Genomic DNA, 144179 nt, shown 5'->3' with positions numbered 1-144179 from the left:
CGCATATACGGGTACTTCTCAGGCATGCCGGGTAATCTGTGACGTTTCACTCTCTCAAAAGTTGGGACATTTTATCATCATGCGCTAATGAGCAACTCTCATAGGAATTAATGAGGCCCCGCCTCCCACGCCGTATCCAGTTCTTATTATACATCCATGGCCTCGCCTTGCCTCGCTCTCAAGGCTGCGGGCGTCTTTGTCCCGCGAGATTTCAACGTCTCATGTAGGCGAGCCTCCAGAGCAAGTCGGACAAAATGTCTAACCATCATGCAACGCACTAGCAAGACGTTGATCGCAACTGCGCAGGTTTGCGCAGGTCTCGCTTGTCTCAAACGAGCCTACTTTTTCCGAAATAAGGTCCCATGGAGCTCCCCCGGAAAGGGAGGGACTTCGCCTCTCTATTGCTATCGGTATGTTAAGAGCATTCCATGGAATATAATAGTGATGGTGAGATGAAGCCTTATGAAGCCAGCCAATTGGTTCGCAAAAGGGTTCATCTCATGAGGCTTCATCATGGGCTTCATTTGAACACAAACTCCCTGTTGGTCAAAGTGTGTAAAACAGGCAGATTGGACATCTCAACACTGACAGTGTGCTCTATCTCATACCGAGTTCCCAATGAGTAAAGCCTTAGAATAACTCTAAACAACGAACATTAAATCATATCTTTATGTCAACAATATTGTTTTATTCCAGTTGAATTATTGTGATTGAAAAGCCTAAGGAGGCTGGTAAACATTGCAAAGAGGGATTTGTATTCCTTAATAATATTCATAAACTTAACCATGTTGTAGCCTGAGAAAGGCTAAACCATATCAAAGAATACATTTATTAACTACATTATCTCATTTAGCTGTAGCTTTTATAAACAACAAAAAATACGTATTGTTCAGTCGTTGAACCAGGGACCCTGCGGTCGTGAGTCAACTGCTTTCCAGCTGAGCCACAGCACACACACTAAAGTTCCTTGAAAACACTGGAACATATTTATTCCTGTATTTATTTCTGTATTTATTCATGTTTTTATTCCTACATTTATTTATGCTTGTATCTATTTATACTTATGACATGTTCCGACCTCTATATAAGTGAGGGTCTGAGCTCTCTTGATTCCATCGTGTCACAGGTACAGGAGGGGTAATATGGTTCTTATTATACATCCATGGGTATTATGAGCGTTGTGGTTCAACGGTTCACTTCAACCGATCTGAATCGTTTCGTGAAGCAGTCACGTGGTATCGACAGGCAGCGAGGCTTCGTTTATCATCGATGACGTCACTGGCACAAAACGATACAAGCCTCGATACATGCTTCACAAAAAGCTTCGGGGATTACTCGACACACGCTCCGAAGCCTCGGCGCAATACGTAACATCACTAGAATATAACAAAGTGTTTCTGAAGCGAATTACCTACCCTACCTTTAATGTGAACATTTTTTGAAAGTTGATTCTGATAACATGGAGGTAATTTAATCAATGAAAACACTGATATGTATCTCAATCCATAATAATAGATAATAACTTCTTTGTTTAGTTTAATTTTTAATCAATACCTGAATCTAAAAAGTAACACATATCTAAAGCTTTAAACATAAATGAAATGGAGTAGAAGTAGGCCTACAAAGCAGGGAAACAAATGGAAATAAAGTGCAAGAATGTTACAATTATTCTAAGTGCAGTCCTAGGGTGGCCTTAGTTAGATTTCAACACTGCCATGATACCAACAATGCATTTTTTCTATGAATGGGTATTTGCTTGTGTATACACTCGATGATCAATAAACCCAATAAAAACACCTATCTTTGAACAGCCACATGAAATGAAGAGAAATCAGTCAGAAATCAACTAAAGTGACCGAGAATCGATAAGAGCGCGCATAAGGCTACATTACTGTAAGTAAATAACCTGCTATTTCAGCTGAATAATAAATACACCAAGACAACAGCACAGAGATGTAAACTCAAAGTAAACATGACAACAGCTACAGCCCACGAACACACACATGACAGCAGAAAGAGAGTATGTAGTGCAACAAGCACACAAACATATGCAAGCACCCACAGTTAGTATTGTTACAATGCTAGTTGTTGTACTCACGTGTCTGAACGTCATTCGTGCTCGTCTTGTTTTACTCTAGACACATCCTTAATCCATAAATAAAATACGTCCAATCATCCTCTCTGTCCCACTGCGCTCCTCAAAACGTTTTTCAGTGTAAATGCACACTTCACCTGCAGCATCCACCATAAGCATGGCATGCTAGTTTAGTACAGTATTTTAACTATACCCAGAATGCACCTGTTCCAATTTTAGGTGTGTTTGATTCGGTATCTAGTGTGCTGGCCAGCAGATGGATTAAATCAGTATTGTGTGCTCTTACTCTCAGTATAAATGATACATAAGTGTGTCTAGGTAGGCATATAGGATTGGTGTACAAGTTAGTGTATTTCACTTATATTGTTTTATTTTATTAATTATATTTTTATATTTTTTACTTGTATTTATATGGAATATGGATATGTTGTGTGTGTGGTGTAAAGAGGCCACACTTACATTTCCGTGCATCCCTGTTTTGTAATTTAATTAATAAATTAACCTTGTAATGTAGATGATACTTTTTACTACGCCATGGTACTCTTTACCCAAACCTATAATAATATGATGTCTGACATTTTTTCAATGTTTCTTCTTTTTTACTATTAACAATTAACATTGATCTCCTACAGAGTGTGAACTGAGTGCGGACTGTCACCTCCCTCGACATGAATCTTTTCATAGCTATAGATAATGTAACAAGACTCCCAGTTGGGAACCTTCCTTGGTTTGTGTGGTAATGAAACTCTTGAATCATCAGTACATAAGAACATCTGACTTAGAACATATCTGGTTGTTTGATTTAAAGTTACACCTGTGAACAGAAAAACTTCAGAGGACAAGATAAATACGACTCAGAGGTGCATTTAGGCACTAAACAAACAATCTCAGACCAGGCTAAAGTACTAATTGTATGTGCTGGTTTGAACATATGTTTGCACTGTTTTAATAATTTATGACAGTGAAAGATAACAGAAAAACAACAGATTTTTATTTCAATTATTGGATAATCCATATTTCCAAACAAAAGTAGAGCAGATAAAAACAAACTTTCTGTGAATTCATTGATCAACAGATAGCTTTCTCAGGTCCCAGATGGCTTTTCCAATGCCAAAGTTGATACCACAGTGTCATGTTGGAAATGTGAGACAGGTTGTCAAAACAAACTTGCTTCCACCAAAGGGAAGAGAAAAAAAAACGTAAAATAGTCCTAAACTAAGTCACAGTCATAAGTCCAACTGGGATAATATTGTAACATAGACTGAGGTTTTCAGAGGTTAGTGATACGGTTCTCTACGGTATCGTTACGATAAGCTCAAATGACATGAGACGAGGGTTTTTTCCCTACATGACAATTTCATCAAGAAGAGGAAAATAACTCTCATGAGGCCTGAAAAAAGTGCTGATGATATTAAAGCAGAACTATCTTTTCTCTCTATTGATGCATTAGAAAATATCGGCATTTTGCATCACTTTGCTATGACTTAATGTGCACATTAATCAATTTGTACATCATGTGAGTTCATTTCCTCCCCTGACAGGGCATAATACCTGTTATAACAGGTAACGAGAGATTATGGCACAGTCATAAGATAAATGCTCAGTGACAAAATCTTTGTTCTAAGGCAAGTACAGCTAGTTTAGTTTTGTAAAATGCTTCCCCCCAAGGACCACTATTGACAATCATGAAAATAAAACAATGAGGAGAAGTTGTGTCCCTCCTGCGATAACATGTGAGGAGTTTTAGTAGGCCTTTTGAATTATGAAAAAAGGTAGATCAATCGAATGGGTAGCAAGAACCTACCAGTGCTGTTTACGGGAGTGAATAAGTGTTGGTTCTGACTATGCAAGTGCCTATAAGCTTTAATTTGTATATTTTCTGTTTTACAAACACCTTCTTTCCCACTGAGATCCAAAACAATTATATAGTCAAATTATAAACAAACAAAAAATTCAATTTTCATCACCAACACCATCACAAAAGAATGCAAACAATATGCATTGTCAGCTTTGGCGAAGGCTGCTGATAAGTGTAAATGTTTACTGTGTTTGTCTTTTTGTTTCTGTACTGATATTGGCATGTCTTTCTACCCACCCTTTGAGCCTGAGCTTTTCCCATTGAACTCTAATATGCTATAGATGCCTATGAATCAACGATATACTGTACATATGGACACAATCATGAGTTTTCTCTCCATATTAACAGTGCTAATACAAACACACAATAAAACATGTCCTCTGCAAAAGTCCAAGACATTTTGGCATTTGTCTTTTTTTTTTATGGCTTCGGGCTTTCTTTTCAAAAATGTGTGAATATATATAGGCCTTGTGCTCTTGGTTGTAGAGTCCCATTGGCAAAGCCCTTACTCAGTATTCACCGTACTGAGGCACCAACAGCAAAGCACATATGTTGTCTTTTGCTACCCCCTTTTCTCATGAGGTTTGAGACAAGTCACATCTGAAGTGAGTTCATCAGACCTGCTAGTGAACTGCGCAATAACCCGTTCTACCAACTTGTCCATCTCGTGCCACATCTCAAATGTAGCCTGCACTGTTGGCTGACGGGCCGTCAAGTCTCTGTAATGGCCATGAATGATTGGCTGGCTTGAGGAACCGGGAAACGGATGGTATCGTCAGTCTGTTTTTTTTTAAGCGGAATGGTGAGGGAGAAGCTGGGAGAGGAAGTTGAACGCGGAGAATGGATGGATGGATGACCAGTTTGATGGACGTTCAGCCTGATTTCTCCCGCAGCTTTTCCTGTCCGTCCTCCTCAAGGCCCGTTCTCGTTGTAGTGGAGGGAGATGGGCCGGTCGCGCTGCACAGTGGGCATGTACGGCCAGTTGTAGCTGGAGCCTGAGAGCAGCATGTCGCGGAGCAGCGTCTCGATGGGTGTCTTGCCAACCAGGCGGACGAAAAACAGCTGCTCGATGACCGGAGAAGAGACGATGCGCAGGGAGGGCAGGCGGAGGAGGAGGCGTCCGAAGCGGTTCGGCTGGCTCGGGTACTGGTTCCTTACATACTCCTCCAGGGCACACTGGGACTTTTCCTGGATGCTCTCTACATGCGTAACATCTGACAGCCCCATTGCATCTAGAGGGAAGGAAGAGAATAAAAACAGTTATTAAACCTTATAGTGTCTGAATCACTCTGCAATAAAAACACATCAAATCCAAAACTCCCAATGACCAGGTGTGACATTTATTTTGTTCCTTATAACAATCACGTTTTCAAGTTGACATCCGTAGTCTGTAACTGAGGCTTGAATTTGTGAACATTTTATTTTTGATTTAACCAGTTGTGTAATATAACGGGGAGGCTCAATTTGAAGTCTTGATCCGACACTGATTTTAAATGTGTTGATTATATGAGATAAATGCTGAAACAGAGGGGTAATCAAATGTAATAAAGAGCCCACGTATTTTGTTTTGTTTTCAGTTTAAATTCCTCAAGTCAGAGAAATCTTTCTAAAACTTGAAAAAATTGAGGCGTATCTGATACACCCCTGTGGTCTGTGTTCACAGCACACTACAGAGTCCCGTTCCCCGCAGCTGGAGGTCATGTTCTGCCTCCCGCCTCCTCACACCTCCTCTCGATGGCCCCCGCCTTGGCAAGAGTCTCAAACAACCGATAGAGTGTGTAACACTGCGCGATACTTTTCGCACCCTCTGTGTGCAGGGGAGAGCACGGGGGATTTAGCAAAAGAGGTCACGATGTGTGAACTCAAAACAAAGACACATTTCACTGTACTATGCCACATACTGTACGTTCAGGGGGAGCACTCTCTGACTCTGCCCCCTGAGTGAACCCTCGTGTGGAGGACAGGATTTCGATGAGGGCAATTTCTCCTCAAGAGCGTTCTTTCGGTCTGAAACAGCTGGCCCGTAGGTTTTAACCTTGCATCGTAGGTCCCCTTTGTCATCTCACACTTTGATCTGCCCCCTGTTTAAACCCTGCTGGGTTTCATACAACAAAACATTTGATTGACGTCATTTTTTAATCGAGCGTGTCAACCTCGACTCACTTCCAGCGGCCACTGTTCTTATCATTCTGAGTGAATAATTGCCCCCACTTCGGCTTTATTTCCCTCCACTCGGGGGGCAACTGAATAGCTTTTTTTTTTTTTGCTGGGCCGCCATTTTGAGTCCTGCGTGACAAAGCCGTCCCTGCCTGGCTGGGATTAGTAAAGCTGTCTGTGGGACTGAAACCACATCACGTGCCGAAGCAACAGCTCTGCGGGCGCCCCCTTACACGCCTAGTGGCGTTTTATTTTGTCTGATCCTTGGGCACACACCGGGTCAATGGGGGTGAGGGATCAGGGTGGCAGGCCTGAGATGCCCGTGGTCTGATGTGCATTGACGGGACTGGGCTTCACAGGGGAAGTGTAGGGAGGGACTCAGAGGGAGGTGAGAGTCTATCGGTGTTTGTCTCAGCTTGTTAGCTCGTTGCACCAGGCCTGCAGGAGTCAGGTTTATGAACCGGTCTATCTAGTGAGCATGTCTTTCTCCATTAAATTCAATTTTCTGCACGATTCACTAAATGTATTGTCTTCTTTTGGTGAGACATTTGCAGTTTTTAGTGACGTGTATGTGAGTACATCTGCCAGCACACAGACTAGTCACATGGGATGCTCAGGGCTACAGGGGTTATGTAGGTCATGGCCGTGGCTGTTGCGAATCCTTCGTCTCACTGAAACCCACCATACATAATTCAACTCCCGTGGTGGGGGCAGGGGTCCCGGGGCCTGGGCTGGGTTTGGGGAGCGTGGGGAGGAGGGGTGGATGACTGGTTTCAATAATAGATGGGATCATGAAGGATGGCTGATGAGAGCAAGGAGGAGAGGGGAGCGGTGGACCCAGAGACACCCACATACAGAGGAGTGATGCTAGGTACAAACAGAGTTAATCTGACGGGGCATCTCGGTGTTGGCTTCTTCACCATCCGTTTCCCCCTGGGTCACAAAGCATGATCTCTCAGTGAAGTAACCCAGAAGTGACAGTATTTTGGCTGGCACTGGAGTGCAGTGACTGTTGGGATAAACCTCAACAGTGTTTGTATGTAAGCAGTATGAAAACAATGCCATGAGTTTCCTCAAGATGCAACACTATTATATTATGATTTAATCCTGTTTGCAGCTCAGTGGGAAACACATGCAGTGACACGGTAAGGGTGTGAGGCTCAAGACCCCTGACTTTTTTTATGATCTTTGGGGGCGAATAGCCATAAATAGACAAATCTATGGCACACAAGTATTTTCTTTGACATTAGGACGGACTGAGAATTGTTTTAATATGGTTTCAAATGTCCATTATCATCAAAAATATAAGAATCTTAAATAAATGTCGAAATGAAGCTACTTTACAGATCAAGGCTGCTTGTTTCCATTTTATTAGGAGGTCGAAGACATGGATTTTAGAGTTCAAGCAAGTGTGTAGTATATTAATAATGGATCAGTCTCTATGTGTTATGGTATAATGTACTTGCATATCAGTCTTCCCCACAAAATGTTTGTTTATTACATGGGCAGACATCAAATTAAGGCTAAGCGAAGGGATCTCCAGGATAAATACAAAGGTAAAAGCTTATGGTTAACTAGAACAGCCAAAAAGTGATTTACGTGATGCAGAAGCAGCTACTCACAGGGTCAGTAGCGGTACTTTACATTAGGAGAGAGCGATCAAATTACAGTGAAATTCATGGAGGGCAAAGACCATGACTGACTAGTGGGAAGACTGTAGCCGCAGCATTTACATATGGAGCCAATGAGACAATATCTGCTGCAGCATTGGAGGTCACGCCTCGGTCAGGCTCAGCGAGGTGAAAAAGTTGCGGGTTAAGTAAAGTTGAAGCCAGCTTCATGCGTAACACCGGATTCCAACTCATCAGAGGGACGACATATTCTTCACACTAAAATGCTCTTCTTCTGCGATTAAGTCATCAAGTAAAAGTTCAAATGTATAATCACAGACGGGAATTTAGTTATCTCTGGTCTTTGAGTCGTACAGACAAATCAATACCTCCATAATCTCTCATTGTCTTATGCTGATAATTAGTCAGCTTTTTTGACACATGGATTAGTAACATCACTGACTTCATCTACGTGAAATGGCTTTTTAAAAAGTAGACATAAATGTCAGTTATGTGAAAGTCCATAAAGTTAAACGACTGATGGATTTTAAAATTATTTTTGCATCAAAGCCTAATCTACACACATTTTGGAAGCTATAGATTCTCACTACTTTTATCTTTTATCAATTAGCTTAGTTTATTTATTTTTTTCGAGCGTGTAAAACCAAAGAAAATACAAATGAAACAAAAGATGATACAGACATGATACAGTACTATACAAATGAATGCAATAACAAAACCAAATATTTAATTAATAATTGAATAATCTGTAGTATCATTGTCTGATATCAATAAACAACAACACTTTTTGAGCCTACATCTTTTTAAAGCTTGAATCAACAGCAATGTCCATGTATCCAAACAACAGCAACACTTTTGCATGAGATGTAACAGCATGAAGTTCCCTTTTAAGTTCTTAATTTCTACACCAGTAACATATTTTAAATAAATATACTGTGTATTTTTACATTTGTTATTGAGTTCAGTGGTTGTATTTGGATGGACAAAATGCCTTTTTTATCTACTCTTTGACCTTGGCTATGTACAAATATGCAAAATAATCTGCAATTTCCCTTACTCACCGTGAGCTGTTTGCATGTTGTTTGATACCCTGTGATTAACTGCCCCTGTCAGCATGATTAAACCTATTAACAGGACATTTTTGTGCCAATGAATGTCAGCTCACTAGCCTGCTAATTCCTTCCCTTCTGCCAGAGCAGGAGTAAAGCCACTCACAAGAGAGCCTGACCTTGTGTTGCATTTTTGATCAGAATCTACCAATAAAGGAGAGAGTAAAGATCAGAGCATCTTAATTCCTTCACCAGGTACAATCAACCCAAGTTAGTCTCAACAATTCATTTGTTGTCTTTTTGATTAGTAATTTATTTATTTTACAATAAATACAGACTTATAATAATTCTACTTTCAAACTTAAGTCAATTATGAATTGTTACAACTGTCTGTTTACCATGACTGAATAAATGTTCCTACGTGGTTTCATGTTAATTTGTGATAGTGCTATAGAAAAAAATCTAGATTTGTAGATGCATTTCATAACTTGCAACATTTCTCTCTTTTCCTCTTCTCATTTTTGTGCAACATTTAAGAGCTTAGAAAGCAGAAATACCAATGACAAGACATTTTTGGGTTATGAATTTCCTATCCTTTCTATACTTTCTATTACCAACTCTGGAGCCATCCACTGCTAGTAAAATCCTGTTTCACAGAGACGCGTCACATTTGACATTTCATGCAGTTTCTCTCAGTGTTTTTATTAAGCTTTAATGAAACTCACCAGACGTGAAGAGCACGATGGACTTGAGGCAGGAGTATTCAGCCGTGTCGACCTGCAGGGCCTTCAGCTTCTCCACCTGCTCCTGGAAGACCCGGATGTGATCCATGAAGGCCACCACGCGCTCCGCTGACATGGGCGATGCGTGCAGGCCTGCCGCTGCCAACAGAGGGGCCACGTGGAGCGGCATGGAGCACTGGGCGGCGTTCAGGACAAAGAGCTCGCTCCAGGACATACGCAAAAGAGCCACCTAGGAAATCAGATTGAGGTCAAATCAGAAGTGGTCTACAGGTCTGGATTTGAGACACTTAAAAGGTCCCCTATTATACTATTTTTGATCAATATATCATAGCTCTCAGATATATACAAACATGTCTCTGAAGTGTTTGGCTCGAAATATCAAACAGATCATGGTTTGTAGCATCCCATAATCCTCTCTCCATCATATTTAATTTATTTTTATTTTTTGTTTACATATAGTTGTAACGCAATACATGATTGTCACTAAAAGCCTTGTCTCTACATTACAATAAAAAAAATAATAATTTATTTTAATACAAATTCAAGTTAGTATTATAGGCATAAAAATACAAAAATGTATAATTCTTTCTTTAATATAAATGTTTCTTCTGCCCGTAAAGTGTCCAAACCGGGCTTTTCTGGATAAGCGCATTTTTAAAACATAGCCATTGTCCATGCCGGTTTTAGTTGGATTATTTGTCACAGTTGCTCCGATCAGATCGATCTCCTCCATTTTGTAGATTATTTACGACTTTTGAATCCACATAAACACATCGCCAAAGTCCGGCTTACTTTGAGCGTGTGTTTTAAACAGCTTAATCCCTTTGTGAATTGTTTCCACTTCCGCGCCGTCATTTAATTTCTTCATACAGCGGGAATCCAAATGAATTAATCCTGAAAAAAATAAAGGTTGGGTACCACTGCTCTAGGGGATGATAAGGGGGGGGGGGTTACCTTGGTTGGTGACTGGCTAATGGTTACACAAGCAAAAAAATCGTTATGACATCATAAAGTGGCAAAAATCTGATCAGCTCATTTTCAGACAAGTTTTTATATAAATGGATCAGGATTAAAAATGAGAGAATCTTTTTTCCTGAAACGTTCAGAATCTCTTTACACAGAGGGGACACATTTTTATGTATAAAATACATGAAAAAGTGGATTTTGCATAATAGGTGACCTTTAAAACCAAACACAATTTTTTATATCCAAAATATGGACGTAATGGGGACAAGATAATGATTCTAAATACTAAAGGTTTGTTAATTGGATCCAATCAATCAAAATGTATCCATCAGGAATGATGTGTAAATGCAGTAGCAGGTTTGGCAAGTGCTCATGGTTTGCATACTTCAAGCAGCACTTCCAGCTATCATTAACACGTGTCAAACTGTAATTCAATAGCACTAATGTTAAGTGTCAGACACGAAAAGCACTAAACATCTAATAATCTTAACCAGGTCAGAATTTGGTCACATTATCAAAAGAGGAAATGCTAACTACTAGCCAGACAACAGGATCTCTATGCATGCACATGATATACACACACACAAGTTATATGAATAACTGAAGGAAACATGAACATATCAGGCAAATCAGGCAAACAAAACAGAGTGTCAAACTGTCAAAAGGATGAATAACCGTCCGTGATGAAACGTTTATTGTCAGTTTTAAAGGTCATACAGTTACAAGAGGATGTGACAAGTCTTATGTAAACATGAATCTTAAATTATACTGTATGGGTTAAAATAATAATACTAAAATCTGCATTGGGAATTTAAATGAGAATTGCATAGCTCCTGAGTGTGAATCATTTATGAATATTACAGATCATATGTCAAAAACTGTAGAATTATTTTAATGGTTTTAAGGGCAACAGCCATTTATTTTCACATACATGTATATGACCCACCTTTGTAGCAGGATTTTAAATGATGGTTAATTGCTAAGTTCTCTACTTTAAGGCATTTAAATGATGTTGTCTACACTGACAGACTGTTAACATAGAAGCAGTTCAGTTTCAAGACACGTGTGGATGTCAGGTGTAGTGTCTTGAAAGAACATTGAAAATAATCACACAAAACGGTTTTATATAAAGCACCGAGCTGCTTGTACAATTTGAGACAGGACCGATGCATGCTACATTTTGACTTGACTTTAATGATATATATAAGATATGGTGCAGCTACAGCATGACATATTTGTGATGACTATGTCTGCCCAAGGTGCACGTGAATATTTATAGGTCAGGCGATTCTTTCCGTGCCAGGAATTTACAGCTGGTGTAAATCTACAAGAGGACCATTGACACCACGCCTGTTCCTGCCTTCAGTGAATAATAACTAAACTGAATTATGTTTATGTGACACTGAGTGATGTCGATTCGCAGATAAGGAAACAAAAGAAATCAATTGTTTATCTTTATCAAAGTGCTTGAGAGGGTGAGATACAGAATACATTTATTAATCATAATACAAATGAGATATAACATGACCATTAGTGAGTTGATAGGAGGATTCTCTTAAATAATTCCTTTAACGTTGCTGTTAAGATAATTTAGTGTAAATTCTCACCTGATCCATGAGCTGCAGGTCGGGGAAGAAGGGGATGTTCTTGGCCCACTCCACGGCGCTGAAGAGCAGCCTGGCCGCCAGCTCGCAGATGTTCTCAATGCCCATCAGGTTGTTTCCCTGCATGCACTGGGCCCCGTAGCGAGAGGTGGGGTAAGGCTCGGCGCGCAGCAACAGAGAGATGAAGCCGGAGAGGTACGGCTGGCCGTTGTACGGGTCGGTGCCGTTGGTCAGGTACTGCCCCGGGCTGGTCTGGGAGTTTGATGTGCGTCCTCGCTGTACAGCTGATGGAAGAAAAAAAAAATACATGAAATTGACACTTCAGCAGCATAAATCCGAATATAGAATCCATGAATGGGCGAAATGTTTACTCAGTTTATGTTTCGCCTTCCTCTCAGTAAACACAAAGACTTTTAACAGACCGTAAAATATCTGCATGTAAAGCGTAGTAAAACGTTAAAGCCTGAAGGAAAAACTGTAAGTAAAGGAGACAAAGACAAAAAAGAAAGAGTGAAATTGTGTTGGGTGGGGGGTTTGTAGAATGGGGTCAAAGGGGCGAAAAAGTGTGGAGACGGGATCATTTCTCTGACTCCTAAATATGTCAGCGCTCGTATTTTCAGTGGAGAGGTGGAAAGTGGCCTGACCAAGGATGGAGTGCATCAATGAGTAATGACAAGCAGCAGCTGGAAAATATATAACACTTTTTCACACCTACTCATGTTATGCACCCACATATGCATACTCACATGAATACATACGGTAACATGCTGTCCCCTCCCCTCCCTCTACTGGCAAATGGCTCAGCCTGAGGCAAAAAGGGCACGCAGAGGCCAAGCTCTCCTACACACACACACTCTAACGCTCAACCCCTCCCCCCCCCCCTGTGGCGCAATGATGATGCTGCGAGTGCTCAAAGTCCCATTTGGAAAACACCTGTTCAGTCATCCCCACTGTCTGACTAATAACTCCATCTACTGTTACACAGAGAGATATAAGGGGGAGAGAGGCGATGGGAATGCAAAGGGGAGGAGGGGGACATGTGAGGGGGAAAATTAGGTAAAAGGGTGAAATGGTGAGATAAGGTGGAGGGGGAGAAAAAGTGAGAAAAAGAGAGATTGAGGGACGAGAGTGGAGAGGTGTGAAGTTCAATGTATTTGAATACAGCCCGAGATGAGGCTTCAGATAGAGAGCGGTGGTTTACATAAAGAGACAGGTGGGAGCAGGCGGTGGAGAGAGGGTTGAAATTAAAGGGAGGAGGGGGGGTTCGGAAAATGCTTTTCAACTCCGCATCACCTGTCACCTCACACGCAGCAGCTGTGTCAATTGAACGCACCGGCTGAAAAACGAGAGGTCAAATCACTCACGAGCGTTATAAAAATGCCTTTAATTCTAGCCTGTCCTCTGAGCAGAACAAATACCTCGGTACAAAAAGGTGTTGACCTCAAACTACCAGTTTTCCCTGTGAACTTGTGTCAGCCTGTGCGTTCCCGGACAAGAATGTGGTCTCCTTGAGCAAACAGCGCTGCGCGGAGATATGAAGAGGTGTTGCCTGTCACAAAGATGTTTTTGCACAATGGGACATTCCTTGTCACTCGCTCTCCCGCAGCTCTCGTCTCGCTTTGCAAAGGAAGGCTGTCAGATTAGCCGCACGTGTCTGTCTTTGCAGGATTTCACAAACAAAAGAATATGTAACACGGCCTTGAGTAGCAGGGGGGGGAGTGTAGTACGAGTGTAAGGCTTTACCAAAGTCAACCTGCATGGTGAGATATGTTTCCAGTCACTGAGGTGCATCCCACAGTGTTCACTCAACACGTGCTCTTAATCAAGCAGCAAATAAAAACGCTTTCTTCCACCGTCAATGAAGAATCCCAAAAGAAAGGAAAACATGTTTGATGAAATATTAGCAATACTATATCAAAATAGTTAGACTTTAGCAAAAACACACGTGTTATTGAAGTACTGAGTCTAGGACTTGATGAAAAGGGATTCCCTAAACTTCTCCCTCCAAAGACTTTGTCGTTCTGAATTACCAAAATTATATTTCGTATTTTGCTTACAAGGGACAACAGTCACAACTCCTAAGGCCTCTGGAGGGCTTTGGGTTGAACATTGACATTTCGGGGCAAATGCTAAAAGGACCAATTCTGTTGTTGTTCCCTAAGAGGACTGCCTCGGGGGGCTCTTCCCTTATTCTCTTAATCTAAGTCAGAGCACTCCTATGACCTAAAGATCTCCTATTGTAAAAACTCATCATGCCAAACATTTATGTCCCTCACTTAAATTCTTCAAAATGAAATAAATCATCAAAAATGCCACGACCTGTTGGGACCCGGCTTCCTCTCATGTGTCTGCTGTGTGAATGCATTAATCTGCTTTCATATTGATTAGTGGTTAATCCTGCAGATGGTGGCGAATCTACTTGATCCACTTGACTTTTCAAAAGCCTCATTGTGGAGGTCACTCGTGGCTGAGGGGCAGAGCACTTGAGTAGCTCTGACTCAGACACATAAGTCTCTGTTTTTCCTCGCCTACAGCCGGCTGGATGACACGAAAGAGCAGAAAGGAGAGAAAAGGGAGAGAGGGGAGATTTTAGGAAAGGTCTAAATGAATAGAGGAAGACAGACAAGTGTAGAGACAGAGAGATGTCGTGTCGTGGCAAAGAGCAGGGCAGCGAGAGAGAGAGCCGCAGAGACGGAAATGACATTACGGAGGAACAGATGCCCGAGGATAAGACAAAAAGGAATGCAGGGTCAGAGATAGAGAATAAAGGAGGGGGGGGTATAAAATCACATTTGGGTGTCTGCCATTAGCTGTTTCCTGCTTTTTAATTGGTGTGCACTGTGGTTTAGCTTGATTTAATTTGTCATCAGAAAACAAGAGGAGGAAAAAGCTTGAACTGCTAGAAGGATCATTTGGATTGTTTGAAGTGGGGTGGTCAAGTCACTGTATTACCTAGAGTAGGAAAGAAATGTGCAACATAGAAACTATAATAGTTTCACCGTATCTTGCCATATAGCTCTTGCAAAAGCTGGCAGAAAAGTGTGATTTTACTAAACACAGGAGTTGCTGCCTGGATCGGTTCGTTTATAAGTTTGTTTATTTCATTTTGGTGAACCTAAATTAGTCAAAATCACACAAAAACATGAGGCAGCAGCAGACCAGAAACTCCCATGGTCTGCAAGGTAAAGTAGGAAAAATGTGCTAAATTTAGCAAACACTTGACCCAGTATTGATTTACATATTGAAGCTTTCTTCAAACTGGGGGCGTGTCGACTGCCATCGACTGTAAGTAACGCACCAAATTGAGGGCAGACAAAGCCCAGCAAATCCCTAAAACGCAAAACAGCATCACGTGTACAAAGGAGGGTTATAAAATGAGGGCAGGAGAATGAGATAGATGAGGAGAGATGCACGCCCATGGGACATTTCAGCTGCGACTTTTAAAATGCCACTTCAGCAAATGGCAGCTGGCAGAGTGCACAGTTCGCTGCCTGGCTGCCCTGGATTAGCCTCTGGGTCAGACTGTTCGTGGAATTACAGCAGCTAAATACAATTAAGGCCTATCAACATTTGGACTAAAAGGTCGCAGTGCCGGGGAAACACAGACGCATTATAGATTTGGCTCTGTCTGACGGTTGCATTTAATAAGTAGGTTTTCCATTTCTAAAGCTTCCATTGGCCAGCGAAAATAAACACATTTTCCTGGATGAACCTCCGCCTTCACATCACAGCTCGCCACACCTCATTGCTGACTATGCATATGTCTGTTTATGTATTTGAGAGAGGTTTACAACATTATACAAACTACAAAACACGTGTTTGTAAAGCGATAAAGTAGATTTATCAACTGAAAAAAAGATTTGGAAAGTAAAATATATATTTGTTTAATATGCTTCAGTGCCTGCACCAGCCTGTGTAAATGCACATAGGTGTGATATGGATCAAAGGGCTGTGTGTGATGTGACACCAAGGTAATATCCCTGTGACTAGTTTTTATTTTGGCTCTGAACTCTGACCTGCAGGTCACTGCTCTGCAGCGGGGCAGAGCTCCCACAGAGACGCAGATAGGAGGCAGAGGGGAGCTAATGTGTAAGAGAGAGTAAGAGATAAAGGGGCAAACAAGGTGAAGTAAGGGAGCCGCAAATATTTGTCTGAATACCTGATCTATTAAGTTCTCACAATATGTCAATCAAACATTGGGATGCCAATGGGGTTGACTCACACTGCTCTAGGGGTCACTGCACTGTTAACAGGATTCAATAGTTTCTTTGAAAGGGTTTTTATATGTAGATACTGTGAACTGTGCTGTCACACAGTCTGGGGAGTCCATGGTTCACAACATTAGTCCCAAACTATTGTGCAAGTGAGTGTTCTTCTCTGTTTGGTTTAAAGAGACATTTCGTACTGCCAGAACTTTTTTGTGTTTACAAATCAACCAAACACTAGTTGTGTTCAGCTTTTCCAACACATTTTAAAACAGTTCTCTGTCAAAGCTGACATGGATAACATGGAGGACATGACAACTGGACAGAGTCTTTTGGTGTATTAAAGCTCATAGTTAAGGTTTTTCAGCCAATAAACCTTACTGTTGGGATTAACTCTCACTACTCTTTCAAAAAGCTCTTTAAACTCACCGTACACGACCTGCTCAGAACTAACAAACAGAATGACACAGTTAGGACCTTGCTGTTAAACATACTGGAGCATTTAGAGACAAAAGAGGCAGATCATTTCCCTCAGGAGTTGATGGAAAGCAAAAGCGGTATGTGTAAATAAGTAACTGTTCTCAAACAAGACCCCATATCAATTTCTTAAAGAGATAATATGTCAGTGTTGTGTTACATCTCATTTCCGCTGCCCCAAGTGTTCAAAATAAAATCAATTATAGAGGCTTATCAGCTACAATGTGTGTAAAAATAGTTGCTAAGAAGAAAGTAAGTGATTTAAATTGTACAAAAAGGCACTTAACAGAACAGTAGGGACCACAGACAATTACTCATTGTTGCATCCCATAAGGAAACACACCATTGTGAAAAAGAAGGAGGGAATAGCAGATTTGGATATGTGTTATTATAAAAGTGTTGCTCATAAAAACGTTACTCTAAACCAAACCCTTCTAACGATCTAACTGCACACGGAAAGACGTCTGACTCAGTTGTGTGTTGAACATGAAATAGCAGCGATGCAACGTGAGCGTCAACACAACGCGAGTGCAGGAAAACCGGAGGCAGTGCAGGAAGAGTGACGCAGACAGAGAGAGACAGACAGAGAGAGACATGGAGGGCAGAGGAGGTTGCTTTGCTGTGTGTGGAAGATGTTGCCTCAGTCTCTCTCTTAGCCTTTGATGAGGCAGTTCTTAAATTAATTAGTAAACCAAATTCAGCCTGTGTGACTCTGATTCACCCTATCCCTATATTTACACTTCCATACACCCCCTACTCTTTCTTTAACACAATGTGGGCCACAGCAGGTTATACGTTTATGTATTTTTTAGTGGGTTAAGTCATTGCATAAGACATGCCTCTCTTAGAAAGACTGGCTTTTGTTATTTCTCATACAGTAAACTAGAGGACATTTTTAAAGCTTTGAAACCTGACTTCAAACCAAATGTTGGGGTTAAGAATAAGTTAAGATGAAGGACATTGGACTAAGGGCCATTTACTTAATTATTTATCCTAAAAGTAACCATAAAGGTCAAATTGAGATATAATATCTCAAAGTATAATAATAATAATAATAATAATAATGTAATGATCTCCCTGTGGTCAGTCTCCTATAAGAAGAAAACAAATGTCTGGCCATTATCCTATACCTCTACAAATGCCAAATTAATTATATTAATCCAAATAGGAAAATGTATTGGTGCATTCTGGCTTTTTTTTTAAAATCTATTTCTGTCCTCACTGCTGCTGCACTCCCACTCACTGAGCATACATAAGATCATCAACTAAAAGCCTAAATTATAAATGCACGGTTTCTCCCACAGCGCTATACTAGAGAATGAATGTCCGCCAGACTGAAGCAGAAACCTTGAGGAGATTAAATGTTTCGGATCAATTCTTTGCCTCTTTCTCAAGTGTGTGTGTCATTACAAGTGACCCAAGTGACACACAAAAACAGGTTGAGCTACTTAAGTCTCAAGCAAAACAGTCCAGTCAGTTTAGTGATTGACTGAATGCACCTGAGAGGGTCACATTACTCTAGTCACATTAGTGATACAGAAGGAGGCATAAGCTTAAAGGGGAAGAGGTCATTATGTGTTATATTGCAACGAGAAGCTTCTTCACCTTGATGTTACCAAAAGCATTAAAAACAGCATCACTCATCCATTATTTAATATTGAAGTTAGCCTTGGAGATAACGCCACAGGCTTCAGTGTGTCACTTTAATGGAGGCTGCAGTAGTGAGCAATTGTGTGAATGGGAGTCATTTTCCTCTGAGAGGCCTCTGATAATGACTGAGTATGGTGACAGGGGTTAAGTATTTGAATTTGTCAATCGCTAAATGAGATATGTGAAGGCTTACAAAGCCAAAGGAGGCTGCGGTGTTTTGGTGTTAAATGGCCCACTGTGGAGGATATGGATTAGTCAATACACGCTGCCTGTTAGACTTTAGTGGAGTATTTACTCACTGCAGAGGCCCCGGCGTGTTCACACATTTGGACTTTGACATGATCTCATCTGTTATCAATGTTTTAGTTTGGGTTGACCTATATGTTGTCGCTGCTGCTGGTGTTTTGTCAGAGTGGGTCAGAGGAGACAGCAGTAAATGTGAATGTTTATCTGGGTTAGGCTTTGATACAAATGGATGATTAAGTTATTCACTATGACTATACTAACGTCTTGTGTCTGCAGGTATTTGGTGTTCTCATTGCTGTGCTCTGACTCTAGCAGGAACAGAAAACAAAGATGTTATCAGATTAAACATCCAGTAGACATTTTTAGCAGGATTACAATTATACCATTTAAAAAAGAAAATACAATAGACTAATAGACATGTATATGCACTGCACATGTTACAGCACTTTATAACTCACACAATAGACTCTAAGATAATAAAATGCTTTTATTGGGAGCAAATGTTGCCATCATTTTGGTGTTTAAGAAGGGAAAGGAGATCAAGCCCATAGTGGAGTGCAGGTCATGCCTTCCAGAAAATACTGTCATCATCCAAGGACTCGACATCTTATGAGAACATTAGCTTCAAGAAATACACTGAGCAGTAGACACATTTGTGAGGCTACAAAATGTAGTTTCCCCATTTTAATTTCTAAACATTATTCAGTTGTGTTTTAAGTTTAACTAAAAGTAACCTCCGTTCCCTCTCCCCCTCTACCTTTGCCTCATCGGTGTTCTCAGCCCTCCCTTCCTCTGACTCGTTCCAACTCCTGCCTCCAAACTCTGCTGCGGAAACTCTCCTCTCTACTCTCTCATCCTCTCTGGACTCTCTCTGTCCTCTCACATCTCGGCAGGCTCGTCAGTCCCCTCCTGCTCCCTGGCTAAATGACGCACTGCGTGCTAATAGAACCGTCCTTCGGGCAGCAGAGCGGAAATGGTGGAAATCCAAACACTGCAACGACCTCCTAACCTATCAGGCTCTCCTCTTTCTCTGCTTCGATCTCTCAGGCAAAAAGCACTTTCTTTCAAGGTAAGATCCAATCTTCCTATTCCAATCCTAAAAAACTATTTTCCATCTTCTCCACCCTCTTGGACCCCCCCAAAGCCCCTCCCCCCTCCTCACTTCTGTCAAGCGACTTTGTTAACCACTTTGAAAAAAAGGTTGATGATATTCGCTCTTCTTTTTCTGACTCACCTTTACTCACCACTGGGTCACCAGACCCTCCCTTCACCCACACACTGACCTCCTTTTCCCCTCTCTCGCCAAGTGAGGTTCTTACCCTCATTACCTCTGCCCGCCCTACCACCTGTCCTCTGGACCCTATCCCTTCAAACCTCCTTCAGACTATCGCTCCTGATATTCTACCTTTTCTCACCCGTTTCATCAACACTTCTCTAACTTCTGGTCACTTTCCAAACAGTCTCAAGGAGGCAAGAGTAAACCCTCTCCTAAAGAAACCCACTCTCAACCCGTCTGATGTCATGAACTACAGGCCTGTCTCTCTCCTCCCGTTCCTGTCTAAAACACTTGATCGTGCTGTCTTTAGACAACTCTCCTGCTATCTCCATCAGAACAACCTTCTGGATCCACACCAGTCTGGTTTCAAGGCAGGCCACTCCACAGAAACTGCTCTCATTGCTGTCACTGATGAACTGCACACTGCCAAAGCAGCATTCCTCTCCTCTGTCATCATCCTGTTGGACCTGTCTGTTGCATTCGACACGGTGAACCATCAGATCCTCCTTCGCACTCTCCAAGAACTTGGAGTTTCAGGCTCTGCACTTTCCCTCCTCACCTCATACCTTAAAGACCGTACCTACAGGGTAACTTGGAGAGGGTCCGAGTCCGACCCTTGTCAATTAACTACAGGGGTCCCTCAGGGCTCTGTTCTTGGTCCCCTCCTCTTCTCCCTGTACACAAACTCGCTCGGATCTGTCATTAGCCCGCATGGTTTTTCATACCACTGCTACGCTGACGACACCCAATTAATTCTGTCCTTTCCCCGCTCAGAGACTCAGGTCGTCACACGCATCTATGCTTGTTTAGCTGACATCTCTCAGTGGATGTCTGCTCATCACCTCAAGCTCAACCTTGACAAGACTGAACTGCTTTTCCTTCCGGGAAAAGATTGTCCCACTCTTGACCTGACTATCAACATCGGCACCTCTGTTGTTTCCCCGACTCAGACTCTGGGTGTGATCCTAGATAACAACCTGTCCTTCACTGCAAACATCGCTGCTACAACCCGTTGCTGCAGATACACGCTCTACAACATCAGGAAGATACATCCCCAGCTGACCCAGAAAGCGACCCAGCTTCTGGTCCAGGCTTTCGTCACCTCACGCCTAGACTACTGCAACTCCCTCCTGGCTGGTCTACCTGCATGTGCCATCCGACCTCTGCAGCTCATCCAGAATGCAGCGGCTCGTCTGGTCTTCAACCTTCCTAATTTTTCCCACACCACGCCGCTCCTCCGCTCCCTTCATTGGCTTCCGGTAACTGCTAGAATTCACTTCAAGACACTGGTACTTGCGTACCATGCTGCAAATGGATCTGGCCCTTCCTACATCCAGGACATGGTTAAACTGTACACCCCAGCGCGTGCACTATGCTCTGCATCAGCCAAACGACTCGCTGCACCCTCGCTGCGAGGGGGACCCAAGTTCCCATCAGCAAAAACATGTGGGTTTGCTATCCTGGCTCCAAAATGGTGGAATGAGCTCCCCATTGACATCAGGACAGCAGAAAGCTTACACACCTTCCGGCACAGACTGAAAACTCATCTCTTTCGACTCCACCTCGAGCGATATAATTACTAACAAAGAACTGCTAACAGAGCACTTATATACTAATAAAGGACTGGCTTATCTATAGCCAGTTGAGTAGCACTTGAAATACTTGGCTCTATGAAACCTGATGTACTTATATGATTCTGTTTTCTTCAAGGTTGTGTCTTCCTGGTCGAATGTACTTATTGTAAGTCACTTTGGATAAAAGCGTCAGCTAAATGCAATGTAATGTAATGTAAATATATAGGTATTTATTTTCTCTGGATGCTTGAAAATTGGGGTAATCCAAGCGGAAAGTAATCATATTTTACTTTGATATTTGACACTTGAATAGGCTACTGTTTACATGTTTGAAAAAGTAAGAAAACATGGATTAAAGACCCACAACAAGGTACGATGATAATTGCATGCATTAATCACAGTGATAAACACAAGTGACTTTCTGTCAGTGAAGTCACCTTGTCCTTGCTTCAAAATTAAAACATTCACTCCAGCTCAAAGGAGCTGTCATGCTGATTCTCTTTACCTCCCCGCTTCCTATTCAACCTAGAAACTGTGCCGACAGAGAAACAAGACAAGGTTCAGTGTAGCTGTGTGGTGAGACAATGACACTAATGCTGCCAAGGTTTGATTCCCACTGAGGCCAGCGCGGAAATGTTTGCTGCCATGGTGCTGAAAGGTGCTCTGGATAAAACGTCTCCAACACATGATATTATGTTCTACACAGCAGTCTGCAGAAAGAGGTTAAATGTCTTCCTTTGGGGTAAAGAACAGAAACCCTCACTTGAGAGCGAGGAACTTCTAAATCGGACAAGGTCCAGTCATGAAACTTTTAGCACGTCTTCCCAGGAAACTAAATATTAATTCAGTCTAAACAGAGAACTCGTGCAGCAGGGTGAGTGATCTCAAACCATGCTGTCATTTTGAATAACCAGTATCAAACTTGTTTTTGGTGATCAGGGTTCTCAGGGCTACGTAAAAAGCAATGTAAATAAAACCAGTCACCACATTTAAATTGTTCTAAATATATCCCATAACCTCTCCTATTCACCAGAACTTTCCCCTCAGACTTTTTATACTCCGTTCGGATGTGACGCACATTGTGACCCATATGCTCTGAAACTAAGTAAAAATGGTTTTAAATTATTCATAACATGTCAAACTCCTTCAGCTCAGCAAACATGCATTTTCGCTTGTGAGTTTCTGCTTTATTTCAACACTGTCTTTTCAAAAAATGTGGATATTGCTGGAAATGTAAAAACGGAAATATCAAATGCATATTGCACCCGGGATCATATGTGCATAAACACTGCGTTCCCTTGACAACCTTAGCTCAACCCGTTGAATAATGCAGATGAAACATAACTTATGTAAGACCTCGGGGGGGACGCGGACAGTCTGGACACTTTTCAGTTGACACCCTCAATCTTTGGATTCTAGGATGCAGCAGTGTTTAATTTACTGTAGATGTTACCATGAAATAAAGATGCCAGGATTTTGTTTCTAATACTTGTTGCATATTTATGTTTACACAAATATTCAAATGTGTTTGAGTAGTTATTTTTCCTTCATTCAAACAATGGGAGCCATTATTAAATAACTAAAGGATCTGTGATTTACTTTATTCACGCACAATTTGAGTACGATTATTTCTTAGCTTCTCATTTAACACAAAATAACTATTTATGATAACCAATTCAGTTTTTTTTAAATTTGACAGACGGTTAATGGATCCTAAAAAAATGTCATACAAATAGATAAATGAATGCTGATAAACAGAATTCAGCCTAAAAAGAGGATTTTAAGGACACAGTTTAATCCTGTTGACCTCAAATGCACCAACAGATGAGCTCAGCCAATGAGAGACCTGCTCTACATTTGAGCCTTTTGCCCCAACTAAAACAGAGCACTGCAGAAAGAGATACAATGCAGATAATGAGTTTTAAAGCCTCAATATAAAAAAAAAATGCATTTTTCTTGCATGGACAAATATAGAAAGTATTGATTAAGCCTATCCTAAAACAGATTTTAAAGTTGCAACTTTTTCTAAACGTATTTCAAGTCACTGAAATAGTGTATGGGTGAATACTTATTTGGGTGCATCAAAGCAATGTTATCTCATCTGAACAGAATGCTTTTCCCTTTCATGCGTCCCTTAAGGCAAATAGATTATCTTAAATCTCATGAGCAACATGCAGTTTTTTAAGGCTGAAAGCTCGATCGGTATTGTTAAAAATGAAAGATGCATGAAAAATAACTTTTCATATATGCAATTCATTGTGTATCTATTTATTTCCAAGATACGAAATAGGTGAGTTGATTAGCAAAAATAAAAACACCGATAGGTTACGCCTGTTTAAACTTTAGAATGTATCTTTGTATTTCGGATCTCAATAACACACTGAATGAGACGTTTTCTGCAGCGAGGCACGCGATGTACACGGGGTTCATTCAGAAGAACGAACCACGACCGAGTCAGTGTGGCTTGGGGGTATTTTACAGGAGATAAGACTGGTTGTACAGCACACACACACACGCGCGCGCACACACACACACACACACACACACACACACACACACACACACACACACACACACACACACACACACACACACACACACACACAGCCTGAGATGCGTAGCAGAGAGCGGGAACCCTTGAGGGATCATCTCATCTCAGGCTGTAAGGAACACAGGCGGAGAACAAAGAGCGGCAGGGTGGGTGTGTGAGCCACTATCTGTCCTTCATCAATCCCCTGCCGAAGTGTCCTTGAGCAAGATTGCTCACCGAGATGCTGCTGCTGACCTTATACTGTCCTCTTAGAGGGAAAATTAACGGGGTGCTGTGTGACATCTTCATTAAAGAGTGGGTAAATTACACTTTTTTTTGCACAAACAAAATGGTTAAAGCATTATTGCCATTTAACGGTCTGTGTTAGAGTTGCGGTTTGAATGCTGCCGTTGGCTATTTTCATTCATTTTGCGAAATTATTATTTTTTTAAATGTAATATTTCTACCAAAATGTGTCTACTTAATGATGGCCAGAGTTAAGTGTTTTAAGGTGAATTAACAAACCTAAAAATATAACCCATCAGTAAAGCTGCAAACAGATGTTTAGAGAAATACATGTGGCTCCATTTGTTGAAAACATTTTTTAAATATGCACCATCCCATCTCCCATGAATGGGACGGCGCTGCTGAAGGATAATTAATAAGGGAAGCGCTGTCCTCCACCAACACGTCTCCACTGCTCCCTTTTGGCACTAACTGACCCGTTGTTAATCCAACACAATACAACAAATGTAGCGGCATCCTCTTGCGGCTCTGGGTGTCGGTGAACAAACAGCATAATTAAAACAGGGGGACAAAAGAGGGATTTCACACAGAACACCGCGCACCAGGGTGAATGGTTTAGATTTGGTAAATGAATGTGAAATAAGCATTGTGTATGCCGCAGGTGGTGAGTGATTATTCACTCAGAATCAACAGTGGATATAAACTGTGTAGCACATTGGAACAACAGGCTTCCCAGAGCGTATTTTACGCACATATCCCAAAGGCACTTTTTCAGTTCAAAAAGTGAGAGGACAAATTAAGTGTCAGGTTTGATCTCAAATGTGAAATGCAAAAAATCTGTAAATGTGGTAAAACAAGGGCTTCCAAGCAGGTTGTGTTAGTTTTAAAATGTTCTAAAATGCTACACATGAGATGATCTAAAGTTTTAAACTTTGTGGCAAATATGTTGTTTTTAAACCAAATCAATAGATGTTAAACAGCACTCAGAGCTTACGCCTGTTTAAATAGTTAACTTGTTTTTTAAACAGTAAAATATGTTATGGCTGACTTGCCAACTTAATGGCCTGTTAACATTTATATTTTACAATGATCAACATTACGCACAACTTCAAACACAGAAATATAATAAGTAAATGCATGCCTCACTTGACCACCTTCACACACCTATAGTCTTACCCTCTCTTCTCATGCCGACCTTCAGGCACTTCTTCAGGCGGCAGTACTGGCACTGGTTCCGGTGGTGCTGGTCGATGGGACAGTCTCGGTTCCCCCGGCAGGTGTACGAGAGGTTCCGCCTCACCGAGCGCTTAAAGAAGCTTTTGCATCCCTCGCAGGTGAACTGACCGTAATGCTTCCCACTGGACTTGTCTCCGCACACCATGCAGTCCACGTTGGGGATTTTGTCCCCGGAAAGTGTGTCAGTCCCCGGGGTGGAACCGTTGGGGGTCCCCGGTGCACCGCCGGGCTCCTGGCTGCATATCTGGAGCTGAGACCCCGGATCTGCAGAAATGTTCTCTGGCCACTGGTTTACTACCATTGCCATGCTATCCCCAAACACTTTGCTCTTTGTTTAAATCACAGAAGGAGAGACTGAGATCCTGCTGACGTCTTGGGAGAGAAAAAAACGAGGAAGGGCGAACAGGCGCTTCCCACTTCCTCCAGAGGTCAATCTGAGCTTATCTGAGCGTATTTATTTTAATGGTTTATCGGAATTACTGAGTTCTTCCCATAAACATCTAATCAAAGTTCACAGCAACAGCGAGGTATCAACATGATCGATGCATAAGAGCGTAGCCTACAACTCCCGGGGCTCCTCGCTGCGCAGCAATCCATAAACACGTTGTTGGTTCTTCAGAGTGCAACCTCTCGGAAAACTCAGTCCTTACAGTCAGCGTGTCGGCTGTGAAAACAAAATCTGATTTTACTTCTTCTCCGTGTATATAACTTGAAACACGGGGGAATGTTAACAGACAGCAATGTTTCCCCTCCAGTCGCCCTCCGATCAATAGCGTTCTGCGTTTGGATTCACGCAACTGAAAATCTTACCCCCAGACTGACCGCGTTTCATGGTGTTTAGAGATTTATTTAGTCCCAGCAAGCTCTTGGAGACAATATGACTCGCAGAAGGCAATCCCTGCTCCTCTTGTTCTTGCGCGCCGCAGTGGGGTTTTTGAAGAGCGACGTCTGATCTTTATTTACCCAACAGACAGCCCAGATATCCTCGGTGATCGTCCGTGTGGTAGAACAGCTTTAACAGGCAGACACTTTACGCGCACACCAGTGTTTGCCGCCCGAGAGTATCCCGTCAGCTTTCGACTGTCCGTCCAATCTCAGAGAGGCAAAGCTACAATTTGGGGGAAAGTGTCACTAGCAGGCTGCCTCGTACGGCTGCCCCCCTGGCGGCGCTCCATATTAGGTCATACGTACCATATAAGGAAGTGTCCCCTCCCCTCAGCGGGAGAGGTGAGACATAAAAGGTCTGCAGTGATTGGCCACAAAAGTCTGTTAAAAAAGTAAGGAGCGTCTCTGATTGGACGGCAGTCGATTAGGATGGGTTTGACTGACAGGCGCGGTTGTTGTGATACAAGTACTTTAAAGTGTCCCATTGAAAATACTATGTACTGCATCTTGTTTGTTTAGAGGTGCAATAAACATGTTGTTAGTTTGTAATTTAAATACGTTTGTAAAGTTAAATAAGCTCTGGGAACTATTCGTGTGTGTTCTACTTTACTTGTTTTAATCGTTATATTTTTAAAGAATAATAATGCATACTTATAATAAAGAGAGAAGGGATTTAAAGTTCCTCTCCACTCATGTGTTTTGCTATTTAATGACATAGTTTACCTTCACTTTACAGGGGGGTAAAGACTGGAAAGTGTCTCTGTCCTTACTTTAAATCTCAGTCTAAGCTTTGTGATCATGATTTTGTGAGTAATTTGGCGGATAATCCTGGTCTAAAAGGGATATGGAAACCAGAATATTTTATTTTCAGTGAAGTAGTAGTAGAAATGAACAATAATTGCATTTTTACAGCTTCTGTTTTTCAATGACAGATAAGAAATAGGTATATAATAAGAGTTTGAACAAAGCAATTTCTCCCCTAATTTTTGTATAGAGAAAATGTTACATTATTTTTGTTTTAAGCATTTGCATACGACTAAAACATGTCCTTTACGATTTACGAAATGACACTGGCTGTCTGGTTCCCATATTTTAAGGTCATTTCCTGACATGAAATAAAAATTAATGTTTTCTCTGAAAATATAATGTCATGTTGTTTATTGTTTTGCCCTCTGATCAGCGACTGAAGGTCACGGTTTACCAACCGTTTTATCTACCATGCAGCATTGCCTTGCCATTAATCTTAGGCAGCTGTCTTGTGCATGTAATCCCACAGATGTTTTCTAACAGACTGGTTCATGTCAACACATTTTAACCCCACCTAGAATTTTAAATATTCTATCTTAAAAGTGCTAAAAAGTTAACTAACAACCAATCTTGCAGAATACTACATTATTATTTAGCTTTACAGAAATGCTCCTCTCAGCTCTGCAACAGAAACAAAAGGTGCCAAACTTCTCACCAAGCCATAAAACTCCCTAAATCGTTTACCAGTCGAGAAAGTGTTGATTTTGTCGTTTTGATGTGTTATACAGTCTCTGGCAGCGCACAAAAGGCTGTTGCGGTAATTAACAGTGACAGTGTTGTTCTCTAATGGGTTTCTTTCCACACCGAGAGCAGCGGGGACCTGATTATTTTCCCAGATCGGTCTTGATTTGTCATGTGAAGGTAATTCCAACAACACCGCTGCCAGGGGGCGAGTGTCCCATCAGCCTGTGCTGCATGGGACCGGGGTTTGAGAAGCGATAATGTGTTTAGACACGCTCTCACACTTCCCCTCTGAAGCACATGCATACATCATCTATCGATATATCTATATCCATCTACGATTGTAGATGGATACTTACGCAGCACATTACCCATACACTAACTCCTACTGTAATGATGATGATAATAATAATCATAATAATACTAATAATGATAATAAACTGGATACAAAAAAACAAAACAAAAACAAGAGAAACAGCTGTTAAAATAACGTATTATTTTGGGCTATATTTATATATATATGCCCAGAGAAAGAGCAGCTGAATTACGAAACAACAGCAACTTACATCCGGTTAACAGAATCTTATCTATCTAAAGACAAAAAAAGAGGAACTGTAATTCCCAACTTTGCTTCTCCCAAAAGGAAAGAAAGCCTAAAAGACAAAACCCCACTTAGGGGTCCTGAACGCGGTTCTCGCCCGAGGCCATGAGGTTGGCTTAATTGCTGTCACATGTAACCTTACCTGTCTCCCAATTAGCCCCGTGACTCGCTATTAGCAGATTCCATGAGCTGTAGGCCAGTGGCCAAGGGCACCTCAGGGTTTGGGGTCCAATAATTAGAGTGTAATTCTATACAGCTGAGGCTTATGATGAATTTGACCAGAAAAGGGGTTCATTAAATGAGGATCAACTTCAGGTTTACTATTGTATGTGATCTCCTCACATTAATCCCTCAATAAAGACAACATCTCCCTCAGTTTCTTTAGAAAGTAAAGTTATTGCTCTTTTTAAAACTCGTAAACAGTTCAAATTAAGTGACATTTGTGAAATCTCCCTGGCTGCATTTAGACGGTTCACACAATAACGTTAAAGTGTATTGTTGGTTATTTTTAGTGATGAGAGAACTTTTCAGACCCTTTACAACTGGGAAAAGTCTGAAAGAGTCAGCATCAATAATACAGGTTTTTACTATATTACACTATGTATGATAGATAGTTTAATCTAATGCATCATATTCTTTAAAATTATCCTATATTGTCACTGACTGGTGAGAACCACAAATCTCAATGAAGGCAACTTTGAATGAGCCCAAAGAAACAGCCCTGTTTTCATCTTTCTGATAATGCATTTTCCAGCTGATCCAAGAAGGTTTTTAAATCATTTATTTAGCTTAAGTTTGATCTCTTTCTCAACCCAGCTAGGGACAAATAATCCTTCAATGTATCACTGGACAGGAAGAAGACAACAACTTTAATCTGAAAGGTAACTAAAGCTTTTAGACAAACATAAAAATAAGCTTTCAAAATGTGCCTCTGAGATGTAGAGGTATAAAGTAGCATACAGGTATAGCATTACACAAGTACGTACTTAGTTTATACCACTGTTAGTTTCAAAATGTTTATCCTGCCAAATGTTTAATGTTTGGAGATAAAAGCTGACCTGAGGGGGACACAAGTATTTCTTAACACCACACTATGAACACATGTTTTCTCATAGACTTTTGCAGACTTGTTTTCAAGCGTATTTGTCACAGGTCAAAAACTAATTATAAAGGTCATGACATTCAGTTTTGTTTTTGGGATCCCAATAAGAAGGTGGAAAAAGAATGCAACATAATTTCTGTGACTGATTTAGCTGCTGCACCTTGAACCATCTAATCACAGTGAACCTTGCACTATCATACCTAAAAGTAAGTTAAACAAATGCACAGAATAGCTTGCCAGTGTGTGTTTCTCAGTGATGGATGGCTGGACCAACTGGTGCTGCGAGGCTCTGACACACGAGGGTGTCAGGGCAGGGGCAGGGGGTGGTAAACATGACCGCACCGGATGGCCTAGGAAATGCAGAGGCCACCGGTTTGCTTGTTAATTTATGGACGGCCTGACAACACCAGAACCCACAATGCAATGCTCCGCTTGCTAAATATGATCCCATTGAGGAAAGGAGCCATCAAGCGAGCAGGTATGTAACCTGAGCGTGCTACCGAAATAGAAATTCAAAGCTAAGAATGACATGTTTGTTAGGAGGTCTTACGTCTGCCGCCCGTGTCTTGCATGACCCGTGAACAGATCGTATCTGGATGCTCTTGTGCTCGCAGGAGGTTAAGCGCTGATGAGCTGCTCTGGAGAGGCTCGCTGATGGACAGACAAGGAAGAAGTACATTGTAGTTTACCAAGTACTGTGAGTCTGCAAAAAAGACAGCATGTGAATAAGTGAATCACTTAAATCTCAACATCTTAATCTCAGACACACTGAGGATACACTTTAGGGGCTTTTTGCAAGGCATTACATTGTCATAATTCAGGAGTGACTGACCCCACATTCACATACAGTCACACTGTGCAAATGTGCGAGGGTGTTTACTCACGGCAGAGACACAGATGATGACGTTTCTTGAAAGTCAGCGTTGTTTCCTTTGGCCGATTGGGGTTGATTAAGAGGTTAACTGTGCAGAGGCATGGCGTCTTTAAGGGAGATTTATCTGTTCCTGCTCTGACCCCCTCGGGGGTAGCTTCCCTCACCCCCAGTGTCCCCAGGATTTATTTAGTTATTTGTTTATCTGTTGGACGGGGTCACCATTTTCTCTGCACTACATCTCAGTCCTGTTTGTGCATCTCGAACCCATTTCTCATGTCGTTTCTTGTGGGATTGTGTCGCTGGATGCATTTGCTGACTAAGAGAAGAGGACACGAGGGAAGGCCCCACAGAGTCTAGTGACCTTTAACATTTGGCAAGGATACACTCCCAAAATTGGTTATTTTCATTTAACACGTATTTTGCTATCTGTTCAACTTTGGCCCCCATTTGGAGGAATTATGGTGTTCTCCTAATTGCTTCCTGACAGTTTTAATTCAGCTGCACTTTAATTTATGGCCTTTATTTCCTATTTTTGCATTATTTTATTAAAGTGCGTGTGTGAGTTTCACAATGGTAGCAAACCATAGTTTACAATCCTGACAGATGAAACTTTGATTTATCATTTCACACAGGAAAATGTTCCCAGATTTAAAAAACAAACATCATCAATACACATCACCAATTTATTATTACAACCCAGCATCTTATGTTTATTTGCTTTTGCAGTTTAGATTCATCACAGTGTCAAAACAATAAACAACATTTCCAGGAAGTGGATATATTAATTCAACAGTTTTACTGTGGGAAATCTATCAGCCAGTCCTCCAAAGAATCAAATGACTATATGCAAACAGCTTCTTAGATAATATTGAATTACATGTTTTACTATCAAGCTACCAGGTCTCATTCTGTGTTTGAATCTTGCTTGAACATACTAGGAACATAAAGACATCTCAAGAACCACCTTCAACAACGTAAAATCCTCAAGTGATTGCTAGTACTCACTATCTCTCAAAATGTCACACACACGCTTACTCAGCCGCACATACTCTCACACCTCTTGTGTAAGGGGGTTTGTCGCTGTTAAGAGGCAGCGGGCATTTTGCTGAGGTGAAGGGGGTGGGGGGGGGCAGGTGGTGGGGGCTATACAGGGAATGCTATGTGGCTTGCCTGACCTGACATGTCTCTGAAGCTGGAGGGGGTCTCGACCTTTGACCCAGGGCTCCAAAACTAGGAAGATGAAAAAAGGGGATAGGGAGGGAGGGTTTCGCCTCTAAACAAGGGCTTCTGTTTCGACCACTCCAGGAATGTCAGTTCCATAAAAAGAGCCTACAGAGAGAAAGAGAAAGACGGATGAAAGAAGACAGAGAGTAAAGAGAAAGAGGAAAACTACATCTAATCTATCTATCTAATCTATCTATTGTATATATCTATCTATCCATCTATCTATCTAACATCTATCTAGTGGTGGGGAAGGGTTAGGATTAGGTATATTTACCGTGGCAATATTGTATTGATACTGCTATCAATCTTTTATTATACACTATTAATAGTGATGATCTATTTCCCCTGATGTCAGCTAGAATGAGAGTTACTTAGACAATACAAAAAAGGAGAAATCGGAAATGTGTGTAATTAGATTGAACAGATATTGACAAACTGCATAATTTGCAGTTAAAAAAAGGTCATTCCTCATTATCTATCCATCAATATATCTCTCTATTTATCCGTCTATATGTGTCGCTATCTATCTATCTATCTGAATCAATGATTAATTTCCACAGACATACTGTCCTGCTTGGTCAGTGGTGGTCAAGCAGGCCTGATTATAAACCATGAAGCGTTCAGACTGTGACCAATGCACTTAACCAAGCGGAGTATACTCAGATTCTCCACCCTTCCTCCACCGTCATAACGCAACCTTTACTGCCATTTTTACTCCAAACTGCGGTCATGCGATCAGGCAATAAATTAACCTCTGGACCCTGGCTGAAGGCTGAGCCCTTGTGACTCTCCGGTCGAGGCGAGCCGCAGCAGAGCGGTGTTGACTCAGCATTGCAGGGGTTGAGTCAGGAGATAACCTTGTTTTTCACAATGTCTTCCTGGTTGTGGACTGAAGTCTGGACGAATGCCCAACTCGACCCAGAGAGAGCCTGTAACCTGCTCTCCGGGTTAGAGGCAGAAACTCCACATGCCCACTACTGTGTATCTGAGAGGACTTGTGTCTTCTGACAGATGTCATCTTTGTGCGCACTCAGGTTGTGATAAGGATGCCAGCAGCAAAATTAGGCAACAAGGGAGTTCAGAGCAGAGGGACTGGAGATAGTGAGGGTGAGTTCATTCATCTCCAAGTGGCTCCTGAGTGATTTGAACAAGCTGCATATCTGTAAGGAGGCAGCTACACCACACAAAAGTGTTTCAATCACATCATTAAAGTTAACCTTCTGAAATCTACTACTTTTCCCTGCTTAATAATCCCCATAGGAATTTGTATATCAACTTAAACTAGATTGTTTTTGTTTCAAAAGTTTAACACAAAATGTCTCCTACTTCACAGAAAAGTTCATTCTCAGCACATTTGAACTGGAGGTTTCAAGTGTCCGCATCCCACTTGTCCAAATTGCATACTGAACCACAAACTGCTTCCAAACTATAGGCTTGTACGTCCACGTATTAAACTCAGATTTAAGGTGAGTACGGACACACTTTCCTCCTTCAACAGATGGAGCAACGTTCAAGTGTCACACACTCTGCACAGCGAAGGACACACATCCAAATTAAGTCACAAAAGGAAAATACACTTTAAATATCGACTGATAGTGGAACCAAATAAGAAACCAATTCCCCCTGCATCATTTTCAACTATTACTACTAATTATCAAAACAATTAGAACATTAGATATATTTACCTGCAGTGTCAAAGCTCCCCTAACTTTGTCTGTTAAAGTGCATCAGTTGTCTGAATTACAGGTGAGATTAACAGCTCATCAGCAAGCATCTTAATGGTCACTTTAATGAAAGGTCAAAGGGGCTAACTTGTTCCGACAGGATCTATTTGTGGATCATGAATCCCTATCGACAGTGCCAGCGACTAATCAGAGGCTCATAGGGTTTTCAGAGTTGCCTTGGACTGATCGTAACCTCTGATTGAATCAGCACTAATCCTCCAGTGTGACGTCTTTCTGATGGAATTTCCACAGGCCTACCATCCGACGGTAATTACATGACCCCAGAGATCTTCAATACCCTGAGTGTGACGTCAGGGTATTCTGTCAATTTTGCTGTCTGGTTGCTGTGGGGCACCCGTCAACAAGCAGTCCCCAAAATCATTGAATGAAGCAGTTGAAGTTGAAATGACCCTGCGGTGCCCAGGGGCGTCACTTCACTTCTCTGTACTTCAGCATTCGGCCGCTAGCACACAGGTCTACTCAGAGCCTGTCCTCTAACTGCTAAACGTGTGTAGGGGTGGAAAAAGGCCAAATTCCCCTCCCTGCAGTTAAAATCTCAGACGGTGGTCTTTAACGCATACTCCCACTCCCGCTCCCTCCCTTCAGCACTCCCAATAAAAACCTCTGACCAACAGTTGACCTTTTGCATAGCCCCCTTCTCGCTGCTCCCCGTCCTTCTCCCTTCTTTCCTTCGCTCTCCTTCCCTCCGTCCATTCCTTCTTCCCCTCCGCCACAGCGGTCCACGGCGGGCCAATGGGAACCAGCAGCTGCAGGGAGAGAGGGTTGGGCAGAGGGGGGTGTCAGGGTCAAGGGGGGTCACAGTACTGGTAAAGTCATCGCAGGGGCTCCGATGTGGGGGCATCGCTTCCCCCTTCAAAGGCTGCGCAGTGACGTCCATACACCCCTTGCACCCCTTCTCCTCTTCCACCCCCCCCACCTCTCACTCCCTTGCGGCCCCCTTTGGCCCTGCTGTTCCTTGGCTCTCAGGGGTCAAGACAGCCGAGGGTTAATAAAGTGATACCAGGTGTTGGCCAGAAAGAAGCGTTTTTCTTCCCCCCTTCTTCTCTCTTAACTCCCACAAGCAGCAAGCTGTGGGCCCCCCATTTCACACCCCTGAATCCTGCTGGGACAGCGAGCCTGAGAGCGAGCCGGTGGAAGGGTTTGGCCGTGCATGTCAAAGTAAAAACAAGCTTCAGATAGGGTGCAGGACATGCCCTCTCTGTGTTTGTGTGCACGTGTAAGTGTCACACGTTTCCTGAACGTGTGTGTTTGCACATGTGCGGTTGCACAAAGCTGCCACCACAAGCATAGAGGGGGAGGGGGAGATACTAGCGGGCTAAATGGCATCAGAGCTTTAAGGGGCCTCTGGGACAATACGGGGTTAACCGACCCAACAAAGTGGCCGATTATGTCTCTGTGGAGGAACCTTGGCAGCAAAAAAGATCCCAAATCCTACCACTGTCATTCCACACACACATGGGGAGGGGGAGGGGGTAGAGCTGGCTTAAAGGCTGTGCAAAGAGTTGAGGTGAAATGGTGGTTTCTTCTCTTGACCACCAGAAAAGAGGAGGCTGAATAGTTGCAAAGATCAAACCCAGTGAAAGGGAGTCATTGTGGCGAGTGCAAATGGCCTCCGACAACGAGCGAAGAACAAACAGAAGGAACCCGTCAGCGTACGAGTGCTAGCAGCAACGAGATGCTGTAATTAACGAGAGAGTGCTCTGACTTGTGTGTGAAAAAAGTGTGCATGAGAATTTGACCATGTGTGCACAAACATGAGCCAGGACATTTGCAAAAACACCAGCAGCTCGCCTCCGCCTTTCAGTCCAACCTGCTAAATGAAGGGGTCCTAATTAACGATAATTAACATCAATGACAAGTTGGAGCCATTAGTCCGGCTAATCCCCCGTTTACATTTCCCCTCTCGCAGGAACCCTGCTGGCCAATTCTACCCAGTCACAGAAAGGACGCATTGTTAACGGGCTCGGCATCAAAGATACGAGCCAGCTTCGAAATGAGTTGCCTCCATTAGGGCCTGAGAGTCGGTCCTGATCCGAACGCTGCTCCAACAGCCCGGGGAGTGGAGGAAGGGAGGAGGTCAAGCCCAACGTTTACACTGTTCCATCCGATCCATCAATGACTCGTTTGCACTCTTTCATGATCCCTGGCCATGTTCTAAAAGAGAGAAAATACAGCGGAGCATGAACGGGGCAGTAAAGGATCTGATACTGTTAAAGGACTTGAGTGGACAGGGGCTTTTAAAGTGACAACTTCCCCATGAACAGGAAGAAGTAAAGGAAGTGAGGCGTGTGCGAGTGGATAACATGTTCATGCTTTTGATCATGAGCGCAGGTGCTGGTGAGAGTAACTGGGAAACAATCTTCCTGCTAGTTTTAGGAGTGTCACACTTGTGGATAATTTGATATTCAAAGTTATATAAATACATTTGAACAAAACAAATGGACATTACGTAAATACATGAAGATTTTCCACTGTATTTATTTGTGTTCCTGTTTCACTACTGTCTGTGGAACCTTCTCACAGATCTGTTGCAAAATAAATCTGTTGAGTAAAGAAACTCAACAGAGAAAAACATAAAATACCATTTAGCTTTCTGTTTCCCCTTCTCTCTCACACTTTAAGGTGTTTTACTCATCTTGGTGAGTAATACTCAGCCTGTGAAAACATTTGTATATTGTCTTCTGTGGCTCTGGGGGAGCTTTCTAAAGTCTTAAATACTTTTGAATAAAGCCTAATATACAACAAAACCTGGCTTATGAACTATGGGTGTGGATTTTGAAAGATAAGGGCATTTTACAAGTAGGGTAGGTCCAATTAAGATCATATTTTGTTACATTATATGGGAAATGTGGGATCAAGTAATCTGAAACTTGGCTTATTTCATGCACTAGAAGTTAGTATTGGCCACTGTTGCTTTGATTTGGAATCACAGGAGAACCGTTTTCCAGTAAAGCCCAGTTAACTCTTACCGCATCCGTGTGGCTGCAAGGGTCGACGCCGTTGTGCATGTATCCGAAAAACTGTGAGCACACACTAACTACAACTACGCATGAACTAGAAGAGCAAAATGTCAAACTGCTTGCACCAATGTGAATAACGTGTTTTCTTTCTTTATTCGAACACACCATTTAAAAAGTGAAAAAAGTTCTCTTTGTTCAGCTAAATATCACAAACGCAGGACCTCTTCTCTCTGTTGTGAGGTCACTATCTTGTTTTCTAGTTCACATTTGTATATTCATGCAAGTGTGCAGATGTTTGTGTCAATATTAAGTATGAACATGCCTTAGGTTAAGCTTGTTAAACTCATTTCCCTCCATACTGTCAGATTGTGTGATGTATTAGTTTCCAACTCGTCATTGAGTTTAGTGATATCATAAAAAAATAAAACCCAAGATGCAAGTTTTGTTTTCTTTGAATTTTCAACCTTTGAATTTAATACAAATATGTAATTAGATTGGATTTCCTTTGCATCATTGTATAGACATTTCCCACCAAATCAGAGTAAATTGAACACATTGAGAATGTCAGTAAACTGAAATATGAATTTGTCCGTTGACAGTATTTGGCTGCACAGTATGAGTTTGTAATGAGTGATGCCCACCGGCTGGCTTGTTAAGGGGTTAAATGAATTTGCATACACTCGCATACAATACTTTTCTGTGTGATTTCACAGATTCTTTGACCCCAATTTCTCCCCTGAAAAACAGCAGAGGGCCCAGAGAGAGGATTAATTGTTCTGGATCTGCTAGTGCACAGTCCAAGTATGGCACTTCCTCTGCCCACCCCAAAAACCACAAAACCGCAAAGTGCCAAAGGCATCATTTCACAATACACATATTGTGAGCCAGGGTATAAGTCAAAGCCAGCGTCATGAGGGAGCTGCGCAGTTTTCTTTGTCACATTGAAACTGCTGACAAAGAGCTTTTATTGTTAATGTATAGCGCTTTTGCATTTTTTGAAAGTTCCTAAATCTTCTGCAAAGACCTCCAGAATCAAAAAGTGTAGAAGTTGGTTTTGTAAATGTATCTAAAATCTCAAGGTTCTGATATCATTTGAAATAAATCTACAAGGCATGGCAAGATCAAGGATTTCATTGAATATCTGTCTTTTGACGTCAAGTGTCTCAGTTTTGTTCACACTACCTTCAGTCTCCTCAGTTTTCGTGTAACATCCTCATCCCTGAAGAAACTAACATCCCACCGACATAAATCACTCTCTGTTTTTCAGTTTTACAAAAGCCCTCTCGTTATCCTCAATGTTTCCTACTTGCTGGACCAACTGCAGCTTTTTCTTCAACCTTTGCTTCTTTACGCTTAGAAAAGTAAATACAATAAATTCCAGCACATAGCCAGAGCTGGGTGTTGTGTTATTTTTTCGGCACCGCGGGTAAGCACAATAGAAACACAGCTGTGGTGATCAGTCCGGGCTCCCCGGGAGCCAGCGGAGGCCCGGAGCACATGTTCGTTAATGATCAGTTACAAAGGCCACAAAGGGAGCTGCTAGTCGCTGAGGTCTGTACTCCTTTGCATCTGAAACCATTTGAATGACTGCACCTTCTGCTAAATGTTTAAACCCAGGATGTGTCTCCCTGGATTGATTGCGCTTGAGTCAACAGTTTAAACTCTTACCGAGTAAGTTGTGAAAAGGTTTTTGTTGGTTATAAAGAAACAGCTTTAGTCAGTGATCACTCTTAAAGTTCCTAATTGCTAGTTAAGAATGCAGCTTTTTTAAACATTTTAAATGAAATGGTTTGAACCATTGTTTGATACGTGATTCGTGCAATCTTTGTGAAACCGTAAAGCCATTTGGAGCTCTACAACAACTCAAGGGAAATAAGCTCCAGCATTCATTGCTTAAGATTTGTCTATCTTCTCTTATCCTGCTCAGTTAAGGAGGCCTCGGCTTTGATCCCTTAGCCCTACTTAAACTTACTTTGTTGTCATTAGACAGAATACAGTATTATCTAAGCAATCAAAGTGCCACATCTAACAAGAATGATTCAGTTTTCAAATAACAACACTGAAAATAAGACAACAAGTTATTTGTTAAGAAAAACAATTAGGTTTTTACAATTGACAGGTTTCAAAGCTCCTGTCTGATAAACGGCCCAAAATGGATCTAAAGCATTTTTGGAATAGATGTCTTTCAACTGTGGACGATGTGACATTGAGGTCAGGGGAGTTTAGCTGTAGCCTTATGATGGGCGAGTCTCCTCCAAATGACTCCTACAAAGCAGTAAACATCAAGAGAAAGTTCCAAATGCTCTGAGCACTAAAGCTGCAAAAAGATGTTTTAAAAAAAGGGCTGCCCGAACAAGCTCACACATAAACACGTATTTTTGCACACGCAGGCCCAGCACATGCACATACACACGCACGCACGCTCACAGCACCTACATGTATACATGCACACACGCACACAAACACATGCGTAAGCACCTATCCCTCTAGGCGATCCACGACCCTTCCCCCACGCTTGAAACCCGATCTGTCGGCATGCAGCGCGGAATTCTCCAATCGCCCTGACTTTTGACCTCTGCCCTTTTTGGCAGTGCACACAAGAGAAGATGAAGTGCCCAAGCCTCTCTCTTCCCCGACACAAAAAATCCCCTGTTCTAGCAGCCCTCCCACACATGAACGGGCACGCACACACACATAAACATGGCAGACACACACACTGATTTCCATTTGGGATGCATTTGAGGCAAAACACTCTCTTTGGTTTTCTGTGAGGCACATGATCAAAATGATGTTTGATATAAGACAGGAAAAAAATGTAATACTGACTTTTAAAATCCCGTCATTGCATCGTTCACAAAGACACGATTGAGCGATTGTGATTTTAAAGTGAACAGCCTGTACTTGTTATCATTACCATCATCATCATTGATCTCATCAACAGATAGGAAGATACTTCAGAGAGAAGCAAGGAGAGTGTCAGGGCCATGTGTTTCTGTCATTTGCCCCTGACTTTGTGTTTATGTGGTGTCGAGTGTGTTTTGTGTCTCTGTAAATAACATTTCTTCTGTTTTCGGAGTCTCACCTGCCTCCATCTGTTCTAAAGTCGGAGATATGGCAGATGTAACTTCCTTGTTAGTGGCAATAAGGGGTTGTTTGAATTGTGACTATCATTATGGTTCTGGACTCCTACATCCTATTCTCACTTTTGTCTAGTTTTATTTGTCCAAACTTTGAGACATTTCAGCTGAGAGACAGCTGTTTATCTGCCCTGTGGAACCAAAAATCAATGTGTTTACTTATTGTTGGTTACCTAAGTTAAGTACAGTATGTTTGTTGCTTGACAAATGTACCTATTTTATCTTAACCATGATCTATTCCTCAAGCTAAACAAGGCAAGGCAAGTTTATTTATATAGCACTTTTCTGTACGCGACAATTCAAAGTGCTTTACAAAACAAATTAAAATACTTTTTAGGAATACATACAGTAAAAACACATTATATAATGGCATTTTACAACAGGCATTACAAAGCAAAGATAATAAAATAATAAAATAAACACCACAGGTATACAATACATGTTTAAAAAGGCATACTGTAGTTTGAATATGATCATCTCAATTAAAAGCAGCGGCAAAGAGATATGTTTTTAGTCTCGATTTAAAAATAGTAAGCGTTTCTGCGGACGTGCATGATTTGGGTAGTTTGTTCCAGAGTGTCGGGGCATAACAGCTAAATGCATCTCGATGTTTTGTTGTTACTCTCAGAACCGATAGCAGACCCGTCCCAGAAGACCTGTGGCACCTTGATGGCTCGTAATTATGCAGGAGTTCAACAATATACTTTGGTCCTAAACCATGTAATGATTTAAAACCTAGCAATAGTACTTTAAAATCAATTATTTGGCCGACTGGAAGCCAATGTAGAGATTTCAGAACCGGACTGATGTGACTCTTTTAGTGTTAGTGAGGACACGTGCAGCAGCGTTCTGAATCAGCTGCAGTTTTCTGATAGATTTTTTTGTCAGCCCTGTGAATACACTATTGCAGTAGTCGAGTCTACTGAAAATAAAAGCATGGACAAGCTTTTCTAAGTCCTGTTGTGACATTAGTTTTTTAATCCTCGATATATTCTTCAGGTGATAATAAGCAGACCTAATGACTGTTGTAATGTGGCTATTGAAATTCAGGTCTGAGTCCATCACTACATCTATATTTCTGGCTTTATTAGTGGTTTTGTAGTCTGCAGACTGAAGCTCTGCGATTACTTTTAATCGGTCCTTCTTTGCTCCAAAAACAATGATCTCTGTTTTTTGTTTGTTCAGTTGGAGAAAGTTCTGAGTCATCCAGTCAGTGATGTGCTCAATGCACTTGCTCATTGTTCTAATCGGAGAGTAGCCTCCTGGTGTGATTTTAAAATAAATCTGGGTGTCGTCTGCATAGATGTGATAGCTTAGATCACTCTTTTTAATAATTTCAGCCAGAGGTAGCATATAAATATTAAAAAGCAAAGGTCCTAAGATGGAGCCTTGAGGAACCCCGCATGACATATTTGTCAAAGTTGATGTGTAGTTGCCTATTGAGACAACGTTTTTTCTGTCCTTTAAGTAGGTACTAAACCAATTTAGAGCTGTTGCTGAAACTCCCACCCAGTTTTCTAGACGGTCTAGCAATATGTTGTGGTCAACAGTATCAAAGGCAGTGCTGAAATCTAATAATAAGAAAACTGATATTCTGCCACTGTCTGTGTTTAAATGAATGTCATTTAAGACTTTTACAAGTGCAGTTTCAGTGCTGTGGTTAGGTCTAAAGCCCGACTGAAACACATCAAAACCGAACAAGTACATTTATTTCTGTTTACAAAGTTGACGATGTGTTTAAAACGTTGCCCGTTGCACAACCTACAGGAAGGACCAGTTTGGCCATTTAGCCAACTGAAACATACCAATGTAATGGCAGTAAAACAGTCCCTTTAACATTTCTTAAATTTGGTCCAACAGATAAAAAAGCAACAATCACGAGAGCAACAATTTTGAGTTGGTAATTTATTGGTTGGATATAGTCATCAGTAGATGTTCAGGTTGCAATGTTTAACACATCTAAAGATGTTTGGTCTGTTTAGGCTAAATCTAAAACTCGAACATAGTTACATGAACATATTCTAAATGACCATATGAACGTTTTTCACATGAAATCCGGACACAGATCAACTTTGTTTATTTAATTGTACTGATGGCCATTTAACAAAAGAAGCTGCAGTATTTTGTTTAACGTATGGAATCAAGTTACGTGACATACTGTATGCTTGCTGTGAGTGTTTCCCATATATGAGACCCTGTATCCCAAAATCCATCTCTAAAATCTCTCTCCCCTCCACCATCTGACCGCTGCCATTTGTGCATTGTGTGTGTCCGGCATGACTGCTCTCGTCATTTTCCCCTTTGATTGGCCTTCACACAATGTAATCAGTGTTGCAGCTGTCTGAAAAGGCCTCTTGTGCAGTATCTGAGCAATGCCGATCAGCCCGATGCGTCCACAACTTTGCTTTTAGTTCCATTCAGGCTCTGTGACAAACGGCAAACTGTCTGTGAGCATGTGTCAAGCCACTTGATTTAGTGCTTTGTTTGACTGCACTGGCCCTTTTTCTGAATGTCGCCTCCGTCTTGTATGGCCTTACTGTATTGGTCAAAATTGCCATGGCCGTAAGCTTGAAATTTTAATGTACAGACAGATGGAAAGAATTGTCCCACTGTGTGTGTGTGAGTCATTTGATGTACCTCTAACGCACAAAAGATGATTTATTTCCTAATTCTCCGTTTTTTGAACATGGATGAAATGATTGACCGAAGAATCAATGAAGATCATCTTTTAGTCTAACTGCACAAATGTAGTCGCCAAAACATAACTTAGAAAAAATATAAGAACAATGATGTTGGTAAGTTTTCAATAAAAGCTTTGTTTTGAGACTTATTCTACTGTTAAAGTTGTGTTTGATGGTACTTGGTTCTAGATGGTTGTATTTATGTATGTTGATTTTGGAAACCACTATACAAATCATGCAAGATCAACAGCAACATCACTGTTTGAACCGACATATTTTCCATTTCAAAATGTGGAATAAAGATCCAAGCGGGTACGTTTCAGGGTGGTGCCATGTGGTTTGAGTTATATTGTTAGCGAGTGATGTGCTTTTAACTAGGTATAACTCGATGGTGGACCCCTAAACTGTAGCCAATCCATTTAGACAAAGCTCTCTTGATCCTTTTCTCTAAATCCTCAACCGTGCCTGATTAAATGTAGACGATTTTCACGCCTGTGCTTCGGAGGCCGCGAGGACTGAATGGCCCCTCACAGCACGACCACAGTGTGCTGTCACTCCAGCTGCCCGAGGAGGAAGAGGAGGATGACCAGCAGGCTGGGAAGGTACACGTTTGATACTCATGTCCAGTTTTACACAGACTTTGTGATGTGTAAATTAAGTCACCTGTCATCACTATTTCATTTAGTGAAATGAAAGGCTCAGCCTGTAAAGTTCTTCTTCAAATAAAGAATCAAAAGACATCCTGGGCAAACTTTTCTGAAATGATGCATCAATTAAAGAATGATGTAGCATCCCAGTGGAACAAATAATACATCTTTAATTGTTTTCTGTCCACTTCATCAAGGACACATTATGCAATCAACATAAGAGCTGAGTAGAAATCAACATAAGAGCTGAGCAGATCATAATAATAATAATTTAGTTTCATTAACCGTATTGGTCCCTTTTCCAAAACCAGGTCCTGTCATAGTATTTCGTTCTCCTCTATGGAAAAGACCTCCCTCACTGTATGCAGGATTCTCAGCTGATCGCTGCAACGAGCCTGGTGACATCTTCTTTTAACGCGACATTAACTGAATCCCTTCATTGGCAAACAAACAGAGACACTTTTAAAATGGTGACGTTGTTCAGCTTAGTGTACAGGGTAGTTTTGCTGCATGCATAAAAACACGTGTGCATGAGTTTGGACAGAAAAGGAAAAAGGAAAGTATAAAGAGAAAATCATTAGTTTGTACTGCTGCACCCTTTCTGTAAAATGAACATTCATTACTATAGCGCTGTCAATCGAGCCGCTCCACACACAATACATGATTTAATCTTATCAGCCTTATCTCTTTACATTACATTGAATTTACTGCGTGTGTGAACCTGATTTCTCCTGATAACCGCGTAACTTGAAAGCATCTTTGATTAGCTCACACCTTAATTTGTATTTGTCTTTTGACATTTTATACTTATTTGTTTTATAATGTTATCGTGTTACATTGATTGATGCATCATTGTAAATTCTTATGTTTCTGACCAACTTTTATAGTTCCCATGATGCATTGACCTTTCTCACCTCCCCGATCTTTGTTTCATGAGCCGTTTCAAAGGAAAATAACCCAATTACAGGCAAATCCAGTAAATTCCTTCCCCCAGATCAGTCCAAACAAAGCATTACTTATGCATCACTTGACTCCCAATACGTGACCCTTCGGACAACAAACTGCCCCCCCCCCCCTCCCTCGCCCTCCTCCCTCCTGCAAGAGGGTGTTAAGACCTGTCCATACTATCCCAAGGGAATGCTGGGAAAGGAAGGCCTTCACATCTGTCCCAAGCCTTGGGCGGAAAGAGTGAGGGAACGAGACGGAGAGGGAAACATTCCTCCATCCACGAGGAAGAAAGAAAGAAAGAAAGAAAGAAAGAAAGCAGGGGATCAACAGAAAGTAGATGAGGAATAAAAGAAAAATTGAGAGCCGTTATCATTGACATCAGAAAGGAGATGGCGAGAGACGGACTGAAAATGAAAGAGAGAGATTTGGTGAATGAGAGACGGACCTTGTCTCCTTATGAAGCCATCCATCACTCCTTCAATAGCCCAGTGGGCAGAGGGAGGGAAGCAGGCCCCCCGGGCGCTCCTTCAAAAGGCCGGGAGGAGAGGAGGGAGGAGAGGAGGACGGCTGCAATGTGCTGGTGGAGCTGTGATCTTTACCTCCCTCCCTCCTGTGAAGTCAGCAGGGAAAGTGATTAGGCCTGCCTCCTCCTCCTCCTCTTTCTCCTCCTCCTCCTCGCCTCAATGCTGGATGTAACAGTTTTGGGCCTCTCAATGAGGCCTGCTGCTAATTTCTTCACCTCCCTAATGTAGCCCTTTATGTCTTCAATACACAATGTTTACACCTGCAATCCACAATCTGATGAACTGCTCTGTCTCTCCTTTTCCTGTCATTTTAAAACTTAATGTTAAAAAAAAAAATGTTAAAATTATTTTAGTTTGTGGCTTTTAATTAAAAATACATGCAAGATTTAGTTTTGACTAGAAAAAAATGTATTACAACACTAGCACTATATATACTATATCTCAGTAATAAAACATATAATAAAACACCGGTGTCAAAAAGAAGAACATTTCAGGATAAATCAAAAAGTGTCTTTTCCCCTCCATGAGGAGAGCAGAATATTAGAAACACCAGAACTATGACCTAAAAAACAAAACCTAGTAACTGGGTGAAAAAGAAGATTATTGCATTGTATTATGAAGAAGAAACGTTTTCATCCAAAAACCAAACTATCTAGAGAAAAGGACATTTTCATTTGTAGGTTGTTTTATGTATAAAAAAACGCCCCAACGGGAGTGGGAATTAATATACAAAGACAAATATAACCTGAACTATCCCTGAAATATCCCTAAAAGCCTGAATATTGACCCCAAAGCATATACATAATATCATCACATTGACTAAGAACCCATCATTCACACTTATTTATCGCTGACCAGGTTTTTATATAACTACTAAATATCCAAAAAGTCTTATCTTATTTTTGTGAAGCCTAATACATCCAAACAACATAGAATTTAAAATGGTATAGCATTTTTTAAATAGAAACAATGTCAACAACTAAATGACTCCACAATGAAATGGGTACTCATCACTTTTCTATGTTTCATTTCCCTTTTCAACATTTTGACAATTCAATTTCCCTCACTGCCAACAGTATTGATGCAGAAATGAGATGTAAACACACTTTCACACTGGGGTGTGACAAGTGTGAGATGTTGTTGACCCCTGTCTGTCCCCTCTCGTTCTGTTAAGGTCCCTTAACGTTAAAAGGTCACAACCTAGCAGTTTTATTGGCCCTCTAAAGTCATCAGTGCATTGGGATTGGATGAAAGCCCTCTAATGGAGTCAGTAATTGGTCCAGTTTATCAGTTTATTAGCTGCTCTGGCTGTGGGAACAGCTTTGACGTATAAAGTAAAGTATACATCATTAGCAAAGAACCAGATCCTTTCGTCAAAACAGAGTTAGCAGGATGGCATGATGTTTGAATAAAGTGTGAACAAATAGTATTTATCAGGTTTGTTTTAAGGAAGAGTGGGGAAAAGTAAACATGCAGTACACGATAAAAACAGATATGTATAGGTGCTTTTGTCTTTTAAAAAACAACTGCAATCAATGTTATTGTCTGTAATTTACAGAATAGTTTCACATCTAAAAACACGTCAGCAATCAATTTACTTTACATTCCTTCACAATTTATTTCTGTAATTTAATTATATTTACTGTCTGATAACTCTATGCACACTCACTTTCTTTTCCTAAACCTGCAGCTGTATCGGTTGCAAATTCAATTTCTAACTTAAGCTGTCATGGCGATATATTGTGTCCTAGTGGTTGTGTGGAGCTCAGAGGAGTGACAGGCCGTCAAAGGCTCTGTCCACGACCTCCAGTAAAGAGGGAACTTTGGTCTTTGGTCTTTTCTCTCGGGTTCCCCATTATCTGTGTGACCCATCCCCTTAAAACACTTCGTACGAGTGAAAGGTCCTGACTCTGCACTGAGCTCCGGCATAGATGTCAACCTTTGCTATTCAACCTGCACGCTCGTACACCCCCACTGCAGGGCGAGGACACACAAACAGACAGAAACCTGCATTCTGCATGCAACGACAAAAGAGACAGCAATGATGCATGCAAAAGGAAAATCTGAGGTGTGATTTTGTCACACACACACACACACACACACACACACACACACACAATTGAGGTTTCAGGAGGAACCTAGTTCTGGATGAGCTGTCAACAAAGAAGAGGAAAACAACTGTATAAAAGCCCCCCCCCCCCTCTTACTCACTCACCATCCCTTACCCTCCGTGCACCCACAGACTCCTTTCTCCCACTGACCACTGCTCAGAATTGCCCCCTCACCCCTGTGACCCCCCCATTGGGCCCTTTCACTCCGTGACAATGGCCGCCGGGGGCCGTGTTATTTGAGGCACTAAAGAGCCATCCCACCCGCCCGCCCCCAGGACAATGCCCTCCCCCGCTGAGAGCTTTCTTCCCCTCACCTCCCTAATGACAGGTTTCATCCTCTCTGCCCTGACCCCCGGGAGGGACTCGGCTGCCGGCTCGGCCCACTGCCTTTCTGCCCGCTGACCCTCTCCACCAACAAACCCGCCTCCCGCTCACTAATACACGTATACACACTTTCACTCTTGCAAACGGACTGTATGCGCATGGAGAGGGTAAACAAGTATGCAAGTAATGTAGCTAAAGGAATACATCACTCCAAAAAGTCCATTTGTATTTCAATTACTCGTCCCCCGTTATCTTGATCTTTTCCCTGACGTGCCACCACAATTTCCAAAGAATTCCAAAAATGCGAAAAATATTGACGAATTGAAGTTAACGGAGGCCAGGTTTAACAACAACAACACTAGACAAAAACATCCATTTACAAACTCTCACAGAACTCGTGCAGTCCAAGTCTCATTTATCCATATGTACAGTATGCTCACCAGCTTCCAAATACATTCATTTTGATAAAACCTTAATATTTAATATAACTTTGCTCACACGCCTTGCCTTCAAGCTACTCATCCAATGCGAGTAATTCAGTTTGTGATCTCTTGAATTATAAAAAGTAGTGCATGCCATTCCTAAAGCTAAATCTTGCAGATGGTTTAATTTCAATAACAGTTTGAGCCTCAAATGTTTCCAAAACAGGACAGATTTTTAGTTTATTTAATTTTTTGGGAATGAAAGTTGACTTTGACTTGCATATGTCATAATCAATGATGTTTTCCCTTTAAACATGATTCAGCAGTTTTTTTCATTTTAGTTGCAAATATCTGGAAACCGCTTTCCTTGCAATCTCTTTATGACAGACGCGTCCAAGGGGGGTGATGGGAAAAACAGTCATAAACATTCTCTTTCAGGACTGTTCGTACACAGCACATCGTACCAGCTGGTCTTAAGAAGTAACTGATACGTTCCTCTGTTTGAATCTGACTGGTAACTTTTGTTTTGCCTTCCACCCACATTGTCTTCATACACAAAGAAGACAATTTAATTAAATAACAACTTATGGGCGCAGCAAATTCTTGGTTGGCAGGTGTCAGTTACACATCGCATTAACATCTCCTCCACTGTTTGACAGTTTGTTTGTGGCATAATGTCAAAGAAACTTCTCGTCGGGTATGCACGTGGCACAGGTTGAAGATATGTGGATTTGGAAACCTGTCCTCCAATGTTTCACATTGGAGCACAAAGCAGCCTGTTCACCTCATTTAACCTCACTGCACACATAGCTTACGGCTGTTGACATATAAGAAACTTCTCCTCTGTTTTAATGATTCAACGCCATCAGAACGGGACATGAAACACACTCAACACATTAAGAGCCACCCAAACTTTAAATTCAAATAAGGGAAAACACCAAAAACTCACTAAGACATTCTTCCATGACAGCAGGATTATTCCCCTGGACAGCGTGTTAAAGGAAACCTCCAAGTCATCACTTACAAGCTGTCCATCAAAAGCTAAAATAGTTCACTGGTCATTGATTATCTGAGCCTGAAGCAGAGAAACACCTCTCCTCACAAGGGAAATCAATCTCTCTGCTCTCATGTATTGTATGTCTTTGTGATGATGATGTATCGTTGTAAAAGAGGCCAGTTTAGTAATTAGACGTGTTGCAGCTTAATTACCTCGAGCAGGCAAAGAGGAGGTGTGTTTTCGGTTGTTTATTAATGACAATGATTCATTGAAGTTGTTCATGTTTGTTTAGTTGTGTTCTAAATTGTTCCCGTCCTGCACAGTCACAATGTATACTTCCTGATTCTGACTTTAAGTCATTATCCCATTTTAATCCTGAGTAGTTATTTCCTTTGTTGGGTATTACAGAGGCCCTATCCTGGAAAAACAAGGGTGGGTCTAAATACAAAATGCAAATCCATTAAATGTCAAATTGATATAGAGTTCCATTCAACAAATAACCGTACATCAGGATTTCATACAGAAATCAGATGCTCTTCATAAAACCGCTGCCAGATGATAATACAGCTACAGTAAGACAAAACCACTAACCCAAAAAGAGATAGTCATTGGCAAAAATGAAGGGATAGTAGTTATACTGGGTGAAGTGTGGATTTGTAAAAAAAAACATCAGGCCAAGGAAAAGGGGAAATATTCCTATTGGTAAAAAAAGAGAAAGAAAGTAAGCCATACTCAAATAAACACTAGTGTTCTGCATGCATTCTGATTCCTCCATGATGGCTTCCTCTCTAAATTCAGAATGTCTGCGCAAAATGGTAAGAAATAAGTCTTTAACTTTCGGTTCAGACTGCACCTGACTTATACTAGTATCTTAGATAGCTGGCATAAAGATGAGTCGGATTAGCAGGAAGCTGCTTAGCAAAGTTCATCTGTGGGCAAATCAAAACATTTTATTCTTAACAATTATTTTTGTTCTTAAAGCTTCTTGATGAAGGGATTACAGTATACTCTCTAGGCTTATTTGTTAACTACTGTAGCTTGTAAGCTAACAACTAAAGCGACATGCTAACTGTAATCAGTCACAATATCTCCCCAAGCTACTTCTTTGATTTTTCCTGTACTATTTTATATACTGACCCTGATATTTTGTTTTGCAGGATTGTACATCATGTATTCTCATAAAGAGTTCACAACTGTATACAGAACATGCCTAATGAGCACTTTCGTATATTGATTGGATCCCAGTCGCTTCTAAGGGGATGATTCATTGATGCACGACAATATGGCATCCTATATTCAACCCAGACTCATGGCATTTCGTGTTCACCAACACGATTTCCCCCCTTTTTTTTTTGCACAGCACAATTTTAAAAAGCAATGTATTTCTACTGGTAATGTGTTTCGTGCCTGCAGCACGTCTTTTTCTCCAGTCGGGTCGTGGAAGACCGGAAGCTGTGTGGTTCATAAAAACATGTTCTTACTCAATATCAAGCCACAAATATTGCTTTTATTTTAAATCGTATAATTTCGGACTTCTGTTGCCGTCTGTGAGGAAAATAAATGGGGCTCAGAGTCTCAGAATACTGAAATCTGTATTTTTAAATCTCTTTTTCTTTCTAATTTGTTATTCTTTTCAAAATCACACACTGTTATTTACTCACCAATAACACACAATTATCCTTGCTTTTATTTATTGGTTTAATTCCATAATCTCGGGCTTTTTTGGCGTCCGTCAGGAACTGAATTTCAAAATAAAATAACCGGAAACAGACGTAGACTTATAAGGGACATTTCGAGCATCATTGTGATTGTCAACATTTCTGAGTTTAGGATGGCCGAAGACACTACACTACCCATAATCCCCAGCTATCGTTTAGGACTACAGTCCCCGTGATTAATCTTCAAACTTTGGGATTGGATATTGGAGTGGCAGTGGTTATGCCGAGCGTCAAACAGCTGTTTGAAATGGAACGAAACCACGCCAGACTACCCAAAACTGGAATCGAACGCCCCCCCAGAACTACACATGCTGGCTATTGTGTTTCGCAAAATGTTCTATGGGACGTCTCTACTGAACGTTTTCGTTTTTCCCACAATTACAGTAGAAGTTGCCAGTATTAAACACATTGGTGTTATCAAATGTATAACATATAATTAATAAATGGGTGAAAAGCGCTTGTGTCCATAATGCGCAGCATTAATACCCACATGACAGCTCATTGTTACTTTGTAATTCTACTCCACTACAATTCAGAGGTTAACCTGGTATTTTTACTCCACTACACTTATTTGAGTTACTTTGCAGATTCTGATTAATGATGTGAAATATAAACAACCCTTAAATCAGACTTTACACCTGAGTAAAATTCAGGTAAGGTGATTGTCAAGTGCCAACAATCAGGAGAGATATTTGGTAGTTGGTGCTTGAGAAGACTAAACATGTATCTCAATTGACATTAATGGAAACGAGTAATAAAGTATATTCATTACTCGTTATTCTCTACTAATAGTTAATTAAAGACTGTATATTATGGCTATTTTGCACATCCCTTTCAAGATTTTCAAAGGTTTATTGACATATCATATACACAACTACGGTGTAGTTATGCAATGAATGAAAAACTTGGGTCACAGTTCCTCAACAGTGCATTACAAGACATCTATCAATATGTGTGTACCTCCACCATTAAACATATTCATATTCTGCACATTTCTTATTCTATCTACATACATAAGAGTATAATTCATATGTATAATATCAGTTAAAATAAGTGCTTCAACATAGTTAACATTGCAGGAAAGCAATATATTAGACGTTAAGTACTTTGTGAGGCTTAATATTTATCTGTAGATAGATACCCCCAACGTTTTTTTCTTATTTAAAAGAAGACCTTAATCTGTTATTTAATGTTTAAATAAAGGTTAATTCGTTTTTCTGTGTTGCACCTCCTCCTATTAATATCTTTGTACATCCTGCACTAAACTGTTTTATTGTAGAGATCACTTACAGTATCTTCTTGATTTTTTATATTCTATATTTATATCACAAACCTTCTACTTTCCCCCTATGAAAGTATGTACTCTTAATATTTTTTTAATCAAATATAACGCATAAAAACAATAATTCAATAACGTGCTTTAACCACTAGGCGGTGCACACAGCCATAATAACTTTGTATTATTAGTGTAGGACACGTTTTATTCATGCTTTTACATAATTTTACAGCATATTGCTATACTATTTCAGACTCAGTATTTACATTCTTATATTCAAAGAAAATCAGTAATATCTTTAAAAACTACAAGTCCTTTTATATCAGCTGTGCACCGTTATGGTGTAAATATCTACAAATTAGATCAAATGTAAAAGTCAGCCGAATTAGTGTTGATACTGCAAGGAGACGTATTGTGTGAAGAGAAATTGAAGATGTTGTTTAATTGTTGATATATTTATGATCCACGTCAAGTATTCAGTTTCGGTGGCATTTCTTCAGTTTTTCAATCAATCAATCAATGTTTATTTATATAGCCCAATATCACAAATGTTACATTTGTCTCAGTGGTCTTCACAGTGTGTACAGAATATCAGTATGACAATACGACACCCTCTGTCCTTAGACCCTCACATCGTACAAGGAAAAACTTCCAAAGAAAACCCAGTTTAAAGGGAAAAATGGGAGAAACCTCAGGGAGAGCAACAGAGGAGGGATCCCTCTCCCAGGACGGACAGACGTGCAATAGATGCCGTGTGTAAATTGAAAAGATAATACATTTGCAACATAGGTAGTCCAAATGTTTGGAAATGCATGTGTGTATAATAGGAGGATGAATCCACGAGGATATCCATCCAGGACCTATGATCCAGGACCACAGCCACGACTCAAGATCCAGCGCTCGCGATCCAGGACACAGGACCGCAGGATCATCCATGACTCCGGATCCCAGCGTATATAGACACCAAAAAGAAAGACATTTGGGGAAGCTGGGTTAATCGGAACATGAGAGTACACGGGTATAGACAGAGAGAAGGAAGAAGTAAGATGTCCCCCGACAAACTAAGCCTATATCAGCAAAACTAGGGGCTGAATCTAATCAGCCCAAACTATAAGCTTTATCAGAAAGGAAGGTCTTAAGCGCACTCTTAAAAACGGATAGGGTGTCTGCCGCCCGAACACAAACTGGAAGCTGATTCCACAAATGTGGAGCTTGATAAGAAAAGGCTCTGGCTCCCATTGTACTTTTAGAGATTCTAGGAACAACCAACAACCCTGCATTCTTGGAACGCAATGCCCTAGTAGGACAGTAGGGTATAATGAGTTCTTTAAGGTAAGATGGCGCCTGCCCATTAAGGGCTTTGTAGGCGAGAAGAAGAATTTTAAATTCGATCCTGTGTTCTATAGGGAGCCAGTGTAAGGCAGCCAGAACCGGAGTAATGTGGTCCCTTTTCCTAACTCTGGTTAGTACACGAGCCGCAGCATTTTGAACCAGCTGAAGCGACTTGATTGACTTCTTGGTACTCCCTGATAATAAAGAGTTACAATAATCCAGCCTTTTTCCAAAGGTCTTCACATCAGGGCTCTATAAATAAAGAACTACAGCAGATCTGTAATATGTAATGCAGCCGAACCGTGTATTACAATGCCGTTATGTGATGACTTTCAAAGAGAAAAGCAAGAGCACTCGGAATTAAGTATTATTTTATTCTTTTAAAATGTTTTCCGGATTTCATATCATATAAACACTAAATACCAGCATGCATTGCGGCTAAAACATCCAATCAGCGAGCTTAGACCATAGCTGAGGATCTTGGGTAATCGCTCGAAATGCCTACGTCTGTTTCCGGTTATTTTTATTTTGAAATTCAGTTCCTGACGGACGCCAAAAAAGCCAGAGATTATGGAATTAAACCAATAAATAAAAGCAAGGATAATTGTGTGTTATTGGTGAGTAAATAACAGTGTGTTATTTTGAAAAGAATAACAAATTAGAAGGAAAAAAAGATTTAAAAAATACAGATTTCAGTATCCTGAGGCTCTGAGCCCCATTTATTTTCCTCACAGACGGCAACAAAAGTCCGAAATTATACGATTTCAAATACAAGCAATAATTGTGGCTTGATATTGAGTAAGAACATGTTTTTATGAACCACACAGCTTCCGGTCTTCCTCGACCCGACCGGAGAAAAAGACGTGCTGCAGGCACGAAACACATTAGAAATACATTGCTTTTAAAATCGTGCTGTGCAACACGAAAAGAAGGGGAAAATCGTGTTGGTGAACACGAATCAATAGATTAAAAATCGTGATGGTGAACACGAAATGCCGTGAGACTGGGTTGCTATATTAGCCCATACACAATATTGTTGAAGCTGCAGTTTGGGTCAAAAGTGGTCAGACACCGGTAAAAGCGGGGTTAATCTTAGCTCTTCCAGATGTACCAGCCAACTCAATGGATCTGCGAAGGCTCTAGGAGTGTTTACTGTCTGAAAAATAAATATCACGCAGCACTGTCAACACATCTTGCTAATATTCCAGTTTGTAATGGTGAATGTTTTTTCTTTATGTTTGTCTAAGAGTGTACCACATTCTGAAACTAAAACGTATTGTTTATGCGTGTGTGTTTGTAGCTCAAACCCCTCTTAAATACTTTTGAAACACCTTAAAGAAAAAAAAACTGATCAACCAGTTAATCAAGAATGTGTATAATTGGCATTGACGCTTAAATGAACACGACACTAAGTGTTTGGAGGAAGAGGAACGGAAGTGCAGGGTGAGTGGAGATGAGGGTGTCGCTGCTGCCGGGCGTTGAGGTGGAGAGAGGGCGAGAAAAAGCAGTAGCTGTGCAGCAATGACATGAAGGCGACGGGGTGTGACCATAGAGGGTGTGACACTGGTACTTGCATACCATGCTGCGAATGGATCTGGCCCTTCCTACATCCAGGACATGGTTAAACCGTACACCCCAGCGCGTGCACTCCACTCTGCATCAGCCAAACGACTCGCTGCACCCTCGCTGCGAAGGGGACCCAAGTTCCCATCAGCAAAAACACACAATGGTGGAATGAGCTCCCCATTGACATCAGGACAGCAGAAAGCTTACACACCTTCCGGCGCAGACTGAAAACTCATCTCTTTCGACTCCACCTCGAGCGATAGAACTATTAACAAAGCACTTATATACTAATAAAGGACTGGCTTACCTAAAGCCGGTTGAGTAGCACTTGAAATGTTTGGCTCTATGAAACCTGATGTACTTATATGATTCTGTTTTCTTCAAGGTTGTGTCTTCCTAAGTCGCTTGGGATAAAAACGTCAGCAAAATGCAATGTAATGTAATGTGTGACCGGATGAGCCATCAGACTGCAGGGCGCACATGTAGGAATCTTTCACTTTCTCACACAAAGACACACACACACACATAGCAATCACACATCTAAAATGTTGGTACTACTTTTCTTTTAAGGGATCTTTTTTGGTAAGGGGTATGTTTTTTTGTTTGTTTTTTTAAATTGGAAATGTGTCTTATCCATTGAATAACGCTTATTAACTTGTTATGGTCACATGGCTAAATCAGTCAAGGGGTATTTTAACAACTCCAAAGATGTTCTTATAACTTACATATTAAACCTTAAAAAAAGTATTTATTAACCTTTAACAGAGACATGTTTAAAGCCTCAAAACATTAAATGAAAAAACACTTAGAAGTCACTTGAATGTTTTAGCTAATTTGTAACTAATGTATACAAATGCTAGGTAAATCGAAAATACAGGTTCTGATGGGTGAGGATATAGACCAGGTAAAATAATGTTTCACAACCTAGCAACCTACATTTCATTGTTAATGGTTTATCACTGATCGTTTAATAAATAATACATTCCAAGTTCAAATCAATCAAGCCACACACACACTAATTACTGAGACTGCAAGCTCTATACCAGCATGTACACACAGTGGAAATACTTGAATGGACATGCGTAGTACTAGTGTGTGACACACACACACACACACACACACACACACACACACACACACACACACACACACACACACACACACACACACACACACACACACACACACACACACACACACACACACACACACACACACACACACACACACACACACACACACACACACACACACACACACACACACACACACACACACACACACACACACACACACACACACACACACACACACACACACACACACACACACACACCGAGCAGTCCTGCCTACCTACCTGCAGCATCTGTGCACCATTCGATGTACCTGCAATCCTTCCTCAACATGTGGTCAGTTGGATAGTCGTGTCCTCAAAACAACACCTGATGAAACTACCTTACAACAAGAGATGCCAACACAGAGCTCATTAAACTGAAAGCACTCAAACAGCCTTGGCTTGTACATCAGAAACTTTCCTCAGGGTGTCGGGAAGTTCACTGAACCAGTCTTGAATGTGTTTGAATGTAGCCTGAGGTCAGGCTGTTAACAAGGCTGGAGTTTACATGCTCAGGCAAATGTTATTATGTAGAAACAACTCAACTCAAAACATTCACAAAAAATACCTCAACTCAATAAATCTACGAGTCTGCATTGTCTCCTAAAAATCTAATTAGCATACATGTAGAAGGAAAACTGCTTTGTTGATGTTGTTTTGGAGAAAATATATATTACTCAATGTATTACCTGTGTAACCAGCATTCTTGGTGCAAGTCTACAGGTGGTTGTGTCATCTAAATGGTACAACAAAAAGGCCTTTTATGTACTAAATGTATCTTCCAATGCCACATGTTATGCCCGCCCATGTCTTCACTACACTCTACTACAACCTACTGCTTGTCCACAGCTCCTCCCTGGGGGGTCACAGTGGCAAGGGGAGAGGGATTTCACGCTTGACCTTCCCCACACAGCTTTGTGAGCTCGTTCACTCCCGCCTTGATTCTCTTGACCTACTTGGTCATTCCGGAGCAAGCCACTTATAATACCTACATCTTACCCAGCAGCACGCTCTCCCTCGTACACATCTGTCTGTTGCTTCCTCCGTCTGCGGGGCTCGGTGGCTTCCGACTGTGACTGATGCTGACGTTAGGAGATAGAGGTTTAATCCCTTTTGTGCCAAATATTGTTTTTGACCGCTTCCTGAATTCTGGGAAAAGCATTGCGCTCTCCAGCCCTTCGGTTTGTTATTTTTTAATCCAAATCTCTCAGGATCTCTCATGTGTTTTCACGTGTGGAGGGCTACCACTTTCAGGCAACTTATATGGAGATGACCACCCTGGAAAACACATGCAGTCCCTGAACAAAGGATATAACCATAGAGGTACTTTGAACAATTCAACTCAGAATTTCTATTAAAAAAAATATAAGGACTGTTTGCCTTTGGTGGGTCGGTGTGATGGTCAAATATAGTATTTACAGTAAATCAGCAAAAGGAGCAATCATGCAGCAAATACTCCACCGTTCAGTCTCTCTTTGTGCCACGCTCTGGGGGTTCCCCTCCTTTTCCTAATACTTTCTCACCCTCCCTTACCCCTCTACACCCCCAGAGGAGGTTGATGGAGCGTCTGCAGCACTCAGCGGCATCCAGAGCCTCTTGTTTCTCCCCCCGGCGAGCACCACTTAAGGCCTCCTGTCTCACACTGCAGCCCCGCCAATGGATGGAAAGCATTTTCTACTCAGATGAGCGCAAACAAAGACATGCATGCCCGGGAGCGAAGGAAGAGGGAGGAGGAGGAGGAGGAAGAGGAGGCAGTTGGTGTGTTTGGTAAACAGCGAGAAAGCCGAAGGGAGTGGCTACACGGGACCAGAGGAAGAGGGGAAGTGGAGGAGAGGGAACACGAGAAGGAGGACAGAAGGGAATCGTACGCTGAGGTATGACTGAGTCGGAAGCCGGTACAGAGTTGAGTAAAGGAAATTGTAGGGGGCTTCCCTGTCACAATGCTCCGTTGGACTGATCACAGAGGAAGGGGAGGGCACACTGGCACTAAACAAACACATGTATACGCAGACACACAGCTGTACATTGTGCTCTCATGTGGCACGCATGCATTGTAAACCATTACATCGATAGTACCTGTAGAAAGTGCCATCAGGTGTAAGACGGATCTAAAATGTTCAGTCGGATACCGATATCGGAAGATACCAAATACTGATCCGATACCAGTGTTTGATTATTAGGATGCCTCAGTGTGAAAATTACTAAGATCATCCTTTTTTGTTTAATGCATCCTCAGGATTGACTTGCCTTCCTAACGTTGTCATACTAAATGTAACAAATAAATACATGGATAGGTTATTTATTATTAATGGAATAGTCATTTAAGGCAACTTGGTAAAAAATCCCCAAACAACAGGAATTACAATTCAAATGTACAGCTTTTTAATGCAGCGACGAATGAGTCAGAACTTTATAGCAATTAAACGGATTCAGTTTCGGCATAAAATGCAACATGGGTTCATCTCCAATGTTTACAATAACCACCATTCATAAAGGCATTGCTCCTGCCACTACAAACGGGGAGTGTGCACATCCCGTGCACAACGACTAAGCTCTTCAGAGTAACCCTGAGCTTTGTACTAGTCTGAGGATATGAGTGTTGAATCCAAAGATGACAAAGTCCTCATATCAAAGCCCACACACTCCCAATTGACCCAGTGCTTCTCCCTGACCCCGTTGTTTTATTCAAGCCCTAATAACTCTCCTAATTAAAGCCCCTACCTATTATTTTTTCTCCCTCCACTACCCTGTAAAAGGCCTGGGTTTCAAAGTGCTAATAAAATAAACTGAAGGGGGCCCATTTCTTTATTTGTATGTGTGTGAAGAGTGTGTGGGAGAAGAAGGCAGGGAGAGGAGGGGGAGCTGGAAGGACAGAGGTTTTAGGTTCAGAGGGGGGTAAAAGAAACAGAGGTCAGTGGAAACAAAGGAGTGCGAGACCCCGAGGTCAAGCTGCCTGGTGTCCACAGTCACCGTGCTGGCGTTGTTGCAGGGCGAATGGCCCCGCTTGTATAATCGCCGGGGTATGTTTTGTCCACGAGTGTAGGATAGAATATATCACGGCGCCGCTGACAGAAGAACAATAGATCACGTTTTGTGGAAGTCCGAGTGGAGCCTTCGCAGATCCATTGAGTTGGCTGGTACATCTGGAAGAGCTAAGATTAAACCCCCGTTTACCGGCCTCACGTATGGCTGACCCCTTTTGACCCAAACCGCAGCTTCAACAATATCGCCTATGGGTTAATATAGGACTCAAAGACGCCCTATTAGTCGGCATCAATGAATCATCCCTTGAGAGGCGACTGGGATCCAATCAATGCAAAAGTGCTCGTTACCAGCAAGTGAAACAAGACACTACAACAAAGCATGCCAACATGCTGATGTTTAGAAAGCATGTTGAACACTTTTACCGTTTAAGTTAGTCCACGGATAAAGAGAAGTGGATACAGCGTTAGAGACTGGGCCTACATGTATTCCTATGAAAGTAGATCAGTGGTGCATGAAGACAAACACCTTTAAATGTTGGGTATAAAAACACATCCCAAAATAATATAAACGGAGAAACTGAACATTGGCTTCAAGTGCAGCGTATTACTGGGGGCTTGGGTTCAACATATTAGCATGCTAACGTTAGCTTATTAGCACTCAATACAAGGGGTAACTACACTGATTGTAATGTCATTGTTTTTGCAGGTATTTGTTCATGAGCTAATGTTTCAGTAAATAACAATCGTCACCTCAAAACCACAAATGTCCGCCTCTTCGTGGAGTTAGAGGAAGTCATTGGAAAGTCACTTAGATTCATTCTCTAGGAACCATGAATGTCTGCAACAAATGTCACAGCATCCATTCAATAGTTGTTAAAATATTTCAGTCTAAAGTTGCGGACGAATAGCCTACACATAGCGACCATCTCTACAAAATGAGAAATAATAACCAGCACAAGCATGTATGTATGTCATCTAGACCTAGGGTTCAGCAGGTGCAAAGGGACACCACTGCCTGCAGGAGAAAACCTGGTGCTAATCAATCCTTTTTTTTTTATGATATTTGAAGCTGAACCATAAATGTGCTCAATCTCTGTTAACTCTCCCTTTGGTTTAATGATGATAAACATGTCATAGTGGGAGTTTATGAGTGTGGCTGGGTCTTTCTGCAGAGACTATAAAAGCAGCTATGTGAATATCATATGCTTCATGGCTGTGCTGCGTGTTCCTATGTGCTGGCTTTCATTCAAATACCGCAAAATATTCTAAACAGTGGTGTTTGAATAACTTACAACCTCTTGACTAAAAACATCAGCACTGAGTAATACCCAGGGGGAGAAGCAATAACATAATATGGTGATATGATAATGGCTTCAGGCTGTGCTTGAGATATAAACATGATCATATAGGGTGTTGAGTACTCCAGGGGGTTAAGTGAATGTAATCCTCGTTGAGACTCAGAGCTAAAGAAGGAAGGAAAAGGGAGGCAGAGCAAGTCATGTGTCAGGGTTCAGACGTGAGCAACTGGGAGCCAGAGAGAGGCTGAGGGGAGATTCGGGGCAATCGTTATGCCAAGAGAGGGCTGTTTGAAATGCTGAATGGAAGTGAATAAGAGGTCAACAGAAGTGTATGACGAGAAAGCTGCTTAATAAGGTATTGCATGTAACATTTCCACATTCAAGAAACGACTAGACCTATGCTATATCTTTTCTTAGATAATCCACAAATGTAATCCAGTTTAAAGCCGCATGTGTACACTTTAAAGATCTTTGAAAAAACGTTTAAACTGGTCGTGGGATGTCTGACTCTTAGGTTATCAGAGAATTATTCCTGCATTGTATTTGCATCGCTGTGGCTCTTGCACTACTTTACTCCTTTTTTCATCTTAAGGCGTTAAGTATATGTTGTGCTGTTGGAGGATCATGGTTCTTCAGATTCTTTTTGCCAACGACTATGCCGAGTACGCCGTTTACACAGTTAAAGAGGAGGAGGCCTTTGCAGATCATTCGGGTCCTCGTAAAAGCTGCCTGAAAGCTGAACAATGGAGGAATCCGCTGCAACGACGACAGTGCTGGGAAGGACCACAACTCCCATGATCCCACACGATACTTCACGTCGCCAAACTCCGTCTTCTGATATTGTTTGATTAAGTGACATAACAGCCCCAGAGGGATATTCTCTGGCAAAAGGGTAAGTGTGCAAACGGAGTCATAGCTTGCACAGATGTGATTGACAGCGAGTGGGGGGGGGGGGGGGGTACAATATGAATGTGGTTCAAAGCTAGGAGTGGGAAGATCACAGAGCAAAAAGGTTGAGAGGGTACAGAGGGATCCCAGAAAGAAGGCCTTGAAGAGCCTTATCTGTGACCCATCTGTCCTGACATGCACACTCCTCTGGTTAGTGCCCTGGAGGAGGGGGGGGGGAACAGCGTGTCAGTGACTGAGTGTGCAGGGCTTAGGGCTGAGGCCTTGGCCTGTGCACTCTGGCCCGAAAACCAGCCTAACCAGCCCTATGCCTTAACACCCCCAGGAAAAAACTCTCATGACTCACTGCTGTGATCATGTGATTGACTGAGCCGCACAAGAGGAACAAAGAAAACACATTAACAAAAAAGGCTGTCACACATCAGTGAAGATACAGATGTTACTTTCTTTGACAATTAACTTTTCGTCTGCTCTGTCAGCTGATCTGTCACAAACTCTGTCAGTGGCGTCTCCTTTATTTTTTGGTCATTTGGGGAAAGACACAGGATCACCAGATCGGCAACGGGGCGGCCTGATGACTGTGTGTGTGTTCAGGGAATTGTTGGAGTTGTAAAAATATGTGTTATTGACCTTAAAACAAACACAATAAATCAGATACGTAGGCAACTTTTCTTCTTGCAGATGAGTGAACCACGAAACTATGAAATTCCAAAATGTGCTATCACTGTTATTCTTATCCAAAACGTTACCACTAGCTTTACTTCTAGGAAGGTAAAGGGAGAAATGAAACGCAGCTGCTAGTTATCTATACTTTCACTTTAACCTCCTGAAAGCCATATTTGGGTTATTTATTTCAGGACCTGTCGGAAATCATTCATCACAGAACAGTTGGCCCATTCGCATCATAAAATGAATTATTTGTGAATATAAAGATTGTTTTTCTCTAGGGTTGTTTTAACATATTGACTTTCAGCATTTTATAAATATTATATTTTGTCAAATAAATTGCAGGCACTTTTATATACATTTAAAAAGTAGAGCTTGTTATCTTTGTGTTATCCGTCAAGCTTCAAATGCTGCATCAGAATTTAGACCCCATTTTACACTTTTTCATTGTAGTAAATCCACTCCAAAAAGCTGTAAAGGTCTACCAATGATTTTGTGTTGAATCGTGCCTGTCCGGCCAGTTCTTCTGTTACAAAAGCTGAAAGAAATAAAGAACACATCTCTAAGCATCACTAATAATAACACGTCAGTTGTGATTTGGTATCAGTTTGTGAGGTCCTTGCCAGTTCCCACCCTAAATGTCCACGGCAAATATGTACCAGTCTCAATAGTTTTGCATCAAACCCAACTTCCTAAGATGTTGCACTTTACTTGCATGTAGAGCACACCTGGGAGATTTACCATAATGAACACCTGATGTCGTGAAGCAGTTAATTCAGCCTATAAAATAACTCCCTTCCTCCTTCCTGTGGGCCCCGGCTGTTGTTTATCAAACGAGGTAACGTCCTGTCATGTGACCCCTCCTCCCTCCCAGAAACCCACCTGTGTGGACTTTTCTCTTAATCCCTCTCTAGTCCCCCAACCCCCCTGCTTCTTTTTGCTGTGCGCTTTGAATACTTAGACTACTGAGTGTAACTAATTCTCCCACACAAGGATATTGTCTTCTCTCTATCTCTGCTTTGTCCTTCCCTTTCAAGCTGGCTATTCACTGATTTCATTAGTTTGCGGTGTGGTGTGAGGGAGAGTTTGCCATGGGGGGGGGGGTTCCCAATTAAAACGCCTTAATAGCCTATTACCATCACCTTAAATTCAACTCTGCTTTTTTTCTACTACACAAAGTCCGCTAAAGATAAATCACAGGACCAGCGTGGGAGCATTTAAAAGCCATTCTTATATTAATGAACTTTAACTAGGAGTGATGGATTTGAGCTGCCTTAGAAGGATTTGACTACAACAGAGAGCAACATGTAGTAGTCACTATTTAAATATTACAAGGACAATGCTACTTTTCATAGTTTTCTTTATGACACACCGATTATATTGTGCATTAAAAGGGGAGACACCTTAGGGTTGAATAGGGTAACATTTGTAACAAATACATATCATAAAACGCATTTTCTGAAATGTTATGTTTGAATGTGGAATTTAGCTATTATTTTTAGTAAATATATAACAGGATAAACATTGAGTTGTATCTCTTTATATCACTTAAAATCCGAAGGTTACTGTCAACAGCCATAAATGACCTATTTCCACCATGTGTTCAGGAATACAATGAGACAAACTAGGCTATGAGTGATATATCAACAAAGGCCTCTGTAAAAGCCTAAAGAATATAGATAGGAATGAGACTGGAAAGGTTGGTGTTTGTGAGTGCGACTGAAGTGGAGATTTCTGAATGAAAGCATGAGACAAAAAGAAAGGAAAAAAGCCCACAGATAAAAAGTAAAACATGTTTTACTAATAGATATCACAATAAGACGTTTTGAGTTGATCATTTACTTTTTGGTTTTACTTACTAAGATTATGCAAATTAGGCATTGTCTGATACAGCCTTTTGACTGATTCCGGATTCTATGGAAATAAAATAAACACATAAAAGTGGAGTGTGGTTGTTTTCTTTTACCCAGTCTAAAATAAGACTATGGAGGCAAAAGGCATGACTTTTAAAATTGGGCAATGCATAAAAAACAACGTTATTGCCTACAGCCTGAGACAGTAAAAGTAACGATTGTTGTTCCGAGTGGGGGTTTTAAATGAAATGTGTTTAACAGGCTGCTCTCCCTACACACATGCTGCACAGATCCTACAGCTGACCACAGGATGAAGTCCCATGGGATGACCAAACCACCCTTTCTCAGACACCCATTTGTTGTACCCACCTCCTCCCCCCCCTCCCGATGGATGACCCTGCAACCAGCAGGGGTCAGCTGCGCAGAAGGAGCCCCCGCACCCCTGCCCTCGGTCCGGAGCCGCGGCGTAAATCAGCGGCTGTTCATCGCGGGAACCCTGCCCTGCCCGAGGTCTCAGCCCAGCCTGGCACCATCTGTCCCGGGGCTCTGACGCAGGAGCAGCGCTGCCAAGGTGGGTTCCCACTGACCTGCTGCACCCACCAGGCCATATGGAGCAGACCTGCAGACAGATCCATCACCACTGCAGACTGGACATGGTGGAGAGGGGCTGGCTGTACATCTACTGTACATCACATCTCTGTGAGCCGAGAGTGGGAACATTGAGGTTCGGTAGATAAATAAGAGGATATCCTTACAATAAAGTGAAAACCATTACACCAACTCCATGAAAGTGTAAATGTAATGTCAAAATAAATGTGGTTTATTGCTTATTAACATTTATTTTATAGTTGTTTTAAATCAAATTACAATTGTCTATTGATTAATGTGCAGAACTGCTAGTACAAAAGCTACATCTGGCCAGTTTTTGCAGGTAATGGAGTATTTCTACATTGTTGTATCCGTACTTTTACCTATAGAAGATCTGAGTACTTTGTCCACCACTGGTTAGCCCCAGGATTAATAACAATGTTAGACCAACCCCATTTGTAAACGTGCCATTACATTATGGAAAATAAACTATAGATTCAAAATGAACATCTCATATCAGTTTTGTGTATGTCTACAATTAAACATGTCATAACACAAATTGCCAATTATAACTAAAACTACTGATTTTTAAAAACACTGACGCTCCTTCAATAACATCTTAATTGAGTAACGCGCATAACAACGGTACCTGCATTAGAAATCCATGACATAGTACAAAGAGTATTAGAATTACATGATTAAGTACTTTAAACAACTTTAAAGTACTGCAGTGGAAGATTGCTGATGAAGAGAAGCAGCACTTTTAAAATGGCCGATGTAAACTAGAACAGAGACCAGTGTTTCTCACAGGCTGCCCAAACAGGTACAAAAACAAACGTAAGTGGACCTTTCTCCTGATTAGACTTTAATTGCAGAGCTGTAGGCTACGCTCAAATTGCTTCGTTTCTTTCCAAAAGTATTTGTGCAAATAATGTCGTCAGCATCAATTGAAGTGCAGCACACTAAAAAACAGGACAACTTCATGAAGCAAAAGTCAATTCGAGCACTTAACAAAATCCACCTCTGGTCCAAACAAGTCCCAATCTACGAATGTGACCTGAGCGACCAGTTATGTTGCTGTATAACTGCCACAGACTAAACACATGATGTACAACTCACACATGTAAAACAGCCCAACCTTTTAAGTGCAAGACAAGTCTCTGCACTCCACCTCATCACCCTTGACGTCTTTTCCCTCTTCATCATAACAGCACCTGGACTTGTGACACGTAAATCTTATGTGCAGAGACAGTCTGCGAGACCCCGGGCAGAACAGCCCAGCTTATTGCTTTCTCCCACAGCCCGACCTTGCTTCTTGCCCCCTTAGGCCTGGCTCTAATGGGCGAGCAGGGGTCATAAAGTGGTTGTGTTACCGTTTTCCTCTTTCTAAACCAGTGACACCAGTTGTTCACCCTCCTCACCGAGGCCTTTTGTGAGGCTTGACAGGCTGTCAATTCCAGGCGGAGGATGATTGTAGAAGACGACACGCATTACCTTGAGGTGACACCGCATTCCACTGAAGGCCTGTCTTTATGAGCTAACAATAACTTTGAATAGCTTTTGCAGCAAAGCATTAAAAGTTTGCTTTGGCTCTGCGGTGCGAGTTTGGTGCCGTGTCATTCTTGTCAAATCTGGACTTGTTCTTCAAAAGTTTTATGGAGGAAATTCATCTGGCAGATGTATTGGGGTAACGGACCTTTGTTTTTTTAGATTCCCACAAATGTTTTTTCTTTACGGATTTTTTTTCGTCTCGTCACTCTCACGGGTTTGAGGAATGATTTTTGGCCGTCATCAAGGTTTGAGAGAAGGACAAGACCTTCACTGTGACATATTTGACACACACACACACACACACGAGATCAAGCGCAAACTACTGAACATTTTATACATTTGACATTTTGGCTCTGGCTTGGTTTGAAATGTTACGAAACGTTGAACAATATTAAACCAATTAATATATTTGAGCATTGATTTATAATGTTCTAGATAATAATATCAAAACCTTTGAACCAATTGATTACAGAGAAAATTGTTAATTCTAGTGTCCTCCATGCAGTGAACTAAAACCTTTGATTTTAAATATCGATTTATTTAGCTTTATAAAATATATTTGGAAGCTGAATTTCTCACACGTTAGTCCTAAGGGTAACTTATTGTATCACTCAATTGTGTTATTAGTAAGACTACATGTACAATCCTGATGTAGAAATGAAAAACTGACTGAAACATTTGCAGGTGAATAATGAAGACATCGGCCAACTCGCCCAATCCAGTTTGTCGCATAGCGTGAGCAGACTGCCCTCGTGTGTTCAGCATGCGGTACTGACATTAAACTCCAAAGCACATGCATCACATGTCAATTTCACGAGGGATTAAGAAATTAGAACCTAATCTAATAACTCACTATCCACATTTACTAAAACAGGATTTTGAAAACTTAAGCACGACCATAAGACTGTTTTTCAAAAATCCAGTACCACCTGCATATCTTTTTGCTATCCACGGATTTAACCTCTATAAACAGATACACCTGATTGGATGTTTATGATTCATATTTTATTGTGATAGAATAACCATAGCAATTATGTATTGAAATCTGCAAGAGAATACTGACTGTCATTCCATTAATGACAGTTCTCTTTGTACCTCGAGTGCAGCATTCACCTGCCTTCTTCACAGTTCAGTCCAACAGCTTCATGAGTCCGACTCTCACTCCCGCCCGGCCTTCAGTTTCTCCTCCACCGTGTGATCTCCCCTCGAGCCTCCCAGGCAAGGTGGACTTTTGGCCAAAGAGGGATTACTCCCCCACTGCTCAGGAGTCTTTGCCTGGATAGCCAGTGCATGAACGCAGCTACTCAACTCTTCCTTCAGAGCCTCATTAACCAGACGGTGACGCTTTATCAATGGCAGACCCTCAAACTGGGAGCTGACCACCAGGACGCGGAAATGTGATTCTGAGCCGGGGGGCACGGCGTGCATGTGGCTTTCATTGTGGACCTCCAAGTGGTCCGGCGTAAGTTGGTCGGTCAGCTTGGTTCTGATAGACCTCTCAACGGGCCGGCTCGGGTCTGGGTCCATGTGCGGTCTGAAGTGGGCCAGAGGCCGGCTTAAGGAAAGACTGGTAGAGACGGGCCGAACACAGCGGAGAACAGAAGGAAGCATCAGAGGCAGTGGCAAGAGACCACCTATGAAAAGCAAGATGGATATGAATACAGAAGATGTGCGATTTAATGACCATAATATATTTATTGTATGGAAGGCATTTTGATTTAATAAAAAGCTTTGAGGTGCTGCACTGAATGCTTTGTACTTGGCATATATACCCGAAATGTAAGAAGAGTAAATAGATTAAGGAGAGACTAAGTTTGATCAGTAGATATATAATCCTAAAAACATAGTTGAGTAATTACAGCAGAGAAGAAAATAAATCATCCATTTAAACCTTGTGTATTTGTCTTGGTTTGTGTGGTTGCATTTGAGGTCATCCTGTTTTCCAACTAAGCCTGTGCATATCAATCAAAATGGCATTGATTTAATTTAAATCTGAAATAAATAACAGCTACATCAAGCTACAGAAAATGTATCTACAATTACTTTGATAATTGAATTAGAGCAAACATTTTTCAGTTTTCATTTTCTCAAATTGAGATGATTTGTTGCCTTTGTGTTTTATATTAAGAAATAAATAGTGATACATGCTGGTGGTGGGGTAGCCACTCTTCGCTTGCACTTATTGAATTACAATATATAGTACAGGTGTAGCTATTACTAAAGTGTACATTAATTATGGGGACGGATCCATGTGTACCAGAGATTTCAATGACACGACAACATCTCTCAAGATAATCGCGAGTCAATTACAACCATGCCATTCGCGAACATGTTCTATTTAGCTGGAAGTTGAGCTAGTACATTAGCCTGTAGATCAGATCCATAGAAAAGCCTCGCGTTTGATAACTAGAAAGCCTGAGTTGTCCACACATCTCATCACACAAAACTGCAAAGATGTTTTTTAAACTGGTGCCACGTCTTTTAATGCCTTTCAATTTCAGTTTTTGTGATAGCTAGGTAGCTTAATTCATCCTTGTTTATTAGCATTAGCCGTTAGCTCTCATAATAAACATCACACAAACAATACGTAAGAAACATTTGACTGTCAGCGTTTTTAAACCGAACAGCTCCATACACGATAATATACCATATGCATGTGTTTATTCATACATTTTATCTAGTCTTGAAGATAAGGTGTAGAGTGTTTTTGTGAACTACTCACCTTGCTAGTGAAGTCAGTTGCTACTCTGGTACCGTGACGCAACACTCACCGGAAGTGCCAGAACACTGGGTGGTGTAGTTTTTAAGCCTACATAGTCCTGTTGCAGCTGAAGGCATCTTTTAACGTGTTGTAGTCTCTATTATAATCGTAAAAAAACAGACATAAAGGCTTGACAAAGATTTACTTTTTATACTTTGTTTATTTCATGGTTCTTTGTAATCCATTGTGATTCCAAAGGGTCAGTTGCACAGCACAGTGCAAACCCAATCAAAAATCAACAATGATACAATATAAGAAAAATCTCACACACCTTTAAACAGAACTGATGTTGTCACATTTAGGCTAACTATGATTCATAACCGGTATTTAACATTGATGTATTTACTTATATTTCATTCTCATTTACAAAATACACAAAACCAAAGACAACATACAGTTCATTTGCACTTCTTTTTTATAACTTTTTTTTGTATATTCATGGTTTCACAAACAGTTTCTATTACAAACAATCAACTACAGATTCTACAGCACAGTACAATGACAAAGGTGATAAATTCTTTGTTACATTTAATTAATGGCATTGCAATCTTATTGAAAAAAAGCCTCAATAATTAGGGTTGTTTTAGAGAGTACACAAGGTGGTTAGCTGTTCAGTCCTGTGTCATTATTAAGCCAACACAGCATTTTAGTGGACAAGGCCAGCATATAGTAGTGTTATCCAATTCCCAATAGCTTCAAAGAAGAGAATAAGAGACAAATACCCAAACACTTATTGCTTTGTTAACTTTTTGCACTCACGACTGACTGTTGCACAGGCAATTATACAAAAAACCCTGTAACATAAGCTAAGATAAATATCTACGAGAGACACTTTTAACTTGGACGGAGCCTGAACTGAGTCACTGAGAAAGGTTAGCGCTTAAACAGCATCCAATGTTGAACAAATACAGTTATCTTGACATTGTTGCTGTTAAATTGTAGGGATGATACAGGAAAACATACAGAGAATAGGACTTCTGACTTTTATAATGTACAGTTAATGTGCGTTTATATACTATCAATGTGCTTTTAGGAGGGAATTTGGGCAGATGTTCTTACTTTTTGGCCATCCTGGCTTCTGTAGCCATCATTTTTGCAGTGCAGACCACCTACCATGATAAGTCAAGTAATATATATATTTTTATATTTTACTGCAGAATATTTCCAGGGGTCAAAATGTTTGAAGAGCAATATTATTAGTTACATTATAAGTATTTTTTATTTACATATATTTATATCTATATCAGAGAGTTGATGGTATAATGTGTAAACTCAGGCCATAGAAAATATTTGGCAATAATTAATGAGAGGTGATACTCATGGATAATGATTTCAGATATGAAGTTAGATCAGTGTGAGAATAAGGGAGTGAAATATAAGGGGCATGTCGTCAAAGCTCGAAGCACTTCATGTTCACAACTGCACTCAGGTTCACAATCTTATCATTTGGTATGTTTTGGTCTTTGTGCTCTTGCTAAGCGCTAACCTTATTCTTCATTAAATCTCTAGCAAGGCTGCATTAGATTGTTTCTTAAAGATCTTGAGGCATTTACAATTGTGCATGTACGACAATGTACATTTAGTGCAATGGGTTGTCTATTTATTTAACTGTCTTGCGTCTACGTATGGCTGCTATCCTACAAAATGGCAGTTTGGACGAAAACATTGTTGTTGTTAATCTGATGTGTTAATGATTGTTTTTTCTTATACCATGCAATTGTGAACATATCATCCATGCTTTTTGTAAATCAAGGGAATGTGGCAATTGTCGCCAACACTTTGTGCTGTTATCAATGTGGGATATATGACAATCAGCCCTTGGCAGTGAGTTCTCTACGGTGAATCTCATGTTATATCAAGCTACATCTGTATAATAAAGCACACGTAAACACAGGGTCCCAGTGCACTCCAAATCCATACCCTCAGTAGCCCACCACTAATTTGCAACTGCAGTTAATAGTCACTATTTAACATGTTGTGTGCCCCAAGGAACTCCCCAATTAGGGACATTTAAAACACAACAATTCTGCTGCATGTCACCTTTCTTTTTTTAAATTTTGGAGCAGTATTTTACAACAATTGCAATATTTTCTTTCAGCCTGTGTTATTAAAGAACAGGTTAAGTCCAGCATGTTATCACACCATGATCAGTTATCTTTATAAGACAGCTACCCCACAACACTTTACAAATCAGAATAGTGTTTGTGATACATGAAACGATAAAAGACATACAAAATTAAATGAAATCTCAATATTGCACAGAGGTTCAATATTGCACTAAAAAGTACACTCACATTTATATAAACATTCAGTTCACACAAACAATTAGATTATAGTTCTCCTGTCGGTTCTCACACACCTGCACTGAAACCATCATAAACTAAGCCGTGATTTTTCTCCCTTGACATCACCTGTATTTTTTCACACGTTTATGTATGATTTAACGCAATAAATAAATATTTTATTTTGAAGAACTTCTTATTTAGTGATCTCTGGAAAGAGTTTGATAAGGTAACCTAGAAACCTTCATATTACTGCTACCAACAGCAGAATCAAATCTCAGTGTTGTCTTTAGAAATAAAAAATATTACTGTGACTTAAACCGGACTAACCAGTGAGCAAAAGCAACTTGCCCCTAATGCTGTTTACAACATGTACTCTCAATTTTCATAAATGTGCATACATACTTTGTGACATGCATAACACCCTCAACACATACAGTAGGCCTATATTATAATTTATAAGACACAAACATAATGTAAGCCTGGGAGGAGAGGTACTCAAAAGGCATTTCTTACAAAGGGATATACAGTGTGATTGAAAAGTGGTGATTGAATGTGAGATTCTGAACATTTTCATCAAGTCAAGAAAATGTTATGGACTTTCACACTGGCAAATGGTTGTGCTTTAAATGTACACTTTGACAAACAGCGTAATATGTGATGAAATCATGACAGCACACCATTTTAACCTGGTATGGAAAACATATCCATTAACTGATTTGATTGATCTCATGGTTGTTTGAAGGTGATAAGAAACAATGTCTTAAAGGGAAATAAGGGGCTTGATTTTTCTCTTTGTCACATTCTGACAACAAAAACAAACCTGGAATGTTCTATAATCTATACAATGGCAGTAAGTCCATACACCAACACAAAAAACCTCTAGAGATAAAAAATGAGGACAGGTTTTTGTTTTTAGAGCAAGCCAAGAGCTGTGTCCTGGTTTTAACCCGCAAAGTAAAAAATGCTTTAAATCAAGGCATTTTTGATGTCCAACAATGGCAAAGTACTCAAGACTTGACAGGTGAGTTGAATGGAGGCGACTACAGAGAACTCTGTAACAATGGCTAGTGGTCAGTCTATTTGCATGGCTCATTATCAAGAACCCCCATCCCCTGACCTCCAACCCCAGGTGTGAGTACTGTACTTGTATTTGGGGGGTGGGTATATCTAAATAAAATATAATAATCCAGGGGAAATAAATGTCATGCTCTCACTGAACAAGTTAATATTACTTTTGCCTTGGCACCAATTATGAGCAATGTTGTCTCAACATTTATTGGACCAATCTAATGATTTGTCACATCTTCACTATCAAATAATACCAAGTCCTAAATATTTACAGCAGATCTGCATCGCTCTTTTGCATTGTGTTCTGTGTACAAACTTGACTCTATCATTTGGAGGGAGGGGTTCGAGAGGAGGATTTAGAGGGCTCTTGAGCTGTTCATTCACAGTGTTGTGAAAACTCATCTGCCCTCCCCTGGGAAAGTTGAAGCGCCACACTATTGCAGCACCTGACCCCGCGTCTCCGGTAGTTTGAGGGCCAGAAAACTTCCCGCCGCCAGCGCCCCCGAGGCAAAGATGATGGGCACTGCCTTGGTGATACCAACGAATGAAGTAAAGATGCTTATCCCTAAAATAGCCGCTAATTTACAGAGGGCATTGAGGAAGCCAAACGCTGTACATCTGAGAAGAGAAAGAGGGCAGAAAAGCAGAACAGTCAGGTTACAGTCTGTTGTTTAATAATATAATAAAGTTTAATGTTTGCAGAGTGTTGAATATATCGATCATTGATTTAATCTTGCGCTATAAGGAGATGAAAACATTGTTGACATCCTCCTCTGTCGAGCTGTAACTTCAGCGAGCTAAAGTGATGCAAGCTTCCTTCTGCAAGGTATTACTGTTGGTGGGTGCAGTTTGGCAGAAGAAAAAGAGTTCCTACATCAAGCTTCTCATAACAAGGTCTGTGAAATATATTAAGTAATCAGCTGATGATTTCTGTTAAGAGACATCGCATTTTGATGGCGTTTTGGGGCACCACAACTAGTTTCTATATATTAGAGAGAAGCCAAACATCTATACAACCACTATATATATATCTCTAACAGCCTGCAACCAAAACAATCTTGATTGATAAATAGCACAAAAGGTAACAGACATATTCTGAATGTGTACTGAATTTCCCCTTCAACAAGATGAAATACATCCAAAGGAGAAAGCAGGGAAATTATGGATACATTGGAAGATGTATTTCTACTCCGTATGCCAAACAGAGAAATTAACAGCTTGGGTCTACATCTAACAGTGTTTAAGAGTGTTATCTGCATGTACACTACATTCACTGTAAAGGCTGTATGGACTGTATACAACCACAAGGTGGAGCTACATCTTCTAAAATAAAAACTCAAAAGCTGTTCCCACCTCTTACAGATGGGCATCACAAAACGACATGTTCTTGCATTGGAAAAATGCTTCAATTATGTTCTACAACACTGTTCACATGTTAACTTGCATTGCACTAAGAACACATCATACTAAAGCCATTATTAGGTGGCAACAAGGCAGCAAAGTGCTTCCCATCACATGCCCAACCAATGATTTCACCCCACAATGTCATCTATCCCTTCAAGCCAACCAATCATTGAAGGGCAACTCATCTGACATCATTAGCCACATCATTCAGCACCACTGACCGTGTCTTTGTGGTGTCAAGGAGATTTCATGGTCTGCTTAAATTGCCTACCTCTTGTCAGAGGGGTAGAGTTCGACAGTCAGCACATCCAGCGCGTTCCAGGAAGCGATGCTGATTCCTCCGAACAAGCAGAGCAGAGCAATCATGGCTGATTCGCTGTTGCCAAAGGACAGGAAGAAACAGCTGATGCAAGAGATCACACTGGAGCCCGCTGGAGATAGACAAAAGGGAGAAAGCGAAAGGTGCAGGGACAGAGTGTATTAATACAAACTGAGGGAAATCCTGCTTTGCCTATTAACTGAACAATTGTAAAAGCAGTTTTTTTAAGATTTAAAAATTGATGTTGGGACTTGAATTCTATTTTCTTGATCGATGACTAAGAGTATCTTCTAAAAATGATTCCTCATAAATGAAATCATCTGCGAAAGGCCTTCATTCAGATCTTGTCGGAATGTATTGTAAATGCTTTCAACTGTATCTTTATTTGGTTATTTTTTGTATTTAACTATTTGTATACTTCACTGTAGCCTATTTCTCTTTTGAATGTTTTTATCTACTCCATAGCATGTCTATTCACATCCATTGTTGCTTTTATTGTTAGCTATTTTGTTTGGTTTTGCATCTAAGTATCAAATCAAATCAAGGTTTATTTATAAAGCACATTTAAAAGCGATTTTAGGTCGAGCCAAAGTGCTGTACATGTTATAAAAACACATTACTACAATCACAATAAAAGACAATACATTACAAAAGATATATAAAAAACACAGGGAAAAGTCAGGAGTCGTGCTCCGCTCTGACTAGAAGGCCAGGGAGAAGAAGTGTGTTTTTAGAGTAGATTTAAAAACCCTAGGGTCTGGGCCGACCTCACATGGAGGGGCAGAGTGTTCCAGAGCCTGGGGCCAGCGAAGGCTCGGTGCCCTCAGGTTTTGAGCCTATGGCCTAAGTATAAACCAGTGTACTGCAATATGTTTTTGGATTCTTCAAGTATTGGTCAAGAAGTCAAGCTAACACACGGTGAGTCCTTGTAGGTAATTGATACACAAAAAGTGATTCCTCTAGCTCTCATTCTTCTCTTCTTGAATACACAAGGTGCTGAGTAATGTGGCCAGTCGGTCATATTACCTAACATCCTCAGCCGTCCGATCTTGTCCATGAGCAGCGCGGAGACGATGTTGCCTGGCAACACAGCCAAGGTGCCCAGGAAACTGACGAAGTAGACCATGTAGGCATTGTTCTCGTCGCTCACGTCACTGAGCAGGCAGCCCTCTTTGTTGTGCAGGAAAGTGCTGTTGATGAGCTTGCTGTTGACCAACCTATATTTGAAGAGATCTGAGGGGAAAGAAGGTGGAGGGGATAAGGAGGGGACAGAAACGGAGCAGAGTAGGGGGACGAAAAGGTTAATGTGTTGATAGGATGGGAGGACAAAGATACCCGTGATTAATCTTCTATTTATGTAGGACATTTTAAATCCCTACAGGTCAAGGGTTTAAATGTGAAACACCTGCAGGAAGTAAAGTTAGTCCCAATTATGTCGAAAGTCTAATAGGCACTATAATAAAGAAATATGCCATAACATTTGTTTTGATTTGTTTAAAGTCTTGACATTTTGAATAGCAGGTATCTAAAAGAACACCTTTGCCATTTTGAGATCCCATGAGAAATCACACTTTTATCAAGGTCATATTCTTTTCAGCGTAAGGATACCTATCTTTAATATTCACCTGCTGTGAGTTCCTATGTAATACATACTTGATTGTACATGTCCTTATCAGTTTCCAGGCACGAGGGACTATTGTTTTTTTCCTAATTTATAATAAGTAAAAATAGGAGGCCCATATACCCAGAGACTAAATAATGTATAATAATAACTAACTGATTTTGAAAATGTATTTAGATTTGTGTTTAAATAAGCCAAGAGAACACTTTCCCTCAAGTGCATTTCAGGAACAAATATGTTGAAAACCTTTTTACATCATGATCACAATAGCGTGAATACCAGTGGATCAAAAATAACGGGAAAGGAAAAGAAGAGAGATATATTATCTTAACAAACTTTTTAAGTTTTTTTTGCACAATTTTCCTTTTCTGTAAAGAGAAAATAAGTGACGGAAATGTTGTGCTGTTATTTAATTACAATTGCAAGGCTGTGTGCCATAAATAAACTCTGAAAAAGAAAATGTTTACAAATGTAAATATATTGTTTAAAGTGAGTGATGAAATAACTACTACATGAAATAACTTATTGGTTATTATTATTATTTTTTACACGATTCAATATGCGGGACACAACAGAAGAACCCGGCAGTTTCTTCAGTGATCATGGACGATAAATCCACAATTGTTGTTTGCGCCATTGAAAAAGAACTAGCAATTCCTGCTTGTGCCCTGGAGGAAAACTCAACAAGTCTTGCCTGGGTGAAAATGACAACATTAGCAGCTCTTGTTTGTGCCAGGGACACAACAGCAACTTTGGTGATAAGATAAGCAGCTGCAACTCTGGCTTTGACTCTCTGCTAACAGGCTGTGATGGCTCTGGGTCAAGAGCTTCAATATTGTCCCTGTCGGTTTCATTTCTTGAGGAAGAATCGCACAGAGAAAGAGACAAGAATATACAGTATATCACCATAGTTTACCAAACTTTTTTTATCAGTTTTTTTAACGGTTTTATCCGCAATACTTCGTTGTTTTGGGTTTTTCTTATGCAAACGCCTCCCGCCAATGATCAGCACCATGGACAGAGCGCCAGGAGATTTAATTGAATGTTTCCAGTTTCACCTAAACCGCACGGTACATACAGCGAAGACAATCTACAAATGTGTTTGTAATACATAACACAAGTGTGTGAGTGCAAGTAACCTATTTGATGCACATACGTTTTAAACTTACTCGTTGTCGATCTCACCTCTAACGTTGGATTTTGAAATGCGTTTTGGTGAAACTGTGAACATACTAAATAGTGTTTCCGTTTAAATTCCGCACGGATTGTCTCCCTTTCAGTCCCACTTATCAGACCTTTCTCAGAGTAAACTTTACGCACCGAAGCGGCCCCCTTTTATGCGAGTGGCTTCATTGTGCAGGCGACGTAAATATCGAGGTAAACATACATTACTAGGGGTGTAACGGTACACGTACCGAGATTATTCGGTACGGGCCCTTCGGTTCGGTACACGTGTACTTTAATTCGTAAGTGTACCAAACGAATATAACGTTAAACGTAAAAAATTGAGAACGTGAACAACTTTTTGGAAGTAATCTCAGGTGCTGCGTCACAGCATTCAGAGTAATTTGCTCACATTGGGTTCAACGCGTCATAGAGCGACCAAGTCATTTCATTGGATGAGAGCATGGATGTAGGACGAGAGGCATACTATGAGAGCTGGTCAGAGGGATGCGTTCAAATGTAGTCAGTAATTTGAGGAACTGTCAAAATGGCGAACGCAGATAAAGTTGAGCTCGAAAATCCTCCAGCATCATTGAAGTCTCCGGTTTGGGAACATTTTGGTTTCGCAGTTACGTACAAGGATGACGGACAAAGACAGGTGGACCGAACAAAAGCTGTTTGTCGGCATTGTTCAACTAACATTGGTTACGCGGCTGGCAATACATCAAACTTGCACACTCATTTGAAAAGGCATCACCCGAACGTGAATATCACCGGTACCAAAGGAAAAAATACTGAAGTGCAAACCCAACTCCCACTAGCATTTAACGGCCCGTCCACACAGCGGCGTGCGTTGACGCTTCCCCATTCACTTTGAATGGGGTGACGTCACTTTTAGCCGAAATGCATCGTGGGAAGCGACGTGGAGCGTAGCTGGCGTGGCTCGCTGCAAAAGTTGAGCAATGTTCAACTTTTGACGCCTCGGTGAGGCGTCAGCCAATCGAATCATATGCCAGTACAAGCTCTAGCCAATCAAACCGCTGCTTGTGTGTCAGGGGCGGGAGATTCATGTGATTGGTTGTTGGTCGAGTTTCAGACACGCCCGCCGGCAAGCGTCAGCGCATGCCGCTGTGTGGACGGGCCGTAAGCCTCCACCACTCGCAACACGTTCAGACCGAGCCAGAGCTATTACAAACGCCAAATATCCTTATGTTGCCATGTTAGCAAAGCGCTACCTGGCTGTATCTGCTACTACCTCTGTCCCTAGAGAGGGTGTTCTCCACAGCAGGAGACATTGCTAGTGCCAGCAGATCTGCCCTTTCGGCAAGCAATGTGGACAAGTTAATTTTTCTTAAAAGAAACATGAAAATACAATGACAAGCCTAATGTCAAACTGGCTGCTTAGGTACTAGTACAGTACAGTACAGTACAGTACAGTACAGTACAGTTCAAATACAGATTATTTCAGTTCATCGAAATGCTGCACCTTAATGTTTATTTTATTATATTTTGTATTTATTTGAGTGAATACATTATTCACAGTTTAATAATAATTAAAAATATATATATATTTTATGTTTTATGATCATTTTTTCTGCTGTACCGAAAACGTACCGTGACCTAAAAACCAAGGTACGTACCGGACCGAAATGTTTGTGAACCGTTACACCCCTATACATTACAATCCTCCACTTCGCGATCTAATAAACCAAGTCGTTTAAAATGTAAAACACAGCAAGCAATGTAATAATTATTATTCCTGTGAATTGAGTGTTAATTTCGTGCAAATCCTGAATTTCTTGTGACAATAAAATGTTCCGCAAAACAATTTCCTGTTTCATGATACAGTATGCTAAATGTAATGAGTTTTTTTTGTTTAACAATGGCACAACAACATGACTATGGCTTTAAAATGAAAATAAAAACACATCTCTAAATGTACCATTCTATGCAACCAAATGTGTTTGTCAAATGTATTGTAAAAACATAAAGACAAGGGAACATCACAAACAAATCAGAGAGATGTGTAATGCAAAGAAGTAGAGGAGATGGACTAAGAGAAACTGAAAATGGTCCAGCTTTATTTGGAACAATGTATATGCTCACTGCTTTTGACAAGAGAGGTTTATCCTCTGAGCTCTAACCTGATCTTAAGCTTCTTTTAAATGTGGATAAAACCAAGGTAATGCTCTTTTCAAAAGCTAAAAAGACACCAGAGCCTGTTTTAGATATTGTAACTACGCAAGGAACAAAACTTGAAGTTGTTGCCTGTTACAAATACCTTGGTATCTGGCTTGATGATTGTCTCTCTTTTAAACTTCATGTCAATAACCTGCTTAAAAAGCTGAGGGTTAGGCTAGGTTTCTTTTTCAGAAACAAGTCCTGTTTCTCGCTTGAGGCCAGGAAAAGGCTATCACTGTGACCTTTTTACCTGTGCTGGACTATGGGGATCTGGTCTATATGAATGCACCTGCCCATTAACTGGTCAAGTTAGATGCTGCGTATCACAGTGCACTGAGATTTGTGACAAACTGTAAAGCATTAACCCATCACTGTACCCTGTATGCAAGGGCTGGTTTGCTTTCACTAACTGTACGGAGGCTCAGTCACTGGTACATTTTTATATATAAAGCCATACTAGGGAAACTTCCATCTTATATCTGCTCCCTGATCTCACGGTGAATTGTAAGTGGCTACTGCCTGAGATCGAATGCTGTGGTTTTATTAAATGTGCCAAGTGCTAGGACTGCCTTAGGCACGAAAGCTTTTAGATGCGCAGCTCCTCTGTCTTGGAACAGTCTGCAAAAGGAATGGAAGCTGAGCCATTTGGTTCCTCTAAATGTGTTTAAAGCAAGGATAGATGCTATCCAATCGGAAACTGTCCGAACCTGTAAATGTTACTAGCTATGTAAACTATAGTCGCTGTAAATATGCTGTATGATGTCCTTTTTGTTTTTCTGTTATGTTTATATGTATTCATGTGGAACCTACTTGCAGCAGGTCACCCTTGAAAAAGAGATCAACGATCTCAATGGGATTCACCTGCATAAATAAATGAAATTAAATGAAATCCTTAAACATTACAATATACTTAGACTGCCTAAAGCTCTTTAGTGCTAGCTGTATATTCTGTATATTCTGTACTTCTGGTATTCCTTCTCTGGTTTGTGTGTGGAAAGTGTCAAAGGAAAAAAGGTCTCATGCACATTTTAAAACCCTTTTTATAGTCAATTGAATTAACTTGACTTGAATAACTTGAGAAATGGTCTCTTTTGGTTTGCAGAGAAGTGACTAAGTGAACGTTTGGACTAATCAAATGCAGTAATCTTACATACACACTGTATTGTCTGTGAAGAATTGCCCTTTGAACCTTTGCCTGAGTACCTACCGCAGCCATGATGTACCGCAACACATACACAGCTGCAGACACCATGTGGTTTGTTCCCATCATGCCGCAGTGTGACAATAAAGGTAGGCCTACACATTGGCAACTTTCAGACAGCATTAAGTTCTGATCAGGGAGCCCAAAGAGCGATTGAGAATTAATAAGCAAACACGTTTCTAATTACTATTCCAGCGAGGAGCCCCTGGGCGGCACTGATAGCAGCTGTGAGTGATTGCTTTACGCGAGTAAGACGGCAAACAACAAACAAAGAGAGCACAGCCGGCTGATATAGCTTGTGTTTGCATGTGTGGATCCAGAAGCTGAGTCTATGGCGGGCAGTGTTCTTTTTTCTAAATTGTACAAAAGATACAGTCCGTCCCCACTGGCTTTCTACATCTGACATCTTTTGCTGTCATTACAGTGGAGAGAAATCCATCTGACGGTTTTAAAGCAGAACTAATGGTGGATTCGGCCTGGGTTGCTAGGACACATAGCAGCTCTGCAATGCTGCGTTAAGGATAGTGCCAGTCAGCCAGTGGAGAGAAATAAGACAGTAATTGAGCCATTTTGACAAACAGTTGAAGCAGATGTTGCTGCTCTTTCACACATCAGGGGAAGGAAAGAGAAATACTGCATTTGCTAGAAGCAAATATTAAAAGATGTCCAACGCCATTGTATTTATAATAGCTAGACTATGTGAAATTGCAGTCAGTGGGGAAATAAGTAGGGTACTCAGGTACGTAGATGTACTTCAGCAACAGTAGTTAAATCACAGGGTAGAAATATGTACGAGATTTTACCGTTGACGGAGGGAAACTCTCCCGACAGCCACGAGACCGGGTCTGTTACGAGCAATTTGCTTTTAAATGGCGTTTTAAACCAACGTTTTTAATTGTGTTTTAAGCAACCTATTTATGTGTTTTACAGAGCTTACTGTACACAACCGGCCCAGCAACCCGGGATATTAAGTGACCATTTCCCCGGCAGGATTAAGCTGAGTTGGAAAATAACTCTGTGAAAGACCAGGCCAGCCACTGTCCTATAGTGTTTTTTGTATTTTCTTGTTCATTTTCTTCATGTGCAGTGTATGGCAGTATAATCAATTTATTATTTGTGTCTTAGGTTGCGCTCCTCTTCCTCTGCGGCGTATGCCTGGGCCCGGGTGGAACGCTGCCTGCCTTCAGTGTAGGGACTGCACGGTGTGACACTTTCTTTTCTGTTTGCTAAATATCTCACTGTTATTATTTTATAGAGATTGTGGTTTGAATATTGCATGCTTTCGTTGTTTTGGTGTGTGGCTTTTCTTGTTTTTGTCCCTCACGATTAGCAGGCACTGCAACCCAGCGGACCAGGCCTGCCCAACTGAGGAGGGTAACTTATATAGGCTACGTGTTGAATTGTATTTGCCATTTTAACACTTTACATGAATTGACATTTTAAACAGTTTCCAACACTTAAAAAGCTGCGTATATTTTTGGAATTCATGCCTCTGTCATAATTGAACCTATTAAGGGAAGCTTTCAAATTGGTCCACGACATACACTTAAATGTAGGGTCCACGGGTTCCTCCTGCCCCTTAGCAGGAGGTGGCGTTGTCAGTGACTAGCTTTACATATGGCAACCTCAGTCACGGTTACCACACACATATTCAAAATGGACTTCGGTTTCAGCATTAAATCAGCAGGTATCAGCATCAAAATATATCAACAAAGTTATCATTATTCAGATTGGCTCATTTAACAATAACGTTTACTGTATTTGATTATGATTCAAATTAAGGCAGCGCCTATTTTAATATTTCAATAGGCATGTTAAATTAAAAAGGAATTGTATGCAGATAGAATAACAATATCTACCTCTGAGATGTAGTTGAGTAGACATTGTGTAGCAGGAAATCTAAATACTGAACTAAGGATCTCAATACTATACTTGAGTTCAGTATTTTAGTACATTACGTTGCTACTTTCCACCATGGTGCAGGTGACTGTGTGCATACTAGATGGATGTAATAAACAAACATGAATAGAAATACCTCCAATCTGTCTAGCATAACAACAATGTGACACAATCCCTTCATGAGATTGCATTTGCAGCCAGCAACACAAAAGAGTGGATTGTGCCAATAGCTTTACCTAAGAGAGTGTTTTATAAGGAGATATTTAAAGCACTATAAATAGCAGAGAGAGAATCAGGACAGAGAGGGAGCAGATATGATCTAATGTACAGTGTGTTTGTAATGGTGTTCTGCCAGAGGGTTAATGCACAGCTTTCACCACATTTAGATCGTTAAAACAGAGTGTATTCACTTTTTCTAATTCATGTCAAAGAAGCAAAAAAACTATCATAAATTAGGTTATCATAAATGATTAAGCCTTCATCCTCCTCATGTCAATATTCAAGGTTATGCCCATAATCACCACGATCAACTTATTGATTTTATTGAATTAAATTGTGATGACTCTCTTCGGACTGGATTCCAAACTTCGTCACCTCTCCCTTCGGGCAGCCGGTCTTCTGTCTTCCTCTCTTTGTTTGTTAAAGGTTGTTCCTCATTGCGTTACATCCACACATCTTCCACTCATTTGTGCATCAGATAGGATTCCATTTACGTCAAAAATGTACTTTATAGAACGATTCACACAATTGTTCATCATTTGTTGGATAAAAAATACATTTTTAGATGCACCTTCACTTGCTCAAGCTGTTTTGTGATTCCTGGTGTTAGTGTGAGTGTATCTTACCTGTGTTGTAGAAGAGGGTGGCGATAAAGGTGCAGTTCTTGAAGAAGGTGTTGCTGGAGGTGATGTCCTCAAAGTAACACTCCTCAAACAGCGAGTCTTCAAACACCATGGATCTCATTTTCAGGTTCATAAACCTGATGAGAATGGAGAAATTGAGGCAGACAGACAACAAGTAGATGGAGTGAGGAATGGAGGGAGACAGACAACAAGTAGATGGAGTGAGGAATGGAGGGAGACAAAAGAGAGATGCAAAGACATTGAGTGTCTGTTTGAATTCAAATAACATGAAGAGTTCAGGTTGAAAAGGCAAGGTAAAAGAAACCTTCAAAGACTTGTTAAAAAACGAACAAGAAATCAAAGCAATGCTCAGAATAAAACATTTTGCTGTATCCTCATTCATATTAGTATCTATCTGGCTATCATCCACCTTATTATAAAGACTTTGTGAATAAATTCCTCCGACAAAAGTTGGAAATAATTCAAATGTAATATTATTGGAATAGATGGCACACTATCATGTAACCTAATTCAAAATTAAATGTTTCCCTCATTCCACACTTCCAAAACAAACGAGATCATTTAGCGGACTCACTTGTCGTTGAAGTACTCTCCTTGGCGGTGGACCTGGTTTTCCAGGGTGAAGTTAAAGGTGACATGTTCTATTTTCTCCTTGGCAAAAAACTTAGTGCGTGAGGCGTAATCCTGCTTCTGGAGGTACTTAATCATGTCGGGGAACCACACAGTCAGCCCGTAGTAGCTGCACAAGGAAAAGAGGGAGAGGGAGGAGGACAGAGAGAAAGAGAGAGCACTGCTGTCAGAAAAAAAACCTTAAAAAAGGGCTTTGGAATGAGATGAGGCCTCTATTGTTACAGCATGCATGAATGTTCCCAGGAAAAGGATATACTTCATTTGTAACTTTTATTGTTTAATAAACACTTCTTTTTTTTACCGAAACTTGTAAATGTGTAAGATTTTATTTGCAATGCAGGATTTTTACAATGTGGTATTCCAATAATAATACAGGACATGAAACAGTCAACTTAATCCATAGTACATTTACATTTTATTTGTGGTCTTCTCTGTTGTTTAATTATTTTATTCTGACCTATTAGGAGAGAAACTCTTGTGTATTAGCCGTATTGTAAGGTTAACATGTCATGGAGGTAATGTTGGACAAATTAGCAATTCTTGTTTCGCCAACACAAAACAATGATAATACTAAAGCAGCAAATACATAAATAAATGTCACTTGGTAGTGTGAACCATAGATATATATAAACACTAGATGGCTCAAGGGGGAGTCGCCAGCGTAGCTCAACGGCGGCCATCTTGACACAGTCAACTACTGCTACAGCTGTTGTAAGGTGAGTGATCTGCACAAAATTACTCTTACAATAACTCGCTGAAATCTTGACTGATTTACAAACGGTTTGGTTTATTATAAACGTTATTAGCATGGCTATTATACAGGAGACAACAAGACATGTTGAAATGATTCATGATTATAATTATAAGTATGCAGTATCATAACTACATCTTTGATGTTTATAACAAACTAAACCGTTTGAAAATTGGTTGAAAATTGAGCAATCTACAGTTATTTCAATAGTGCACCATAGACATACTGTTATGAATGAGCGAGCTGCCTGTGGCAAGATGGCCGCCATGTGGCAACGTCGGTCTCCATTGGCCAGCATCGCGGGTGAGTCATCTAGTGTTTATATATATATATCTATGGTGTGAACTGTACTATATATCTCAATAAGACCCGGACAAATCTGTAGGGGTGGTCCGTTCTTTAACCTCATCTTACCTGAAGGACATAGAGAACCACACGGCCATCATCATGTAGGTGGTGCGGCGGTACTCGGGGGAGAAAACTGTCAGGAAATTAGACCACACCTGAGAGAACACACACAAAGAAAGAGACACAGTGAGAACAAAAGAATAAGGTAGTAGTGATAAAAACGAGGCATACACCGGATGATATAGAAAACATTTGTTTTCCTAACCAGAGTTAGGAAAACTGGCTCCCTATAGAACACAGGATAGAATTTAAAATTATTCTTCTCGCCTACAAAGCCCTTAATGGGCAGGCGCCATCTTACCTTAAAGAACTCATTATACCCTACTGTCCTACTAGGGCATTGCGTTCCAAGAATGCAGGGTTGTTGGTTGTTCCTAGAATCTCTAAAAGTACAATGGGAGCCAGAGCCTTTTCTTATCAAGCTCCACATTTGTGGAATCAGCTTCCAGTTTGTGTTCGGGCGGCAGACACCCTATCCGTTTTTTAAGAGTGCGCTTAAGACCTTCCTTTTTGATAAAGCTTATAGTTTGGGCTGATTAGATTCAGCCCCTAGTTTTGCTGATATAGGCTTAGTTTGTCGGGGGACATCTTACTTCTTCCTTCTCTCTGTCTATACCCGTGTACACTCATGTTCCGATTAACCCAGCTTCCCCAAATGTCTTTCTTTTTGGTGTCTATATATGCCGGGATCCGGAGTCATGGATGATCCTGCGGTCCTGTGTCCTGCATCGCGAGCCCTGGATCTTGAGTCGTGGCTGTGGTCCTGGATCATCGGTCCTGGATGGATATCCTCGTGGATTCATCTTCCTATTATACACACATGCATTTCCAAACATTTGGACTACCTATGTTGCAAATGTATTATCTTTTCCATTTACACACGGCATCTATTGCACGTCTGTCCGTCCTGGGAGAAGGATCCCTCCTCTGTTGCTCTCCCTGAGGTTTCTCCCATTTTTCCCTTTAAACTGGGTTTTCTCCGGAAGTTTTCCTTGTACGATGTGAGGGTCTAAGGACAGAGGGTGTCGTATTGTCATACTGATATTCTGTACACACTGTGAAGACAAATGTAACATTTGTGATATTGGGCTATACAAATAAACATTGATTGATTTCCCTATCACGGTGGTGGTGGCGAAGTCGATAGGGACTTGGCTTGGCAACTGGAAGGTCACCAGTTCAAGTCCCGGCAAGACCAAGTGCTACCGAGGTGTCCCTGAGCGAGGCACCGCTCCCCGGGCGCCGTTCAAAATGGCAGCACACTGCTCCTAACACTAGGATGGGTCAAATGCAGAGAAACAATTTCCCCACGAGGGATTAATAAAAGTCCATCTTAATCATCTTAATCACCTGCAAGAAATAAACCACATGTCCAAAAAATGCAGCCCAAACAGAGATAAACACGTCCTGTTAATAAATACAAACTGTCCACAAAAACAAAAAGCTGAGCTGATTTTGTTTGTTCAAATGTGTTGTTTAAAACTGCTAAAAATAATCATACTAAAACTAATGGAGTATTTTACACTTAATATTGCTAAATAAGAAAACAATGGAATAAGAAACAAACTGTCACCTGATGGAAAAGTGAGGTGAGCTTAATCCTCCATTTCTGATGCCAGGCGGCACCCTCTCCCAGGGTTACCAGGTCATCCATCTGCTTCACCGTTTTGATGGTGGTCACCTGGAAGCAACAGCAAAACCTTTTTAATAATGTGAGATTTGTTTAGATTGTATAAATGTTTCTTGCAGTAAATGGAAAGATAGTCAGTCAGAGACCTATAGTTGAACTTATCTTGCAGTCTGGTGTTATAAATACTTAATTGTCCTCAGCATGCATTATAAGATACGCAGTGCAAAATCCTTAATTGTGGAATTTTTCAACACTGTTTGATTTTCATTTCTGTGCAGTATATTTACAACAGATGGCAAACCTGCTCTCCCTTGTCACACTACCCCAACACAGAAAAAGGCTCCACTTAATAATGAGGCACCTGATCTGCCTAATGTCTCACCATGAACACCATGTTTTATTACAATGATTATTATATTTTTGCTCATTCGAGTGGTAAGAAGACGTACTAAAGCATTTTCTCCCCGTATTTTCAGTTAAGCATTCATGTGAACTGTGCGGCTTGAAGCTTTAAGAGATTACAGTAGTTTAAAGAAAATCTGTTTTCAATTAATTAATATGCTAATGTTATGCAGCACAGAGCTGGAAACCTGCTGCAGTGTGTGAGCCTGCAGCCAGACACACGTGCACTGTGTGAACATGTTTTCTCCTGCATGCAGACAAAAGTGTGAAGCATTGAGTGTGACTTACTGAGAAGACCCTCTCTGGGTATCCCTTGGCCTTCATGTTGGTGTCATGGACCTGCTTCAGAATCATCCACGCCTCGTCGTGTTTCCCATTCTGGAGGAGAGAAACAAAAAGCACATTACCATGTTAGTAATCGCTCATGTTGTACTGAACCCCCCTGGAAATTAAGGTTTAAAGGGGCCTTAATGTGCTTATTTTGAGGTTCATATTTGAATGTTGTGTCTCTACTATGACATGTTTATATGCTTTAATGTCCAAAGATTGATACTGAACCACGGCTGAAGAGCAGTAGTCAATCTCTCATCTAACTAAAAAAATGTTGCTTTATCTCTACTTCCCTTGTTTACTTTTTAGTGTGTCAATATTTCCAATAAACTGAATAGAGAGAAAAACCTTCAGCAGTAATTTACGCCTCTCACAGTGCCTTGCTGTTTAGCCTGCTCCAGCATGTATATATGCACATATTTATTAACTCAAAATATTCTGAAAAAGTGTGCAAGCAGCACTTTGCATCTTCCACTTTGCAATTTTCCAGACGTTTGAGTTCTCAATATTGTTTATGCATTCACTAAGGTCAAATGTATTCAAGTAAGCTGTTAAACAAAGACTGGGTGTGGTGGGGGCTCACAGGCGTACCTCCAGGTAGAAGCGGGGGCTCTCAGGCATGATGGTGAGGGCGGAGATAGCAGCCACGGCGGGGAAGGCACACACCAACACAAAGACTCGCCAGCTGTGGAACTGGTAGGCCGAGCCCATCTGGAAACTCCAGCCTACAAGAGGGGATGAGAGACGGGAGGTGTGAGAGGAGAGTGAGAGAGGGGAGGTGTGAGAGGCAGCTGCAAGACTTGAATTGAGAGCACAGGAAACTTCCTCTCTTCATACTTTAATGGTCAGGGGCCTCATCTATAAACGGTGCGTACGCTCAAAAGATGGCGTACGCCAGTTTCTAAGCAATGTTTGCGATTTATAAAAAACAAACTTGACGGGAACATGTGCGGTCCTCCGCGCAAACTCTGACCCATGCGTAGGCACTAAGCACAAAAACTCCCACCTTTCTTACAGTTTCTCATCATGGGGGGGGTCTCCTGTCCCCGGCACAAACACACTGACACACTGCCTGAGGAAGTAACTTTTGTCATTAACTTTTTTCGGACCACTTATGTATTTAATTTGGTGACGATCCGACCTTGCTGCTGCTACTCTGGTTCAAACTGCATCCACCAAACAATGTGATTTGTCTCCGCCTCTCCAAAAGAAGCTACATCTGACACGGTGTGAAATGTCTTTCTTAGCTGTTCTGTCGTCATTTCCTGCTTATCTTATTCATGCAGTCAGTCAAAATGAATATTAATACGGGGCGTTTCTTTGACTATTTATCGGCCAATATGGGCATTACGTGAAGCCCACAAAAGCTGCGCCGCATTTCGAGTTGATTGTGATTTATAAAAGGAAACCGGCGTCGGACGTGCCGCACGGAAGTCCTACTGTACGCCGATACGCGTTTTATGAATCGGAAAATGTCTGTGCGTATTTATTTGCTTTGATCTACGTCAGCAACCTTCCCACGTGAATCCTACGCAAGGCTTTATAAATGAGGCCCCTGCTCTGTATATTTCCTTAAACTGCAGCAATTAGTTGTCAGGTTTGCTCCAGTATGGTTTGGTAAGTTGCTCTCCTCTTCTCTTCATTTTACATTTACAATATTAACATTTTGTCTGCAATCTGACTGACCTGTTTTTTTCAATCAGCAATTGTAATAAGAGAAATAACTCAACATTCTGGACAGGTACTTGAAGTTATTAAAATGTTGAATGTGCGAAGCATTAACCATTGTTGTAATTGCAGTCAACCTCTCACATTAGGTTTGATGCCTTCAATATTCATTGTTGAGAAGAGAGACAAATTCCCTTTAGACGTATCCTCTTCTTAAAAAAAAACCTGGTACATGCAGGTACGTAAAATAATACAAATCAGTGTTTCTCCGAGGCATTTCTGACGACAACAATCGTGGCAGAGTGCCGGCAAGCTTACTTTCTTCAACGCTGACACATTTTGGGGAATATTACATTTTTTTTTAAAACTACTGATTTCTCTAAGTTTGATAACTGTTGGAAACATTTGGGAAAAAATAGACAACTGAACCAAATAACATACTATAGGCGTAGTCCTTTTTATTTTCCATTTGCTTTTTCAAGAACACGTATTTCAAAGTAGAGTAGGCTACTTATGTTAGTGTATTCCCTTGGAAAAGAGATCAATGATCTCAATCGGATTTTATCTGTATAAATAAAGGTTTGAAATGAAATGAAATGAAATGAATTCAGTTATTTTCAAAAGTCTCTAATGTAAATGGCATTTCCACAGATAAGAGTTAAAATGTCTGTTTATCTAACTGACACATTTACTAACAGGCAGACATATTGCCTTGGATCTTAATTCCCTGCCTGTGATTGGTCTATTTCTCTCACCGTAGTGTGGGATGATGGCCCAGGCCATGGCGGAGGCGTAGATCCCCCCGATCATCCAGAACATGCAGAGCCAGCTCAGATGCTCTCCTCGCTTCTCCTGGGCCAGGAACTCGGAGTAATAGGAAAACACGATGGGGATGGAGCCGCCAATACTGTGGAGTCAAGAGAGAAGCAGGAATTAAAAAGGGAAAGACAATTAAAAGAAGAGCAAGATAAGGGATCTGGGAGGAGAAGAAAATAATAGGTGAGATAAGAGAGAGGAGAAACACCGGAGAAGAAAGAAAACGAAAAAGACAATCTTTCTTTAAACCGTGGTGAATATGGAAAGAATATAAATTAGTTTTGCTATGAAAAAAGAGTGAAATCAAAAAGAAATGAAGGTGGGAGGATGAAAAGGAAGTACATTTAACACAACAAATAGAAAAGAGTGTTTTGTTTTTAGATAATAGGGGGACAATTTAGCAGCCTTGTAGTTGAATATCAATTCAGATTAAGTCTTAAAAAGGACCAATAATGGATGACTCCAATCAAAAGCACCGATTTTAGCCACTATAGTCAGAAGAGAAATGATAGCAATAATCAGACTCAGAGTTCTGCAATCAAACAGGGGCGGAGATTTGTTTTACCATGACTTCATTTAGAAAGAGGGAAATGTTCTGCCCAAATGCAGAAACATCCATAATCACCATGTTGTAATGGGAGCAATAGCCAAACCCCGAAAGTTGACCACAAATAGGATGTTTTTGCCTGTAGTGTCTTTCTTTATCAATGTTGCCAAACTGCACACAACCAAGACTCTGATGGGGGATTTCCTTAAACCCCAATGTATGTTTTGAATTGTGTATCTCTCCTCTCAGCTGACGTGCCACAGTGGTGGTGGTCTCACTTCACTGTCTTCTTACCCCACACCGGAGGCCAGGCGGCAGAAGAGGAAGGAGACGTAGCCCTGCATGAAGGACGAGAAGAAGGCAAACACGCTGTTGATGGAAAGGGAGATGAGCAGCGTCTGCCGCCGGCCTATCCGATCAGCCAGGCCCCCCCACACGAAGGCCCCGACCATCATCCCCAGGTACACGATCAGACCTGGAGCCAGCAAGAGCGAGAGAAAGAAAATGGGAAGAGATGGTGGATATGAATAGGGGGGTAATGGCAGGGGGTGATGAGACAAGAGGATGAGGAAGTGAAGAGACAAAGGGCATGATAATGAGTTATTATTCATCAGAAAACTCATTGATATTACTTCCAGCCTCTCATTCGATTTCTACGGTCCAGAAAATTAGCTTTTTTTGGCAGCCTAATTGGACTACTGATTTTGAGTGGAGCACAAAACAGAGAGAAGTGCACCATAATCATCTGAACCATACCAGCAGAGGGAAGGCAAGATTATTTTAATAAAATATAACCAATCAAAATAATACCAACCTTTATTTTATACCATTTGTCTTAAAAAAAACAAAAGGGGTTTAAACGTAAGTAAACAAAGAACAAATACATGAATTAAACTAGATGGGCTCATACACAATGTATGTAGCACTAGCTGCTGATCCTAGAGAGTTTCAAATTGTAAAAATGTAAACATATTTTCAAAAATATCGTCAAGTTAAGAAGTTTAAAATGGTATGTATCTTTGATTTGGTCAGAAGCGAGCATTTAGTATGACTTGAAGACGTTTTCAACCAAGTCTTGTGATATGAGGTGCTAACATGACTCACATCCCAAGCGCCAATCCAGGCCAGCCTCTCTCTCTCTGTCTGTCTCTATAGCTTTCTGACACACACACACACACACACACACACACACACACACACACACACACACACACACACACACACACACACACACACACACACACACACACACACACACACACACACACACACACACACAAACACACCCACACACACACACACACACACACACACACACACACACACACACACACACACACACACACACACACACACACACACACACACACACACACACACACACACACACACACACACACACACACACAGAGAGAGAGAATAAGAGTACACACTTGTAAAACCTGAGAACATGGGAATATTTGCACAAATCCACACATATGTTGGACTCACTTTTTTCCTTTGAAACACGTCAACATACTGAATGCAAACAAAGAATCCTTGCATTCAATCAAACAAGAGACTGAAAGTCACCTCCTTCCCCAATTCAGCACTGCAGAAATAGGCATAGAGACAGATGGAGGGAATGAGTCACAAACACACTGCTATCAATACATCAACGGTCTTTTCATCCAAAATAAAAGGAAAGCCCTCTCCATATTATCCCGAATCAGGAATATCCTTCGTATCGCTTTCTCTCCGTTAATGTTGTAATTCTAGCAAAAGACTGTCTAATGTCATCATCCCAGCAGTAAGCTTGTTAGACTGTGTGATGGATGATCTTAGCTGATCAAACGGATCTGTTAAAAGCTCATGTGGGCGTCCTCTTGTGTGTTTATCCGTCTGGTTCACTCACACCATTCAGCCGGATGAAGCCAGGGCTGATTGGTTGTCTTTTGCAGCAAACCCTATCGGCTGTGGTGTGGTGATTCCCATCGAGTGGAGACAGGAAAAGAACAAGCTACAGGAAGCCGGTCATTACTACCAAAGAAGCTTTGACATGCAGCATGAGGAATATCCCAGTCCCAGCGCTGTTGGATGAACAATAATGATCCTATTAGTACGACTGGAAATCTGTCGTTCTTTGCTGCTTGATGCTCGTTTGAAGAGAGTTTGCATTAAAGATTCATTTGAATGCACCAGTAAGCTGAGTTATTTATTTAGATACTGTTATGGATTTTACATTTATGGCTATTTATTCTTGTGATTATGACTTGCTTACAATCCTCAAAATACCATAATTTTAGGACTCTGGCATCATAGTTATTAACATTTTCCATGTGTCATTGCGTGTGCGTCCATTTCAAGGGAAGATGGTTAAGAAACTTGTGGCAATGAGGAATACAATGAAATCACATAACAATGAGCCTCTAACCACCATGCAAACACTTGTTGTTGCTAAGATTACAGTTGCAATTAAATGTTTTGCAACATTTGAAACCCTTTTTAATAAAAGAAAGGCCACAAAACTACTTGATAATGTAAAGGTAACAAAAGCATCCCATTTTGTAAAAACAAGTTTCAAAGACGTAGCGTATGTTTTTATGTTATTAAGCTGACAGATGTTCACTGTTTGGTTTACAGGTGGCACTAACAGCAGTCTCCTTGATAAAGTCCTGTGTACTTCTCATCCATGTTGCCTTCAAAATTAAGCTCCTCAGTTAATTGTAGACCTTTTAAAACAAGAGTTAAAAAAACAATCTCAAATCAGATGAGAAGGTTAAAAGCTCTGGAACAAATGGACCTTGCCAATTGAATGCCTGCAGTAATGAGGTAGTAGCATTTTATTGGTGCAAGATGTTAAATGGATCCAAAAATCAACACAATCGACTCCATTTCCCTTACCTGGTTGATTGTCCATTCAGAATGGAGTATTGGAAATAGGGTTCAGTGGACATACTGTACATGCCTGTGTGCTGCGTGGTTTGATTGCCCTATTTAATAAAGGATAATAAAGCATATATTCCATGCTTTTTATATATTAAAACTAGGAGTGACATTTTGAACGCAGATGTCAATGCCAGGCACTAAACAACGCCCCTGTCCTTGTTTTCATTCTGCGGCATCTCCCCCATAACTCGTGTCACTGCAGGCTCAGGGAGCGTGGAGACTGTTGACAGGATGTCAATAAGGCAGGGATCTCAAGCGAGCAGTGTGTGTGTGTGTGTGTGTGTGTGTGTGTGTGTGTGTGTGTGTGTGTGTGTGTGTGTGTGTGTGTGTGTGTGTGTGTGTGTGTGTGTGTGTGTGTGTGTGTGTGTGTGTGTGTGTGTGTGTGTGTGTGTGTGTGTGCTTATTTGCATGTTTTCCCGAGAGACCACTGTGAGCGTATTCTCCTGAAAATGCAACAACAACCCATGTGGTGATGACTGAACACAATATCCGTCGCCGCAATGCAGCAGCTTGGAGGTATAAGGACAGACAGGAAGTCATAAACAGTTACCATGACACCTGAAAGTCTGAGGGTCTGTGCTGACTTTTCACCCTTTTCAAGGCAAGGCAAGTTTATTTATATAGCACTTTTCAACGCAAGGCAATTCAAAGTGCTTTACAAAAAATGAAAGACATTAAGCATTACAAAAGAAAAGCTAATAAAATAAACATTATTTGCACTCAATGGATCACTATCTGCCCTCTGTGGTCACATCAAGTCTGTTTATCTGTGTGACTTGTAAGCAGCTGCATTCGACACAGGGTTAAAACAATTCCCAATGTATGTAATGTATCGGCAAAATTATTGATTGGAAGTTGTGGCAAAAATTACTTAAACATTTAGTTGTATGCTTTTTCGCAACTGTTGCCGACTGGATTTTGGTGTTTTGAGAATAGTTCCAGATCGCCAAAGGAGATCAAAACGTGCCTGTCTGTAAACCGTGTTGTATTGGTTCGAATAACGGGGGAATAACCATCGAAATGAGCATTATTGTTATTCCATTACTGCTAGATTGTGTAAATAAGCAAATGTTTACTTCTGCTACAGCGCTCTGAAAGAGTGCACCGTGTATTTGGGATTTGTATGTGTCTGTTTTCAGTGTTGAAAAGAGAAGATTCAAAAGCCAGAACAAGGTTGGACACACGATTCTATTCTCATCCGTTTTTTGCATTTTGAAAAGAAGCTGCCAAGTATTGTACGTTTCATTCATTTAACAATTTCCACCTTAGATCATGTCAATAAGTCTCCTATCAAATGTGTTTTTAAGCCCCTGAGGTTTTTCTACATTTCTTACTATGACTTCCAGTCGATGAGTAAACTTAACAGAAAAGGATATGTGCAATATCACAAGAGCTCTTCCTTTCTCTTTCATTCCATATTTTTCAAGAATTAATATGATATGCAATTAATATATATATATATATATAACAGAAAAGGAAATCAGACGGAGCTGGAAACATTGAGAAGTATTGAAGAGAGAGATGGGATGAGGAGGAGCGATAGTACAGGAGAGAAGAGAAGCAGAAGTCTTCAGACAGCTGAGCACCTCGTCACTCTGGAGAGGAAGAGGGGGAGGGGAGCATAAAGAGTGAGGAAGAGAGAGAGCAGGGGAGAAAGAGGAGGGTGGCCAGTCTGTGCGGTGACAGAGCTCCCAAAGGCTCCAGGGAGTATAGTGTGTGTGTGTGTGTGTGTGTGTGTGTGTGTGTGTGTGTGTGTGTGTGTGTGTGTGTGTGTGTGTGTGTGTGTGTGTGTGTGTGTGTGTGTGTGTGTGTGTGTGTGTGTGTGTGTGTGTGTGTGTGTGTGTGTGTGTGTGTGTGTGTGTGTGTGTGTGTGTGTGTGTGTGTGTGTGTGTGTGTGTGTGTACATGGAAAGAAGAGTGTGTGCCACTGGAGGGTTGTGTGTCTGTGTACACGCGTGAGGGAGGGGGCAGGGCATGGGGGGGGGGCACTATTAATAGCCGGTTTTCCCTTTCTGCCAGAGCGCACAGAGCGCTTTGAAAGAGCTGGGGGCCGAGGAGGCTGCAGTCCCTCATCAGAGGCCAGTCAGCCTTGCCCTGTGTGAGGGCTAAATGTGGGATGTCAAATCAGGTTTCACACTAAATCAAAACACCTTCAAATGGTGGAAACATCTTAACTACAAAAAGTGCCGTTTTACAAATGGAGTATTCCTCCGTTGCGATTAAAAACACAACAAACTAGTTCTTAAAAGGTTTAGCTCGCTTGACTCTAACGCACCAGCACTTACAATGATTTGGCTTATTTAATGCTAATGTACCTCTTTGGTTCTTGCTTCTCTGAGTTTGTATCTTCATGGTTTAATGCACTTATTGTAAGTCAATCTGGATAAAAGCATCCGCTAAATGAGATGTAATGCAAACAGTGGAGTCATTGTAAAGACAGAAGCTGTGGTGTGTTACTTAATGCTAAATCTATTATAGCTTTCAAATATTTTCCATCAAACAAATTCTTATCATTTCCTCTGCCAGCATCTCCAACAGGTGCCAACATATAAAACAGACACAGGGTGTTTCTCAATGTCGGGTACGCTTGCTTGGTAGCACATGTCTTCCGAGTCACTTGCTTCAGAAGTGAGGCAAGAATCCTTCCTGGCATTCGGAAAACAAAGAGTGGAACAGGAGCAAGCGTGCAGGTGTGCGTCATATGAGAGGCCCCGCCTTACAGTGTCCGCCACAGATTTGGGGGAATTGGTCCGTGCGCAAAGCATTGTGGGGATTTTAAGACCGCGGAGTCTACACATGTGCAGCCTCGAAATTTCTCCAAACGAAGTACGCCGGGTTCGGTAGAATTCCAAGTATGCTGGACATTGGAACAGTACTTCGGCGGCACTCGATGTAGTATGCTTGAAATAGTAGCTCTGCAGCAGCTTTACTGGAGATTGAGAAACACCCACAGCTTGTCCTTCACTCCCATCCACATCCTGGTTATCTCCCTTGATGTCAGCTTTTGATTCTGTGTTAATGTAAAGGCCACGGACACATTACTGTACATAAAGGTTTCTTTTAGCCTCAGGAGCAACTGAGTCATGGCTTTGTCAAAGACATGGTGCGTGTCGCTGCATCTCTTGAAGAATATCAAGCAGCAGTATGGCTCGCATACCAAAATGATGTGGTTCCATGGGGCCATATGTACATCATGGCATATGAGGGCCAGAAAGAAATGCCAAAGACTGAAGAGGGGTGTAACATTTAAGGGTAATCTGAACATTTCCCAGAACAAAGTTGTACATTTATGACGAGACAATACAAACAAATCTCCTATTTTGTGTCTGTATGTGTTGTCAAAGATGTCCTCAACATATATGTCACATTGCTGGTGTAAGGAATTGTTATTATATATATATCATTTCCACTAACCCACAAATTGGGTATATACTGTAGGGGGCATAGATATGTTGATACTTACACATATATGTATTATAAAGCAATACAAGAGTTCCTGTATGTAATGAAGCCCCACTTTGAATCCCAATGATGGCACACTAACATCACTGCAGCTGCAGCCTCTGCAGCCTCCAACAAGGACGATTCAATGACAACTCCTCTGTGCTTCTCTGCTGCTGTGAGAGTGTCTCCTCTCGCTCATCACTGTGCAGAAACGCTGCACCGCATTTCCATATCTCTGTGCTATTGGAAACATACAATGAATATGGGATCAAGGATATGTACAACAACATATCTAGCAAAGTCAAAACAAAATGTTATTCTGACTAGCTGTGATGTGTTCCCTCTGAATCCTTCTCTCTGGGTACATCGGAAATCTTTCTGCTGCAAGGGAGTTCATATTTACAGGCGATTAGCCCTCACATGTGCAGGTGCTTTCTGTCACACACAATACAGTAGACACACACACACACACACACACACACACACACACAATACATGATTGGCTGACAGAAGAAGCTCCGTTTGGACCGTGTGGAGAAGAAGAGGGTGAGGATGGGGGTTGGGGGAGAGGACACTAGGACTCATGGGATGCAGAGAGGCATGAGCAAAGGAGGCTCTCTAGCATGAGTCAGGCGTGTTGCGTAACAGGGAGAGGGAGGGAATCGGGGACAATCGAGAGAGAGAGAAGGGATGAAATGTTAGAAGCATCTCAGTATATTTACTTAAAATAATGTAGGTACATATTTGAGCATATTTTCATTGAGTATTATTTAGGGCCTGATTGTTAAAACAATACAACATCACATAAGGATAATAGTACTTCTTAGAAGACTGTTTAATCTGGGGGCTGCCGGAACATTATCATTCTATTTCTTTCTTTCTGCATGTATTCCTTTCTTAACAGACCTTTACTGCAAGACCTTTCCTCACGTATTTATCATGCGGATGCTTTTACTTTTTTCCCCCCACCACTGAAATGCACAGACACACACACACATCAGGAGTAGGATGACACACATGCACATGTTTATGTTGATATACAGTACTAGACAGACACACGGGCTGGTCAGCACTGCAATCCATACCGTGTGCTGTCTATGCTCTATGGGAAACTCACACAACCCAGTGCCAAATGTACTGTGTGTGTGTGCGTGCGTGTGCGTGTGCGTGTGCGTGTGCGTGTGCGTGTGCGTGTGCGTGTGCGTGTGCGTGTGTGTGTGTGTGTGTGTGTGCACGTGTGGCGCAAGTCTTATGCAGAGAGAACACTGTATAAAATGTTCAGTAGTTTGCGCTTGATCTCGTGTGTGTGTGTGTGTGTGTGTGTGTGTGTGTGTGTGTGTGTGTGTGGTGTGTGTGTGTGTGTGTGTGTGTGTGTGTGCGTGTGCGTGTGCGTGTGCGTGTGCAAGTCTTATGCAGAGAGAACACTGCACAGTGATACAAAGGTCAGACAGGAAAACTGGAACACGCACGTATCTCACCTCACTGATATGTGCAAGAGCTGTAAATAAACACTGCGCTCTGTATCAACACATCCTTCTTTATCAAAGTGTTGAAGAAACTTTCATTTTAAATCTCTTAAAATCATAATCAGTCTAGATTCCAGATGAAGAAGACCAGGCAGCAACAGAGTAATTACAAGAGCATGTAAGATGTATCCATACATGGCTCTCTGAAGCACATAACCAACTCAAATCTAATTCATTCCAGACGTGAAATCTTTAAAACAAGAAAGGAAACCATCACAAGGTATTTGGTCTTTGTCTGTATGTGTGGGCAAAGCCACACATTTACACCATATATACTATTAGGGATAAACAAATTGAACATGTGCATTTTAGAAAAAAAGAAACTGTGCCCACGATCACCTTTACAACCTGAAACACACACACACACACTCACTGAAGCAGAGAAGTGAGAGGCTGTGAGTTCGATTACAATTCTGCACGGGCAGTTGAATCTTAAATAGCTGTAGTTCTTCTGCCAACGAGGCAGAAGAAAACCAATTACTGGGGGATAGACGCCAGAGGTTACCGCCAAGAGAAGATGGGGATAAAATGTGAAGCGGTGGCATCCACTCCCAAAGGAGGCACGAAGATGAAAGTAAACAGAGAAAGGGCACAGAAGACAGCAGATGGGTGGCTCAGTGGACAGCGCACAAGTTGTACTCTAAAGCTAGCATATGTTTATGCCTACTGTAATACAGTGATACTCCAGTTACAGACAGGCCTGCCACCATGTTTCACATTTGAATACAAACATTAAAGTTGGAGCCCATTGGCTCAGTCCCGGAGGACGCAGGTTCAAATCCAGCCTGCTGTCCTTTAACACCGTGATTCTCAAATGGGGGTACGCAGACCCCTATGGGTACGTTGGGGTACTGCAGGGGGTACGTGAGATTTAAAAAACGAAAAAAAGTGAATTAAAAAAATACCATGCATGATTACAAAAATAATCTTAGTACAATAAGTTAAATAGAAAACACAATTGTATATAAAATATTCCTAGAACCACCAAGGGGGTCCTCATATAAACATGTCAAATGTGTGTATTGTATTTTATAGTTTTGCATAATATATCATTTTGTTCATTGGTTTGTTAAACAGATATTACTTCAGTTGAAAAATGCATAAAATGAAAATATCCTTAGTTTGTTGTAATGCATGCATGAAGGAGTTAATACATCACACACTGAGGGAACATCACTATATTGGAATTATTTGTATAGGCTTTTTCGATCAAAAATGTTCGGGGTCGGTCAGGGGCTACTTGGCTGAGAACATGTTTCAAAGGGGGTACATGACTGAAAACAGTTGGAGAAGCGCTGCTTAACACATTTTAGAGAAGGCTAAAACACCCACAACATCTTAATGCTTATGAATCATCCTGATTGCTCAACTGAAAGGAAGTTGCAGCTATTAAATGCAGTCAAGTTACATTAGTTAGATTAAGAATAAAGACAGATAAGTTATGGGCCTTTTAATGTGTATTCATTTTATCTGGCCTCCTGTCCTTTTGTAAAAGTGTGAAAACAAGTTCAGTTTCCCAGTGTAATCCCTCCTGCCATGTTTAGTTAAATGCATTTTATAGAAGTATCTTATTTAACGCTAGAATAAAGATATCTGGAAAGCATATATTTATCTGTTTCATTGTGTTGCACTGTTGGAGGAGCCTGTGACCAGAGATTTTCATTGACATATCTACACTGTAGCTATGTACAAATGACAATAAATACATCTTACCCAGCATGCCCTTGTTGGGCTCAGACAGACACATGTCCTTCTCTGCGCTGGGCAGCACGAAGCCGACCACGAAGATCTCCACGCCGTCCGCCATCAGCGCCAGGCCCAGTGCGAAGTAAAGCGTCCACTGGAACTTCCCGTGGCCGCACTCCTGCAGGATGGTCTCGTACTGCTCGGCCAGCTCCTCCTGGTCCTTCCTCCTCTCCGCCTCGTAGGCCGACAGATCCCTGAACTGCGCCTGGGCGGCCTCCACGCCGTCCACGCCGTCCACGCCGCCCGCCTTCCCCGACTCGGCTCTGGGGATGCCCTGGTACTCCCCTTCGTAGATCTCATCGTCCTCGTCGTGACCTTCAGTGGAGTCGCTGTGACCTTCATCGTCATTGGCCCGGCTGTCATTGCGATGGTATCCGTCGTCGTTGCTTGCCGGCATGCCGCTGTAGTCGTCGTCATCGTCTTCCTCCTCAAAGCGTTTATAGGAGCGCTTGGTGTACTCGTCGGCCACTTTGTCCGCGCCGCGCCCCATCTTCTTGCCGACCTGTTTCTTGGCCACTTTGGCGATGTCCTTGGCGCCGCGGACAAAGTCTGAGCGGCCGTCTCTGTAACGCCCGTCGTCTTCCATCTTGGAAGTGGAGGAGGTGGTCAGTTGCTGCTAGGAATGGGAGCTATCAGGAGCAACCCAGGCACATGAGGGTGCGATGTGGATTTCTGTTTGTGGTGAATTCAGCACCGAGGACAGCTCCCTGCTCCGGCTCTGCTGCTGGGGGACTCTGGCCAGCCTGCGGGTGGATAATCAATCCTGTGGAGAAGCGAAGACAAATGGTCTGTGTTAGTGTGATCGATTGGCAGTGTAGTGCATGTGAGGCAGACACATCCATTGTTAGCACCTTTTTCCACAATGTAGATCAGAGGAAAGGACCATTGGCATTTACATTATCTGCCTCAGCACTAATGGCGGGACAAAAAGACATGACAGCTTCAAGGTGCCGACATGAATCCTGGAGCTCAGTGACCTATATTGACTGAACAGCAGTTATCTCATGGCTCTCTCCTCAGCGCAGCACTAACCACTCGGTGGCATTTACATCATGGCACACCGCAGAGCCAACATATAATGGATCCATGCTGTGACACAGACATCTGTGAATAACAAGCATGGCTGCAATACTGCATGGTGCGATAAAGGTCAATGGAATGAGAAAGTACTACTGCTGTTGGGCTGAATGTCCCGCTGAGTACACTTGTGTTGGGTTTTCAGCGGCACAATCATGTTTATCGGTATAGGTCCAATACTGGATTAGTCCACTGGATAGGATTTCAGTGGCGGTAAACTAAACGTGCTGTCTATGACAACGTTTTAATTTAAAGAAGCAGCAGTATTGCATCACTGAGGAATGCCATGATTCTTTCTTTCATAGGGGTAGAATGTGTTCCACAGCTTAAGCATGAGATGTTTTAAGCTAGGTTAGCTAGCGTACAGTAATTGTTAAAGAGAGATCAAAAGAAGGAATTGGATTGGTGTCTGAAGATAATCAAGGTTGCCGTATCAGATACAAAACAAATGGCAAAGCGACCCCTCTTGTGAGTTGAATCTGTGAATTGAGACTAATGTTAAAACCAACATGTATTGCTGTGAAGTGTGAAGTCATGTTTTTGCAAAAATGCAAATGGTCTAATTAATGCAGTGTGAAACAGATCAAAGCGATTAAACGTTGTTTCGGTGTTGGTAGGAAATGTCCTTGCACTAATCAAAAAAATATAGAACATCATTTTGTCTCATAATATTCTTCTTGGTCAATTATTCACAAACATGGATTTGTATTCCTTTCTTCCACTTGTTCATCCCCCTCCCCCCTCCTGCTCTCTCACACATCCCCCTCCATCACTACTTTCATTTTCCTGCCTCCATTATCTTTGTCCTCTTTAAGTTGAGAAGAGAAAAACAAAGAACAGCCATTGTGAATCTATCATCACCCTGATCTTTTCCGTGACACGTCTGCCGCTGTAATGCTAACCTAGTTTTTCCAACTGAACAAGAATACAAAAGAAGGGCTAAGCAAACATCAGTAGCATCTGTTTTTCATGAATTGTAGTTTAAATATACTCAGAACCTCTTGGTTAATAAATCAGCAGCTGGGTAGCGTACAAATAATAGTACTTTTTGAGAATTGCTACAGTAAGCAAAACATATTACAATGTATAGCCTATTGATATTTCCTTACACCTCTAATAACATGTACTTTACAGATAAAATGCCCAAATCCACATAATATACTGTATTTCAACCCCAAGTATATACACTGTCTTAGTGTGTAAGCAGCTTTATCAAAAGAAGGGCAAAGCTCAGCCAGACATATATTTTGACCAAAACATATTTAGCTGTGTCTGAGTGATGCTGTCTTGTGAGCAGTTTTGTATGTGTGTCGTAGACTTGCAAGTGATCAGTCTTGCATGGCCTGCAGAGGAGAATGGCCAGAAATATTGGCCTTTGCTTCTGAGCTGTGAGCACAGCTGTTGTGTTCAATGATGCTTGTTGACATGTAAACAAATATCAAGCAAGAGTAGCCATCCACTATGTTTTGGATTCAATTAAACACTGAATATTGAGGGGAGGAAACTAGCTTTACTTTAAGCGTTTGGAGACAGTTGATGACTGGCCATTACAAATATGTGGGGGACACATTTTGCATGATCTAAAAGTTCGTTACAAACACTTTGATGAACTACAATAAAAATGAATAGGAAAACAAGACTTATAGCCTCATCAAGGAACCAATCATAACTTCCTGTATACCCTGGTCTACTGACGCAATGTCTCTAAGATGAGGGATTGTTTTTCAGCGTGTCTCCCACACAAACACATGTCCAGCATGTCTGTGCTGAGACTCAGCGATGAGCGAGTCTTTGGGTTCGGCTGCAGCTGTAGCAAACACTGAAGTCATTCTTATCTTCCCACAGTCTCTTTAAGAGAGCATCAGCAGCAGCTCAGCATGGGGGGGGGGGTGATGTTCATCCCGAGAGAGCTGGCAGCACGCAATAACACAAACACTGGCTCAATGTGTAACAGCACCGCCGAACACTGTCTGCTAAAGTGCTACATTTGTTACCCAATACTTAATGAATGTCCCGGCATACCCCCATTTACACTGGAAGTGAATGAAGAACAAATGAATTGCTTGTCCGTAATTTTGCAACAATGCTCAATTACTTTTCCTTCCCGTGAGTTATCACTATTTCTCCGTACCCGTTTATCTAAGAAACCCAGAAGCACCCATAATTAGCCATACACTATCAAGTAGCAGATAATGCTGTAGGTGGCAGATATTACACTAAACCTGTCATTTAAAAATATTTTAAAGTAAAATGGATGGCAATGCAGAGCTTAAAGTATTCATACTCTCCCTTAATCCACTGCACTATAACAATTGTGAAGAAGGTGTTGCAGGAGCAATAGAGGCTAACATCAGTTTTTCTGAGTCGATCAATTACATTTTGGCAAACATCATGCCCCCATGGCTTTGTATGCATTGCTGTCTGGATGTACAGGAAGTGATCAGGACGCTCAGACAGTGTCAATACATCAATGAGCCATGTCATTATGATCGGGTACAATGGAAAGGCGGTGTTACATTACAATGTTAATTGCTGAGTGCCAATTAATGACAACATTATTATCGACGTTCCTGTTCATTGAAATCTATCAAACTATTTGAATAACTGTATTTCTGTTTGATTATTAAGTTATGGCAAAAAACCAGCAGCAGATGTTTTCCAGAAAAGTCTGAGGAGGGGAGCAGGCAGGAGGGAGGAAACCTTTGAAAGCTTCCCGTGTAGCCTCGGGGGGGGGGTCGAACAGACACAGACTACTGCCAAGCCAACGTTACATTACATTACATTACATTTAGTTTTTATCCAAAGCGACTTACAATAAGTACATTCGACCAGGAAGACACAACCTTGAGGAAAACAGAATCATATAAGTACATCAGGTTTCATAGAGCCAATCAGTTCAAGTGCTACTCAACTGGCTTTAGATAAGCCAGTCCTTTATTAGTATATAACGTCACACAGCCCGGAGGTCTGCTGGGACCAGGAGGGAGGAAGTTTACTGTAGATTCCCCACCACTCAAATTGTAAGGATGTGGACAGAATAATACAATAAATACACAGATTACAAATCTACTTTTGTAAGTCTTTGAACAGTATTTAACCAGATGTCAAACATTGATTGCAGGCAGGCAAGATGGTGGCAAAGGTCAAGTGGATTTATTCATCTTCTATCATGCCCACATTTCCTGGAGCATAGCCTATTTGATATGAATTAAATCTGCTATAAAAATGAGACCAGATTTTTCTATGAATGTCAGTTTTTGAGCAACGACAGAGGCCAACATGTGGCCTGCAGACAAGGTAAGGCTGGTTTATAGCTGAGCAGCACATTATCTCCCCACAGGCATAAGATAAGAATCAGTACACCATACATCACCACCATGTTGGATTGATGTTGATTTTATTACTTCAGGCGGGCAGATAGTTTAAAGGTTGCTGAACTGCATCATTGGGGGTCAAAACAGAAACACTTCGGGCTGAACTCCAGGAACCAGCCAGGGCTGAATCAATGAACACGGTGAGCATCAGTTACTGGAGTATCAGTGGCAGTGACTTTGGCTCAGGTCTTGTTCAATTCCTCACTTAATAACTCTGTTCCATCCAAATGCATAAAAACTATTTGTCACTGAATGATGTATATGGATTCACAGCCTCAGAAATGTTAGTTCCAGGTTGAGCTCCAATATCATCACACAATGTATCACCACATGTCCATTATCATCATCATCTGTTTATCCTTCAATCTGTGGTCGAAAACAAACTGCAGCATTGTCTTTCTTTTTTGTACAGTTTCTCACTCGGACAGGCAGCATCACATCAGCACCAAATGTTGTGAAAACATTTGGTGCTTTGTCACCAGGCTGAATGGCAACCTATCATTTGCACATTTTAGTTTTCACTTGCATGTTTGTGATACTGTAACTGAGTAAACAATGCATGATGTCCAAGCCAGGAAGATCAACCATGTGGCATTTGTAATGGATCTGATGAATTGTTTTGTTTTAGTATAAGCTTTGACTCACATGTCCAGCTGCTGTTAAGTCAGTGTTTGGTCAGTCAGTCCCCAAACAAATGTAAAAAAGCTATGCATGTTGCAACAAAGATGTGCAGATTTAGACATGTGAATTTAATTTGGGCATGTGCTTCTCAAAGATATATTTAAGACTGCAACAAGTTATTATTATAATATATTATAATTGTGTTGTCTGCAACATATCAGGAAAATACGGGAAATTCATGTTGTTATTTCCTCAAACCAACAGAACAACATTTCAATATCCAAAGATAATGAGTTTACCATCATGCATGACACAAAAGACACACAAATTCACAATGTAATGCAAGTGAAAAATACACCTTCATTCAAAACAGTGAATTTGTTAGTTGTTTTCTCCAGTTAAAGGTGAGGTACTGTAGGTAAGTTTGAGAAACCAGCTCGAGATACACTTGTTATATTCCATGGAATGCTCTTAACATCCCGATAGCAATAAATATCTGAGTGCTTTGACAAAAAATCCAAAAAAACATCATCTGTGGAAGCCGTAGCGCTGTAAAAAGTACGACCAGTCATTTTAGCCGGCCCGGGCTAAAGTAACTGGATGGCCTACCTGCCTGTCAGCCTTCCATCGGGGCACACACTTATCTCCTGCCCTCATTGGTCATGTGCGCGTTCCTGTGTGTTGGAGGAGGGGCTCTGTAAGGAAGTGGCAGATTTGTTCCGGCTGTGTATTTTCTAATTCTAGCGCACTCGAGCTGGTTTCTCCAGAATGACCTACCCCACATTTAAAGAGTTAAACCATGACTCCTCTCTAATCTACATATTGGAAGCAATTTGGAGAGTGATTGCTCTATTATGAATATATTAAAGGCTTTGAAAGTCATGACGGGCTGCACTCCTCTCCACCCTGCAGCAGAACATTGGATTTCAAGGCAACTGTCAAGAAAGCAGCAAGTGATACACTCAAAGTCCCCGCCTTAAACCACCATCCCTTCAGTAAATGTAAAAGCAACATCACCAGCAGATTATATTTCACTATGTCATGTTGACTAATGTCAGCAGACTGTGGTTCAGTAAAGCTGCAGTGCAAACGGATGAATTAAACATAAGGTCTGTGGTGGAAAAGAGGAATTGACCTTGTTGCAGTTTTCATAAATACATTGAAAGGAAGGACGGCCCGTGTTATGTTTCAAAATGTTCAAATCTTTATGGAGGCTGCACAGAGAGCTGGCTACACACTGAAAATACTTTTCAGCGAAAGATTAATAATGTTGGATGACAGCAGCAGCCAGGGAGTACTGTACAATCAATGAGTTTGCTTTGTATCTTTATCAAGTTTGACATTTACGCAGCCTGCACCACTCCCATAAAAGACACATGACGTTAATGGCCAGAGGAGGGTTGTACAGCCATGTAAATATTGCTTTTAAATGGAGAATAAGAGGAGGCCAAGATAACTGTGTGTGTTGTGCTGATAACATGATGTTAGATGCATATTCATTCCTGGAAATAATGCTCTGTTTGTGTGCAATAATATTCTTTATGATAAAAAAGATTATATGTAAACCATTATGACTCCCAACAGTCTCATCTATGAACACTATAAGGTCGACCGCCTGCAAAGCTGCTTATTTTCATGTTAACTGGCCATTTATATTATTTTCTCTGTGCACTAACACCTTGGGAAAGAAATTAATAAAAAGGTAAAAATGGTGATGGGAATTTCTCGCATGCTCAGGCCGAATCAATGAGGGATGTTGGTGTTGCTTTATTTAGCAGGTCTGAATGATTTCGTTTTCATTTGCTCGGGAAGTCTCTGTGATTATTACTATTATTATGTAACCCTTCTGTAGTAGCTACTGGGGCTCACTCAAATTGAGAGAAAGCCACTGTTGGTTTCATAAAGGAGACGAATCGTTAACGATAAAGGATTGGAGTCATTTTAACTCTAAAATACACATGTGGTTTCTTGTCCTGTCGTCGCTAAGCTACAATATAACCTGCTGTATTCGTTTGGTGCATTGTTGACAATATATCTGTATTATCTTTACTTTGGACACTGGAGTCCTCTGTCACACTAATGTCTGATTCAATCAATTTTCTATTTATCTCTGAGGGGTCAGATGATTGCATGATCCTCCTTCGTCACCATGGTCACGACCTTTGTACAAGGAGACTCGAGGCAGTGAGGGCGCCCATCACCATCCGATTAGCCTTTTACAAGCTGGAGATAACGAGAAAAAAGAGCGGGAGTTGATGGTCTCTTTGCCTATGAATAACAATGTGTATGTAGCGTTACCATGCTGGCTGCTTTCTTACTGCAGTACAAATATAACCACACAATTTAAATATACAAATGGTATGTATTTGTATGCAACTGGCCCAAACTGAAGGCTTTATTGTGTTTGGAGTAAAGAGAAAGTTGATATGCTTGCAATAAAAAGACTTGCAGTGAAACAAAGCACTTTTCCAAACTACTCTGGCATCTGTAATGAAGTATACATTGATGAATAATGAACGGTCGCAGGGAGGGGCCGAGGGAAAACCTGTGCTGTCATCTGCCGCTGATGGAAGATTTAATTATGTAATCTCATTTTATTTTTAGTGAGCAAGAGAATATGCCAGAGGGACCACACACACACACACACATTTATAATCTGACCAAAAGTAAATGATTAATATTGTTGCTCTTTGTCTGCTAGATGTATTAGTAGGTAAATGAAGGATAAAAGATCAATAATTCTGCTTTGTTCCTGGATTAGTAAAGTGATAATATGTCCAGCTGTGTGGCCAGAAAAATAAATGCATGCAGGTTTAATATACCCTCTCCTCATCCTGTAGTGATGTAAACGATTAGTAGTATAAGTTAATGCTTTAAAATATAAGAAATTGTCACACAAAAAAAAAATGTACCCAAGTGTGTGGGAAATGCTTTGTTATGTGCCATTATCTCGGAAAAGGGTTTGACATTTTGATAATCTCCGATTGATACTTGTGCTGCAATCTCAAGCTGAAGCACTTCGTAGAATATTGGTATATATTTGTAATGGTGAACTGACCCTATCAAAAACAGCACTTGGAGGTGTTTTCTGCCATTTAATCTGGCATTCTATTTAATGATGCTAAGGCAACAGAGAGCGAGTAATGTTACAGTGAGTCTCGGTGGATGTTTGATCTGTAAACTTTATTGATGTACAACATGCTCTTAGTCTGCAGTAGAGTAGCACATTGGGAATATTATATTATCTATATGAATCGTCGCCCCACATCTCAACTATTTACGTCCAGAGGAGCACTACAGATCTGCAGCTGCCACTGGAGGAGTGATAACCTCATTAGTCCGACTCTGACAAGGCAGCTCTTTCAACACCAGCGCATAACGGCCATTCATATCTCTCGCTGAAAGCCCTGAGCATTTAACACTCACTCTTTACTGCACTGTTAAAACCCAAATGCTAAAAGCATCTGCTAAACTGCCGGAAATGATTTCCCCCTTTCACATCAGGCCGTGGCTCTCAATTATAGGAGCGGGACACTTTATTTAGTGGAAATGCAAGACTCGTTTAGCAGCAGACAGCTTTTGGCCGGGCAAAAGACAAGCGTTTAGAGAAGATGGATGAGGAGGGAGAAACCAGTGAACGATTCATAGAGCATCGCGGCCATCGCCCTTATACCCCACACCACTTTAAAAGGCTCTCTGAATAAACTAGCTTCGAGGAAGATCTCATCACACTCAAAGCACCATTTATTTTCTTGACATCGGTTCACGGTGGCTATCTTTTCTCTGATGGATTTTTCTTCCTGATGGCAAATCAAATGTAAAAGGGCGCAGATTAATCATGAGGCGGATCTTTATCAATGAAGTTGACTGTTATGTCCACATTGTGGTTTTGTCTCATCATCTGTTTGTAGATTAGTCCAACACCACTAGGCCTACTCATGTCCGCATCACTGCTGAGACTTTGATCTTGTCCACCTGCTGCACACTTTAGTTTGACCGCATTACGACTGGTGGGGACAAACTCAAACTATCACAAGCCCAGGTGTTGTTTTAGCATCTAAAAAAAGAAATAAGCTTTTATTTTATTGTGCAGGACAATAACGTGACATTCTACAGCTTTAAAATGTTTGGTTTGCACAGAATTAATGACACATTTTTTGAGAATACAGTGTTCACCATTGTATCATTTGTAAATCATATCACAAGACAACAGAGTTCCATTCATGCTTACCTCATCAATATGTCTGTAACACTTTCTATGCATCTAAAGTGCATGCAGATGCATCAATATGTACTTAACCTAACACATAACTTATGATACTGCATGGACTCTGATACTGTAGCATGCCATGAGTCCCTCAATGTGAGGTGAGAATAGGTATTTATGATGTATTGTATGAAGTCCCATCAGTCAACCTCTGACGTATGTCTCAAGAGCATCATCAAGACACTTATAATTCTTTATAAGTCACATCTTAAATGTGTTATGACAGTTTATGCATTTTGAGTGAATGCTCTCACAATGCCCTGTTCCATGGTCTTTGTAGAAAGTGTGACTAATGTTGTTTTATTAACATTACGACAAATGTCTACTCTGATGAGAAGGGTGACTGTCACGGTTGGGGAAACATAGGACCCAAATGCAGATTGAGGAGGAAGCAGGTTTCAAAAGGCGAGCTTTATTTTCAAAAGCTGAAAAAACAAGAATCCATGAACAGGTACGAGGTAAAACAAGAATCCACGAACAGGTACGAGGTAAAACAAGAATCCACGAACAGGTACGAGGTAAAACAAGAATCCACGAACAGGTGCGAGGTAGCATCCAAACAAAAGGTGACTGTGACCAACATGAAGGGGGACATGAACGACAAATAATGAACCAACACCGAACCCAGGAAGAGACAAAATACAGGGAGGGGTAATCACGAGAGGAGAAACAGCCGGGCAGGGGAGGAGAAACACAAGGGCAACAGGTGAACACAATCAGACAATCAGACACACCAGGGAAACTAACGACAGGGGGAAAACAAGACGCGGGGAGAACAGAATAGCAAAATGAAACCATGACTGGACAGACCAAACTAAAACCGTGACATAAAACTAAGATCGTGAAATCATAGTGATTTATCCACTGAGAAACATCACCCAGCTGTCGTTTCCCTGAACTCTACGAGGCATTTTATCCTTTTGCAGCTCTTTGTTTTGGTTTTCTGGAACACAACTAGGGTTTTGATCCAGTATTATCACTCATCACTGATAAACCCCTGAACACAACATAGTTGAGAAATAAGCAGCTAGAGAGATAGACATTTTAAGTTTTGGAGATCAGAAACAGAGCTCCATACAAAAAGAAGAAATATTGGACTTAAATGAATTTTGATTGCTTAAAGTTGAAACAGCGTTTGAAGTTACCGGAGCTCTCAGTGCCTCTGGTGCGTTGTTTTACATATTAATTTCTCACGTTCGATTAAAGTTGTATCTAATTAACAGCTCTCAGGTTCGCAGCCAGGATGAGTCATTCCCGTCTCCAAATATAACCTCAGTTTTCATCACCACGCAGACCAACACACCTTCCACATTAACACCTTACTTCATCCATAACTCCCTCTCTACTGGAGCTGCAGCTAACGATCATTTTACCTAATAATTGTATTCATTTACATTTGCTATTCAATAAAATTGTCACATAATATTTAAAAAAAAAGCCTGTTCAAATGTTCCACCCCAAGATGACATCCTCATGTCTTCTTTTGTTTGAAAAGGAGTCTGAAATACAGATATTTAGTTTAATATCACACACAAACAAATATTTTTACTAGAATGAAAATGAATACAAATAGTTATTTATTTACAAGTTATTTTAGCTTACTGTGTCTGCGAGTGTTTTTTTCAATTTTAACATGCATCGTGATATGGCAGCCATATTCAAATGTACAATGTATAACATGTGTGTTCATTATAATTAAGTAGTCAACTTGTATGAATTCAATCAAAAGGCTAATGTTACAATAAATTACACAAAGCATTTTTTAATTAAAATAAAAGCAGAATTGAACATGAAGATAACAGGAAATATAAACGTTGAAGTTGTACTATACAATAGGACTCATAATGTGTCTAAATTGCAGCTTTGGTGTTACTGCTGCAATCTTTTCTCCACTTTCGTTCACACATTCACAAACTGTATTAAATCTTGACGCTCATTTTGACGGCACAGATGCTGCGGTTGGCGAGTGTGACAGAGAAGAGCGCGCGTGTGTGTGTGTGTGTGTGTGTGTGTGTGTGTGTGTGTGTGTGTGTGTGTGTGTGTGTGTGTGTGTGTGTGTGTGTGTGTGTGTGTGTGTGTGTGTGTGTGTGTGTGTGTGTGTGTGTGTGTGTGTGTGTGTGTGTGTGTGTGTGTGTGTGTGTGTGTGTGTGTGTGTGTGTGTGTGAGCGAGAGAGTGTGTGATAGGTGGCGATGATGAGGTCAGTGGTGAATGCTGGGAGCTGCGGATGGCTGGGAATGGCATGCAGCGCTGAATTCATTGCTCTTGACATCATTGATTTCTCGTTGAGACCCACGCAGATAATTCTGCTCCTCTGAGAGATCGGCCTCGAGGCTCAGTGCGATCCTGATCAAGAGACTCAGTCAACAAACACCTACGCTCATAATAAAGCTTGTTCAGACCACAGGAGATTACATTCAGCCGCATATGCTCATTTCTGATCAACTCGCCAGAGTAGTTTGTGTACATGTATAACATTTACTGTAGGAGGGTACAGACTGCTGAGCAACAGGAGAAATTGATTAAATGCAACAAACTGTAGTCATGCAATGAATATGCAGTATGTGGAAGCTTTCACATTCATGTTATAATGACTGTAGTAGACTCTTAATCTTGTTAAACGTAGAGGTCTCAAGTTACTTTAAAAAAGAAACAGTGCAATAATCTCTGCTCTTGAATTAAAAGTTAAATTGATTTATCGTAACATTAATGCATTAAATATAGAAGACAATTCTGAGCAGTAATTCATAAAGATGTTTGATGAGGCCACAATGTATTGGTCATAAGGCTCGCCACAACAACATCTTATATTATATTAATGTATATACATTTTTTGTAGGAAATATTTGAACTTCCTGAATTATTTACTTATTATTTGTAATGTCATTGAAATGCCCTCTAGAGTGAAGCAGGGTGAGGTCGGACACACGGACATACAAACACACACACACACACACACACACACACACACACACACACACACACATTGTTTTGACCCAGCCAAGGCCTATTGTGATATTTCACCCATTTACCAGCACTTTGTATTCTTCCTCATCCATCCTTCTCCTATCCACTGTTCTGGTCTGAGCTTCCAGGGAAGTCCTACTGAAGCTGTGGTAAGGATCAATTATTCATGTCTTGTTTTCGGGACACAGGGCCGAGATGTTCGGGTCGACTCGGCCCTCAGCAGTGACGAATGATCCGATAAAACCCAACGAAACCGGAAACAGACGTAGGCAAGATCCTTACCTTACCACTAGCACCTTTCTTACTGTCCTAATGTGCACAATGTAGTGACTGCTTTTTTGTCTTTTGTTTTCTTATTTATGAGATTCTATCTCAATGCTTTTATCTGGTTAAATAAAGGTTACAAAAACAAAACAAAAAACTCACAGCAGCCTCGGCCTGGCTCATATGCACCACAGAGTGACATCAGAGTCACACAGGAAGTGACAGCTCTGCTGCCCCATGTTCCTGTACGGCTCCAGGCCCATCCAGGGCGAGGAGATAACAGCAGCCTGAGAGGAGGGGGGGTGATGATTGGTTGCTAGGCTCTCTGGGTCATAGCTCCTCCCCGGATGCAGAGTCCCCTTTGGGAGGGTCTGCAGCCCAACATGAGTCACGTTATTGTTCCCCAGTTGCCCCCCTCTCACTGTGCACCGTCACCCTGGTGGCCCCGAGGCGGTTAGCAAACACTGTGACGTCAGCACTCTGCATCCATTTTGGTTTGCTAGGTGCAAAATGGACTAAAGTGGAGTGAGACTGAGGGCAGCTCTCACCCTGCAGCACGGGGGAGAAACTGTACAAACAATACAGCTGAGGGAGGGAGTAACAGCACGTACTGTACACACTAGGGATGTGCATCTCCATCACTGAGGCCGATGCGATGCGCATCTCGATACGTTGCCACGATACGATACATTAACGATACATTTGAAACACCAGGCGATGCGATACGATACGATTCACCCCTGTTGCGATATAGTTCGATACGATTTGATTCAACATTATGCGATTCGGTGCGATACGATGCGATTCAACACTATGCAAAAATAATGATACTTCAATATGGTACGACAGAGGATTTTTGTTTTATTCCTTATATGCAGCAAATCATACATTAACAAAAAAGTGCTTTACATATTTGGTACTGCACATCCCATCATGCCGTTTATTTTTTTACCTTTAAAAGCTCTCCAGAGTACAGTACAATTGTATAACACCTCACAGTTAAACAATGTAAGGATGCATTGCTCATGATTAACAAATAACAGCTACCATGGTGCCATGCCCATACAGCTGCCAGCCTGATGTGCTTAACACTCATAGGCTAACTCACCAGTGGGTTCTATAACAATAAAGAATATAAATAACCTTTCACAAACAGGTATTTCATAACTGCTTATAGTAAGGAAGACATTTAAATTATTATTGGCCTTCACAGGCTGCTGTAAACTAAACACCACTCTCTCTGACAGAACACCTCACTGAGTGATTGAACTCATATATGTCTAACTTTCAGGTTTCTCTTTTCAGCCGCAGACCCCATGTCACCTCTTTATGTGCGTTGCTAAGTTCCTCGTACTACTTGTGTACTTTAAAGTGGCTCGGCATCGTTAACAATTTGCGAGCGATGTTTCAAGTTGACCGTCTGTAGTATATAGTGCCGCGCACATATACCATCAGGACGTTACTGATGGGGTGCGGCTGCGGAGTGATACTGTGTGTATGCAAGCCCGCATCTAGGACGGATCTATGTATCATGGCTGTAGACCTGTTAAGTAATAAAGATACCTCATACAAAGGTCTACGGATACCTTATTACTCTCCATGACCTGCGGTCAACTATATAGCATAAAGGATTATTACACCGTCTTTCTTGAACAATCCAAAGTGTTGCCAAACGTTTGATTTGTAGGTATTTTTCGGTGCGCTGTGTTTCTCTTTCTCCTCAACTTCCGTGTGGGTTGATAACTGAGACTCTCGGCCTCCGTAGTGGCGAAGCAAATATCAAAGATAGTCTCTGCTGAGCGTTGACAAGATGAGGGGATTTTATATGAATGAATCGGTTTTTACCGATGCAAAGACGCTACGCAATCGATACATCGCGAGTTCAACCCAAACTGTAGCCGATGTGCACTCTTTCAACCGGTGCACTCGCATCTTGAACGTTTATGCCGGTGCATCGATGCGAATCGGTGAATCTTAACATCTCTAGTACACACAGCTCACATCAGTGCCATATCCAAAGTTCATTAGCATTCACTCCGTCTGCCTCCACAAGTTAATGGTGTTATGACCGGCAGTCATCTCAAACTGTCTTACTTAAACTCATGGCTGTTGTTAAAAAAATGCTGAGATGCTGAGAACGGACTAATCACCAGTGGTGGAAGAAGTACTCGGATATTTAACTTGGAAATAAGTACTAACACCAGATGTGAAATAACTCTACTAAAAAGGGAAAGTCCTGATTTCAAAACCTCTTAAGTCAAAGTATAGGTATCATGCACTTAAATTACTTATTTGAGGTTTTCGGATTAATATTACTCCTGCATTAAGTGTATGTCGCATTGTACTGCTGCAAGTTAAGGGTTGTCTTTATTTACTACTGGCGGGTAGTTTCATCGACAGCATTGCATCATGTTCTGTATATTCATCAGGTTTGTAGCGTTGCTGTCCTGTGAAAACCATGGATCTATAAAGTCAACTTTTAAGCGATTATGATAAAGGATGGATTAAAAATTGTGAATTTAGTTTAAGACATAGGAGATTTTTTTCAACACAAAACAACACTTCATATTTCAGATTTTTTTAAATATTCACAAATCACCACATTTAGTTTTCACTTTACATGAAGAGATGAAAATTGTAATCCTAAAAAGTGCAGCAGATGTCAGACAAATGAAGCAATGTAAAAAGTATAAAATATAGCTTCTGAGATGTAGTGGAGTATAAAGTTACATAAAGCAGAAAGGCTAAAGTACCTCCACAGAAAGGAACACATTTATTGTGAAAATAAGAAAAAGGCCCCAAGATATTTAAGCCGGGTTACCATGCTGTGAGTAATAGTGAATTCTGTACTACAAACAAACACCACTTCTTCCAAAAAGAAAGTGAATTCTTCCAAGACACCAGAGAAATGTAGACCAAACCGTGCAGAAATCACTCCCTGTCTGCAGAGGCTCTTCTCTCTCAGTGAACAATGAGCAACAAGCGTTGCTCTTGATTCTTTGAGCATCAAAGCTGTTTTCGTTTCTGCTGGAGCTGCGGTTTTGTTTCCTCCCAACACGACGCTCAGGTCAAACTACAAAACATCTCAAGCATCAACAAAGAAAAAAGTGCTTTATTGTATAGGTTTTAAGTTCTCATTCATAACACTCCGTTCGATGTCTCACTAACACGTATGCAAACAGAAGCATCAATCTCATTACGCCAATCCTGATTGGCTGGTGATCTTGACGTCTACGTCAGGGAATCCACCCACCCTTTAAGTAGCTTGCGCTAAGTCGCAGCGTCATTCAAACACCTCTTCTCGCTTCAGAGCACATCTCGAATATCAGTAGCCGGGCTAGCTTAACGGTCCACAGACTGAACCCAAGCTAACATTCGGTCGACGGGCACTTTCCGGTTACTTCTTTTGCTTTGCAGAAGAATTGAACAAATATTAACACACCGGTTAAAGGTGAGAAACCGGCTCGAGATACACTTTTTGTTATATTCCATGGAATGCTCTTAACATCCCGATAGCAATGAATATCTTAAGTGCTTTGACAAAAAATCCATTAAAAAATGTCATCCGTGGAAGCCGTAATACTGTAAAAAGTACGACCAATCCGTTTAGCTGCCGCCCTGTCTGTCAGCCTTCCATCTCGTGCACGCACAAATGTATCTCGTGCCCTCATTGGGCGTGCCGTCATTGGGCGTGCATTGCAGCAGTACTTCAATGACTCGCCAGCAACAGGCGGCCACTTTCACCATGGCAGAGTTAGGTTCAACATCGTCTACTGGTGGCAAAAGAAATAATGTAACGGAGCAAATTAGGAACAAAAACAAAGTGGAAACTAGGAGAATTCAAACCAGAGTCAATATCGGAGTTGCTTTTCAACGATGGCGACTACTGATGGAACACATGGGGGTTATTCCCTATCTTTATTCAAGAGCGTGGTATTTAAATTTGAGAGCATACTTTATGTATTTATTTCCCTCAAACCCTGTCCTCGCACTCAAATAGTGCCTGCTTGCACTTAGATTTGCTCTGCTTCTGCTCAAACTGTACGCTTGCACTCAGATATATTGCTGCTTACAGATTTGTTCTGCTCTCAGATTTATTCTGTGCGCGCTCAAAACTTTTGTGCAACAATCCTGTCAAAATCCCTCAACCAATAGGAGGCCAGGTGTCCTTGCGGGTGCGTTCGCTTTACTTATTACAGCGTCCCGTAAGGGCGGTTACTCTTTGGTTTGTCTTTGGTGCGATGACAGGGTTTGAGTGAAGGAAATCAATAAAGTATGCTCTCAAATTTAAATAACACGCTCTTGAATAAAGATAGGGAATAACTCCCATACAGACCGAGTTGAAATCTGACGCCGTGGTCATTCTTTTTCTCTTGGACAGGTAATTATCTGTTTTGTATGGTTTACAATTCCCCTGAACTATATAGCCAACCTAAGTCATGTGCGCGTTCATGTGTGTTGGAGGAGGTGCTCTGTAAGGAAGTCTGAAGGAAGGGGCGGATTCTTTTCAGCTGTGTACTTTCAAATTTTAGTGCACTCGAGCCGGTTTCTGAAACTTACTTACCCCACCTTTAATATTGTAATCTGCCCCGCCGTTTTTTCTTTCAAAATAACGGTAAGGTTTTTTTTTGTTTTTTTTTCTTCAAACAATAACATACCTGTTGCTAGTTTATCCCTCCGCGCCGACACCCCGGCAAACGAGGATGGACCCTTCTCTCCCTCACACCAGAGGAGTCGGAGGCTCGGAGGCTCGGAGGCTCGGCTCTGCGGGTTTAAGATCTCGGGCACGGACTCACACCAGGTCTGCTTGTCCTGCCTTGGGCTGGAACACGCCCAGGAAGCTATCGATACCCCCGGTTCGTGCGGGCATTGTGCCCGCTTCACCATCAAGAGCCTCCGCCGACAGCTAGCGCACCAAGCTAGCCTGTCGGGACGGGACCCCTTCATGTCCGTTGATTCGCCGGCCGGCAATCGGGACATGGTAGCGATCGCCGCGGAGATTGATTCCCGCGCTGTGTCAGGCTGGGGCTCAACAACGGCGGTAGCCGCGGAATCGGAGCCCCGCGCTGTGTCAAGCTGGGGCTCCCAACTGGACCTCACCGTGGTTCCACCCGCGGAGGATGTCCTACAGCTGGATTATATGGAGGAGGATGAAGAGGATGCCTCTGAGTTCCTCTTATCCGACTCGGATGAGCACGAAGATGACATCTTCGTTTCATCTGCCCAGGCTGCCAAGCCGGAGGCAATGTCCGCTCCCCCGGGCGAAAGCACACCAGCTTCGCCCTGCCTCAGTATGGACTTGCAGGCCGTGTGCCAACGCGCTGCGTCCAGGCTGGACATCCCCTGGCCTTAAGTGGCCAAGGAGACCTCTAGATCTCGCTATGAGGGGAAGAACTTGCCCCAAGCAGCTCTGGACCCTATCCCTTCAAACCTCCTTTAGACTATCGCTCCTGATATTCTACCGTTTCTCACCCATTTCATCAACACTTCTCTAACTTCTGGTCACTTTCCAAACAGTCTCAAGGAGGCAACAGTAAACCCTCTCCTAAAGAAACCCACTCTCAACCCGTCTGATGTTATAAACTACAGGCCTGTCTCTCTCCTCCCGTTCCTGTCTAAAACACTTGAATGCGCTGTCTTTAAACAACTCTCCTGTCATCTCCATCAGAACAACCTTCTGGATCCGCACCAGTCTGGTTTCAAGGCAGGTCACTCCACAGAAACTGCCCTCCTTGCTGTCACTGAGGAACTGCACACTGCTAAAGCAGCCTCCCTCTCCTCTGTCATCATCCTTTTGGACCTGTCTGCTGCATTCGACACGTTGAATCATCAGATCCTCCTTCGCACTCTCCAAGAACTTGGAGTTTCAGGCTCTGCACTTTCCCTCCTCACCTCATACCTCAAAGACCGCACCTACAGGGTTACTTGGAGAGGGACGGAGTCCGACCCTTGTCAATTAACTACAGGGGTCCCTCAGGCAGTGTGAGAAAAAGTTTTTAGAGAGTACTTGTCCATGGACAAGTGAGTTTGGCAATTTACTTGTCCGAATACATTTTTCACTTGTCCAGAATGGACAAGAATTGGGGCCACTGGAATCTTCTTCTTCGTCATCGTTTTTTAGATTTTCCCACGGTTTTTATGACACCGCTAAAGTAAGTGAGCGGTAAGATTTTACTGCATCACACAAAGGGTTGGGTATCGTTTGGATTTTAACGATTCCGGTTCTGCTTTTCGATTCCGGTTATTTTCGGTTCTCGGTTCCAGTTCTTTGAGAGGGTAAAAATAAGTCCCATGACAAACTGGGAGAAAAATATATATATGAAAACATTAAGTCAAATCTGTATTCCTATTTACAAATCACTTCATACTGTTGAATTTCTTACGGTTATTGAATACAATTATATAAAAATAATCTCTGCATTGTTTAGTTAGTTCTAAGTGGTGCAGTTTGAGAATGTACAATTGGCCCAGTGTCCTCTGATGTTACACTGCAACCTGCCTGTGAGACAGAGTCCAACCACACATGTCCAACACATAGGACATACATAACCTAATAATAATAATAATAATAATAATAATACATTATATTTATAGCCTATAGGCCTAGCGCTTTTCTACAACTCAGACGCTTGCACGCATTTATTTACTTTTACAAACAGTGAGCAGCTGCCCAGCTGCTCACTGTTTGTAGAAGTCCGCTGTGTGTAGAAAGAGAGAGAGAGACGCTGAGCTGCACCGTGCAGCTGATACGGAGCATATGAGAGAGCTGCAGTCCGCGGGGCTCGGCTCGCTTCCTGTCCTCACAACTCTTATTAATCCCGGTACCGGACAATTGTTATTTGTTCCTACTCGGAACCGAGTTTTGCTTCCCAACCCTGCCACTGTGCTACACTTCCCGCTCCGCCCCGCCCCCGTCTGTACAGAAAGCGGCGAGATGCATTTCCTTAGGAATCGACAAGCAGAACCGAAACTACATTTCTAAACGAACAATGGCGGACACGTACAATTTGCGAATGAGTTCTGCCTTTTGTAAACTGAATGTATCAATAATTTGTCAATAAATCAGGGCGAAAAACGTCACTTGTCCGCTGGACAAGTCAATTGAAAGATCTACTTGTCCCGGTGGGACGTGTACTTTTTCGCACACTGTCAGGGCTCTGTTCTTGGTCCCCTCCTCTTCTCCTTGTACATAAACTCGCTCGGATCTGTCATTAGCCCGCATGGTTTTTCATACCACTGCTACGCTGACGACACCCAATTAATTCTGTCCTTTCCCCGCTCAGAGACCCAGGTCGTCGCACGCATCTCTGCTTGTCTAGCTGACATCTCTCAGTGGATGTCTGATCATCACCTCAAGCTCAACCTTGACAAGACTGAACTGCTTTTCCTTCCGGGAAAAGATTGTCCCACTCTTGACCTAACAATCAACATCGGCACCTCTGTTGTTTCCCGACTCAGACTGCAAGGAATCTGGGTGTGATCCTAGATAACAACCTGTCCTTCACTGCAAACATCGCTGCTACAACCCCCTGCTGCAGATACACGCTTTACAACATCAGGAGGATACGTCCCCACCTGACCCAGAAAGCGACGCAGGTTCTGGTCCAGGCTCTCGTCACCTCACGCCTAGACTACTGCAACTCCCTCCTGGCTGGTCTACCTGCATGTGCCATCCGACCTCTGCAGCTCATCCAGAATGCAGCGGCTCGTCTGGTCTTCAACCTTCCTAAATTCTCCCACACCACGCCGCTCCTCCGCTCCCGCCACTGGCTTCCGGGAACTGCTAGAATCCACTTCAAGACAATGGTACTTGCGTACCATGCTGCGAATGGATCTGGCCCTTCCTACATCCAGGACATGGTTAAACCGTACACCCCAGCACGTGCACTCCACTCTGCATCAACCAAACGGCTCGCTGCACCCTCGCTGCGAGGGGGACCCAAGTTCCCATCAGCAAAAACACGTGGGTTTGCTATCCTGGCTCCAAAATGGTGGAATGAGCTCCCCATTGACATCAGGACAGCAGAAAGCTTACACACCTTCCGGCGCAGACTGAAAACGCATCTCTTTCAACTCCACTTCGAGCGATAGAACTATTAACAAAGCACTTATATACTAATAAAAGGACTGGCTTACCTAAAGCCAGTTGAGTAGCACTTGAAATGTTTTTGCTCTATGAAACCTGATGTACTTATATGATTCTGTTTTCTTCAAGTTTGCATTTTGTTGGTCGAACGCACTTATTGTAAGTCGCTTTGGATAAAAGCGTCAGCTAAATGCAATGTAATGTAATGTAATGTAAAAGCAGCGAGGATGAAGAAGCAGCTTCTCCCAGTCTTTGCAGAGATGCTGGACGAGGTGTCGGTCTCATGGAGAGACCGCCCTTTCAGCAACAAGGCCCCAATCCAGGGTGCCTCCTCTTTGGACTGTGACGGCATGGAGAAGCTCGGCCTGCTCCGCATGCCAGCCATGGAGCCGCTGGTGGCAGCCCACTTCCAACCGCGGCTGGCTTCGGCACCGAGCAGGAACCCCACGCTACCGGCAAAGGCAGACCGCTTACAGTCAGCAATGACCGAACGAGCCTATAAAGCCGCTGCTTTGTCCGCCAGGGCGCTCAACGTCTCCTCGCTGCTGACCGCCTACCAGGCGGAGCTCTGCGAAGACATAACGATCAAACCTGAGCCTGCTGTGTGGGACAAAATCGCAGCGATCACGGACATTTGCCTCCGTGTGCAGCGCTGTGCAGTCCAAGCCACGGGCAAAGCACTGGGGATAATGGTGGTACAGGAGAGAGCCAGGTGGCTTACCCTGACGAACCTTCCAGACCAGGAAAAAGAGGACGTCTTGGACATGCCTATTGTTCCCGAGGGCATATTTGGCTCTAATCTAGCTTCGATGCAGCAGCGGTGTGAGTCCAAAAAGAAGGAGGATGAGGCTCTCCAGCTTTGTCTTCCCCGTAGGGTCCAGCCGCCGCTTTTTTTCCGGCCCCGCGGCAGTCCTTCGCTCAGGCTGCCTCACGTCCTCCCCGTTTCAAGATCCCGAAACAGCAGGGGCCACAGCCCGCCCCGGGTCTCCGGCCCAGACACGAGGTGAAGACGAGCTGACCAAGAAAGTCTCCGGTTCCGGCAGCAGCCGCTCAGGCACAGCCGGTCCAGACTTTCAGCCACCAGACGAGGAAGAAGAAAAGGGCGGCCTGACAGCCTCCTCTCCTCTCCTCGATAAAAGAGCTGGAAGTTCCCCGTTCTCCAGTTCCAGAACACGTTCCAGTGTTAGATGTTCATGTGTTTCCGGGGTGCAACCATGCCCCCATCTTTCCGCCGCCTCGAGTGATGTCAGAACGTCATCCTCAAGTTCGCGCCATGAGGGAAATGGACTTAACATCAAAGACATCAAGCTCTGCTGCTCGTTTAAGTCACACAAACACATGTTATCACTATTGTTTCTTAATAAATCATTTTCCACTGTCGTTTCCAGGCGCAGTCAATCAAAATGAAAAGAAAAACAATAAAAACAATAAACAGTCTGACGTCTTCCCCCCTTCTAAGAGTGGCTGCTACCTCTCTCAGAAGGCGGACGATGGACGGGGCTGTGAAGGCATCACCGCCACGCGCATGCGCAGTGTCGACCGGGGTTGTCAACCTGGGGTACCATCGTGTTCAGACACTAGAGGGCCACATAACACAACAAATAAAGACACAGAGGGCAGACGACAGAGATGATCTCCACTCGCTTTGAGAAGCGAAAAGTGGAGGATGCTCACAGATTCTGCTTGGGTTTTCAAGACAATAGCACAGGGTTACAGACTCCAATTCGCTGTCACCCCCCCCTCACTTTTCGGGCATTCTACTTTCGCAAGCCCGGGGAGAGTCGGCCCATATTCTGGAGCAAGAGATCCTCTCGCTACTAGACAAGAAGGCTATATCTATAATACCCTCCGAGCAGAGTCAGAGCGGCTTTTATTCCAAGTATTTCCTCATTCCCAAACGGGGAGGGAACGGGATTCGGCCTATACTAGATTTGAGAGCTCTGAACAAATATCTCAAAAGATACAAATTCAGAATGCTCACTCACACATCTCTGTTGCGTCTCGTGCGCCAAAACGATTGGTTCACATCAGTCGACCTGAAAGACGCGTATTTCCAGATCCCAGTATATTATCCACACAGGAAAAATATGAGGTTCGCCTTTCAGGGTGTCTGTTACGAGTACAGAGTACTTCCCTTCAGTCTGTCTCTCAGCCCACGAGTGTTTGTACGGTGTACGGAAGCCGCGATAGCCCCGTTAAGACAACAGGGTATTCGCCTGGCAACTTATCTGGACGATTGGCTGCTTCTCGCACAGTCGGAGCAAGAGGCTAGTACGCAGACGAATGTCCTCGTAAAACACCTGCTCGACCTGGGTTTCGTAATAAACACAGAAAAGAGCATGTTGTCTCCAGCCCAGACTGTACTCTTCCTGGGCCTGCCTGAATTCGGAAGAAGCTGACATGAAACTCCTGTCACTGAAGACAGTGTTGTTACTGGCTCTGGCATCTGCCAAGCGAGTCAGTGACATTCATGCGCTCTCTGTACATCCTTCATGCACTCAGTTTTCCCCGGAGCAAACGAGAGTGTTGCTGAAGCCCAACCCTGCCTTTGTACCTAAGGTGGTTGGCTCATGTACCCCCATTGACATTAGGGGTACATGAGGAACAGCGGCCGAATGTACTGTGCCCAGTCTGTGCTTTACGCATCTATATGGACAGGTCAAGAGAGTTTCGATGCAATGACCAACTCTTTGTATCCTGGGCTAACCCTCATAAGGGCAAGCCCGTTACCAGGCAACGGCTCTCCCACTGGATTGTGGAAGTGATTGCTCTGGCTTATACGAGTCAGGGTTTGCAGGCACCAACGGGCCTGCGTGCTCATTCTACTCGTGGACTGGCTACATCCTGGGCTTTGTTCAAGGGTGTTTCCATCCAAGACATTTGTGCAGCAGCGAGCTGGTCCTCGCCGCTCACTTTTGTCCGCTTTTACAGGCTAGATGTCTCTGCTCCAAGTGTGGCCCGCGCAGTGCTGGGCCCCGTGTTGAGACAGAGTTCTACCTGTTAAGTTCTGGTTGTTTTGGTGATTTTCGAGATAAGCATGTCTAACAATACGGGAGCTACAATATCCCATAGTGAGACATCGAACGGAGTGTTATGAATGAGAACTATAGGTTACTTACGTAACCCCAGCGCTCAGAGTAACATGAAGTGAGATGTCTCAGCAGACGGCCCTTCTTGCTATGGTGAAGCGAGAAGAGGTGCTTATTTTGAATGACGCTGCGACGTAGCGCAAGCTACTTAAAGGGTGGGTGGATTCCCTGACGTAGACGTCAAGATCACCAGCCAATCAGGATTGGCGTAATAAGATTGATGCTTCTGTTTGCATACGCGTTGAGGCGCATCCCATAGTGAGACATCTCACTTCATGTTACTCTGAGAACTGGGCTTACGTAAGTAACCTATAGATTTCTAAAGAGGATTATTGAGAGGACTTTGTGATTATGTGACAATCAAAAGGGGAAATGTTTTAAATATTCTATATATTATGAGAATATATAGTATGTTTTCCAACTCCCAACTGTTTCTTTAAGTACCTACTAATTTAAAAGTTTATTAGAGAGAACTAGCATTCTATTGTATTGTATGTTTTTATCGTGTATTGTGTTTTTAGCACGTCTTTATTCGTATGTGTATGTGTACTCGATGTGTTAATGCTTTTTCAAGCGCTTTGTGAATATGTCTGTGAAAAGTGCTTTATAAATAAATATTACTTACTTACTAGCAAAGATAAATGATTAGTTCTTTGGATACCATATTTTCTCTATTATCTACTCTTAATCAACAAGTATAGATTAAGATAACATAGAAACATATCCTTTTCTTACATGCAGCTGCATTTACAAGTCAATGAGGTCATTTTGGTAAGAGAAGAACATGCTATCAATTCATTGTAAATAATCAGAGGTGTACCAGCTGAACGTCATCTCTATTTGCCCAAATAACTTATTGTTTGTATAGTTACAGCCTATACAAACACATAAGCTCCTCTCCATTAAATGATAAGGAAGGTTTGTAAAAACAGGATTCATCAATATGAAATTAATTACAAAAGGCAGGGCCAAAGATTATGAATAATATGCGTTGGTAAAAGAGCAGAAGACACCTCCTCTCCTCTGTAGGAGACAACTGTCAGTTGTTAAGTAAGGGATAATGTGCTGCGACGCGGTCATTATGGGGAAAAGAACACCGACAGGCTGATCAGGAGCCCGACGCGAAGCGGAGGGATCTAGATCGGCATGAAGGTGTTCTTTTCCCCATAATGACCAAGTCGCTGCACATTATCCCGCTTATTACATGGCCACATTCTCAACAAAGTAACGTTATGACTCCCAATATTAATTGAAATGCTTTTATGGATTTAGAAAATGATTTTATTGATTTAAAAAATAGTTTTATGTATTGATTTAAATTGACATGCATCCGCGAAGAAAAATAGTCCGATGTTACTGTTTGAACTAACGTAGCAACGGCAGGAACTGCTTCGATAGCGTTTTTGAGGAGCTTTCTGATTACAGATTTGAAAACATCGCTACTTGCTTTAAAAGTAGCACAATTCATTATGTCAAACCTTGGAAAGTATCTCGATATCCCTGCCCTGATGCCAAAGTAACTGCACACTGTATGTTTTGCCATTTGATGTATATGTCTGGACCGCTGCGTAAAAAGGAGGGTTTCTGCCCGTTACTTCTCCGCTGTTTTCTTGTCCCTCTTGTCTTTTTGGAGAGTTGGAGAATGGAGAGTTGTGTGCTTGTCACTAATCGCTGCTTCGACCCACCAATCTGGAGACCAACGGAGAAGGTCATCGATTTTCTCTCCGACTCACAGTAAATATTTTGCAGATGGGAACGTTTCAGCAGCAGCATCCCGAGCCAAAAACAGATCTGTCTGGAAAAACCAAGCAGCACAAATAAGCCGGCGTTTCATTGAAGCACCGATGTTGAAACAGCTGTGCTAATTGCTGATGCTGACACCACCCGGATGGGGTATTTGAGGGGGATAGCTGTGCTCTGCTGCATGGCAACCTGTGGGTTTTAGTGTTAATGTCTCTGGCTACACTGCTCCCAGCTGGGAGGAGAGGAGAGTTGTAACTTGTGACAGAGCTAATCTCCGCGGAGAGAGCGGAGCGCGGCCCAATCAGCAGAGCAGCAGGCAGAACATGAGGATCACAGAGCAGCTCCCTCAGCACCACCTGCATTCAGGTGGAGATCCTGTGTGTTACACTGTGTGTTACACTGTGTGTTTCACTGTGTGTTACACTGTGTGTTACACTGTGTGTTACACTGTGTGTTTCACTGTGTGTTTCACTGTGTGTTACACTGTGTGTTACACTGTGTGTTACACTGTGTGTTTCACTGTGTGTTTCACTGTGTGTTACACTGTGTGTTACACTGTGTGGTTCACTGTGTGTTACACTGTGTGTTACACTGTGTGTTACACTGTGTGTTACACTGTGTGGTTCACTGTGTGGTTCACTGTGTGTTACACTGTGTGTTACACTGTGTGTTACATTGTGTGTTACACTGTGTGTTACACTGTGTGGTTCACTGTGTGGTTCACTGTGTGTTACACTGTGTGGTTCACTGTGTGTTACACTGTGTGTTACACTGTGTGTTACATTGTGTGTTACACTGTGTGTTACACTGTGTGTTACACTGTGTGTTACACTGTGTGTTACACTGTGTGGTTCACTGTGTGTTACACTGTGTGTTACACTGTGTGTTACACTGTGTGTTACACTGTGTGTTACATTGTGTGTTACACTGTGTGTTACACTGTGTGGTTCACTGTGTGGTTCACTGTGTGTTACATTGTGTGTTACATTGTGTGTTACACTGTGTGTTTCCCTGTGTGTTTCCCTGTGTGTTACATTGTGTGTTACACTGTGTGTTTCACTGTGTGGTTCACTGTGTGTTACACTGTGTGTTACACTGTGTGTTACACTGTGTGTTTCACTGTGTGTTTCACTGTGTGTTTCCCTGTGTGTTACATTGTGTGTTACACTGTGTGTTTCACTGTGTGGTTCACTGTGTGTTTCACTGTGTGTTTCACTGTGTGTTTCACTGTGTGTTACATTGTGTGTTTCACTGTGTGTTACATTGTGTGTTACACTGTGTGTTACACTGTGTGTTACACTGTGTGGTTCACTGTGTGTTACATTGTGTGTTACATTGTGTGTTACACTGTGTGTTTCACTGTGTGTTTCCCTGTGTGTTACATTGTGTGTTACACTGTGTGTTACACTGTGTGTTTCACTGTGTGTTTCACTGTGTGTTACACTGTGTGTTACACTGTGTGTTACACTGTGTGTTTCACTGTGTGTTTCCCTGTGTGTTACCCTGTGTGTTACACTGTGTGTTTCACTGTGTGTTTCCCTGTGTGTTACATTGTGTGTTACACTGTGTGTTACACTGTGTGTTTCCCTGTGTGTTACCCTGTGTGTTACCCTGTGTGTTACACTGTGTGTTACACTGTGTGTTTCACTGTGTGTTACACTGTGTGGTTCACTGTGTGTTTCACTGTGTGTTACATTGTGTGTTACACTGTGTGTTACACTGTGTGTTACACTGTGTGTTTCACTGTGTGTTTCACTGTGTGTTACACTGTGTGTTACACTGTGTGGTTCACTGTGTGGTTCACTGTGTGGTTCACTGTGTGTTACATTGTGTGTTACACTGTGTGTTACACTGTGTGTTACACTGTGTGTTACACTGTGTGGTTCACTGTGTGGTTTACTGTGTGGTTCACTGTGTGTTACACTGTGTGTTACACTGTGTGTTACACTGTGTGTTACACTGTGTGGTTCACTGTGTGGTTCACTGTGTGTTACATTGTGTGTTACACTGTGTGTTACACTGTGTGTTACACTGTGTGTTACACTATGTGTTACACTGTGTGTTTCACTGTGTGTTTCCCTGTGTGTTACATTGTGTGTTACACTGTGTGTTACACTGTGTGTTTCACTGTGTGGTTCACTGTGTGTTACACTGTGTGGTTCACTGTGTGTTACACTGTGTGTTTCACTGTGTGTTACACTGTGTGGTTCACTGTGTGGTTCACTGTGTGTTACATGGTGTGTTACATTGTGTGTTACACTGTGTGTTTCACTGTGTGTTTCCCTGTGTGTTACACTGTGTGTTACACTGTGTGTTACACTGTGTGTTTCACTGTGTGTTACACTGTGTGTTTCACTGTGTGTTACACTGTGTGTTACACTGTGTGTTTCACTGTGTGTTACACTGTGTGGTTCACTGTGTGTTACACTGTGTGTTACACTGTGTGTTACATTGTGTGTTACACTGTGTGTTACACTGTGTGTTACACTGTGTGGTTCACTGTGTGGTTCACTGTGTGTTACATTGTGTGTTACATTGTGTGTTACACTGTGTGTTACACTGTGTGTTTCCCTGTGTGTTTCACTGTGTGGTTCACTGTGTGTTACACTGTGTGTTACACTGTGTGGTTCACTGTGTGTTACACTGTGTGTTACACTGTGTGTTTCACTGTGTGTTACATTGTGTGTTACACTGTGTGTTACACTGTGTGGTTCACTGTGTGGTTCACTGTGTGTTACATTGTGTGTTACATTGTGTGTTTCACTGTGTGTTACACTGTGTGGTTCACTGTGTGGTTCACTGTGTGTTACATTGTGTGTTACATTGTGTGTTTCACTGTGTGTTTCACTGTGTGGTTCACTGTGTGTTACACTGTGTGTTTCACTGTGTGTTTCACTGTGTGTTTCACTGTGTGTTACACTGTGTGTTACACTGTGTGTTTCACTGTGTGTTACATTGTGTGTTACACTGTGTGTTACACTGTGTGGTTCACTGTGTGGTTCACTGTGTGTTACATTGTGTGTTACATTGTGTGTTACACTGTGTGTTTCACTGTGTGTTACACTGTGTGTTACACTGTGTGTTACACTGTGTGTTTCCCTGTGTGTTTCCCTGTGTGTTACACTGTGTGTTACACTGTGTGTTTCACTGTGTGTTACACTGTGTGTTACATTGTGTGTTACACTGTGTGTTTCACTGTGTGTTTCCCTGTGTGTTACACTGTGTGGTTCACTGTGTGGTTCACTGTGTGTTACATTGTGTGTTACATTGTGTGTTACACTGTGTGTTTCACTGTGTGTTTCCCTGTGTGTTACATTGTGTGTTACACTGTGTGTTACACTGTGTGTTTCCCTGTGTGTTACACTGTGTGTTTCCCTGTGTGTTACACTGTGTGTTTCCCTGTGTGTTACACTGTGTGTTTCCCTGTGTGTTACACTGTGTGTTTCACTGTGTGGTTCACTGTGTGTTACATTGTGTGTTACACTGTGTGTTTCACTGTGTGTTTCCCTGTGTGTTACATTGTGTGTTACACTGTGTGTTTCACTGTGTGTTTCCCTGTGTGTTACATTGTGTGTTTCACTGTGTGTTACACTGTGTGTTACACTGTGTGTTACACTGTGTGTTACACTGTGTGTTACACTGTGTGGTTCACTGTGTGTTACATTGTGTGTTACATTGTGTGTTACACTGTGTGTTTCACTGTGTGTTTCCCTGTGTGTTACATTGTGTGTTACACTGTGTGTTTCACTGTGTGTTTCACTGTGTGTTTCACTGTGTGTTTCACTGTGTGTTACACTGTGTGTTACACTGTGTGTTACACTGTGTGTTACACTGTGTGTTACACTGTGTGTTACACTGTGTGTTTCACTGTGTGTTACATTGTGTGGTTCACTGTGTGTTACACTGTGTGGTTCACTGTGTGTTACACTGTGTGTTACACTGTGTGTTACATTGTGTGGTTCACTGTGTGTTACACTGTGTGGTTCACTGTGTGTTACACTGTGTGTTACACTGTGTGTTACACTGTGTGTTTCACTGTGTGGTTCACTGTGTGGTTCACTGTGTGTTACACTGTGTGTTACACTGTGTGGTTCACTGTGTGTTACACTGTGTGTTACACTGTGTGTTACACTGTGTGTTACACTGTGTGGTTCACTGTGTGTTACACTGTGTGGTTCACTGTGTGTTACACTGTGTGTTACACTGTGTGTTACACTGTGTGTTTCACTGTGTGTTACATTGTGTGTTACATTGTGTGTTACACTGTGTGTTACACTGTGTGTTACACTGTGTGGTTCACTGTGTGGTTCACTGTGTGGTTCACTGTGTGTTACATGGTGTGTTTCCCTGTGTGTTTCCCTGTGTGTTACATTGTGTGTTACACTGTGTGTTACACTGTGTGTTACACTGTGTGTTACACTGTGTGTTTCACTGTGTGTTACACTGTGTGTTACACTGTGTGTTTCACTGTGTGTTTCACTGTGTGTTACACTGTGTGTTACATTGTGTGTTACACTGTGTGTTTCACTGTGTGTTTCCCTGTGTGTTACATTGTGTGTTACACTGTGTGTTACACTGTGTGTTTCACTGTGTGTTTCACTGTGTGTTACATTGTGTGTTTCACTGTGTGTTTCCCTGTGTGTTACACTGTGTGTTACACTGTGTGTTTCCCTGTGTGTTACACTGTGTGTTACACTGTGTGTTTCACTGTGTGTTTCACTGTGTGTTACACTGTGTGTTACATTGTGTGTTACACTGTGTGTTACACTGTGTGTTTCACTGTGTGTTACACTGTGTGTTACACTGTGTGTTACACTGTGTGTTTCACTGTGTGTTACACTGTGTGGTTCACTGTGTGGTTCACTGTGTGTTACATTGTGTGTTACATTGTGTGTTACACTGTGTGTTACACTGTGTGTTACACTGTGTGTTACATTGTGTGTTACATTGTGTGTTACATTGTGTGTTACACTGTGTGTTTCACTGTGTGGTTCACTGTGTGTTACACTGTGTGGTTCACTGTGTGTTACACTGTGTGTTACACTGTGTGTTACACTGTGTGTTTCACTGTGTGTTACATTGTGTGTTACATTGTGTGTTACACTGTGTGTTACACTGTGTGTTACACTGTGTGGTTCACTGTGTGGTTCACTGTGTGTTACATGGTGTGTTACATGGTGTGTTTCACTGTGTGTTACACTGTGTGTTACACTGTGTGTTACACTGTGTGTTACACTGTGTGTTTCCCTGTGTGGTTCACTGTGTGGTTCACTGTGTGTTACATTGTGTGTTACATTGTGTGTTACACTGTGGTGTTACACTGTGTGTTACACTGTGTGTTACACTGTGTGTTACACTGTGTGTTTCACTGTGTGTTTCACTGTGTGTTTCCCTGTGTGGTTCACTGTGTGTTACACTGTGTGTTACACTGTGTGTTACACTGTGTGTTACACTGTGTGTTACACTGTGTGTTTCACTGTGTGTTTCACTGTGTGTTTCCCTGTGTGTTACATTGTGTGTTACATTGTGTGTTACATTGTGTGTTACACTGTGTGTTACACTGTGTGTTACATTGTGTGTTACATTGTGTGTTACACTGTGTGTTTCACTGTGTGGTTCACTGTGTGGTTCATTGTGTGGTTCACTGTGTGTTACATTGTGTGTTACATTGTGTGTTACACTGTGTGTTTCCCTGTGTGTTTCACTGTGTGTTTCACTGTGTGTTACACTGTGTGTTTCACTGTGTGTTTCCCTGTGTGGTTCACTGTGTGTTTCCCTGTGTGTTACATTGTGTGTTACATTGTGTGTTACATTGTGTGTTACATTGTGTGTTACACTGTGTGTTTCCCTGTGTGGTTCACTGTGTGGTTCACTGTGTGTTACATTGTGTGTTACATTGTGTGTTACATTGTGTGTTTCACTGTGTGGTTCACTGTGTGGTTCACTGTGTGTTACATTGTGTGTTACATTGTGTGTTACACTGTGTGTTTCACTGTGTGTTTCCCTGTGTGTTACACTGTGTGTTACACTGTGTGTTTCACTGTGTGTTTCCCTGTGTGTTACACTGTGTGTTTCACTGTGTGTTTCACTGTGTGGTTCACTGTGTGTTACATTGTGTGTTACATTGTGTGTTTCACTGTGTGTTTCCCTGTGTGTTACACTGTGTGTTACACTGTGTGTGTCACTGTGTGTTACACTGTGTGTTACACTGTGTGGTTCACTGTGTGGTTCACTGTGTGTTACACTGTGTGTTACACTGTGTGTTACACTGTGTGGTTCACTGTGTGTTACACTGTGTGTTTCACTGTGTGTTTCCCTGTGTGGTTCACTGTGTGTTACACTGTGTGTTACACTGTGTGTTACATTGTGTGGTTCACTGTGTGGTTCACTGTGTGTTTCACTGTGTGTTACACTGTGTGGTTCACTGTGTGTTACACTGTGTGTTACACTGTGTGTTACACTGTGTGTTACATTGTGTGTTACATTGTGTGTTACATTGTGTGTTACATTGTGTGTTACATTGTGTGTTACACTGTGTGTTTCACTGTGTGTTACATTGTGTGTTACATTGTGTGTTACACTGTATGTTACACTGTGTGTTTCACTGTGTGTTACATTGTGTGTTACACTGTGTGGTTCACTGTGTGTTACATTGTGTGTTTCCTACTGTATGTGTTACACTGTGTGTTACACTCATAGGTTACACTGTGTGTTACACTGTGTGTTTCCCTGTGTGTTACATTGTGTGTTACATTGTGTTACACTGTGTGTTTCCCTGTGTGTTACATTGTGTGAACAGCTTCACTTGCAACACTGAGGCCAAGTCACTCTGCTTTGTTATGCCCGGTGATGATGAGCTAAGTGAGTTTCTTTACCACACACTTGCCGCCCCCGAACCGAAATGCCTAAATTATAATCCTTTGTTTACTTCTGTAACATAGTGACATCACCTTGTAACACTTGCACGCTATTGGCTAGTGCTCCAACATTGTACGTGATAGGCTTAACTAACAATTAAGATATGTGAAAACTGTTATCTCTCTAGTGCAGGGGAGTCAAACTCAAGGCCCGGAAGCCAAGTCCGGCCGAGACTTCATTTCATGTGGCCCCACAAGAGCTTGCAAATAATATAATATGTTTATTAATACGGTTGTGCCGCTTTACAGAAGCACATTGCCCATAAAATGTTTTTTTCACAATGTTACTTTATTTTCAAAATGTTACTTTTTTTTCTAAATGTCACTTCTTTTTTTTGTTTTTCCAGAATTTGGCTTTTCTTTTAAAATCATTTTGTGACATGCGCACTGAAGAGACTTGCAATTGTTTGCCCTAGACTTCTGCTTTCAGGCGTAGTTAATTATGAAGTTATTACCCAATCCGATAATAATCCAATGCAGATGCAATAATGTTATAGAATACATAATTTTATATATATTAAATATGTATTCTTATATAGTCTTATATATAAAACTGGCCCTTTTGAGTGCAACCATGATGCTAATGTGGCCCGAGTTGAAATTGAGTTTGACACCCCTGCTCTAGTGATTTGAACAAATACAAGCCAGTACAGCCAAATCTTTAAATAACATAAACCACTCATTTGAGTGAGTTGATGTTTAATAAATAAGAAAAAAATGTGAATTTGCACCTCTAAAAGTAATATTTAGAGTGTAGGTATTTTGTGGCAATCTGTATCAGTATCTGCAAAGTTGAACAGATAATTAAAGCCTATGCTGTATGTAAAGAGGCAGCTTAACTAGGATTCGTTTTGAAAACCTAAATATAGATTGTTGGGGAAATACTGAATCTACTCTTCCAATATCAGAGTAGCACTTGATAACAAAGGCCCTACGTAGCTGTGTACGTAACAGGATGTATGATTACCTAGAAGAGCGTCAGGACACATGTTTTAGGAATATGATAGCTATGTGACAACGATTAACATGATGATTCAGCCTCTATGGAGACAGACATAAGACAAGCATGATCATTTCTGACGTGGGCCTTAGCTAATCTAAACTAAACATTGTCTACTGCTTTGAACTGGTATTCCTCCATCTTGTGACTGGAACGCCCTCTCTTGTATATAAGCATGTGAAGGACACTGCTCTGGGAACTAGTTGTACCATATGCCCTGTATGTGATGACTACTTCCATTCTTGCAAGGATAATAATTACATGTATCCTGATATTGAAGCTAAAGCCGGTGACGAGGGATATTTGTTCTAACATATAATGATTTGTACTGTAACAGAAAGAAGATTTGGGGTTCCCTTTCTATAAGGGCATGTTCTCCTCCTGCACCCAAACATGCATGTCAAGGATATAGCCAAGCACTACACTGCACAGGTGTAGAAGATATATTGAGGGGTAGTTTGCATATTCAACCAACACTGAAGTACCACAACACTAACTAAAACTGTAATCTAAAGAAGACATCAGTGCATCAAAAGTCTCGAACCAGTCCCAACCAAAACTAATTTAAAAACAATACTGGAAACAGCGGTTAGAGTGTATACATCCAGGTTAAGATGTTACTATTGTGAGGCTGAATGTGTGTCCCGCCTTCAATCACAGACCATCATTGTACCTTTACCTTTTTTTAAAGAGGGCTGTCAGTAGTCCTGCAGGGTTGGAACACTCGCTGCTCCCCTTTCTGCCACCCCCCCCCCCCATGTGGGTTGGATGCATAAATAGCTCAGACAAGCCTGAGCTGAAATCATGGCTTCCACAGGGACAAGACAAGCCAATTTGTAACCAACTCCAAACACGGAATAGACCATAAATCCATGCCACATATCATGTTCCAGCAGCTACTTACTCTTTCTCCTTATTGCCCTTTCAAACAAGAGTCAAAGGGCTCTCACATTATCATGAGTGCTGATACCCTCTATGGGCAAAGTCGTTGCAGCCCCACTAGCAGAAAGCACCGCAAAGCATTACCATAGAAGAGGAGAAAAAAAACAGCCCATCACTCTTCTCCATCATATTTCCCCCACTGGGTTTCTACAAGGTCATTTTGGCGCACGATGCAGGAGAGGCTTCACTGACGCTTTCAGTGATATTGCACAAATACATTTAACAACAAAGAAGCTGGAGTGCACTTTGTACAATTTAAGGAAAAGTGGGGTTGAGGCAGAACTAGAAATATATAAGTGTAGTGGAGAGGAAAGGCATAAAAAGGCGATGGAGAGGGACAAGGGCATCGGTGCCAAAACCATCCCCAATTATTATACAACACATTTAGATCGATGACAGGAAGTTGGACACAATGTCCTGTTTAATGACATTAAAACACAATAATCCTAACCTCCTTTCCTCCTCACAGAGAAATCTCTGCACTGGGATGAATGATGATCGCTGTTCAAGCACAAGACCCCCCAGCAAGAACAAGATCCAAGGCGCATTTCACCGTAAATCCGCAATAAGAAATTGAATTATTGCCTGAGTACAGCATTTCAAACGAACAGCGTACATTTTCAAATCCATATTTCGACTTATTTCTTGATTCACTTCGGGTACATGTTTAGGGGTCATTCTGTCGCGCAGTGCAGGCCTTTAAACTGTTTTTTAAGAGATAAATAAATGTAGAGTTGTATCAAAAACACATGTAAATCTTCCTACTTTCCTGCACCTGGATGCACGGTAAGAAAACAACACCAAACGAGGAAAGTAGGGTAATTAATGCATTAAAAGGGAAGATTGGGGTAAATGTATCATTTTAGCGGGATCATTCCGATTCTTACCTTATTGGTGGGAAGGTCAGCGTTGTTTAGGGTGACCGGGATTCGCGTTGTTTCCGTGCAGGGAGTCACCCCGAGTACCTGAAGCAAGAGGGTCCTGTGATGTGCACTGACGTAGTAGCTGAGAGCTGCACCCTCCTCCCCCTCCGCCCCCTTCACTTACTACACAGCATCCCTCTTGCACAGAGACACCGCCCCCTCCTCCTCCTCCTCCTCCTCCTCCTCCTCCAGCAGGCACCACCTCTCCCGAAGAACAGGGGGTTTGCTGCTTGGGCATGAAACCTGAAAGGGTGAAGGCGATTTATTTCCCTCCTAAATGTTTAAATCATTGGTGAGGCGAAATGTTACGAGGTCAGACTTTATAGAGTGTGCACACATCCAGGGGAGAACTGTGATCTCCACGCTCGTGTTCAGTGTCTCTCAGTTGGACTGTCATTGGCTCCATATGCACCAAATGGTTGGTGCAATGAACTGTGCAAGACGAGCCTCTCCCTGCACGTGCCTGGGCTCGTGCCTGTAATTGGTCATGTTAAGAAGAGAACAAAAATGACAAGGATGCCCCCAGTGGAAAACAACTGACATCCTTTTAATTGTCTAACTATCTGACTCAATATATTAGATAAATATGAGCCAGCGATGAAGTCTGAAAATAAACTGTGAGAACATCGTCGCAAAAACAATTTAAAAAATGAAAATACTTCTATCAAGATGATAAGCTAAAAAGGCCCACACAGTTGTTTTTGACTATAGGCGCATCTCTATGTATCTCTTTTCAACACAATTGACTTTAGTTATATGATTTCATTTTTGTTCTCGTTCAGTCTCATATGTTTTGTATTAAACAGGTAGACTTCTGGAGAAGCAGCCTGGACGGTTTATTCACAAATCATGCAGTTACATTTCAATTCACAAAAAGCAACTAGACAATTTTATTACTGGGATCTTCTAATAAAGATGATAAATGTCCACATATCTTATATTTAGGCACTGTTTAAATGTTTAGGTAGGACTGGAGGTGCACCTGGATCAAAATAATGACACAAAAATACCATGGAGATTTCAAAATCTTGCTGGTATGTATCAATGTTTTCACTTTGCATCCATTGAAATTAGATTGTCTATCATTAAATAGAGATCTTTACACCCAGAATACTAACTATTTTAAACAGGCCTCACTTATAAAACAGTTTTAAAATGTATGAACAGAGGAATCCTTATCTCGCCTCCTGGAAATAAGAAATAACCATAAATGCTTTTATTTTTCCTTTTAGGAAATGAACATCTGTGATTGGTCCGAAACCAAATGACCTTCTTTCATGGCCACCTACGTGTTAAAAGCCTCCTGACAGTCCAGCTGTCGTCTGATTGTCGCCCCATCAGATGAGGCCTTTCATGTCCCTTCAGGCTTTCAGCTGCTTTTGTCTGTCTGGGCCATCTATTGATCAGCTGCTATCTGCAGGGCCATGCCGGACCTCCATCCTGTGTGCACCTCTGTGACTGTGAGGAGAGATGGAGCAGAGTGCTGTTTAAGTGACAAATGGACACATTATTGGTGGGGGAAGATGCATTTGCTTTAGCCTATTTGAAAAGCTGCACGGGTACTAAACTTTACTTTAGTAATTGGTGTTTCTGCTTATTTACACTTTTACCTTATTGCACCTCAAAGGCAAATATTGCAGTTTTCTCTCTTCTTCATTTACCTGACAAAATAAGTTACTGGTTATTGTTGACTAGACTTTCTCTTCCAAATGATTGTGTTATTATTGATAAAGCTACCTAACAGTCATTAAAGTTATGTAACTTAACATTTAACAGCTGCAACATTAGTGATGTTATGGGCCAAAGCTCATTCAAAATGAGCGGTTTTACTCATTTAAGTAAAAGGTTTTGCTGGTACTTTTATAGGGAATGAAGGACTTTACTTATAACATAGGCCATTTTAAAAAGGCCTAGCAAAATAAGACATCTTACTCGACCTCACAGTAAAGGTATATCTTCTCTTCATGATGAACTGGCATTTAGATGTTTCTAAGACACAGCAAGTATATAATAGAGGACTTTGCATTGGTTTTAACGAAAATACTAAAAGGTTTCAATGGTTTTGAGCACTTTTCAGTGTTGTAGAATTTCAGCTTTTTTCTGTGTAATCCGACACCTGGACACCAGTGTAGCTTCAGATCCAGATAAACAACTGCTAGGATTGAGTTTGACATCAAAGCAAGAGCAGAGCTTCTACCAACATTGTTCAAAATTAAACATCAAGAACAATATCTTGCTCTTTAGCTGCTGAATTTGTCATTATTGTTACCAGCTTTTCATTTCATTTCAAACCTTTATTTATCCAGGTGTATCCCATTGAGATCATTGATCTCTTTTTCAAGGGAGACCAGGGGCCTATACTGCGAACCTGGTTCAACCTAACCTGGATATGTTTGAGTTAGCCAGGTTTTCTGTATTTCCTTTCTCCTGTAATATGACTTGATCGCTTTAAACTCCGCACACTGAGCTCTGATTGGTCAGCAGGCGGTGCTTTCACTGAGTTGAGCTCTTAGCCTGCAACCTAACCAGGGGCCTATGTTACGAAGCTGGTTCAACCTAACCTGGATATGTTTGAGTTAGCCGGTTGGCCTAATCCAAAACATACGCGTTCTCGCTAAACTGTACTACGACGCTGGTTATCAAGTGGATCGCTCAAGCCAGCCGTGTCCTATCTAGTTTGGTGCGCGTTCACATGAAAGGGGTGGTATTTGGAGCATTCGACCAATCACAAACATGGAGAAGCGCACTGACAGCGCAGCGTCATACTTCCTGAATGAAAAGTGAACTTTAATACTAGTCAAAAATGAAGAAGTTAAACTTTAAACATCCATGAATTAAACACTTGATCCACCAGGATCAAAGCCACAGAGCTGCACCTGCAAGGTGAATACAGCTGGTAAAAGAAAAAGTGTTTGAATGCGTACATTAACAGGTTTATGATATCACTGCCCCGTCTAAAACACGATCTGACTTTAATTACATTTGTCTCGAGTGTTTCGTCAACTTATGTGTTGCTTAAAATAATACTTCTGCATACAGTATGTGACACTGTGAGTGTTGCACGGCCAGATACGGCTCAGCTGACTCAGATAAGGAGATATGATACATTATGAAGTGATATGCCGCGGACTGTACTTAATGTTACTCTGATCCGGTTACTTATGTTGTGGCCGATATTTAATTAAGCTTTCTTAACGCTAATGTTATAATAGTCAGATTGCTCTGAAGATGGGAGGTGATATTCTATTAATGTTCACGTTCACACAGTCGGTGATTTTTGCCGGCCGTCTTTCCTGCGACGGCAGCTTTTCTGTATTTCCTTTCTCCTGTAATATGACTTGATCGCTTTAAACTCCGCACACTGAGCTCTGATTGGTCAGCAGGCAGTGCTTTCACTGATTTGATCTCTTAGCCTGCAACCTAACCTGGTCCCGACCAGGTTAGCTGCTTAGCATATATTACCATGGAGATCTAGCCTGCTAAAAAGAGAACCAGCTTCGTAGGACCGGAAAGCCGGAGTTTTCCCTGAATTTAGCCGGCTAAGCGAAAATCCTGCTTCGCAGTATACCCCCCTGCTCAAGTAGGTTCCACATGAAACATAAAAACATAAACAGAACAACAAAAAGGACATTTTACAGCATCATTACAGGCATTACAATTTACAATAACTATCCACATGAGCAGGTACCAACAGCTTCCGATTGAGTAGCATCCAACCGAGCTTTAAAAACATTTAGTGGCACCAGATTGCTCAGTTTCCATTTCAATTGCAGACTATTCCAAGACAGAGGAGCTGCGCATCTAAAAGCTATCTTCTCTAAGATTTTTACTTAACCAAGCCTGCCATTTGGTGCCTGTCAAGTGTTTTAAACAAAAATAATTACTTCAAAGAACAATCATATTCAAAAGTACAGATTAAGGTTAAATTGAGCGACACATGTTTTGTCAGGTAAGCAATCTACACACAGTAAAATGGCCACAAGAGCTTGTCACAACTGAAGTATAGTCCAAAGTTGAATAGACATCAGTCAACTAACATCATTTTGGCACAAATAAACCCCATAATCATGTGACATTGTGCATGGTAGAACATAGGAGATAAGCAACAGCTCTTCGTCTTCTGCCCTGCAGAGGCAACTGTTGGAAATGTGACGGAGATCAGATGATCACATTTCCCCGCAGCAGTGCAGCCGACTGTCTGAAGCCCTGACACTCCACATCATCATCTCCACAAACCAAAATACACTCCCAGAAACAACCTGCAGCTCTCCAGGCGGTGTGTGTCTGCAGCTGTGTCCTCTTTACCTGCCAGGACAAAACGCAATTGGTCATGCCTGGTTGACACACGATTTAATTTCCACAGGATCACATTTCCTGGACACAATAACACAGTCAGGGCCGGTTTAATGGCGTGCCTCTCTCAGGCCTTATCTGCAGCTGTAAATGTAATGTAATAAATCAGCGACACACAGACATCTCATGTAAAACTACCTAAAAGGTTCATGCTTAGCAGCTTATATATCTCACGTTGTGTCCATAATTAAATACCACAGTGTTAACCATGATTAAATATGGCTCATTCATCTCTACGGGGAATTCAATGTCAATATTTGTATTCCTTTGGGAGCTTACCGTAGGATACACTATGTTGATCATGAACAGTCAGAGATTATAGTATTTTTTCCTTTAATGATAGATGTATTATATTTGCCCCAATGGAAAAAACGTTTTCAGTTTGATTTTAAGGTAAATACACGTCGCCATCTGGTGGCTAAATCCTGTAATGCTTATAATGTAAAATGTCATATTACACTATACTCTGAATTATATGACATTTATTTAAAGACTTAAATTATAAATCGTATTTGATTTTTAATAAGTTGGTTTAAAACGTTCTAAATAAATGAGTATGTTTTTAACATACAGGTTTTAATGAAATGACATGCCATAGTAGCCCAATAACAGAAATAAAGAGGATATATCTTTACTATAAACTAAAAAATATTTAAATAAAAAAAAGTTTTCTTCTATTCGTGTATATATATTTATTTAAAATTATAGACATAGTAAAAATATTTTTAAATGTTTTTATGTAGACACCTCTTCATGAGACTATTTTTAAACAGGCATACAATATAATTGTTATGAGAAGCAGACATATTTCGATGTTTGTTCATACAAAAGTCTATATTATCAACATACATTTCTTATGAAAACAAAAGACATAAGTCAATAACAGACACTTAATGATGCAAATAAAGAACAAGAGGCAGTCTGTTAGGAAAATAGCTTTCACTAAAATGTTAGATTGACAAACTATAATATACAAACTGAAGATGACTGTAAACAGCCTATTCATATGCAAATCACTCACCTAGATTGAGATAGTTAGATCGATATCATCTTTATTTATCCCAAAATTGGGAGATGACTGTGTTCCAGCAGCAGTGTCAAGCATTACACGACTTAAACATGTTTAAAAGATACAATAAGATACAAATAAAATTAAAAAAACATTAGCAGCAAGTATACAAATTCCAAATAGAAAGACATATATCCTTAGAGTATCTAAATAGTATACCGAAATATTGAATACATTGAGTACAATATACAGGAATATACTATAGACACAACATGGCATTTACACATCTTTAACCCGAGGTGTGGTGTGGTAATTATTTGTATATGTGGGGTTGTGAGAAACATTAACAGTACCTTGGTTGGACACTATCAGAGGATGTTCTGATGTCCTCTCAGAGTCTGCTCCATGGTCTGATTGATGCTAATGAGCCTCAGCAGCGCCTCCCTGTGGACACTGAGAGAACTGCAGAGGAACAGACAGGCACAGACGCTTTGTTTACCTCCATTCAAATGCCTGCAGATGATGATGGTGATGATGGCACATTCTTCTCATTCGTATATTTAACAACATAGCGTGGGAGTGAGTTGGTACAAGACCTATTTTTTCCCGTTGTGCTGTTGTGAATGTAAGGACAACAGATACTGGTGGTGTCGTGCTTCCGTCTCTCCTTTTCTCTTTAAATATGACGCTCGCCACAAACCAGGTCGATGATTTTTTTTCGGTGTTACCATGATAGGAGCCGGCATGGATCTGCTGTGGAGGATTTTAGCAGCTCTCAGCTTCGACTGCTTTAAAGATTCATCGTCGTCCAAGTGAGTGATCTACCTATATTTCCCCGGATATAACCTAATCCTGATTTATTCCGAGAATACAGCTGTGTGGGTCTGTGGCCACCAGTAATGACTTCATGAGGCACCTTTACCAATCTCCTCATTCTCCTGTGATTTCATTTTAGCCAGACATGTGCTTGTAAACTAGGCCTATATTTAAATAAAAACAAAATAAACATATAATACTCAGGATTATCCTAATTGTATAATCCTGCAAAGGGCAAGGCTCAATGACTGAGGGGGGATTTGATATGTGACATGATTTAATTACAAATCAGGCAGAAAAATATATAAAATAAATCACTTCACAGTTGTTATGGCAACAGGTTTTCTGAGGCATTGTTTTCTGCATGCATCAGAAATTATTTAAAGCCATTTATTATCAAATCCAGGGAAATTAACATCATAAGAAACCTGAGCACCTTCTACTATCATTTAAAGAACATGGCTAATAAGGCTTCAAGCAACACAAGGTTCATGTTCATGAATTATACCGACTGCACATTTTAATGAGCTGCATCAGATAAGTAACAGACTGTACCTAATCCAAAGTCTGACACAGAACATAGTCTCTTGGCATCCAGTCATTTATATAATTACTTAAAGTAACTGTCATCTGTCATTCAGCCACTGTCTGCTGGTAAGTGTGTCAAAAACCTTTGTCATCTGCAAAACCCTTAAACACCATGCCTTGTGTTTATTTATGTGTTCCTTTATTATGAAATATTTGTTTTAAAGAAACACAAAGTCTCGATCTAAAGACAGATAAAAGCAAGCAGGAACACTCCACAGTTTAAATTATTGCACAATCACGCAGCTCCACCCTAACTGAGGGCAGCTCAGGTTTGACCAGTTTCGTGTGTGCAGAGCACAGGTGAGGCAAAGCCTGGTGCCAGTTTGATCCCACGTGTCTCAACGGCTGTATCATGTTTTTAAGATTTGGTTTAAGGCGGCAGACGATTGGCTTCTAGGTTGAACAATGATGTGATACTATTAAGTCATTTTACCTTAATAAATGTCAACAACTCTCTGGTGCCAGTGTATCTAATGTGCTGCTCAAAACCAGACTTAAAGTTAGCTTCAAAAGTCCTTTTTTTGGCATTTTATAAATCATAATGTCTGAATACACTGATGCTTCTGTAACAAAAACATTTCCCAAATGTGGATCAATAAAATATCTATCTAACTAACTATCTATCTATCTATCTAACTAACTATTTATCTATCTAACTAACTAACTATCTAACTATATATCTGAAATGCCGCAATAAAAAAGAACTGAGGTTAATGATGAACATATATTTAGTTAAGGCCCCAGTTTGACTTGCTTTAGATTTCAAGCTAATCTACCCTTAAGACAAACATGGATAAATGTTGTACTATAGAACAGTGCTAAACTGATTCATCTATTGATCTTCCTTTTAAACTAATTGTTTTGTCCTTGCTGTTATCTGAGCCAGAACTCTCCATTTCACTACAGCATTGACATACACTAAACTTAATTCCTATCTTTATTCTGGAGGTTTTGCCTGAGGGGTTTGTTCATGTACCAATCAAAGCCTGCTTTATATTACATTGACAACATGGCTTGTTATGGCTGTTGATATTTTGTTATGATTCATGGAGTTTCACAAAGGAGTATAAGTTAAAATATAGAGCCTATTTCCCTGCACTGTCTTTACTTAAAATGATATAAAACAGTGAAAAGCAGAACATCCTCGCATTTGAGAAGCTGGACAATATATGATATTTCTGCTTTAAAAACAACACTTTCAACAATGAATCCATTCACCATCCATTCATGTTGTCGACTCATTGTTTCCGCTCTCCGGTGTGTGACTCTTTTGTCCCCTCTCGTCCTGACTCTCCCCCTCAGGTCTCCCACTAAGCAGGGCTCCAGTCAGGCCGGCAGTCTGGAGAGCAGCTCCCTGACGGGCTCCCTGTCTCTGGGCCCCGACGTGCCCCACTGCCAGTGCTGCATCTCCTACGAGGCCCGCCTGAAGCGCCTCTCCTGCGGACACCTCTACTGCGACCCCTGCTGCGACCAGATCGTCAACCTGGCCTTCGAGGATATCGAGGGCCTGTCCGAGTACCCCTGCCCCATGTGCAAGTCCATCCGCCAGCTGGGGGGCCCCTGCCCGTCCTCCTCTGGGTTCTTCTACGGGCCGGACGGCATCCTGCAGCAGGAGCAGTGTGCAGGGACGGAGCACGGGAGCAGGTCGGGGTGACGCTCTAATGGGAGAGATGTTAACTCTTCTGGTGATTAAACGTGTTTCTTCAGCTGGTTGATTTTGAATGCACTGCCATGAGAGCTATGTGTTGATACGGACTGCAACTAATGGTCACTTTACTTTAGTCTCCTGTGAGTGTCTGGTGTTACTTGTGAGAAAGACTTACATCCATAGGTTTAAAGTGCCAAAACGCATCTAGAAACATGGTTCAAACAAGCATGTCAGCGCAGTTTGAATGGTTTGGTTTGAGTTGAAACATGAGCCAGAAAACAAATGTTCTTTGCCAAAACACTGATTTTCATTCTACTGACCATAACGTTGGAAACTGGAGACTAAACCAAACTGGGGCGACTGATATTTTGTATATTCAACATTTCCGAGTTTTTACTTTGTACATTACCTTTGCAAGTATTGAGCATTTTGCACATGATTCTCAAACTGTTTTATTCTGACTATACATATCATGCAAGGCGGTTGGATTTTAAATTATATGTACAGTGCCGTGCTACTTTTTAAGTGTTACAGATCATACGTAAATATTTATTTTGTTAAAAAAATAAAGTTTGTGAGCTGTGTACGAGAAATGATTTGCATTTTGTTTGTGGAACAGATTATGAACACAGTGGAGAGATTGTGAACAGATAACACTTTATTTTATCAGGATCAAACATGCCGATACAAAAAATATGTACATCTGGCAAATGTTAGTGATGTTCGTACCAAACACACAACGATGCAGAAGATCAAATTAGATTTTCCATGCGACAGAACAAACATGATTTTGTTTTCTCTCCACGGAAGACGAGCGAGTGCGTTGGCATCACACCTGGAAAGATCTGATATCAATGAGCCTTGATATTGATGTGATGAATATTTACAACAGTTTAATAATTCATAGTGCTATCAAGTGAAGTACCTTTTGACATGATTAGTCATACACATGACAACTGTCATCCTGCACAAAATAACACTTTCATTCGTCTGTGGGAATGACGTCAGTGAACCTACTGGACTCGCACATCATGCAAACAAAACCCCTTTTGGATTTAAAGGCACAGACGATACTTCCCTCTGTGCTTTAATACCGTCAGACAAGTCCTTGACATAAGTGCTGGCTGCGTGCCAACACCTCCAGGCAGGAGAAGACAAAAATATATAACATGAGTAAACACAGGAAGAAATGTGCTTCCAACACGGGTACCTTCTCAAGGTACGTCATTCAAAAAGGCAGAACAATGTTCGAGTTCTTAAATTCCACCACAAAATGATGGAGAAAATCTCACAATAATACTCAATTTGGTCAAAAAACATTCAAAAACCACACTTATCTACATGTAAGACGTCAAAGTGACAGATCATAGTAAAAAAATACTTGGAAATAAAAATGAGATTAGATTATATAACTAAAAGCCCTGCAATCATGTCAGACACATCCAGGCTAACAACACTGAATGAAAATAGGCCTCTCACTGCACCCAAGCATGAAAGCAAGTGGAGAGATATGAGAGCGGTACCAAAATAGCTCTCATGCCCTAAATTCCACATTAACGTCACCGGCGGCCGCAGAGCCTGCAGTTACAAAAAATGACAGTTTCAAAAATGATCATTGGTCAAGCAGTATTCTACTTTTCTATTTGAAGCCAAGTTACAGGGAGATGAACATGTCCTTTTGCACATTATCAAGACATCATCTAATAAGGATCGAAAGAGTTATGTCTTCTGGAGACATGTAGTCTCACATCCTGTCAAAGTGCCCTTAAGAATCATCTTATCACGACGCTATCTGTGTCCCTCTTTGGATAAGAAGCTAAAAATGAAAACTACAAGCTCTC

General features: G+C 41.5%; 4 protein-coding genes across 6 annotated transcripts in view; all 4 read right to left on the bottom strand.

The window, feature by feature from the left end:
* Positions 1–3064: 3064 nt before the first annotated feature.
* Positions 3065–26669, bottom strand: nr2f5 (nuclear receptor subfamily 2, group F, member 5). 2 transcript variants are annotated; one of them, XM_034102338.1, is made up of 4 exons: positions 25472–26669; positions 12107–12387; positions 9516–9762; positions 3065–5185 (listed from the first exon to the last, which is right to left on the bottom strand). In XM_034102338.1, exons 1-4 carry the CDS (start codon positions 25848–25850, stop codon positions 4866–4868), a joined length of 1227 nt encoding a protein of 408 aa, XP_033958229.1. In that variant the 5' UTR covers positions 25851–26669; the 3' UTR covers positions 3065–4865. The 2 variants fall into 2 exon arrangements, with proteins under 2 accessions (XP_033958229.1, XP_033958230.1); XM_034102339.1 differs by having other exon boundaries at positions 25484–26669.
* A 39379-nt stretch (positions 26670–66048) lies between these two features.
* On the bottom strand, positions 66049–67867 carry bola1 (bolA family member 1). Of its 2 annotated transcripts, none has more exons than XM_034103230.1 (2): positions 67788–67867; positions 66049–66632 (listed from the first exon to the last, which is right to left on the bottom strand). In XM_034103230.1, the coding sequence occupies exon 2, from the start codon at positions 66590–66592 to the stop codon at positions 66224–66226; it is 369 nt and encodes a 122-aa protein (XP_033959121.1). In that variant the 5' UTR covers positions 66593–66632; positions 67788–67867; the 3' UTR covers positions 66049–66223. The 2 variants fall into 2 exon arrangements, with proteins under 2 accessions (XP_033959121.1, XP_033959120.1); XM_034103229.1 differs by having other exon boundaries at positions 66049–66699; positions 67788–67844.
* A 99-nt stretch (positions 67868–67966) lies between these two features.
* On the bottom strand, positions 67967–134028 carry sv2a (synaptic vesicle glycoprotein 2A). The gene is made up of 13 exons (XM_034103304.2): positions 133889–134028; positions 98624–99419; positions 89308–89488; positions 88406–88557; positions 86574–86707; positions 85941–86030; positions 85194–85301; positions 83627–83715; positions 82406–82570; positions 81814–81947; positions 73929–74135; positions 72855–73014; positions 67967–71797 (listed from the first exon to the last, which is right to left on the bottom strand). Exons 2-13 carry the CDS (start codon positions 99240–99242, stop codon positions 71614–71616), a joined length of 2223 nt encoding a protein of 740 aa, XP_033959195.1. The 5' UTR covers positions 99243–99419; positions 133889–134028; the 3' UTR covers positions 67967–71613.
* Positions 134029–142976: 8948 nt separating this feature from the next.
* Positions 142977–144179, bottom strand: part of mtmr11 (myotubularin related protein 11) — a 37917-nt gene continuing 36714 nt past the window's right edge. The window contains 1 exon segment of the mRNA XM_071206064.1: positions 142977–144179. This exon segment is cut by the window's right edge and continues 783 nt beyond it. The gene's annotated coding sequence lies outside the window, so the exon portion shown is untranslated.

Source organism: Pseudochaenichthys georgianus, chromosome 16 (assembly GCF_902827115.2).
Source record: "Pseudochaenichthys georgianus chromosome 16, fPseGeo1.2, whole genome shotgun sequence".
NCBI lineage: Eukaryota > Metazoa > Chordata > Actinopteri > Perciformes > Channichthyidae > Pseudochaenichthys > Pseudochaenichthys georgianus.
Note: the sequence above shows the minus strand (reverse complement) of the source record. Positions and strands in the feature narration are given on the sequence as shown.

What these genes read in the sequence shown, in the direction of transcription:
- sv2a (XM_034103304.2), bottom strand. Translation starts at nt 99,242, where the DNA reads ATGGAAGACGACGGGCGTTACAGAGACGGCCGCTCAGACTTTGTCCGC. An exon ending in CGCCTGGCCTCCGGTGTGGG is followed by an intron (nt 88,558 to 89,307) that starts GTAAGAAGACAG and finishes TTGACTCCACAG; the next exon opens with TATTGGCGGCTCCATCCCCA. An exon ending in CACCCTCTTCTACAACACAG is followed by an intron (nt 74,136 to 81,813) that starts GTAAGATACACT and finishes CTTTCCCCTCAG; the next exon opens with ATCTCTTCAAATATAGGTTG.
- bola1 (XM_034103229.1), bottom strand. Translation starts at nt 66,676, where the DNA reads ATGCTTCCTTCTGTTCTCCGCTGTGTTCGGCCCGTCTCTACCAGTCTT.
- nr2f5 (XM_034102338.1), bottom strand. Translation starts at nt 25,850, where the DNA reads ATGGCAATGGTAGTAAACCAGTGGCCAGAGAACATTTCTGCAGATCCG. An exon ending in ACCTGCAGCTCATGGATCAG is followed by an intron (nt 9,763 to 12,106) that starts GTGAGAATTTAC and finishes CTGATTTCCTAG; the next exon opens with GTGGCTCTTTTGCGTATGTC. An exon ending in CATCGTGCTCTTCACGTCTG is followed by an intron (nt 5,186 to 9,515) that starts GTGAGTTTCATT and finishes CCTTCCCTCTAG; the next exon opens with ATGCAATGGGGCTGTCAGAT.